Consider the following 112,019-nt stretch of genomic DNA (forward strand, 5'->3'; position numbering starts at 1 on the left):
CCCTAATCTGGTGAGCATCTTCACTTCAGCCTCAGCCTCATCAACATCTTCCTGCATCTTTCTTTCCGACAGTGCTCTCCTCAAACCCTCACCCTCCCACTGCCCTTCCATTTCATCTACCCATACAAAGAAGTTGCAGTCCGAGTTCTATCCATGGCAAAAAAAGTAAAATCAGATGCACATTCAACTCCCACAAAACAGGATGTACAACGGGTTACCTTCCAATTGGGACAACGGACGAACCACCTCCCAGGATTCATTGCCGTCCCGGACTGTAACAGTGTCACCCCCAACCCACAGAAACATCTGCCATTGAACTTCCTATCATGCACCCGTTTTGAAATTGAGCTTCCAGACACACTACCGCTGCCATTCGAAGGTGGAGTAAAGAGTCTTCGCCTCGACATTGGTATAATTTCGAAGATTATTGTGAATCTAGGGTTCGTGCTTTGGATGAAAGAATGTTTGAATTTTGGAAATTTTGGGGTTGAGGGTACATTATAATGGTCAGACATGTTAGCAATCCACGTGTGCAGCCCCCAAGCCATGTCACGCCGTGAAGTGCCACGTAAGGAGTGTTACTGACGGAATCAACGCCGGAATATGGATTGGTTAGTTTCGTCCCACGGAACTCATGATTGATGGACACATTTGGTAGTTTCCGTCTCTTGTGGGTAGATTTGTCAGCGTTTTCAACTTCCATGGGTAGAAATAATAGTTTACTCTTAAAAAAATTATAAATATATACATGTCATTCCAAAATTAAATCATTTTAAATATATATAAAAGATTTTTCATGTATTGTTAATCACACTTTTATGATAGTATTTCCAAGGTTTTTTATTGACAAAATCCATAATAATTTAATGGGTCTTGTTAACATATAACTTAATAGCACATTTTAAAACTACCATAAAAAGAAATCTATTTGTTCGGACTAAGATCAGATTTAATGGTTCCAAGTTCAAGAGATGGTAGGGGTCCAAGTTCCTATCTCATTAATGATCTCTGGTCGGAAGGACAATTTACAAAAATACTCCAATGTTTAATTTAGTAAGTGTCTTTTGTTAGTAGCTATAACGTACCTGTCTCAAAGTGATTTAATTGCCTCTTCCCTTTTATAATATCAAAGACGTCATTTTTGCTTTTTGGCCATTTTCCTGACTTAATAGTTAATACAATAATCTAGTAATGCTTTTATATTTATTGATATTTTCTAGCTTTTAACCTTTTTTCGTTGAGTTTTTAATTGAGATATTTGAGTTCGTAACGTCTCGATATAAGACCGTAATAATATTATTAAAAATAAAAAAATATATTATTATCTTTTTAAAATATGTATTTAGTACATAAGATAAATAAATCCTAATTTAATATATAGACATGATGAAACTTATTAGTAGTAGTTACTAAGAAGCCATATAAAAGCATTAATTAGGAAGTAGACACCGAAAATTCTTACAAGTTTCGTTGCAACAACAAGTCTCATTCTGTTTATTCGGTTTACGAAATTGTTTTCAGTCTCACCCATGGGATAACTTCCATTACTTATTCTTGTCCTATTCTATCAACTATATATGATTTAAATTTCACAAGAAAAGTACTATGTAATATGTATCAGTAATTACACATATATGTGCCAATTTCGTTGGTTCTTTTGTCAACTGACTGCAACCAATTAACTGCATATTCGGTCTAGAAAAAGTATAAGGTATCAATATATTATCTGTTAACTTTTGCTAATTCTTATTTATAATTGTGTTTTATGAAAGTGTATTTGTGGATGTGTCTAATAATTAATATATTTTAAATACATATATAAAGAGACACATTCAGAAAATATATCTATAAAGACACTTCTATTAAACACAACTATAAAAAAGACATTTTTATTAGACACATCCACGAACACACTTCTATGAAACATAATTATAAATAAGAGTTAGTAGAAATTGGCAGATATGATGTTGATAACATAGCGGAATCGTTCAGTTTATCAATGAACCACAATTTCCACAACACATGCTCCTTCTTTCGGCCGTTTCTTTCTTTATGAGTCAAATTTTTCCAAATTTCTTTTGAGCGGTCAGTTTAAGATTTATAAAAATATTAAGTACAAAATAATTATTAAATAATTATTAAATCATAGATAATATTATTTAACGAAAGAAAAAAAATTTAAAATTTAAATTTAATAAAAAATTATTTTTAATAAACTTTATATTAGATTTATTTGTTTAACAAACTGCTATAATATTAATTGAAATTATATTAGTTATTATAATATTAATTCCCTAACATTACTCAAAAATGATATCTCTTGCTCTGAATGAACCAACCTTTTTTAATTTCTTCTATTTCTTTTTGTAGTGAATGAATAGTAAACCAACCTTAATCAACCATTTGTGCAATGGTGAATTGAAATCTAACGCTGATTTTTCTAAATAAACACGGTCCCTGCAAAAAATAAATAAATGAATAGTGTTGCATTTCGACGAAATTTGTATCACATGAGTCATAACAAAGAAACTAAACATATATACATCACCAATAAAATAAAATAAAATAAAAATCTGAAAAGTCAATGTATGACCTCTTAAAAATCAACATGATTATTTTTCAATTCATGATTTTCAGAGATGACAAACGTCACGTCTAAGAACTCTCACTTTTTTAGACTTTCATTCTCTTCTTGTGAAGTTTTATTTTATTTTTCAAAAAAATAAATATTAAGAAACTGCCATGTAATGCTATAATATATCTCTATCTATAAATATTGAAACATTATAAGTTTTTCAAAGCTTAGAAGGGCCACACCCAATTTTCCTAAGCAAACAAGAACACACCATATATATTATCTGAATTGCTCTCTCTCTCTCTCTCCACCAGCAGCTATGGAAATTGAAGCATCAAATGGTCACAATAACAAAACTGTGAGTAGTTTCTATATACATAAGCTTTTATTATTGTTCTTCAACGTATTTAATTTATATTAGGTTAATAATTTAATATATAATTCTATGAGCTATATATATAGCTAGTAATATTATGAATTTCCAATAATAATGTTCATCTCGTCCATTATTTTGCCTTTTATTTTTGTTGATATTTCTCTATTTATTACTCACCATTTTAGTTTCTTAGAACACATGTCACTGGGGGTAAAATAGTAATAATAATAATAATATTTAATTAAATACAGAAGTATTTACTAATAGTAACACTCTTCATACGTCACCTAGTAATAAACCATACACGTACATGTGTCTTAAGATGACAAGATTCCTTTAACTTAAAAAAATTGGATTAAATACACACATGACTACATAAGATGATTTAAAAACGTTATACAAGTCAAACTAGAAATACATATGCATAACACGTATGAGTTTATATAAAAGTCAACAAGCTTTAAATATAAATATCTCTTATATGCTTAATAAGGGTGAGAAATTTTCCCATAATATATTATAAACAACTAAACATTTATATTATACAATATTAACATCACAAATTGGATGTCAAATTTATAATTAACTACGTCCAATATGACTTATCTTCATAAGTTTTTCTAAATAATTATTGTGTAGTTGTTGTCTTAGTCTCTTAGAGTTGTTGTTTTTGTATAGCATAAAAAATAAAAAAGTGCTGCCCAAAATGTCTCTCTTTGATAACTCATGCAAGTGGAGCCCAACATAAAATTGTCTCCACAATGAACAAAATTGTCAATAATCTCCAATTTGTGGCACTTCCTTTATTTATTTATTTATTGGTGAAAATTCAGGTGCAATCAACTTCACGTGAAGTTAATACTTGAGAGCCATTAGATGATTTGACTAAATTTTTATTTAATGACTCTCAGATATCCACTTCACTAAAGTCGACTTCACCTAAGTTTTCATCTTATTTATTTTGGAAGGATAATATTCTTTAGTATTTCAGAAAAATCCTGCTTATATATTCTCATTTTCTCTCATATAGGAAATATATGAAATAAAAAAAAAAGTTGTTTATCTATTAAAATAAGTACGTGCTACGATTTTTTATTATTTTTCTGCATTTCCATTGACTAATAGTTGATAGGAATTAATCTCTATATGGTATTTCTCACTATAATTGTTATTTATTTTATTAATATCATTCTTTTAAAATTATTTTACGGAAAATAATTAACAACATGAGCATTTCTTTTGTTAATGTTTCTCAGTTCTCACTATAGCTGGCCTTTTAGAAGGAAAGAAAAAAAAAAAAAAAAACAGTTGCACCAATGCTTCTAATAAAACTCTAGATAAAAAGAATTACTTTTTCATTAGTCAAAGTCATATACTCATATTGAAATGTTTGCTGAGCCTCGTCAAAGTCAAAATTGTCGACCAATCAAATAGGCAAATAGTGAGATAAGTATTTAGGCATCTTTTGAGAATGAGAGCTAAGAACATTTAAAAAAATGCATATCCTTAGAAGATAACAAAAAAAGAATAATCACTTTACATGGCAACAAATTTAGCCTTTTCCTCTGTCTTATTTCTATATAGTGTTGTATCCACAATTAATTCTGTTGCATTTGACCATTCCATAATAATATAATTTATTAGGTGACAACTTCAACTGTCTGAAGGTGTTATTTAGAGATAAAGGATTTGTTACACTACTATTGTCCATTCTGAAGAGATTAATCTTTTTCTTATTTCTTTAAAATATTCATCTTAAAAATAATTTGTTAGTACTAAAAATATTATAGAAATATATAGACTACATATAGTGTCAAAAGAATTATCAGAATCAGACAGATTAACTATTTTTTTTTAACGAATCGAACTAATTGGATTATTGTTTGGTTCAATTTAAAACCATAGTATCTAACTATCTATGTTAGTAAATATGTAAACACAATTAAGCATATGTATTATATATTTAGCTTAAATCAGAGGCTAATTTTACAATTGGTTGTTGACAAAATTAAAACAGAATGTAGAAAAATCAGAGAGGGAGAGGCAAATTGATGAGTGGCTTCCAATTGCATCTGAAAGGAATGCAAAATGGTGGTATTCAGCTTTTCACAATATCACTGCCATGGTTGGAGCTGGTGTTCTTAGTCTCCCCTATGCAATGTCACAGCTTGGATGGTAAAAAAAAAAAAAACTCAACTTGCATTCTTGTATCTACACCAATTATTTTTTTAAAATAAAAATCAGTCACCGTATATTTGTATATATTTATGCAGGGGTCCTGGGGTTGTAATAATGGTCCTATCATGGATCATCACTCTATACACACTATGGCAAATGGTTGAGATGCACGAAATGGTTCCGGGAAAACGATTCGACAGATATCATGAACTGGGTCAGCATGCATTTGGTGAAAAGCTAGGGTTATATATTGTGGTGCCTCAACAACTTGTGGTTGAAGTTGCAACGAACATTATATACATGGTAACAGGAGGAACCTCATTGAAGAAGTTCCATGATACTGTGTGTCCAAGCTGCAAGAAAATCAAATTGACCTTTTTCATTATGATATTTGCCTCTGTTCACTTTGTACTCTCTCATCTCCCAAACTTCAATTCCCTTTCTGGTGTTTCCTTGGCAGCCGCTGTCATGTCCCTAAGGTATAACTATACAGGAGAGGATGGTGAGACATCATGTGCAGTCAATTTTACGTAAAGTTGATTGCTGAGAGTCGTTAAATAAAAATTTAGTCAAATCAGTCAAATTATTTAACAACCCTCAGTTATCAACTTCACGTGAAGTCGACTGCACCTGAATTTCCACCGGAGAGGATTGTTATGGTGTCTAAAATGTAATGTCTAATTTATTAAAAAAAATTTTAAAATTAATATTTAATTTAAAAGGTATAAAAATAAATAATTTTTTAAAATTTAAAACTAACTAAAAAAATAATTTAGGTATCAATTCATAGACACTATAAAATTAGTTTATATAAAATTCTCTGAGTATGATTCAGATTATATTTTTTGTATGCTGACAGTACATGCTTTCAAAAAAATATTTTTGGGCTTTAGGCCCAATATAAAAACTGAATTATAATAAAATACAAAATATATATTAAAAATAAGTTAAATAATATATATATTTATATATAAATACGTAGCGACTAACTTGAAACTTTGAAAGCAAATTGTGTATTAAGGATGGTTGAATTTTTTGTTACAGTTACTCTACAATTGCTTGGGCGGCTTCTGTGGACAAGGGAGTTCAAGAAAACGTGCAATACGGTTACAAATCCGGTAGCGCAGCAGGAACAGTATTTAATTTCTTTAATGCCCTTGGAAGTGTGGCATTTGCCTATGCGGGGCACAACGTGGTGCTTGAAATCCAAGCAACAATTCCGTCGACGGCGGAGAAGCCGTCGAAGATTGCAATGTGGAGAGGAGTGGTTGTGGCCTACATAGTGGTGGCTCTCTGCTACTTCCCTGTTGCTTTCATTGGTTATTGGATGTTTGGGAATTCAGTTGACTCTGATATCCTCGTCTCGTTGGAGAAACCAGCTTGGCTTATTGCAATGGCGAACATGTTTGTTGTTATTCATGTGATTGGAAGCTATCAGGTTTATGCGATGCCAGTGTTTGACATGATTGAAACTTTGCTCGTCAAAATACTCAAGTTCAAACCAACCACAACGCTTCGTTTTGTTGCACGTAATATATATGTTGGTAAGTAATAACTTCATTCTTCTTCACACTAATAAATCTAAGTAATCTAAATTTTCTTATTACTAGAGTCCTGTTAGGGAGCCAATACCTTATTTGTACACATGTACAATGTGTACAATAGATTATATAAGTTACAAAATCAACATCACCCATAATATTTAGAATAATCATCCGGATCGAACTCTTGACCTTTCGGATCTAAAACTTTAATACCATGTCATGATATCACTCATCTCAAAAGCTTACGCTGATGGAAAAAAGTAATACTAATGGTTATATCTCTAATACTCTCTAAACCTCCATTGTACGCATTGTACAAATATTTTATTGGCTCCTCATACTTTCCCATATAATTATGATAGAAGGTTTTAATTTGAACTAATTTATTCACATTTGTTATTCTAAAAGATTTTATTAATTTTTTTTTAAAACTAATCTCTCTAAAATATAAGTTATTAAAAATTTATTTATAACTTTAGTCCTTTTTTTATTTGCTAGCTATGATCTCACTTCAATTATTGCATTTTACTTTTATATGTGTGATACAATGAATTGTGATATTGTTTATCTTAAAAATTTAAACAACTATGTAGATATATGCATGAACAATGTATATTTCTATTTTTCTATTTTTATTATGTTATTTTTTTTGGAAGGTCAACAAGGATATAACTTAATTTTTTAATCATAAAAACTTTAATATTATATCTTTAAATCATTTTTTAAATTATTCAATAAAAGTACATATGAATATTTATATATATGTTAGACAATGACATTTCTTTTTCTTTTTCCAGCATTCACAATGTTCATTGCAGTTACCTTTCCATTTTTTGATGGACTCCTTGGATTTTTTGGAGGGTTTGCTTTCGCTCCAACAACATACTATGTAAGTTATGACTACTTAACAATTTTATTATTATTGTTGTTGTTGTTGTAATAATTTTGATTAATGGATTGTTCTTTAAACTTTTCAGCTACCTTGCATCATGTGGCTTATAATCTACAAACCAAAGAAATATAGTTTGTCTTGGTGGACTAACTGGGTATGTTTAATTTTGGTTTTGTCTAAGTTACTATTTGTTCACAATTTATATTAATTAAGCCCTTTGTTTAACAATGATGCTCTATTTATCATTGCAGATCTGCATTGTGCTTGGCGTATTGTTAATGATTATATCACCAATTGGAGGATTGAGAACAATCATAATCAAAGCTAAGACCTACAAATTTTACTCTTGAACTCCTTTATTACAATCGTCAATTAGTGTATAGTTTGAAGTTGATAGTCATGAAGTCAACTCAAGACACGATTCAATGACACAAAGATATCGCTTTTGATCATAAATATTGGAATGTATTAATTGTTCTTATAAAATTCTTAGATGGGAAAGGAAATTGTTCCTATGAATTGTTCACTTTAGAGAGGAATGTAAGATATTAAAATATTTAGTCTAAGGTTATATGTAAACAATATATATATTTACTTTTGGAAATGATTTTTTACATGGATGCTCACTTATGAGATTTATATATATAATTGGGCTGATTTATCACGACTTAATAAGTTGAATTTATCCAAATTCAAGTACCAATGTGTTAATATATAAATTTAAATGTCAAAGTAAAAAACTTTCATTCAATTTAATGTTAATGAGTTGAAATTAAACAGGCTTATTTTGGCTTGAATCATTTTTAAGGGTTGAGATAGAAGATGACGATAGGTGTAATATTAGGAAATAAAATTTAACTAATTGTAACTATTAAAAAAAAAACAGTAAAACTAAAATTGAATGTTAATTATTTCCATAAGAATATTTTGTAATAATAGTAATAATATTTTGTAGCTGAAATTGTATATACTTTAGTTGTGTATTTTAATAGGTTAGAATATACATTTTGAATGAACGGTATTTTGAAAATAAAAAATAAGAATATTTTGTAATAATATTATGGAATCAAAAGATTAAATTATTGATTCACTCATAATTAATAAAGTCTAATAACATTGATGGTAATGAAATCTTAGTAGTTAACTGTTTTAACATAGTGTTTGGATTTTTAACGGGTCTAATACAATTAATTTAAAAATATTTTCGTCATTTTAATGATTTGGGACTATTTTTATCTTTTAATCATTTTTTAAAATTATATGAAGTGAAATTTCCTTCCACAAAGATAAGATAATCCAGCAAAATCTATAAAAGGGGAATCTCGTCACTATCCCAGGCCACGAGAGGGGTGGCCAACGTGGTCTACACCAATGCACGTGTTAGGATTTGGTTGAATTAGTCCCACATTGCTCAGGATAGCAAATGGAGTGGGTGGCCTAAGCTATAAATATGAGACTAAGTTCTCCATTTGTTTTTGTACCAGTCAGAAACACTTTAAGCTTGTATCTGATTTTTCTTTTCCTCTATACTCTTTGATTAGAGAGTGTTGTGAGGTGTAATTAGATATTTGCTTTGAGAGAGTGTGGGTGTACTGGGGTGCCGGTGAGAGAAAGAAGTCTATGTGTTGTAACAATTTTCACATAGTGATATTCTCTGGTTGTCATTTGACAACGGCCGTGGTTTTTTCTCCGGTAATTGGAGTTTCCACGTTAAATTCTTGTGTTGTGTTTGTGTCTATTTTATTTCTCTGTCAAAGGTGTTTTCTCAAGGGGAAATGGTGTCTTATTCCCAACAAGTGGTATCAGAGCTTCGGTTCGATGGGATTTATTCTTAGTATGCTCTGTGGTTGCAGCCTAGTCTGACCTTCCACATCAGAAAAGAATTTTGTCCTGTGACTTGAGGTTGATCTTTGGTTGCTGTTGTTGTTGCTGGAAGGCAGTGTGACACTGTGAGAGTGCAGTTTGGAAAGGTTCTGGCTAAGGAAAGACCTGGTATTTAAGTGTGTCCATTGTGACCCACCTCTCTTTCCTGGGGACCCTTCCTAGTGCACGGTTGAGTTATACTATTCCAGTATACAGTTGCAACAATGTTAGGATATTCAAGTGCTGTGAAGCTTGAAATAGAGAAATTTGATGGAAAAATCAATTTTGGCTTGTGGCAAATACAAGTCAAAGATGTGTTGATACAATCAGGTTTGCACAAGGTGTTGAAGGAGAAGATCTCTGGTTGCTCTCTCTATGAGAGAAGATGATGTTCTCTAGAAGACAAGAAGTATCCTCATGGTATTACCGCACTGCCATGGATAAGGATGAGTTGTGGCAATCGGGTGCACAATTGCACACGGGCATTGGTTGGCGTTGAGATGCAAGGTGTGTGGCGGAGTTAGGTCGATGGCTGAAGAACTTCCAGGAAAAACCAATTTGGAAGTTGCACCATGAATTTTCAGCAAGGTTTCGATCTGTACCAAGGTGAAATGCTTGGAGTGGTCTAATTCCAAGTGAGTATACTTTCATGGTGGAGTATGATAGTTCTCTGAACTATGATTGTCGGTATAGACAATGGCAACAAAGAATTGTCGGTGTTGACAATGGAAGCTGAAGATGTGTGACTATTTCAATCAAGGTGGAGATTGTTAGGATTTGGTTGAATTAGTCCCACATTGCTCAGGATAGCAAATGGAGTGGGTGGCCTAGGCTATAAATATGAGGCTAAGTTCTCCATTTGTTTTTGCACCAGTCAGAAACACTTTAAGCTTGTATCTGATTTTTCTTTTCCTCTGTACTCTTTGATTAGAGAGTGTTGTGAGGTGTAATTAGATATTTGCTTTGAGAGAGTGTGGGTGTACTGGGGTGCCAGTGAGAGAAAGAAGTCTATGTGTTGTAACAATTTTCACATAGTGATATTTTCTGGTTGTCATTTGACAACGGCCGTGGTTTTTTCTCCGGTAATTGGAGTTTCCACGTTAAATTCTTGTGTTGTGATTGTGTCTATTTTATTTCTCTGTCAAAGGTGTTTTCTCAAGGGGGAATGGTGTCTTATTCCCAACAGCACGCGCACTCAACCAAAACAGCAGTCTCGGGAAGAAGATCACCAATCTAACAAAAGCAGGTTGCTCGACGGCCTAAAAGAAGATACAAGCTGCATAATCCAGGAGTTTTGCCACTGAGTTCAAACCCTAGAAGGTTAGATCACCACAAACAAACGCTACCAACAAAAGCACACCGGCAAATCAATCTCTCGAACAGCCTCCAGAAAGGGAGCACAGAACGAGAATCCCGGATCAACATCATGAGAGGCATAGGTATCGCAGTCCATTCCGAGATTCCGACTGAGAGGACCATGGAGAAAGACACCAGAGATATTCCAAGCGAAGGCGACACGAATGTGTGCTAATGGAAGCAACTCTATTCACCGAGAAAGTCTTGAAAGTAAGTTACCAAAAGGGTTCGATAAGCCAACCGACATGAAGTACGACAACATCAAAGACCCTCAAGAACACATAACGGTCTTTGAGGCCAGGATGAACCTGGAAGGAGCGGTCGATGCAGTCCAGTGTCGGGTCTTTCCAGAAACCCTAGCCAGCTCAGTTATCAAGTGGTTCAACATGCTCCTGAATGACTCGATCTCATGCTTCGGCAACATCTCTCAGAAATTTCTGGCACAATTCGCCACACGTATAACTAAAGCAAAGCACCCGATCAACCTCCTAGGCATCACTCAACACCCGGATGAGTCTACAAGAAAATATCTCGATAGATTCAATGATAAATGTCTAATCATAGACAGACTAACCGACTCCGTGGCTAGCTTGTGCCTAACTAATGGCCTGATGAATGAGGATTTCCGGAAGCACCTCACAACAAAGCCCGTTGGTCGATGCATGAGATCCAGAGCGTGGCGAGAGAATACATAAACGATGAAGAAGTAAGCCAAGTCGTGGCCGCCAATAAACGACACCATGACACCTCGAAACAACCCTCACCCGAAGACACAAACGAGAAACAGTTTAAGCCAAACACTCAAAACCGACCGTCATGGAAATCTTTTTCGCCGATCTAAATGCACGGCAAGATGACCTGCCGAGACCAGAATCAGAGGGAGACTTAGAAAATCAACAAATAGGGCAATCCAGAGAGGAAGTTACTTACATCAACAACAATTGATAATTTATCTTTTAGCATTTTTCTTATTTGATATTTCATTTTCCTTTTTAACTTTTAAAGGACACTCCATCCTATCCAAAGCAGCAGAAAATTTTAACAAGACTCTCAACTTGTAAACATTTTCCATTTAAGTAAAGTTTTCCTTCTTTTTATGAGTAAATCCAAAATGTTAAATAGAACTCGACAAAACGGTTATCTCGGAGACTGATCACCCCCGAAGCCAATGAAACCACTACAAGAAATATGCCGATTACCATCAGATTCAGCGGCTCAAATTAGAGTAGGATTTATCCATGCATTCAGCAACGGTTTTGTTGTGGTATTTCTCTTACCAAATCGTTACCGGCGGATAACCGTTTCAGGCGGTAAAGTCGCCGATAAATATTTGGCGGAAACACTAGACAAATAGATGCCAAATGTAGCATTGTAATTATCGTCGGAAACATCCGACGGTAGACACGATTAAAGGAACGCTACGTTTTGGTGACCCACAACGCGTTATCGTCGGATATATCCGCCAATAAATTTTACGGTAATCATGTCCTAAATTCGAATCTCAAACCCTTTTTTTCTTCATTTTGAATTCAATTTTATCTCTCTAATCTCTCACCTTCCTCTCTCTCTCTCTCTCTCTAAACTCTCACCTCCCAGTCTTTCTCTAATGCCCCTACCGCCACTGCTGCACTGCTACTGTAAACCCCCTGTCACCGTTTCTGCTCTTCTTCTTTTTGGCGATGTCAGTAACACCTACTAATTTTACTTGTTATTAGATATTTTAAATTAGGATTTGTGTTGATGATTATTGTAGAATGGTGTTGATTATTCGGATTGCTTAGTGAAATCTCCATTAGATTTTTTATTATTGTTAATTGTTTTTAATATTTTACTTGAAAATTATTTTTCGGTGTCTTAATTTCCTTTTCAAGTTGTTTGCTGCTTTATATTAGAAAATGATTGAAGGTTGATTCAATTTCGGTAGTCCTGGAATACAATTATTCAAGCCTTTTGATTTGAAATTTTGGTAGTCTTGAAATAATTTTCTTTAGTTCATTATCTTTCACCTGGCCTCTATTTGGATTTGAAATTTTGATTGGAAAAACCGTTAACAAAGTTAGAATGCTTTGAAAGTTAGAATACTTTAAAAATTATTAACAAAGTTATAATGCAAAGTTAGATTGCTTTGAAAAATTAGAATTATTTGAAAAATTGTTAGAATGCTTTGAAAGTTAAAATATTTTGAAAAATTGTTAATAAAGTTAGAATGTTTTGAAAAGAAAATAAGATAGTATAAAGTTAGAATACTTTGAAATTTTAGTAGATGTTTAAAACCTCTTTGTGGGTGGATTAGGATTTTAAAGTTGATAGATATTTGGTTTGGATGAACCCTTGAAGGGTGGAAAAATTCGAATTTTAGGGAAGATTTTGTCGAAATTTTTATAAGATTCTGTTAAATTTATCATATGTACCTTCTCTTTAGTTGTTTGATTACAACCATGTCATCTTATTTATTTTTGTATTTAACTAATTTATATAATTTATGCATGATATTTTTATTTTTGAGAAACTCTTATGTAATATATTTCAACATTAGAAAAAGATTGTTTCTTTGCTGTGACTCAAGCTTTATTAATTTAATTATTGTATTGAGTGCCTTAATATGCTTTAGAGTTAGTGAATGTAATTGTGTTTTGATTAGTGTTAGTAATATATTTGTTGTGCAGACATGACGACAGGTAGGAGAGGTAGGTCGAATGGGTCACATTGTCGTGGTAGAGAGCGGGTTTCCACCAAGTTTTTCAGGACTGTCCAGTCATCGCCCTCTACCCCGACTACCCATCGACCCCTATGACGTCACAGATGGGTCCACCAGAGCAACAATTCATCATGGTCTCAAATCCGAACTACGTGCCTCCTTCTGCTACTCTCCCCTACAGATGCAATGATGACGTCGACAGATCTCGCGGTGGCCAATTCCTCTAGTGCCACCCAGCAGGATGCCCCTCCACCACCGCCCGTCATTCGACTGAGGATTTGGACAGATGACATACCGTCGTGAGTACATACTTTATTTTAATCTTACGCTTGTTAATCTTAAGTTTATGTGTTTGTTAATGTTAGGTTTTTTCTCTGCTAGGTTTGCACCAAACCCCAATTCTTGCACACAAGAGATCTTTGATGTCATTAAGTTGATGTACGACCACCCATGACCTACTTACACGCAGATCCAGACTGAGACCAGAGATCGATAGTTTCAAAAGTGGACGGTAAGAACCCAATAACATTTAATTAACTAACTATATTTGAACTGTTGATTATTCTAATGAACTAATGTTAGTGAATCAGTTTGTGCAGTTGAAATTCATATGGAATGTAGAGCATAATCTCATGATCCGAAAGATTTCGACCACTGGACAGCCAAACGTCTTTAGCAGATGATGAGCGACGTTCGTAAGGGACACGATTACCTGATGTCGTGGATCTGGCCAGCCATCAAGAAGAAATTGGAGGCCCATTTTACTCACGATGAGAGGTTCAAGCGTCAACGTCTGACGAACATCGCTAACAGGCTTCACCCAAGTCGTCGAAGTATACGGGTGGGTCGGCGACCTTCATGAAGACGAAGAGCAAACTGGTAAGAATTTTGTCGTTGTTTAATTTAGTGTTATAGTATTTATTTGAATTAGTTGTTTAATTTGTTCATTTATTTTATTGGTTGATATATTAATTTGTAGATTAAGTCGTTGGACCGTGAAGCGATGTTGACGGAGACCTTTAAGTATACTCATACTTTGAAGGCCAACAATGAGAAATTTGCTGACGAGCGGTCAGCGGCCCATTATGTGAGTTTAAATTAGTCCTAAGTTTTATATTTATTTGGTTAAAAGTCAATTATTTAACTGTTATCCTAATCACGACGTGTGTGACATAGGAGGATTACACGCAGAAGTTGGTGGCCGCGACGTAGCAATCTCAGCCACCTAGTGGGAACGATGAAGCCGGCTTCGAGATCTCAGTGGTAGATTCTGATCGGATTAGGCGCAAGACCACCTCTGAGCCCCACAAGCATCGTCATTTTGAGTTGGGATCATTCTTCATCAGTAGCCTCTGCTCCTCCATGTTGGTGGCTTCCTCTGCCTCTGTCACTAGTCCTACCGATCCCGAGGAGGCTGTTGACTTGAGAGAGGAAGTGCAGAAGATAACACAGGAGCTTCACCAGTAAGTAGCGGAGCAGTCTGAGCAGAGGTACAACGACCTTCTTGCATGCGTGGGAGGAGTCGTTGCCATCAGCTCAGACCTAATGGAGAAGTTGGAGCAGCTCGATCAATTGCGACAACAGATGGAGGAGTATAACCAGCAGATGCGTGCTGGAGAGAGCGGCGCTGTTGGTTCCAGCAGCAACGCTACTAGTGGGACACCCATGTCAGCACCTTCTCTGCCGCCTCAGTAGGGGGATCACGACGACGATGACAATTACCGGACTTTGTAGGGGTTAGGTTTTTATTTTTTTTTTCTTTGTCTACTTCATTGTACTCTACTTTTTTTTATAAAATAATTTATTGATTTCTGCTAATAATTTTGTTAACTTAATTTGACTACTAATTGTGACTTATTAGTGCCAAAAAAAATTAAACAATTAAAAAGACTACTGTCGGATTAATCCAACGTTAATCGTCAACTCAGTCTCGATAATTAGCGTCGGACAGAAAAAATCCGCCGGTAACGAATTTTCGGCGTCGTTTTACCGTCAATCTTGGGACAACGATAAACTGATTGCCCGCGGATTTATTTGATGAATCCATCGATACTCAACATTTTTCTTGTAGTGAACGAATATCTAAAGGTAACAAAACTAAAATATTAAAACGGCAGACCAGAAGGCCCAAAAGTCTTTGAAACACAAAGTAACATTTCGCTTTCCCACACGAGATTCACGATCTCCCGAACCATGGAGAATTGAACTCAATCAGTGTGAAGACTAAGCAAGCTTACCCTCACGCTTTGGGGGGCAACTGTTCTAGATAGCTAGCGTTCGGATTCTTAATGGGCTTAATACAATCAGCCCAAAAACATCCCCGCCATCCTAACCACCTTCCAAAATTACATGAAATGGGATTCCCTCCCACAAAAATAAGATAACCCAGCAAAGCCTATAAAAGGGAAGTCCTATCGCTCTCCCAGCAAGGTAGAGAAAATCAAGATTTTACGTGATATCGAAAAAATAAATTAAGTACATAAAACGTAAAATCTTAACAAGATTTAAATTATAAAATCGTCAGATCTAGTACAAATTTTGAAAAATCGATTAACTCATTTAAAATCGTAATATTAAAAGATTTTAAGAGTTAAATCGAGATTCTAGCTACTATGCTCCCAGGGATTATCATTCTACCATAGCACTTATTCTCTAGCTCTCTGACTTGGGCGTCGGAGTGCCTTTGCAGGTACCACCTCCACGCTCTTCGAATTCAGCCTTGCCATCCTGTCAGACCGACGGATGCCCAATCCCTCTTCACCTAAACAAACACTTTTTGAACCTTCAGGTACCGCTTGAACATTAACTAACTTAAGCTGGCTGAATAATTAGTTCATTCGTCCGTTTAGGTAAATGTGAGGGGGTGTTTTGAATTCTGCCTTGTTTATATAGCAACTCATTGATCAGTATCAGACTTTTAAATAAAATTCAAATTCAAAACGAATTAATTCTTAACCTATCAAATCGAAAAATATTGTGAAAAAAAAAATCTTAGTAGTTAATATATATATAGTGATTAGAAGGAATATGAGATCATCAAGCTTTGACAGGAATGAATTCTTAGTGTTTATAGTGATTCATGGTCTATTTTAATAAGAGGAAAATTGAATCACTATAGCAGTAACATAAAACATATCAATCATGCATTTTCGTACTTAATTGGCAGAAAAACCCACTTTTAGAATAATAAAATATAGTTGCATTATGTGATTTGAATAATAAAAAGGTGAATTCTACCCAACCCCCTCTAAAATAACATGTAAGTTATCCTTCATGATGTGTCACATTTTAATTGGTCATTACTTAACTATAGTTGGGTTATTTTGTAATTTATTATTTGAGATGGGTAATTGTATAATTTCTTAAAATATTAAAATTCTACCCCATTAATTGAAGCACATTCTCACGCAATCTCTTTCTACAGTGCATCATTTCTTAACGGGTCGTTGAATTCCCATGGCTTCCCTGTTCTTCCCAGTATAGCCAACGCGGACTTCATTGCTATCTCTTGTCCTCTCACTCAATCCCCCCCCCCTTTTTTTTTTTGCCATGAATCACTCTTTACCAACATCAACATCATTAATGGTTAGTTCGGTTATTAAATTTTTTCATTAAAAAAATATATATTTATTTAATTACAAGATGGAATATATATTCATATTTAAAATATAATATAATAAAATAAATCTATTTAAAATACTTAAAAGTATAATTAAAATCATAAATATATAAATATAATAATAAAATTTGTACTCTAAACAACTAAACATATTTTTTATCATACATAAATTATTTAAAAAATAAATATATTATTAAAATTAATAATACAAATTTAAAATAATAAAATCCAATTTTTTACTGTATTTGTTATAATATTTTTATTCTTTTAATTTACAATTTATTAGTACTTTATTATTTAATTAATGATTAAACAAATTATTTTTATAAAAAATTATGTTTTGTATTATCTTATAGAAGAGACCAATATAGTAGTTTAAAAAATAAAGTAAAAATGAAATTTTAAATAAAAAATATTTAATATTAAAATTTTTAAATATAAAAATAATTTGTATAAATATTTAAAAGATAAATATAAAATATATGAATAAAATAAATAAAACAGATAAAATGGAAGTACTCATGAGAAATAAATAATTATTTTTGTCTCCTTTATTTATTTTAAACATGTATTTTATATTTATATCCTGAATATCTATATAATTTGTTTTTGTATTTAAAAATTTTAATGTTAACTATTTTTTATTTAAAATATCATTTTAACATTATTTTTTAAATTGGTATATTGGTCTCTTCTTTAAGATTATACAAAAAATATTTCTCATGAAAATAATTTGTTTAATCATTAATTAAATAATAAAATATTAATAAATTAAAAATTAAAAGAATAAAAATACTATAAAAATTACTTGTAAGAAAGTTGAATTTTATCATTTTAAATTTATGTTATTAATTTTAACAATTTATATTTTTCTTAAATAATTTATGTATGATAAAAGATATGTTTACTTGTTTAGAGTACAAATTTTATTATTATATTTGTATATTCCTAATTTTAATTATACTTTTAAGTATTCTTAATAGATTTATTTTATTATATTATATTATATTTTACATATGAATATATATTCCATATATTATTTTTAATGAAAAAAATTTAATAACCAAACTAACCATTAATTATATTGGCAAGGAATGATCCATGGTAAAAAAAAAAAAAAAGATTGAGTGAGAGGACATGAGATAGCAATGAAGTTGGTGCTGACTATACTGGGAAGAACGAAGAAGTTACAAGCCATGGAAATTCAACGAACTCGTTAAAGAATGATGCACTGTAGAAAGAGATTGCGTGAGAACGTGCTTCAATTAATGGGGTAGAATTTTAATATTTTAAGAAATTATACAATTACCCATCTCAAATAATAAATTACAAAATAACCCAACTATAGTTAAGTAATGACCAATTAAAATGTGACACATCATGAAGGGTAACTTACATGTTATTTTAGAGGGGGTTGGGTAGAATTCACCTAATAAAAATGCCAATAACAAAAAGATAAATATTTTTTAAAAAAATGTCTTTAAGGTTTCACATTTTTATTTAATTTTTAGAAATTTTTTGTTTATAAGTTTGTGAAAAAAAATTATATAAAAAAATATTTTTTTTAATAAAATTCAAAAAACAAAAAAACATTAAAAAAATCGCAAACCAAACATGCACACTCTAATTGTTTTGTTTTTATGATTGGAACATATTAATTTTCTTTGCTTTATGTATTATTTGTTCTCAACATGGATCTTATTTAGGCTTTCTATATATTCAAGAAAAATATTAGAACTTACAAATTAAAGTGCAAAGATATTATATTATTGTGAGAGAGAGTATTATGCACGATAAATATTAGGGGTTAATTTTTTTATTAATATTAGTCAATATTTGGTTATTGTCTTATTTTTATATTATTAAAATTTAAAATTTAAAATTTAATACTTAGACTTGATTTAATAATTTTTTTTTAAAAAGTGCTTGTGATTTTGAAAAGTATAAATTCTTTATTTTATATTTGGTAAATTAAAAGAACCATCAACCATGTGCTTGTGTTAGTCTAATTTTGTCATTATAATTAATTAAATGTTTTCTTTGTATATTAATAGACACTTATGATTATATATTCTCACAACATTTAAATATCATATTTAGTCTTGATTTATTTTCATAAATTCTAAACTGATATATTTAAAATGTAAGGAGAAAAAAATCCTACATAGAATAAAATGAAGTTAATCAAGCGTGTATATATATTGGCTTTTTAAAATCCTGTGGGATGCATTTCTCTGAAATAAAATGAAAAATAATTACGAAACGAGAAAAACTAACATCACCAATAATTAAGAGAGAAAGTATTGTTATCATTTAGGAAAGTTTTGACAAAAATTAATTGGATAATACTATGGTAGTATGGTGTACAATGAAAAATGAGAATTATTCTTTGTAAGATTAAAAAAAAAAAAAGTAATACAGATATTTTCACAAATTTAATGAAGAAATTCACTCAATTCTACTATTCTAAAAAAATCCCAAATAAACAAATTCTTAGTAATAAAGAAGATTTAAACTATGCCTATCCCACTTCATCATATATATTGCATAACTTGAAAATAAATTTATTTTCAATTTCTATGTCAACACAGTTGAAACAGTAGTTACTAATTTTAGGTAGTAATACGTGTACACTTTTTAAATATTAAAGTCAAGTCATATAATACAGCCAAGTCAGTTTAAGAAATCATATAATACAGTAATCAACCGTTTCCGTTTGAATACTAAACTCTGATTTTCTTTTCCCTCTTAGAGTTATATATAGAGACCCTACTAATGCATTCACTTTCAAGCATATATGATAGTAGTAGTAACGTGTAACGCTAGAAGACAGAGTTCAAAATCAAATAAAACCAGAGAAGCAAGTTCAGATTCTTTTGGAGCCTTGCCTAACAACACATTGCCCCACATAATTAAATAGAAGATTAATCTAATTTAACACAACATCATTTGCCTCTACTCATCTCCTTCTCTATACTCTATACTAGAGTCATTAACACATAAAGTAAGTTCATTATTCATGCATATATATATATAGACATAGATAACGACAAATATAAATATCTACCTACTATACATTTTTCATGAGATGCAATGTCTTGGATAGACAATAGTTAATACACACACTAAACTTAATTGCTTTTTAGTAGAGTAATAGAGAGAGCACTTTGCATGTTGTGCTCTCATACGTTTTACTTTTTTCTCCTCCTCTCCCAATTCCCAAGATACCTCAAATCCCAATTTACCCCTCATAATCTTCCTTCCTTCCACTCTTAATTCCTCCACTCATCACTCTTCTAATTAAAGACTAACACACTTCCTTTTTTTTTTATTTTTTTATCTTTTACTTCTTATTTGTCTTCACTCAGGATCTGAAGAAAACTCTTAAACTAGAATAATGCACAAACCATAATGGGGGAGAGGTGCTTATGCTTATCCTCAATCCACACACACACAACTAGAAGAGCTATATCTAATTCTACCATAAGTATAGAGAAAAAGGATACATTATTTCATGTTGCATTCTTTTTTATTTATTTATTTATTTATTCAGAGACCCAAGCTGAGTGCAGCTTTCACGTCCAGCCTCCATGCAAAGCCGCCACTTTCCAATCTCCAAACATCACACGGAACCATCTTCGTGCACTTCTCGTTCCGCCACGTGTACTGCAGTCTCACCCCGCAGGTGAACGCCGGGTAAGAATAGCAAAAGCACCACGCAGCGTTATCCTTCACCTTCACCCACACCAACGGCAAACCGTTTCCCTCACTCGCCACCATCTTCTTGAACGCCTCGTTCACCCACCCAACCCTGAAGTAACCGTCCGAAACGAACGCTGGACACGTGTCATCCTCTAAGCTCTTCACCATCTCAGCGTCCGTACAACAACCTATTCCTATTCCTCTTGCTCCCTCGCCTTCCCCCATGCACGTGCCTGTCACGCTCTCAACCGTCACCCAGGACTCGACCGCCGCCAGCGACGGCGGAGGAAGTGGATCTAGAACCTTAACCGAGTCAAGATTCGCCGCCACGCGCGGTGGCTCCAGGTTATTATCGAGGATCTGGATATTCTCCACGGTTAGGTCGAGATCAACGTTCTTACACCACGAATCTCCGGCGAGGGAGTGTTGTTTTGGATCCTCCTTCTCCGGCATCAGCTGGAGGGTAACAACCGCGACGTTTTCGCTTGTTTCACCTAATTTCTCGTGAGATTTATCGTTGTTCTTTCTCTCGCTAACACTGTTTCTGCGAACCCTAACGTACTTCCTCTTCGCTCTTTTTCCGGTGAGTGGAGCCTTGCCGTTGCTCCCTTGAGCTTCACCGGAGGAAGGGAGGGAGCCTCCGGCGACAGGTTTGGGTGCGATCGGCCGAAATCGGAGCATTATTCTGTTAAGTATTCTGTTATCGTGAGGAGCAGCGTTGGCGCTGCTGGCTCCCCAAGCTGGCACGCTCCACGCGTCAGCACCACCGTCCATGACGCCGTGGATCTTTATGTGTTTCTCTCTCTAAGTTTGTTCTTTTTTCTTTGTTTCTCTCTCTATGGCGTGGTTCGGTTGGGGTTACCTCTTCAGTTTCTCTGATGGAGCGGAAGCGATAATGATAACGGCAGCACGGTGGCTGGGTGTGTACTTGCCACGTGTCTAGGGCAACACAGGTGGAGCAGTACAAAAATTTTAAAATAATCATAACACTATTTGTTGTGCTGTCTTTATTTTTTCATATTTAAAAAAAAAAAAAAAACTTAATTTGAACGTACTGGTAATCAGATAGATTTATGTATTTAAATTACTTATTTTGTTAAGATAACTTTAGTGTAGATGTGTGTGAAAATTCAATTGATTTGTACTTTATTTAGTCATTGGTTCATCTAGTATTTCTTTTATATTTATCTTTGAGATATATATATTTTTGTAGCTACATTCACATTAAACAAAATGTCATAGCTTAAACACTATAATTAAATAAAAACTTCTAAACTGTTGATGAATTAATCTTTTCAATTTTGAAGCAAGCATTTTTCATACTTAGTTAGTAGGTAAATGATATAGAAATGGAAGAATTTAGTTGAATAATAATGAGGATGTGATGATAAAATAGGAAAAGTCTAGGGGTCAACAACTTTGTTAAATTTTGGTCAGTATGTAATCAGCAAAAAAAAGTGAGTCACGAGATAAAATCTCACACTAATTTCACACCATTAAAATTATCATTAATGACTATTTAATGATTACAAATCACAAAAATTACAAACTTCCTAGTATTCCTCGATAAAATATAGTTAGGAGAAGTAGTTGAACAGTGGAAGAAGGGGATTGGGGGAAAAATGAGAGAGAGAAGGGGGTGGGACCAAGGGAGAAAGTGGCGTATCTGGGAGGCGGAGATAGAGGCATTGTGATTGGTCCCACGGGGAGAAGGGAGTGACCAATGAGGAAAGAGAGGGTGTCCAGCACTCCTGGAAAGAGATGGGGGTACGTGGCTTCTTTACAGGGAACACCACGCCACAATATTCTCACCTTCGATGTGGACATTACTTTTGCCCACCAGGTTCTTTCCAGAACCTCCCCACGTGCATACCTTTTATTTGTTAACAACAACCCACTCTATATTCTTAGTTATACTTGGGTTATCTTAACAACAACATCAACAAAAAAAAAAAAAAAAATTACACCACATAACAACAATAATATTTGTTTAGAAAAAAATTAACTTGGAATATAATAAATATTTTAATAAAATTTAGATCTATGATAAATTTTCTTTTAGTTTTTTTTTAATTAAAGAATATCGTAAGAAATTAAAAAAAATATTTGTTTAAACAATAATATGTGATTAATATTTTTATATTTATCTTATATTTTAGTTAATATTAACTATTTTTTATTAAAAGTATTTTTCTTTACATTTCTCATTGGTTTATATAATTAATATTTTGATATTAGAATAAAAATATTATTAAGAAAAGTAACTTATATGTTAAATAAAAATATAATGACTACTCAAATTTTCTCAAAGAAGAGTTTTTATCCTAAAACTAATTATTGTATTGTCAATTTAATTTTTTCCAATATAAAATATTTATTTGACAATCAAGTATAAAATTAACCTTTTTTTTTTAATTAACAATGAGCTGACAAAAATTTCAATCACAAACAATAAGAGAAAGGAGAGAGAATGAAAGAAAGATTACGAGAAAAAAGACAAAGTTAGTTAACGTTGATTAACAATAATTGGTTCTCAATATTTTTTTAAGATAAAGAATAAAACCTTAATAATAACACTCGTGAACAAAATTTATTGTATAAATTTAAAATATTATGTATAGAAAAGAGTCATTTTATTGTCCTATTACTGTATTCTTTTTAGGTGCACATTTGTTTATCTATTTTGTTCCTTTATGGGGAATTGTAGGGGTATTTTTTTTTCCCCTCCGGTAAAGCATAGTTATAATCGAACGAAAAATCGATGAATGGTTTGATTTATTTTTAGAGCATTTAAAGATGAAAATCGATGTAAATAAGAAGGTTTAAGTTAGGGTGAGTTACAATCTTTTTTCACTGTCACTCAACTATTATTATTATTATTATTATTATTATTATTATTATTATTATTATTATTATTATTATAATATAAAATAAAAATTAATTATATGGTATATATTTAATTAAATAATTTTATAAAAATTTAATTTAATTTAATTTTGTATTCTCTATTTTTTTATTAATTATATTTTAATTATGTACTATTATCAATATAAATATAAATTTTATTAAAAATTTATTAATTTATTTGATCTATTTCAATGCAAGTATTGTAATTAAAATTATTTGTTTTGATACTAGTGTTGAAATCTACTGATATTATAATTAGATGATATGTTTTATGAATTAATTGTTATTCTTATTGTGTCAAATTAAAATATTATTGAAGTAGTATTGATGTAACATCCCAACTTTTTTAATCAAGTCATTTTTTAGAACTAATTAATGAATTAAAATGGTAATGATTTAAAATTTGAATTTAAAATTAAACATATGAAAACACTAGTAGTAGTAAATCTCTAACCGATAATAAACAACCTTTTAAAATATAGTCATAATTAATTCTACATTTATTAGATTTGAATGATATTTAGTTATATGAAAAGATAAGAATACTAGCTCTATTCTTTAAGTTCAGTATAAAATCAAATTCAAATTAAATTAGGTAGACAAATGTAGACAAATCTGTTACAAGTTCATAGTAGAAAATCGCGCTCTTATCAGCCAACCTGATATACTAACCGTATTTCGGGAATATCTCAAGTTGTGTTATCCGATTGACTTCGTTTAAGATTCGTTTTAAAGATAATTCAATTCTCTATAAATTTGTCTCTAATAGCTATTTCCAAATTTCAAACGTAGAAAATGTTATAGGGTTCACAAAGTGATGTTTTAGATTGAAGATTTCACCTAAATGCCTCCAGACATAATCTGCACATACTTAAGAGTTATTTGATCCTTCCTTTCTCAATCTACTCCCTTTTTCTATACAAAACATTCTAGTATACACAAAGTCTAGCCAGGGAACAAGTCTCTCTTCACTAACAAACCGCATCTATTTGCATCGGAATACCTATTGGAATTTCATTCGAGGTAGGGGGTTTTATGCTAAATTTTATATGTCATATCTTAAATATTTTTATTTGAGCCTTATTGCCATAACTATTTGATCAAAATGTGCATGTGTTAAAGGTCAAAATATAGATTGTCTAAGAACACCCTACTCATACTTAAAGACATAGAAAAATGCACATGAGACATTTTCAAAAAATATATATATATTTAAAAAATATTAGAAAATTATGTTTTATTACTTTTTTATATATATTTGGCATGCGTCATGTTTTATTCTATTATTTATCATCTATATTCTTGTCATATGATGCTCTGTTATCTTTATAGCATTATTCCTTTCTTTTCTTCTTTTCCATGCATACAATATATTTATCATCAACATTTTCATATGCAATTTTATTTTTTTAAGGTCTTTTTACTGAGAGTACATGCATGTCTTTGTGTTTTTTTTATTGATACTATTCCTATAATGGTTACCACTATCTTACAAGCCATTTAAGTCAAGAGTACGTGCACTCTTATAAACTCCATTCAATTATTTAATATACCCCCGCTATCATTATATTTCTTAAAAATGTGATGTTACACAATCTTTTTATTTATACCGTTTACATTACTATTACTATTTCTTTAATTAGAGAAAAGGAGAAAATGTGGAGCAATTGACTTGCATGTTAAAATAAACTAATTATCTTTAATTTTTTTTGAACTCTACTTATCATGCATTTGCTTAGCTTCATTTGACATTAACTTCGGGCTTGGTTTGATTCTATTTCTATTTAGCAACTTTAGATCCTTTTGTCTCGTATAATTAGGCGGCAATAAAATAATTTGGGTCTGCACACTAAATCATTCACTTGGATTATTATCAATCCCAATCAACATGTTTGTCATGGTCAATTTATTATATATTTACTAAACTCAACTACTTGTCTAATTGTTCTTAAGTGAATGCATATGAATAGCGATAAGTAACTAATTATGTTTTTGCATGTGATTTATATGATTTGAATATTTGAGTTTTTTTTTTTGGTGACTGAAATAAATTAAACAAAGAAAAACAAAAGAAACAAAACAAGGAACTGCTTAAATAGAGGGACAGTCCCGTTTAAGACTACTCTTAAACTCCTCCCAAGGTGAAAGAAGCTCCACATGCGAAAGTTGTAACTTCATCGCCATCTTTGCCATAGTATCTGCCACCGTGTTTGCATCTCTCATAATCAAACGAAAGTCAACACGCCAATTCCAATGCATGATATCTCTTATTTTGAGCACCAGTGGATCAATAAACCCAAAACCATCTTGAGTAACAAGATTAAATGCTTCCACACAATCCGTCTCACAAATAACATCTCGTTGACCCACATCCCAAGCTAAGAGATATCCTCTCCAAATAGCAAACAATTCTCCTTGAAGAATACTATTACTCTCAATCATTCCCAAACACCCCTTTTGCCAGCTCCCATTACAATCTCTAATAACACAAGCAAAACCAACACTATCACCCGAACCAAAATAACTAGCATCACAATTAATCTTAAAAGTACCAATGGATGGGGGATTCCAAAAACCATTTAGAGTAGAGGGAAGGGACATACGTTGTAATTCAAAAATATTTCTAAGCTCCTTTTCTGAAGTTAATGCCAAACAAATGACTTTTTCCGGAGGCCAAGTTTCATGGGGATTAAAGATGTCGTTATTCCTTGCTCGCCATATCCACCAAAGTCCCGAAAAGAACTTGAACGGGTGCTCTTTGCTATGATACAAGAACCAGTTCTTCAAATCCAAAGGATGACAAGGAATATCCAACCTTTGCCAGACAAGCTGAGCTTTTGGACAATCCCGAATACAATGTATAACCGATTCCTGGCTAGAAAGACATCTTGGACACCTATCCGATGACGACATCCCTCTTCTAAAGCGAAAACTTGCAGTAGGAAGAGCCTCCTTAAGACACAACCAAGCCAAAAACTTATGCTTTTCCGGAACAAGCTGACGCCAAAGCCAAAGCCAATTCTCCCTCTCCTCCCAACCAAACAGCTGCTTACACAACCACAAGTAACCATTGCGTGAGTCATAGACTTTGGCAGCAGACCCACTCCAATACCAACCCACTTCCGGACCTGCTTGTTCATCTGGATTGTAAGAGAGAATATTATCTTTCAGATTTTGAGATAAAGGAGAATAAAGAGTATCCAAATGCCACCTACCAACCGACCAAATATCCTGTATCCGGAGATTCGAATCAGAAATGTGGACATAATCCATCTCATTAGATAACCGTCCTTCTCTCCTCCAGCTAGAAAACCAAAAATTCTGGTTCAAATCTCCAATACACCAAGCAAACCCATCCTTCAACACTTTCCAAGCCTTGCAAAGACACCTCCAAATGGGAGAGTCCTTGTTCTTAGGATAACTAAAACAGTCATATAGAGATGATCGGTATTTGGCATCCAATAATTGGACCCATAGCTTGTTTGGCTGCTGGAAAAAAGTCCAAACTAGCTTCCCAAGAAGAGCAATATTTACACAATAAGGATCTCTAATCCCCAAACCTCCATATTTTTTTGGAGTAACCAGTACCTTCCAACTAACAAGATTTAATCCTCTTCCATCAACTTGTCCTTTCCAAAGAAAATTTCTCATCATAGACTCCAATTTACTAATGATTCCTTTGGGAAAAATAGAGACCTGCATCTGGTACGTGGGAATAGCAGCGGCAACAGAATTAACCAAGCAGAATCTACCAGCCCGATTGAGTAAACTCCCTTTCCAGCTTGCTAGCCTACTCCGAATCTTATCCAGGACACCATTGAAAGCTGAACGAGTCACTCTAGAATGGCTAAGGGTAACTCCAAGATACTTGCCCAAATCCTGGACAAATCTGATAGAGGATACCCCAGTGAAAACCTCTTTCCTTGTTGCAGAGACATTCTTGGAGCAAAGCGCTTTAGACTTCTCCACATTAATCTTCATCCCAGATGCTTTGCAAAAAGTCTCTAAAACCAACATCACATTTTGCACTTGTCTCTTTGTAGCTTTACAGAATAGAAGCAAGTCATCTGCAAACATTAAATGGGATATTCTTGGTCCCCCTCTAGAAATAGCAACCGGCTCCCACAAGCCCAAATCAACCCGATGACTAATAAAGCATGCCAGTCGCTCCATACACAACACAAAAAGATAGGGTGACATAGGGTCTCCTTGTCTAAGACCTCGGCTAGGAGTAAAGCCATTCAGACGACTCCCATTCCAAAGAATAGATAAGGAAGAAGCAGTGACACAATTCATAATCAAATTAAGTGTAGGAATAGGAAAACCAAAGCTCTTAAGGGTATGAGCTAAAAACCTCCAGTCAACTCTGTCATAAGCTTTCTCCAGATCAATCTTAAAGGCCAGTGTGCCTTTCTTTGATTTAGTCTTCTTCATAAAGTGGAGGACTTCTTGAGCAATAATGATGTTGTCAGGAGTTCTTCGTCTCGGAATAAATCCTCCTTGAAGCGGGCCAACAATCTCCGCAAGATGAGGACGAAGCCTATTAACAAGGACCTTCGTGATGATCTTGTAAACTACATTGCAGAGACTAATCGGCCTGAAATCTTTCATAGATACCGGTGATTCAACCTTTGGAATGAGAACCAGTAAAGTCTCCAACATTCTCGGATCAAGAGTAACACCGGAGAATGCCTGCTTAACCATCTTCCAAACATCAAGACCAATGATCTCCCAATATTCTTTGAAGAAGAAAGCTTGAAACCCATCCGGACCTGGAGCTTTAAAAGAGTTCATGTGAAAAACAGCTGTTTTGACTTCCTCCATAGTAACTGGTGCCGTAAGATTATTGCAAGCTTCCTCATTCAGAGAAGGAAGAGGCACATCACCAAGGCAACCCAAATCAACATCATCCAAATGACAGAATAAGCTTTTATAGAAAGACTCTGCTTCTTGACTCAGAACTTCTGGATCAGTTTTCCACACTCCATCCTTGAGAAAAAGGCCATGAATCTTATTATGCTTCCTTCGCGCAAGAGTTTGAATATGAAAGAATCTTGTATTCCTATCCCCGAACCTTACCCACTGCTCTCTGGACTTTTGGAACCATAGGAGCTCTTCTTGCACTAGAGTATTATTATAATCATCAAGCAACTGTTGCTCTTTCTGACGCAAATAAATACTATCCACCACTTCCAAACGCTTTTGTAAATAATTAATCTGCTGCTCTAATTCACATTTCTTAACAAAAATGTTACCAAATACCTTCGAGTTAAACTCTAGTGAATTCTTCTGTACTTCTGAAAGCTTGCCATGAATTCCTCTATTACCAGACCACCATGACTGGTTCACAATATCTTTATACCCAGGATGAGTAGCCCAAGCAGCAACAAATCGGAAAGGTCGATTCCCCTTAGGCTGAGGACGACCTTTACAACGCACCAGAATAGGGCAATGATCAGACTGAAGCCTATTTAAAACTTCTGCATAAGCCTCTGGAAAGATAGATAACCAACTACTATTTATACAGACTCGATCAAGCTTTTTTGCCACGTCAACATAATTTTTCACCCTCCTGTACCAAGAAAACTGCCTCCCGATAGTCTTCAGATCAAACAAACCACTATCCCCTAATGAAGTAGCAAACATGTCTGCTCTTTGATGAGAAAATTGACAGCCCTTAGATTCATGAGAAAATTTGACTTCATTAAAATCACCAAGAACAATCCAAGGTCCTTGAAAAACCATGGATTGTGCAACAAGATAATCCCAAAGGAGAACCCTTTTATTAAATTGAGGACTGCCATAAATACCACTACACCTCCAAATTAAATTATCAAAGTGAACCTCAACAGTAACACCCTGATCAAAAGCATCAATGAACTTACAACAAACACCCTTCATAGAGGATAGAAACCAAATACCTCCCTTATGCCCCTGTGCCTCTACTATACCAACAGAGTGATACCCCAACCTTTCCCAAAATAATTTTAAATGCTGAAAAGGGGAGTGAGTTTCAACCACAATAAAGAAAACAGGTCTAAATTTCCTAACAAGTTCCTTACAATGCACCCGGGCTAACTTATTAGAAGCACCCCTAATATTCCAAACAATCATATTTAAACTATCCATAAATAATAGGGACAGAATAAATAAGAACATAAACTCTAAACAAAATCACCAACCTCAATAGGTGGTTTGTCCTGCGGTACTGGCACACTCTGATCCTCAATAATTGCCACCTTTGGACCCCCTGACACTGCACTTGCCATGCTTCCATCTACTAAGGTTTCCTCCGTTGTGCCACCATTTTTATCAACTGGCGAGTTCTGCAAGGAGGAAGGCCGAGGACGCTTCCGTAGAGAAATTCCACGACGTGCAGGAGTTCTGCGCGATGGAGATGGCGCAATTTCATGTTTTTCTTGCTTTCCCATCCTAATGCCAGTTGATTTGCCTCCATCACCATGCAAATTGGGCCTTGGAACCCTTCTCGAACCAAACTTGTGCTGCTTTCCATCTTGGTCCTTCAAACCTGATGACTGGCCCATTGTAAATTTTTTCTTACGCAGCACTTGTTGCCAGCCCTCTCCATCATCCATGCATGCCTCATTAACAAGACCATCAGGCACGTGAGGAGCCAATGATTCCGTAACCACATCCTTCCCTTTAACAACTCCTAATTTCTCACCCAAATCACGAGCTTCTGATTCAGCCTCTTTTTGAATCTCATGATTGTTGTGTGGCACTAGTGTTGGGGCTTCATTATTTTTTCCATCACCAAAGGAATTTATGTTTCCTTCCAAGGACTCCTTCTCCATGCACAACGATTTATCATGCCCATACCGTGCACAAGTAGCACAAATCAACTGTAAACTCTCGTACTCCACTTCATAAGTCACACCCTCCACTATAATATGTTTGATTACAGGCAACTCAAGATTAATTTGAACACAAGCTCGGGCATATTTTCCTCTTTCTGCGAGCTTAGTAGCCAAATCTACTTTCACCGGAATCCCAATTGCAGAAGCAATTCGCAGCATTGCTTGTTCCTGGTAGCACCAAATTGGAAGTCCCGAGACTCGAATCCATACCAGCGTTGATCCAAAGGTTTTTTCGCATGGCCTAAAATCCACATCCCATGGCTTTACTGCAACATAGTGACCGTCTATCAACCACGGGCCACCAAGAATGACTTTCTCACGATCCCCAGCAATATCAAATTTAACCAAAAAATATCCAAATCCCACATCCAACAAATCAAACCCTCCTTTGATGCGCCATACTATCCAGAGCTTATGCATGAGAGCCGTGTAGCCATAATACTTATCCAACACCTTGATCACGATGGCTTCCTTATAAGGTTCAGCTAGACAGCTCTTTGCCTCCTTGGTAAAACTGACACTTGGTGGACGAGAATCACCCTGCTTACCTGTCACCATCGCGATACCATCCCCAGATAAAGACCCTACTAATGCAAAGGCCTTAGACTTTTCTGCACCAATGACTTTATCTCTAAAAGAGACCTTGGATGGCTTTCCTAACCCCTCTCGAGAAGAACCCTCCTTAACACCGGATACACACCCACCCACGCTCTCCCCCTTATCTCTTCCGATGGCATGGCCATCTTCCTCACCGTGTTTCACCCTCAACTGCTCGCCCCCGCTTTCTCCTTCTCTCATTCTCTTTGAGTACGGAGTACGTACTCTTTCTCTGCTAGGGTTTTATAGAGCTTGAAATTTAAATTTGCTATTCATCCAACGATCAAATGAATATTTGAGTTTGATGTGCTAGAATGTTATTTAATAATTGATGATTTTTATTGTTTGTTAGAGATTAGGCTGCCCAGATTCTCACTTAGGGTAATATAGAAACAGTAAGTTGCTTAGTTGGTTTCTCATTCTATATATTACCTCTTCAAGTAGGATAAGATTTTGGTGAAAACTTGATTAGTTTGTTATCTCCAAAATTTAGGATTATCCCAAATCTTTAGAGAGATTTAAAAATTTTGGTAGTAGGACTGTCTAAAAACTTTTAAGATAAGAGAATTCGAAATCTAAAACCAAATAACTTATCCTATCTAATAACTTTTTATAATATCATCTCCTAATTAATAATAAATGTAATATTGTTATTAAATTCTTAAGAGAAAAATTTTTATTATTTAACTGTTATTAACTATATTTTTATTAATTCTATTTTTAATTTTTATCTATTTTATATTATAGATCAAACAACTTATATATCATATTTTGATATATTTTTGAATTTTGGAGAAAAAATTAAAATTTGTGAAGTCAATTAGTATTCAACAATATTAACATAAATTATGTGCAAATATTTAAATTTATGTTAATTTTCTATAAATTTATTTTCTTTAACTTGTTTAAATGATTATAGAATTTTATTTGACAATAATAAATATTTTTAGCGATGTAAAAAAAATTATGAATCAGAATTTGTTTGAGTGTCAATAAATATATTACTTTTTTTTTCACTTATCAATTATTAGTTTAAATGTAACCCATTTATCAAAATTAGATTTTTTATTATTATTATTACTTCTCTGAAAGATTATTTACGAAGTATTTTCACGTTTTGCACAAGTCTTGAAAAAAAAAATTATGATTTACAAATCAAGTAAAACTGCATGGGGTATGAGGCATTGAAAGTAAAGGCTTTAATATGACTAGCTACAAATATTTTTTTTTAAGCGTCTTGTTATGTTTTATTGCTTGTTTGAATTTTTGTATTATGTTGTGTGGTTTAAATCTGATACACGAAGACTAATAACTTAAGACACAACGAAATGAATAATATTATCTGTTATGTGAATCTATCTTTTATAATTATATTAGCTCATGATGATATTATAACTGTGTTGTATCTTTACTTAATTTGCTTGAATGTATGGATTGATTGAACTTACTTATGTTGGAACTATCATATATCCCTATAGAAAGAAAATGTAGATAAAATCTACTAGGATAAGTGAGGTTGAATTAGTATCTTTTTAGGAGACACGAATTTTGAGGACAAAATTCTTTTTTAAGGGGGTAAGAATGTAACATCCCAACTTTTTGAATCAAGTCATTTTTTTATAACTAATTAATTAATTAAAATGGTAATGATTTAATATTTGAATTTAAAATTAAATATATGAAAATACTAGTGGTAGTAAATCTCTAACCAACAATAAACAATCTTTTAAAATATAATCATAATTAATTCTACATTTATTAGATTTGAATGATATTTAGTTATATGAAAAGATAAGAATACTAGCTCTATTCCTTAAGTTCAGTATAAAATGAAATTCAAATTAAATTAGGTAGACAAATCTGTTACAAGTTCATAGTAGAAAATCGCACTCTTGCTGATATACTAACCGTATTTCGGGAATATCTCAAGTTGTAGTTATCCTATTGACTTCGTTTGAGATTCGTTTTAAAGCTAATTCAATTATCTATAAATTTGTCTCTAATAGCTATTTCCAAATTCCAAACGTAAAAAATGTTATAAGGCTCACAAAGTGACATTTCAGATTGAAGATTTCACCTAAATGCCTCCTAACATAATCTGCACATACCTAAGAGCTATTTGATCCTTCCTTTCTCAATCTACTCCCTTTTTCTTTACAAAACATTCTAGTATACATAAAGTCTAGCCAGGGAACAAGTCTCTCTTCACTAACAAACCACATCTATTTGGATCGGAATACCTATTGGAACTTCACTCGAAGTAGGGGGTTTTATGCTAAATTTTATATGTCATATCTTAAATGTTTTTTTTATATAGATGTTAGTATTGCATATCATGATATAATGTCTCTTTCCTTCATACGCATTATGCATTATAATAACTATCTTATGTGCATTAAAGAACCGAGGGAATGATCCTTTGGTAAGGGAAGGTAACCTTCAAAGACAAGATAATCGAGATGATCCTTCGGTAAGAGAAGGTGATCGGCAAACTTTTGGGAACCTTCGGTAAGGGAAGGAGACTCCCATCAATTTTATAATAATATATCTTGGTTGTCATGATTTTCTTCTTGTGTATGTCTAAATAACATTGATTGTAAATTGAACTGAGGGAATGATCTTTCGGTAAGGGAAGGTGACCCCCAAAGACAAGATATCGATATGATCCTTCAGTAAGGGAAGGTGATCGCCAAAACGTTTGGGATAAGAACCTTCGGTAAGGGAAGGGGACTCCCACCTTTTATACCGGTTTGAGCTCAATACATTCCATAAAAATTACGAGAAAAAGTAATGAAAAGTACAATGAAAAATGTGATCATGATTGCTCTTCTTTTATCCTTTTTTTGATTTTATTTATTATTGCATTCAAAGATCCTTCTTTTATTCAAAGTTTTTTTTGTTTGATTCATGATATTGGTTAAGATCTTTATTTTATTTAAATATATTCTGTTTACTATTCTTCTCTTATTTATTATTTATTTTGCCTTACTTTATGGCCTATGAGAACATCATACCAAGGTTTATGAGTTTACATTTATATGTTTTAACGCTATAGGCATTTTGTATGCATCACACATGTCATAACATAAGTAAATGAGAAGCATCTAAAAGTCACACCACTCCGACTAACAAGGACTTTTGAAAATAATAATTAAACAACATTGCATTATCACTGTTTTTATTTTAAAACTCGGAGTGGCTGGAGATGGATACGATGACACCATATAGATAAACTATTGAGAAACTTTTGTTTCTCACCCCTCTCTCTGTACCATTTTCAGGAAGGATGCGGCACAAAGCAATACACTGCTCAGTTGAGGTGAAAAAACAAGTGCACTATTAAGAGCGAGCTATCAAGAACGTAGATACGAAACATTAAGCGTTTATCTTAAGAAGGAAGAATAGGCGATTGTTTCAGTCATATTTAAACAAATTAAGAGAATTAGGATTTTCTATGTGTCTTGTTTTATCCTTATTGACTGATTGCAATTGTAACTATGATGTTTCCTTTTTTATTTGGTATGAGTAAAGCTTGTCATTGTTGTGCCTTCATAGTTTAGCACACCGATTTTTTATGTTAGTATTTTCAAATCCACTTATATTTTTCAACTAGTAACTATTCTAATAAAAACTAATTATTCAATAATTTATAGATAAAAATCATTAGTTGAAAAATTATTTTTAACTAATTATTTTTAATATTTTTATCTATAAATTATTGAATAATTAGTTTTTATTAGAATAGATACTAGTTGAAAAATATAAGTGAATTTGAAAATACTAACATGAAAAACTGGTGTGCTAAACTATGAAGGCACAACAATGACAAGCTTTACTCATACCAAATAAAAAAGGAAACATCATAGTTACAATTGCAATCAGTCAATAAGGATAAAACAAGACACATAGGAAATCCTAATTCTCTTAATTTGTTTAAATATGACTGAAACAATCGCCTATTCTTCCTTCTTAAGATAAACGCTTAATGTTTCGTATCTACGTTCTTGATAGCTCGCTGCTAATAGCGCACTTGTCTTTTCACCTCAACTGAGCAGTGTATTGCTTTGTGCCGCATCCTTCCTGAAGATGGTACGGAGAGAGGGGTGAGAAACAAAAGTTTATCGGTAGTTTATCTATATGGTGTCATCGTATCCATCTCCAGCCACTCCGAGTTTTAAAATAAAAACAGTGATAATGCAATGTTGTTTAATTATTATTTTCAAAAGTCCTTGTTAGTCGGAGTGGTGTGACTTTTAGATGCTTCTCATTTACTTATGTTATGACATGTGTGATGCATACAAAATGCCTATAGCGTTAAAACATATAAATGTAAACTCATAAACCTTGGTATGATGTTCTCATAGGCCATAAAGTAAGGCAAAATAAATAATAAATAAGAGAAGAATAGTAAACAGAATATATTTAAATAAAATAAAGATCTTAACCAATATCATGAATCAAACAAAAAAAACTTTGAATAAAAGAAGGATCTTTGAATGCAATAATAAATAAAATAAAAAAAAGGATAAAAGAAGAGCAATCATGATCACATTTTTCATTGTACTTTTCATTACTTTTTCTCGTAATTTTTATGGAATGTATTGAGCTCAAACCGGTATAAAAGGTGGGAGTCCCCTTCCCTTACCGAAGGTTCTTATCCCAAACGTTTTGGCAATCACCTTCCCTTACCGAAGGATCATCTCGATCGATCAACTTTCCTTACCAAAAGATCATATCGATATCTTGTCTTTGGGGGTCACCTTCCCTTACCGAAAGATCATTCCCTCAGTTCAATTTACAATCAATGTTATTTAGACATACACAAGAAGGAAGTCATGGCAACCAAGATATATTATTATAAAATTGATGGGAGTCTCCTTCCCTTACCGAAGGTTCCCAAAAGTTTGCCGATCACCTTATCTTACCGAAAGATCATCTCGATTATCTTGTCTTTGGGGGTCACCTTCCCTTACCAAATGATCATTCCCTCAGTTCTTTAATACACATAAGATAGTTATTATAATGCATAATGCGTATGAAGGAAAGAGACATTATATCATGACATGTAATGCTAACATCTATATAAAAAAACATTTAAGATATGACATATAAAATTTAGCATAAAACCCCCTACCTCGAGTGAAGTTCCAATAGGTATTCCGATGCAAATAGATGCGGTTTGTTGGTGAAGAGAGACTTGTTCCTTGGCTAGACTTTGTGTATACTAGAATGTTTTGTATAAAAAAAGGGATTAGATTGAGAAAGGAAGGATCAAATAGCTCTTAGGTATGTGCAGATTATGTTAGGAGGCATTTAGGTGAAATCTTTAATCTGAAACGTCACTTTGTGAGCCCTATAACATTTTCTACGTTTGGAATTTGGAAATAGCTATTAGATAAAAATTTATAGAGAATTGAATTAGATTTAAAACGAATCTTAAACGAAGTCAATCGGATAACCACAGCTTGAGATATTCCCGAAATACGGTTAGTATATCAGGCTGGCTGATAAGAGCGCGATTTTCTACTATAAACTTGTAACAGATTTGTCTACCTAATTTAATTTGAATTTGATTTTATACTGAAGTTAAAGAATAGAGTTAGTATTCTTATCTTTTCATATAACTAAATATCATTCAAATCTAATAAATGTAGAATTAATTATGACTATATTTTAAAAGGTTGTTTATTGTCGGTTAGGTAGCGTTTGGTGGAGAGACAGAGACGGAAAGACTGAGACTGAGAGACAGAGACTAAGAGACAGGGATTGAAATAAATCTCAGTATTCTATTTGGTGCAAAATGGGAGACAGAAATTGAAACAAGAATGAAACTCTAATTTAATTTGCACAAAGGGTAAAATTGGAATTAATTAATTGAAATGAAAGTATTTTAGGTATAAAATGTTATTAAAGTTTCAGCCTCCATCTCTAAAAATTTCAGTCCCCTGTGTCCCTACTTTTTGGAGGTACTGAAATACTGAAATTTTAGAGACAGAGACAGAAATTTTAGTACCAGTCTCTGAACTAACAAACACGATACTGAGTCTCAGTCTCTCAGTCTCTGTCTCAGTACCTCAAAACAAACGCTACCTTAGAGATTTACTACTACTAGTGTTTTTATATGTTTAATTTTAAATTCAAATCTTAAATCATTACCATTTTAATTAATTAATTAGTTATAAAAAAATGACTTGATTCAAAAAGTTGGGATGTTACAATTGACAAATTTTATGTTTATTTTTATATTTGTTATTTTTAAAATTTGAGACTTGATTTTTCATAAAATATTAGTAAAAATATATATTATAAATTTTAATTTTAACTTTTTAATTATTTTTTATTTTTTATTTACATAAAATCTATTTTATTGATTTAACCAATAATTTATCAATTAAACTAATAAATCAGTAAACCAGTAATATGACCGATTTTTTGACAACCATGCCATAAAGCCCTAAATCTGAATTGAATTAGGTCATTTATTTAAGATATTATGCTAGAAAAATTAAATAATAACTTTACCAATAAGGTGTTTGATTCGAATGGATAGAGTTTGAGTCTCTCCAATCGAAGAGTGTTAAGAGGCTAGAATTTTTGTTAAATTTTGGACAACATTTAACTATTAAAAGAAAATTAAATAATTTTATACCATTAGATGTAATTTTATACCATTAAAAACATCATTAATAATTAATTGATGACTAAAAAATAAAAACCACAAATTATGCTGGTCCTAGACTTTCTCCTCTCCAATATATATAAGGTTGAGTTTAATACCCAAATCTATGTATGGAGAGGGCTAAAAGTATCATGGTGTGGGGTTTAGTTAAACGAGACCAAGATACACTACGATATTCTAAAAAGTTTTGTTAAACAACACAATAGTTATGCAAATTTTTCACTTTGCTCTCCTCTTTAAAGCCCTCACAAGCAAAAATTCTAATATTTTAATAATTGGTTACTTTAATAAATAATTATAACTTATATCCATAGTTGTAGGAGACCTAAAAAAGATATAAATTAATAATTTTTTTTTTATCATTTTATGTTAACAAAATTTTGTTTGATAAGATATAATAAATAAGATCAGAAGAATAAATAGGATTAAAAAATATTAAAAATTTAAGATTATATAGAAAAAATAAAAAAATTGTATAAAGATTAATTTGACTCACTTTTTACAACTTTAATCCATATAGACACTTATCGACTAAATAAATAAGTTAACGTGCCAAATAAATAAATTCTATTATTTGTAAAATGATTTTATTAACAGAAGAATAAATTTGCCTAACAACAATAAATAATAAAGATCAGAATGAGTTTTTTTTTTTTTTTTTTAAGGGTCTCATGGTAAAATAATATATTTATTAGAAGCCAAATTAGATATTTATTATACATTACATAAAGTAGATCGATAAAAAGATAAATATAAATGTATTTTTTAAGCCTGACAATGGATAGAATAAAGTAATTTTAGGCTCAATTTAATTTTATTTAGGGGTTTAAATTTTTTCTAAAATTCAAACCTTCTCTATTTGGGGGTGACAAACGAAAAAATCCCGCATAATGGCAGTTTGGCAGGCTGGTGGGCCAAACCCGCCAAATTTTTTTTTTAAAATATTAAATATTTAACAATATATATAATTTCACAACTATTAATTTCTAAAGATATAAAAAAAATTATACTTTTTAAATTCACAAACATTAAAGTATTTAAAATTATAAATATAGAATAACCATAATTATAAACCAAATTTTTTGAAACAAAATAATAAAATTAATATTATCCAAAGCAAAATAAACACTGTCCAAAACATATAATTAAATATCTACTAGTTTAGAACATAATCAATCAAACGTAAAATATAATCCAAAATAGTAAATTAGAACATTTTCAAAAAATGTCCCTAGCAAAAAAAGCGCTGGCCCGCTGGGAAAGCCTGCTCTGCCCCACCAAAATCCGCGGTTTAAGTAATACGGGTTAGGAGAGCTTTCAAAGTGTAGCAGTTTCAAATTTCTAGAACAACCCGCCTTTTTTAGCTGGTTACATGGGACGGGCCCGGTGAATTTAGACTCATTTACTACCCCTAAATTTTTCACTTGACTTTTCCTGATCCTTACCTGCAACAAATTATTATATTTTTAATCAAACACAATATTTGTCTCCAAATTATACTTTTATAACATAGAATTTAATAAATTTAAATAAAAAATGTCTCCAAATTATACATATTTTTTCAGTTTTTATATAAAAACAATTAATTTTGATTCATGAAATTCATATGTTATTTATTTTGGTATGCATAGTAACAAATGTCTATTAACTTGTTAAAAATTAAGACAGGGAATTAAAATAAAATATCTGTATATTTATTATGTAAATTTATTATTTGTTATATATGATAAACAATATTTTTTATTTATAAATATTAAATAAATAAAAAATCATAAAAATAACTGTCTAATTTAAATTTAAATATAAATTATAATCTAATTCATATTCAAATATTATTCCAATTTTTTGTTTAAATTCAAGAGAGGGTTAATCATCTTAAATTTATATAAAAATTAAATTTGGGTTGAAACAGCCTGTTTCTAATTACTAGGAAGAAAATCTTGCATGCATAAATTGAACATAACTGATTCGATTTATTGGGTGGCTGATATGCATGCATAAATCGATCCTGACTGATTCGATTTGTATTCTTTCTGGTAATTCAAATTGATCGATTTTGATTTACTATGGGGATTTACAAATCGAATGAGATACATTCGATTTATATAGAAATATACACTTGAGTGACTTGTATAACGTTTTTTTAGGTGAATTGTATAATATTATTTTAGGTTTGGTTTAATTATGTATTTTACCCCAATATTTAGTTATTTCATATTTTATAAACATATTAACAAAACCAAAAAAATATAAATTTAAATCTATATTAAAATTAAAAGTGACAAAATCGTAATAATATTCATCTTAAAATTACAAAATAAAGAATTGTAAGTTTGATTTCTGTCCATTTTATTATACATATATAATAATTTTTAAGTACAAATTGATCGAATAAGATTAGATTTAAACCCACATACAATTTTATATGTAGCTCAACTTGGTCTTCTTTCATCCTGTCTTAGAATCGGATCAGATTTTCAATCCTATCTTAACGGATTAGATCAAATTAAGTACCTGCATATACGGTTAGTATTGTCAGACTAAGTATTTTTTAATCCAAATGTCTGCGCGTGTGTGCACGCACCATATAGTGAAAGTGAATACATGTGTCGTACTTGCGGTAACATGGTTTTTTAATGCTTTGTGCCTTCTGTAGAAGATGGTTTCTATTCACGTTCCATGTTCTCAATTCTCATACACCACACACACAACGTATGGTACGATTTTATCTACTAATAGCTAACATCCTACTCATACATTCATTCATTGATTCATTGCCCCTTCTCTTCTGTCTTTATGCTCCTATCTTGGTTCTTCTACAATGGCAATTTTCCATTGGCCAAGCACCAAAGAGTGGAAAAAGGTTAAGAAGGACATCTGTCTTGTGAAAGCTACAGGCAATGCAAGCGATTCGAGTTTTGAATTTTTATTGGTTGGTTTTGATTTTATGAGTTTTTAAGGGACCCACTACTACCACTAAAGTGAAGTGATGTACCCGACTCTATTTTAATTAAGGACCAATGAAGTTGTAGAACGTGTCAAACACTCATAAAGCTGAAGATGCGTCACTGTTCATTGAGGTGACGTAAAGGGATCTTTGTTTGTTTATAATCAACATCTAGTGATACTTTTCTATTCTTAATTTATAATTTAAAATTTACAATATCTTTAAGATAGTGTTTATTTTGAGATACTGAAATAGAAATGAAGAAACTGAAATTTAGTATCATATACTAAAATTTTTATTTTTGTTTTTAAAATTTCAGTATTTCAATACTTTTAAAAAATAAAGACATAAGGGATTAAAATTTTTAGAGATGGAGACTGAAATTTTAATAACATTTTATGCTTAAAATATCTTCATTTCAATTAATTAATTTTAATTTTACTCTTTGTATAAATTATTTGCACTAAACTTTATTTTAATCTGTCTCTTAATTTTTGTCTCTTAGTTTTTATCTTTTCCGTCTATCTCTCCACCAAACACTACCTTCTTATTACTTTTTTCTAAGTAATTAATTGTCAGTTTAGAAATTTTAGAACGACAAAGAAATTAATTATAACTTTAGAAAGCATGCGATTCTCTATTTATTTACGTTTGCATGTAACTATATAATTCTTTTTATGGATAAGGTAATTACGTTACCTACATTTACAAAATAATTTATTCTAATAAAATAAAATAATAAAACTGTGTCATCAATAATTTTTGAAAACTGTTTTTCTTCTTTTGATGTTGATAACCAATGAAAACATTGGGAGTGGTCACAGGCCAATTGCAGAAGTAGGTAAAGAAATAAAGCGAAACAACAAAATTGAATTATAATGAGATTATAGTACTCAGAAAAATGTAACAACACATGGGTTGAGATGGACATACAAAGTTAACATAACATATCTCATATATCTTATGGAACAGCATTATTTCTATCTCAAACAAAAATACAGCACTCTTCCAGTAATTCCATACATGTATTTGACTTGATAAGAAGACTTAATCACATGACAAAATTATTGCCAACAACTATATTTCCCAAAGTTCTAAAGGAAACTTTGAAGGCAACTAATTGACGACATCAAGAACCAGCTTGCGAGACTTTAGAACGGACCACCTAAGGCGGCGGTAGTAGCCAGCTTGAAGCAATGCCAATGTTAGAACAAATATCCATTTAAATCCCATCTGCAAGTAGTAGCAATGTAGTTAGAACTTCTAAATAAAGATTCCGGTAGGCAAAGGTATTAAAGGAAACATACCAATTTTCTTTCTTCCATCTCGGGTTCGGCGGCCCAAGACAAGAATGACACAACATCTTTCCCCATCTGCAGCAAAACAGGATAGTGAAAAAATGATCTACATATCCCAAAGAGTATCCAGAATAAATACTGTGATGAGATTTACTGAAAAATTTATACTTAAAAAAGACAAGTACCTGTGCTTCAGTGGCAGGAGTACCATCTTCATATTCAACAGCACCATCATTAAGCATTTTAGGCATGGCAATAGCTCCGCCAGGGAAATAAGGATTATAGTGCAGGCCCTCTCTAATCTACAACAATATTTAAGAAGATATCTGTAAATAAAAGTTTACCATTAAGGACACTAATCAAGAGCTTTATTTTTGTCGGGTGAATAAACACTTATTTAATATTTAGGTTTGAGGAGAGTTGTATGACAAATGGAATCACAAATGACACAAGTTCCACAAAAACATTAATCATGAGCACTCAATGTAAATCAATCGAACCAACCATAATATGCTTAAATGCTGAGGAATTCCAATGCATGTAAGGAAAAGCATACATCAAGTATAGTTGGAAAATGGAATGAAAGAAAGACATCCATTATGTCAATGACCCTGTAATGATGCCCAACCTACCATGCACAGATATCATAACCATTGGTGTGCATAAAAAAGGGACACAAGAAAAATTATTCGACTGTTGTGGCCCATGCTAGTACAGATTTCAAAGCCACACAACAGTTTATCTTTGTTTTAAAGAATCCATCAGGAAGTTAACGATTCCACATAACACCTTATACACAATGCAGAGTTGGTGTATTCTCGAAAATTATGAGATGGATTTACCGAGACACCAGCAGGAGGGTCACGATAACCAGTTAGAAGGGCAAACACATAGTTCTGACCATTGTGACGAGCCTGAAAGTACAGAGTTTAAAGATACGTCAATATGACATAGATTAGAAAATCTAGTCGTTACTCCTAGACAATTGACATTACTTTGGTAATTAGACTTAGATCTGGAGGATAGGCTCCTCCATTAGCAAACCTAGCAGCTGCTTCATTTGCATATGGCTGAGGAAAGCGATCACTGAGTTTACCAGGGCGTGTGAACATCTCACCCTCATCATTAGGGCCGTCAACTACCTCAATCTCAGCTGCCATAGCTTTTACTTCGTCTTCTGTATAAGCAACACCAACCAAATCACGGTATGATATCAAAGACATAGAATGGCAGGAAGCACAGACTTGTGTATAAACTTGATGACCACGACGAATCCTGCTCATGCAAAATTAGTTGTCAATCCTGCCACTGGAAAAAAAGAAAAGAAAAAATACCCCAAAAAATGATGGAGAGGGAATACTCCAATTGCAGAGTATAACTATTTCTTTCAGTATATTACAATTTACCAATTAATATGAATTTTCTTTTATAAAAAAAGGCTTAAAAAGGCTACTAATCAGCATATGATAGAGAAGATTTAAACTGTGTTAGATCATATCAAAGACATTTTATATCAAAGCAAGAGGGAAGTTAAAATAATTAACAACTATTTGTTATTCACCTTTAATATATAGTGACTAGTGAGTATTAAGTTGAGTGTATATAGTTGCAGATTTAGCAAATTATACAGCAGATATATATATATATATATATGGAAAATTATGGGGAAATATAGATGGAACTCACGATGCATGATCATATGAACTGAGGATGCCGTTGTGAGGCCATGGATAGCTTGGGCATGCTAGGCCATGCTCAGCTTCATCAGCTGATGCTGTCGTTGCAAAACCGAAAAACCCAGTGACACTAGCTCCAAGCAGTGCAAGTGCTCTAAAGGAGCTTCCATCAGTAGAACCAACACCATCTTTCTTTGTGATCATGGATGACATAAGAGTAGGATTCTGCAAGTATAATTCAGGTATCAGCAGAAGAGACAATCAGCTTTTCATGAAGCAAAATTTTAAAGAATATTAAAAAACTTATAATATGCATGAGCACATACTATACCAGTCTCCAAAAGAGTTTAACTTAAATGTCAAAACAACAATAGAATTAGAAAGTTAAAATGGAATAGCTCCCCATTGGAGTATTGAACTTGGACACAGGTCCATAGCTCCATTTACAGGGAACAATTAGAAGTTTATTCTTTTTTAGCTTTGTACCAACATTCAGTCTGATAAATAACATCACAGATCGAAGAGTAGATGCATTTAAATCGGTTACTGTATGTTTGGCAGATTTGAAGGCTATGAAAAGAAATGGTTAATAATGGGATGGAAATATGGAATAGAAAAGTGAAGCATGGAATGGTTATCATCCTAATGATTCGAAATTCAATGAAGAGGGAAAGCAGAGTTCCCCTATTATTGTTTGGTAATTACAAGGGAATGGACATGAAATAGATATATCGGAAGAACAACAATGTATCTTTATAAGGATAAAATAGTAGTTCAACCATGTCTGAGTGTCTCCATACCCAACCCCCCCCCCCCCCCCCCAAAACAAAAAAAAAAATAAAAGAAAAAAAAACTACACCGTTACTAGCAATCCATCGAAACATGACCTTCAGACTCCTGAAGTACCTAGCCATTTCAACCACTCAGCTCATGATGGAAAACAAGACAATTAATCTGAACCAAATTTCCTTCAACTAGAAAACTGCCACAAGAAATTCTATGGAAAGATCAACTGTATACAGGAACTGTAGAGCCACAACATCTCTTCAATCTAAAAAGGATATATGATCTTCTTGTAATAATTAGTTTGTAAGAAAGCCCATGTGCAGTTGCTTTTCACAAATGAGGTAGTCCTATTTGAATATATTGTAAATTTGTTTTACAGAAATAAGATTCAGAATCCAAGCGTTTCAATCAAATAGGATTAAGTAGTGAAAGAATTTGAGGAAACAAAAAGATACTGCTATTAATTCTAAACTCTGAGGTAAGAGATAAAACCATTTTCCCATTCTCAAGCGCATCTTTCACCTAAAGGTCTTCATTTGAAGTCACAAGCGCAGCACAGAAAGTAAATACTCCTTATGATACAAAAAACCAGAAAGGCGGGGATAATGCTTACATGAAAGTGAGATTGGAGTTTCCTCCTCAAAAATTGCTGAAAAGCCATTGTCTATCCTCACTGAAAATTATTGGTAACCATGTTAAGATATTAAGCAAATTAATAAATCCCAAAACATATAAGAGATAAATTTTATTAATAAGCATATGGGAAAAAAAAAACATACACACAGGAAACATCACTAAATAACTGAGAATGCAGTGAAGAAAGATGAAAAACAACCCCTACATAAAAACTAATCAGAAAAAAATTAGGGTACGATTTCATTTTCTGTTTTAATTTTCAGTATTTTCTGTTTTCTGAATTTTGTGAAGAAAAAAAAATAGTGAAAATAATAAAATCCTGTTTTCTCTTTTTTCTTCACAAAATTCTGAAAATTGAAAATGCAAACCAAATGCACCCTTAGATTTTCTGTTCATTATGGATTGTGGTAGAATTATCGGTAAAAAAGAATCATTGCAAACATTTGATGAATTGCTATGTAGTCAATTCTTGGTACAACACATCTGACAACAAAAATGAGCAAGTAAATAAAATGGATAAAAAGATAGAAGTGTGCAATTTTCAGATTCATAATTAACATAAAATATGAAGGATCTAACATGCCAATGCCCAATGGATTTGTACAGTCCGCTAAGATTTTATCAGACAATAGAACAAAAGATATCACTAGAAAACTTGATAGGGATATCTAGCTGGTAAGGATTATGCTCCAGAGGATTGCAAGGAATGTGCATAACTTATTAAATTACATTACACATCAGGGGATATTGACCAAACAATATTAACGAGCAATCCATAGTCCAAATCATGAAATCTTCGTTAAAGTAGTTTTCACATTTATCTAGATTCTCAGGAGCTACCAAATCTCATGTAAATTTTAAAAGAATACACACACTTTGTTGTTTGCTCCAAATTTTGAACAACATTTCCTTCCCAATAAAAAAAATAAGAAAAAAACAACGGATTATATAAACAATGTCCACTTCTAAACAACAATGTGCACATATGAAATAGCTTGAAAACAATGCGAACAAAAGCAGCATAGAGAATTTGAATGCAGCAAGTAGCATTACCACTAATGGAACAGTTATAGATCAAACTCGCCGCTTAAATTCACTAACTTGCAAAGGATTATGAAATTTCAGTGAGTAAAGCTTCTATTTTGTCCTCCATACTGTATTTTATAAGTATAATTCAATTTGGTCCCTGACTTTTAAAATGTTTAATTTAGTCCCAACCATTAAACTTTCTGATTCACTATCCATCCCCATTGAACCACAAAGTATAATCCCAAATACTAAACTGAATCATGCTTACAATCTTAAAGACGAAATTGAACATTTTCACTCAATATCTCATGAGCATATGCTGCTACAACTACTAATACACTGACACAACACACAAAACATAACCTAAAAAACAAAAAAACGCAAACACAACATAATGAGCGAAGAACCACGGTTTTTAGCCACAAACTGAAGCATTATGGACCTAAATGAGTCAACAATGATGAACTAATGAACAAATTCAATGGTTACCGATGCAAATAGATAAATTAAGAAGCAAAAATGGGAAGCTCGGAATTCGAGAGGGGTTCGGAGATCCGAGTCACGGTGATAGCTGAACATTAATTGAAGAAAGTAAAAGAATGTAGAGAAGAAAGAGGGGAATGGAAGAAAAGGAGAGAGAAATGGGACTCACGAAATGGAAGCTGGATTGGTAACTGAGGATGCACTTTGCAATTTGGATCCAATGAAGAGGGAAGAACACCACACACACAAAGAACACTACTGAGTAAGAAACGAGAAGAGGAAAAATGAGACACGTGTTTTTTTTGTAACGTTTTTTGTCCAATATTTGGGCCACATTGTAGACATCGGAAATCTGCAAACAGAATTGCTTACTATGGGCTTTCGGGCTCTATTGACGGGCTTTTGTCCCAATCTATCATTTTGAGTCAATTCAAAATCTTTTAATCATTTTCCAACCATCTAAATAATTGATACAAGCGTCTCATGTTAATAGTCTAAATAGTCATTGACACATCAGCAGATTATTATTTACAAAGACAGCTTACACTAATTACATAAATGATTGGGGACTATTAAAAATTTTCAAATTGTTAAAAATTATTTTATACTTTGAACAAATGGTTAGAAACTAAATAGAACATATACTCTAAATAAGAAATTCAAAGTGGGGCATCATCTCCATTCTCCAATAACAAGGAATTAATTTTGGTTCCAACTATGAGACGTTTTTAAAATATAAAAAAGGGAAATTCATATATTTCTTAAAATAATTTGTAGAAATGTAAAATTTGTTGAATTAATTAAACCGTATACTGTTTTCATTTAAAACAGGACTTAAACATATTTTAAAAATAATACATCACTAACAGCAACTAATAAATAAAAATAATATAGTCCTATATATTACTTTTATATATCAATCTGACATATATATTTTAAAGAGCAATTTAAAGTATATGATCTATTGAAAACCAATCTGATGCACATGTAATCTTTAAAAAATCATTTTAACTATTAACCCAATTTATGTTTCTACTTTTAGTATGGGTGGAGTGTACAGAAGTCCAGAGGGGATTGTTGAATGGTCAGATAAAGAATGGTGAATTGGGAAATGATTGATGATGATGGAGAAAATGATGATAAGTGTACAAATTATTTTATATTTACTATAAATGTTCATGTAATGAACTAGGAGAGGGTAAGTGTTATAATTAAAGGGCTTGAGTGAAGGTCGCTTTAATTTTCCCTAAACAATAAATGAAATTATAATGCAGAGATTATAACAAATTAACAATATATACACAATTGATATTGGAATTTGTAATTCATGTTTTCATTTACAAATATGGCTTAACTATCATTCAAATTGTCAAAGAGAAAACCTACAAAGATTGTAACAGAAAACAAAAAGCATGGATGCTCTATCCCTCATGTAATTCAGCAACACATAACTCAAGGGCCAAAGAGAAATACTTTTGATCTTCAGGACGAAATGCAAAGAGCTCAAGAGCACCCCTTCTAATTTGGTAATCTTATGATCAATTCTAGGCTCACCAATCACGAAAGCGTATCAGCACCTCACGAGCCATGATTTGAATAGATAACGCTGTAATGCACATATTAGACCTGTCATGATATTTTAAATCACTGTCTTTTCTTTCGGTTACAAGTATCTGAATTATCACCGCTATTATTAATAGAACCCATACACATCATATGCACAAGCATTTACTGAAGCAGTAAAGCAAAAATAAAAAATTAAACGAAAGAAAGAGGAACAATACTTATGAGAGGCAACTACATATAACTTTGCTCTCAAAATGGTGATTGGCAAATCGTGACTTACTGCAGATGTAAAAAATTATGTTTTATACAATAAAGACATTATGTAGAGAGAGAGAGAGAGAGAGAGAGAGAGACCTCATTTCAATAAAGGTGCATAGGGAGCAGGGCAAGGAGATACACTGTGGTCTGGTAGATGGTCTATGAAATCATTGGTTGCCTGCAAACACGCATGAAGCATTCTCTTTTCTAATCTAACAAGCTGAGTAGCAACTCGCTTCTTTGGATTCAAATTATCATCCGTCAACTGGTGTAAACATAGAATATCAATAAAAAGATCATAAATACTTGATTTTGATGAAGTCATCTTCTATTTTGGGGTAAAATAAAAATACCATAGACTCATCTTCAGCCAAAGTAGTAGGATAGCCTGCCAGCCGAGTCATGAAATAATCAGCAAGCTGCTCCAACACTGCCCGTTCCATACATGGGCTCACCTACAATTCACAATCGAAGCCAACTTTTTACGGTGGATGATTTATTCTGCAATTATTATACAATAATGCCAGGTAAAAAATTGAAGGATATGAAATTTATTTTAGCACAGTACATAACGAGCAAGAAAAATAAGTAATAGACAAGTGGAAAGGACATCACAAGAACTTGATTTACAATCCAGGACAAAGTTAAAGTGCTGGCAAAAGCTGGTTTAGCGGAGACGAACAGGGGCTGTGTTCCCTTTAAAAATTTTATGAAGTCTACACATATATGTATATGTTTACTAAATTAAAAAGCTCATTGGCAGTGCTATGACCTTCACATTTGCTCCACTAGGTGCTGGGTTCAAAATTTCCATGTTTTTTTACCAAATTCATCCTTGACTCTTTAAAAAAATTATTTTAACTTTGTTTAATCCCTGTTCTAAGCATTCACTAGAAAGGAATAACTTCAACCATTTTCCTCTTAACTTACTCATTCAAGTGTTTGTGTTGTAGTAATTAACTTCATGGGGTTGTTTTGCTAACATCTTATTGCAAAAACAAGAGTTAATGCATTTAATGTCAACAAAAATAGAAACACTTTTTTTTAATGAGTGCTCTAGACAAAACCCAAATTTATTTTAGTTATTTTTATCTTAGATTTACTTATATGATTTTATATTTTATTTTTTTGAATAAAATAGCATAATCAATAAGGGCTAGTATATTTAATCAAACTATTCAATTGAATGTGTTATATGTATACCACTCTGTCCGGATTATGTGTTTTCTTAACATTCCACAGACTCATCTATGAAAAACATAACACGAGAAACTTACAGGACAAACTGGACCTTGAGAGGAAATGACAGATTGCATCTCAGAAGGATCTGAAACATATCCGAGCCGCAGATAAGGAAGCATATCTAAGACAGCTTCTCGTTCCTTCCCTGTGTACACCTGCATCAAGCTTAGAACTAAGGAATTGATATGAAGAACATTGAATAACCTTTGTTAGTATTACTATAACGGTTCAGTATTAATACATGAAAAACTTGAATCGATAGTTTTCCGTTTCTTTGTGCAACCATTCTTTTATCTTGGTACTGTGGATCTTCGGTATTCAAAGCTGCCTGGGACATATATATCAGCAAGATCAACAAACAACAGAATTGTGAAATACTGAATGCGATAAAGAGTAAACGTACACCTCATACCTCAACTATTAGGCGATCATATGAATTATCTTCATCAATGAAACCATAATTTAGAAGTAACTTTGAGTTAGGCTGTGGCCCACACCTGAAAATGGCCACTTTCAAATCTTATAACAAAGCAACTGATGACAAAATCAATACAAAGTAGCCGGAAGGTTTTGGAAGAGAAAATATTCCCAGTTACTGTCAAATAATTATACCAGACAACAATTGGATCCCCGGCCTTATATGGACGATCAACGACTAGCTCCACAGCACCATCAACAGCAGTTAACATTGCCTTGCAATTACTTCTGTATGCCAGTAAAGGAGGTCCCAGGGGAACTAAAGCAAATCTACGAGCTAAACTCACTTTCTGATCCAGTAAGAAAAACAATCAATTTTCATTCTTTTTAAAAGGGGAAAAAATGCAAATAAAACAAATAAAAAACATATTGCTAGGCTAACTGCATCTGTAGTCCAAATAGGAAAAGGGCACTGTTATCCCAGCAAACACTTCAATTTTCAAATGCCAGAAACAGAACAATTTACTATTCAATGAGAAGTCTAGCATGAGATCTTAAAGCTCAATCAAGGAATAATGTAAACAACTATCCATACATTACATAGAAACTAGTGCATCATGGAAAAAATAAGAAATAACTGGATTACTAATATTCAATAAAGCATGTAGAGAGTAATGGGGTACCATGTCCAACCATCTAGTGTCTTGAAAATAGGCTGTGCAATTTTTGTTAGCCTCTACATACAGTAGTATCTTCATAAAGAAGAGACTCATCACCACTGTTGTATATGGTTTTTACCACATCAACATAAATTGTTTCCTGTGCTACCATTTGAAGGTTAAATGGTGCTTCTTCAATTACTTGCCTAAATCTTTTGGCATACAGAAGTACAATGTTAAGTAGCTAAGAAAGTGGGAAACCACACCTTAAAAACTAGCTATTAAGGAGGAAGAATCACTCTCCTTAAATACAACATCAAGCATCCCATACTACTTAGTATGGGACATTGGGTACCCCATAATACCCAAGTCCCTATAACACAATCCACCAACCCTAGAGAGCCAACGTCCGCAGCAACTTCACTCTATTGACACTGACCCAGCAGTGGCCACTCAGCTATCAGCTATTAGTATTCGATATTCACCTTAATCCAACCTATAAGTGGCCCTTTCTGTGCCGCCGATGACCTGACTCTAAGATCATTGCTAAGTATCCAAGGAACTAACTATTAAAAGGGAAAAACCACCCCCTTAACTACAACATCAAGCATCCCATCCTACTCGATATGAGACTTTGGCACCCCACAATACCCAAGTCCCTAACATATGATCATATGTAATAAGAATCTTATTAAACAGATTTGGCAGCACACACACACACACACATATATATATACACATACACATACACACATCATCGTAACAGGTTACCAAGTGAAACCACTTGGAATATAATTTCTTCAATTTAAGTGGCGAAATATATACACACAAGCTTAATAGATTAGTCAACACTCAACACTCTATCAGTCCAGATTGTTTGTGCATCTAATGTGTAATATCAGATAAGAAGGGAACTTCTTTACCTGCAAATGAACTACACATGACTGAACTGCAACAAAGGCTTGTTTGAAAATCTCATAGGAAAAGGCCTCAGTAGGAATGTCATATGGATATTGCTGCAAAATACACACAATGTAAGCACCAAGTCTCATAATATAATCGAGTATTTGACTATTATACTTTTTATTGTAGTGCATGTTTAGTTACCTGAAAAAGAGAACCAGCCATAAACCAGACTGTGTCAAGTTCATTATACTCTCTTTTTATTCCTTCAGCCCTTTGTAGAACTTCAACCTAAAGCACACTTACCAGAATTTTAGTTTGGGTATATTTGAAAATTTTAGAAATTTCAACCATTAAACCTTTGTAGTTGAATGTGGTGTTAATCTTTAATGAGGATTGGGAAGAGGGAAAACCTTTGTGGGACTTCCAGTAAGGTAAGCTAGCTCAGAATCTGACCACAGTAGAGGTGATTCTACTGCCATCTGGCCCCTGCCTCGCTGACGATCGAGCTCCCTAATGTATGGATACCAGAAAGACTTCTTTCCTTGTTTTTTCTCATACATCAGATACAATGCCAAGCATGCCAATTCGGACAATTTGTTTGTGGTCAATAGCTCAGCTGGAATAACAATAAAGAATGAGATACAAATATAAATATTGAAATGTTTTGATACACCTCCAATCTGTTAATATTTTACCATAGATGAACAACACAATGCCACATACATTTATTCATTTTAAGAACGAACAAAAGCCTCTCTTCTTCCCATTATCCAAGGAAGTAATTTCTGTCAGGTATTTTGCCTAATAATGTTGACTCCAAAAGGAGAAAAATCTCTTCCATGTAGTAATGTCTGGCACTAGCTAAGAGCAAACAAAAAAAATGACCTATCAACATATGCATCACCTAAGCTACTATAGCAAATCAACGTCGTGAAATCCCCTTAAAATATAAAATATTTTTAAAACCACTATGCCACCTGAATCTCAAGAACTGAAACCATATAAGTCAAACGTCATAAAACGCAAAAAACCACCCATGAGTACCATCGCTTATTTGTTTAGTTAAAAAAGCTAATAACCATTAAGTCCTCCAAAATTCTTAAAACAGAAAATATTATAAATGCTTCTTTATGTTTTCCAAATAACTTCAATTTTAATTTCTTAAACAGCAAAAAAATCGCAATCTATAATCTTGGAAAGAGGTACTGGACATAACAGATCAAAAGAATTTAACAACTACCAATAGTCTCGTTTCCTAAGACCCTTTCCAGCGTGACCACCAACGAATTTGGAACAGAGAATGCAACATCACCAGCCTGCAATTAAATAATAATAAATTTAAATAAAGGAAAAGAAAAAGAGTAAACACTACTTTGGTGAATAGAAAATATGAATGATTTTGAATTATGAATGAACCTGAAGATCTTCACTAGCAGCTACATAATGTATCGGTTTGTGTGCATCATGGTGCGAAGGTCTTTCATTCAGAACAACTTTGCAAGGAGGGAGGCCATGCTTGTGCATCCAGGATTTCAAGTCGCCTTGCTCCTCCTCCTTCTTTCCGGCGGAGACGACGGCGGTCTCGCCGCCACCGGCGAGCAAGGTGTCGCGGCTGGAGGCAGAGCAGTAACATTTCCGGCGGAGGGAACGGAGGCGGCTCTTGCTGACTGATACGGCGAAGAATGTGGGCAATGCAGGGAGAGGATTAGCAGAGGAATGGCGAATTGAAGGGGAAAAGAAGCTTTTGTCTGAAATTGGAAGTGTGAGGCGCGAAACTTCCATGAAGTTAGGGTTTAGGAATTGGGAATTTTGAGTTCGATGAAGAAGATGCTTTTTTTCTCCGAGTTTCTGAGTAAGTAGAAGGAGAAGTGTGTTGGTGTGAGATATTTTGGTGCGAGATTTTGGATTTTAGCATGCACTATATATACATGATGGTTTTGGGTGAACAGAAAGATAAGAGAAATAAAGCCAGAAAAGACAGGAATGGATTGGAGGGAAACAAAAAACTCTGCTGCGAAAATCTTCTAGTTCTACACTTAGTTTGGGTGCACAAACCACGAATTTCCATGACTCATTAGTGAATTCAAGCAAATGTTATTCCTATTGATCATTTTATTTTTACACGATCTTGTTACGGATTTTAATTTTGATGTACGTTCATTAATCATAAAATAATTTTATATATGCATTTAACAGCATAATATTATATTAACAAAAATAATTATTTTTTATATTTATCGTATGAATGATTATTAAAAATAATAAATATAATTATACTATCGATATATTGAAACTAAATTTATTATGTTATATACATAAAAAATTATTATAAAATATGTTAAAATATAAAATTTATAATAAAATTAGTACTCTATATATTTGTAGTTGATAAAATAATTTTCAAAATAATAAAATTAGTTTGTAACTTTAAAAAGATGATTTTTTTTATAAAATTGTCTGATTATTAATTTTTTATTATTTTAAAAAAGAGACTAAATTAGTAAAATCACCAATTTTTAAAAAATATAATTTTAATTAATTTAATTAGTAAATTAAAAATAATTATATTTTATTTAAAACGTTAGAAAAAATTAAACTCAATTTAGTATGAGCTGAGCCTAATTATTTATTTTTAATTTTTCAGTTAATTCTAGCTTTTTTGTTACAAATATATAGTATGAAAATTAAAAAATAATTAACTATTAAATATAAATAAATAATAAATAATATTAAATATTAGTGACGAAAGAAATAGTATAAATAGGGACTATATTATTATACATTATTATATTAGGAGAGAAAAAATAAAAAAATAAAAAATATTATTCATACATTAAATACTTTTTATATTTATATAAAAATATAGTTGTTACTAATTAATTGTATGTTTAAATTTTTTTCATTAACAAAATAAAAAGAACGTATTTTGATTATTAAGAGAATATTGATTTAATCGGTAATTATCATAAAGAATATACATGTAGTGCAATTGTTAAAAAAAATAGGTAAATCTTAATTTATTAAGAGTTTTTTTTGTTTAATTATTATGTTGGTCCCTATAGTTTTGTAAAATTTTTAATTAGGTTCTTATATTTTTTTTTAATTGAGTCCTTGTACCAAATTTTATTTTTAATTGGATTTTTAAACTTTTTTTTTCTTTTATTTGAGTCTTTGTATTAATTTTTTTTAATTGAGTTCCTATATAATTAAACCAATTACTGTTAAGAAAGATCTAATTGAAAGAAAAAATTTAGTGCAAAGACCTAATTAAAAAAAATATAGAAACCTAATTAAATTTTTTTTAAAATTATAGGACCAACAAAATAATTAAACTTTTTTTTCATTCATTTAAAGTAAAAAAATTATAGTTTTAATAAGAGAAAAGTTTAAAGGTCAGTAATTTTAATTGATATTAGTTAGTATTTTTAACAAACAATCTAACACATCTTTAATTCAATAGTCTAACACTATACTTTTAGCTAATATTTTTTAATATAAAAAGTATTAAAGGGTCAATAAAATTTATTATTTTTATTAATAATATATAAAAATATAAATTAAAAATATATTATTAAATTATTAGATTAAAAAAATTAAATTAATAATTAAAATATTAATTAAAAGTAATAAATTTTACTTGGTTTTGAGCTTTGATCCTTTAATATAATAATAAGGGTTTTTTATTTAAATAAAATATTTGGGTTTCTATATTACCTGATTCTCCTAAATGGTTTTTTTTTAACGTGAATCTTTTAAACCATATAATATATAAATCGTCCTAGGGTTGTGTGTTTTAATAAATATATAAATCATTGTATCTTGGGACGATTTATGCATAAATTGCATAGATGAATAAGGCATAAATCGTCCCAGCCCACTGTGTGTTACGAATAACACGTAAATCGTCTTAGCCTAGGATGATTTATACATTTTAACCTAAAACACTCTACCCTGGCACAATTTACGTGCTTCTTCCTAACTCTCTACCCCTAGCACGATTTACGTGCAAATCCCAAACCCATAAATCCTTAGTACGATTTTTATTTGTATTTAACGATAATTTTTTTAATTTAAAAATTAATTTCTAATCAATATTTAACACTTGATTATTAGTAAAAATTATATATTAATTTTATAAAAAATATAAAATAATATATACCATTTTTAAAAATTAATCATTTCATCTTTGATTTTTCATAAAAAATAATTAATTAATACAAATAATATTTTAAAAACTTAAATTTTGGAAACAAAATAAAATTATTTTAAATATTTTAACATTTTAAAATAATTTTTTTTAATTACAAAAATTCTTATATTTTGTGACAAACAAATAACTTGTTACAAACAATATTAAATTTTCTGACAAATTAATTTTTTATTACAAAATAATTGGAGTTTTTAAAACAAATGAATATTTTGTTACAAAATATTTTGAATGTTTGCAACAACTTTATTTTTTGTTACAAAATATTATAAAATTTTGTAACACACTGATTCGTTATAAAAGCCAAAATAATTTGTAACAAAAAAATCAAATTATTACAAAATATCAAAATATTTTGTAACAAATTGTATTGTTGTTACAAAATATTATTATTATGCAACAATCACTAATTTTTGTTATAAAAATTAATATTTTGTAACAATTTTAAATTTGTTACAAAATTTTTGTTACATAAATATTTGTGTAGTAGAATATTCTAGAACAAATAAATAAGTCAACAAAATATAAATTTGATGAATAAATATATGAAAATTAACTTTAATTAATATTAGTTTATTTTTATTGTAAATTAATTTTTTTTATTTTTTAAATTGAAAATTTAAAATTTAAAATTTAAAATTTAAAATTTAAAATTTAAAATAAAAATAAATTCAAAAAAATTGTAACTTAAAAAATTACCTTCTTAATTGAACTCAAATTTGATATAGTAGTAAATATGGTGTGATTGCATCAAAAAATAGTTGTCATATATTAAAGAAACACATGTCTTTTTAAGTCTAGATGAGTTAGAATTCGAATTACACATAAAAGTTTTTACAAAAATCGTCCTAGGAATTTGTGGGTTTGGAATTTGCACGTAAATCGTGTTAGGGGATAGAGGGTTAGGAAGAAGCACGTAAATCATGCCAGGGTAGAGTGTTTTAGATTAAAATGCATAAATCATCCTAGGCTATGACGATTTACGTGTTATTCGTAATACACAGTGGGTTGGGACGATTTATGCCTTATTCACCTATGCAATTCATGCATAAATCGTCCCAATGTATAATGATTTATATATTCATTAAAACACACAATCCTAGGATGATTTATATATTATATGGTTTAGGAGATTCACGTTCAAGAAAACCATTTAGGGAATCAGGTAATATAGAAGTCTAAATATTTTATTTAAATAAAAAACCCTAATCATCCGAATTTTATATAATATAGAGCACTCTACTATATAGAATGAGATTGTATAAAAAAAATTAAATTCTTTTTATAGTTATTTTTTATTATTTTATTAATATTTAAAATATAGATCCCAATATTTTTAATCTCTATTTCATCACATAAAAAAAATCTATAAACTTACATTTTTAGAGTATAATTCACCATATAAACATTGTTGGTTTGATCATTCATCTTCAACATAATTAAACATCTTGTATATCCTTTCAACTTCAATAGTACCATACCATCACAATTCACATGCATACAATAGATCTTCTTCTCTAATTCTTATTATCTCCTCTATAATTCATTAGCATTTTTCGCCGCTACAACCGACACATTCTAAATGGACGATCATCGCATGGTGACAATCATCTCACTAGTCACTATTTGATTGGATGCACGTAACCATCTGCCACTTATTCAAGAGATTCTAGACCTAACCAAAAATGATGTATTAACTCGGCTCCAAATCCAAGCACTCACGCACACACATGGAACAAAAAACAGCTACCTCCAACAGCGTCTTAATTGACCCAAGCAACGGTTTCAACCGCGCTACCAGAACATTCCACAGCCTAAAACCCCCTCTCCGCCTCCCTCCTCCACATGCCACCGTCTCCGCACCATCATACGTTCTCTCTCTCCGTCGCAACTCACCTTGGTCCGACTCCGTCACCGCTCTCATCGACTCTGCCACCGGCCGCCACCTCTCCTACGCCGATTTCATCCGCCGTTCAGAAACCCTAGCTGCCAACCTTACATCCCTCTTCAAACTCTCCAAAAACGACACCGCTTTGGTCCTCTCTCCAAACCTCCTCCACGTTCCTATCCTCCACTTCGCGCTCCTCTCCCTCGGCGTCGTTGTTTCGCCGGCAAATCCGCTTGCCACGCGCTCCGATCTCACGCGCATCATCCGCCTTAGCAAACCTACCATCGCATTCGCCACGTCATCAGCGGCTAAGAACCTTCCCAATGAGTTCCGTCACGGGACCGTCCTCATCGACTCGCCCGAGTTCGATTCGCTCATGACAGCGAGTCGACCCGGCGCCAAACTCGAACAAGTGGAGGTGAGTCAGTCTGACGTGGCAGCTATTCTTTACTCTTCAGGAACCACAGGGAAGGTGAAGGGAGTGATGCTGACTCATCGGAACCTGATTGCAATGGCAGGGGTATACAATGTCGTTCGGGCGCAGAGGGAGAAGCCCGCCGTGTTCCTATATACGGTGCCGTTTTTCCACGTGTTCGGGTTTACGCTCTCGCTGAGGGCGGTGGTGCTATTGGAAACGGTGGTGTTAATGGAGAGATTCGGGTTGAGGAGGATGATGGAGGCGATAGAGAGGTTTCGAGTTACGCACATGGCGGCGGTGCCGTCAGTAATGGTAGCGATGATGAAAGACGACTTGACGGCGGCTTATGATTTAAGGTCGTTGGAATGCGTCGCTTGCGGCGGGGCTCCTCTCGGAAAGGATACCGCCGCGGCGTTCAAAACAAAGTTTCCCAAAGTGTTAATCTTGCAGGTTAGGGAGTTATTAAAGTGTTTCTTACTCTTTTTTTTTTTTTTTTTATATTTAACCTGTTACAAATTTTGTTTTTTCTTCCCTTTTTTTTGTGTGTACATACTACATATATAGTCATGACTCATGAAACTATAAACCATAAACAGTGATATTGCACTAAAAATTTTAGAAATACCAAAATATTTCATGTTTGTCTTATTAGCTACTATAAAAGTTTTTATAAAAAATTAAAATCAATTAAAAGGTAGCCTGATTTGTACTTTTCCCTCAAGATCCTCATTGGTATCTCTGTCTCTCTCTCCTCCCACTAGCCAGAATCTTTAAATCCATTTTAAATTTGAAGTTATATTGTAAATCTTCTTTGTCGTGGCAACTGGCAAGATTAACTTAAAAATGAAAAATGAATAGGAAAACAGTAACACATACTCCTTACTTAGAATAGTTCATCTTATATCGAAGAAGGAAATATTGCAGGGATACGGTCTAACGGAGTCAACAGCAGGGGTTGCCCGAACAACGAATCCGGAGGAGGCAAGCCGATCAAGGACAACAGGTAAGCTGGTGTCAGGTGTTGAGGCTAAAATTGTAAATCCAGACACAGGGGAGCCCATGTTTCCTGGTGATCAAGGGGAACTTTGGCTCAGAGGACCTTCAATTATGAAAGGTATTCAATTAATAATACTTCTTCCTAACAACTATTATAGGATAAAAATTTTAAAGTGATACTTATTAGCTAAATATTTTATTAATATTTAGTGTAGCTATTCTGTACCAAAAAAAAAAGTGTTCCCCTACGGGAAACATGTGCGAATCTAGTATAGGAGAATAATGGAAAGAAGACTGAAAGCATGCTTGAATTGTGTGTGTTTAAAACGTATGCCACAAGTATAGTATGCATTTTGTCTCGTACTAAAATATTATATTTATTTAACTAATTATTTATCTATTATTTATTACATATATAATAGTTTAGTTAAAATGTGAACAAAGAAGTTTATAAATGGTGAAATTACTACAATATGGACAAAATGGTGTGTTATATTATTTCTTGATATTTAACAATTGAGCTCAATTTGGTTAAATTATTACAATTAGATTCTCTTATAAGTTACTTTTTCTTTTCTTTTCTGTTGAGAAGTATTTTAGTTGTTCTAAATTGAGAATTTATTTAAATAAAATTATAAAAATAAGTTGGAGACACAAAGTTGTAATGATCCTTTTATTTCAAATTTTTAATATCTTAAGTTAGTCAGCACATTAAGTTATAGATCACACCTGAGTATACATATTTAAAATAATATATATAGAATAATATTATATATCTAAATTTTTTTGTTAATTAAGTCCAACTAAATTAGTTTAATATAATAAAATTAGTTATGACTAGTATTATTTTAAGTCTTAGTGCTTGTTTGAACTTCATTAAGTTGATAAAAAAAAAATTTTCAATGAAAAAATATTTTTTTTAGCGTGTTTGGTAAATTTCTAATAGTAAAAGTAAAAGTACTAGAAAAAAAAAATCTTTTTTGAGAAGTTACAATTTACATCTTTTTTTAAAAGATCTTTTTTCTTTAAAAAAAGATGTTTTTTCACGTAATAAATAAACAAAAAAATACTTTTATATGGTTATATCCAAACATAATTGATAAATAAAAAAATCTTTTTGCATGCGTTATTCAAACATTAAATTACTTTTATTTTTCTATAAGATCTTTTGAAAAAAGATAATATTAAAAAAGATTTTTTTTTAAAAACTCATCCAAACAAACTCTTATTGTTTAACTTGATTGAACTTAATTTACAAAAAGATTTCAATATGTAATATTACTCATACATATATTAAGAAAGTATGAGCCCATCTCTTTATGCGATTTTGGAATTATCTGTTGTTTTTAAAAATTTAGTTGATTTAGTTATGAGAATGAATTTTTCTTTTCTTGACTTCATCATTTTTTTTAATAACACCATGAGTCTTATTTCTTTTTTTTTATAATACCATGAGTCTTATTTCTTTAGATACATATTTAATCAATATTGTAACATTTTTTTAAAAAAATGATAATTATATATAACAATCAAACTCATTAAATTGAGTTATTATTATTCTCCCTGCAATGCTTTCAAGATGTAAGGTCGTCGTTGAAATCTAAAATATCTTATAATCATCAAACTGATTCATGAAATTATATATTTTTGAATTTGAGTTTTAGTATTAGATTTAGAGAAATGACAGTCCAAAACATTTTTCTTATTTTATTGGGAGCAGGTTATGTTGGTGACCCAGAAGCAACTTTAGCAAGCTTGGTGAATGGGTGGTTAAGGACTGGGGACCTCTGCTATTTCGATGAAGAGGGTTTCCTCTATGTCGTTGACAGGTTGAAAGAGTTGATCAAATATAAAGGCTACCAGGTAAACTATTTCCCTTTCTTGCTTCCAAAAGTTTTTCCCTTAAATAATATGACTTTGCCACTACTGTTAAATTAATATGACTAGTGCATAGTAGTGAAACATTACCGATCATAATGTTCGTCCTGTATATAAATTATAGTGTTTATTTTCTAACTACTATTGTAAGATGAATAAATTATGATATATATGTGTGTTTTTAATTATTCTAATTTATCTCTTGTCTTAAGAATTGAGTGGTTATTACTTATTTCTAAATGTGATAGGGTGTATTACAAGTATTGCATCTTTTTAGAAATATAATTTTTAAATAATTTATATGTGTGAGATATTTTTCACATCTTAAACTAATTTTTGGGGTTAATTGAGCACATTTACTTTCAAAATGGTATAATAGCCTATTTAATTCAATGTTATTCGGTTATTGCACTATTCACACACAAAAGTATTTGAAAATTGCAAAGAAATACAAAATTGAGGTCTTATCAAAATCATCATCCACTTTTATTATCAAGATGATATTAACTAATTTTTAAATAATACCAATACACCGTTAATCTAATTTTGATAATAATGGAACAAAATTTTATTACATATGTTCATTTATTTAAAAATAATTTATCTATTCATTCAATTCTAAGCATTACCAATATTTATTTATTACTTTTGTTAGTATGTGTTTTTTAGTTTCGATCAGATCATTATTTTAAAACGAAGTGAATATTTTAATAATAAATCTTAGTTACAAATCTGAAGGACCTTTACACTGTCATGATTAATTTGTGATACTTGATTGTACATTGCAGGTGGCCCCTGCAGAATTAGAACAAGTGCTCCATTCGCACCCTGAGATAAGCGATGCGGCAGTTATTCCGTAAGATTACTACGATGAAATCTAAACTCTTAAAACAACACTTATTTTTAAAGTTCATTTAATGGAATAATGGTTTATTCCAATAAAAAATTTTCCATTAAATAATTCAAAAGTATAACAATAATTTTTAATCGATTATTACTTACTGTAATTCAAGATAAATCTGTTTTCATTTTTTCGTATATGAACACAAAGCATTTAGAAAAAAGGACTGGAATTGTAAGGGGCATTAGGATTAGTAGTTCAGATTTACCATAATAATAATAATAATAATAATAATAATAATAATAATAATAATAATAATAATATTTATACATCGTTCTTCATTCACAGATATCCTGATGAAGAAGCTGGTCAAGTCCCCATGGCCTTTGTGGTAAGAAAGCCCCAAAGTTCCCTTGGTGAAGCAGAAATAATTGAATTTGTTGCTAAACAGGTACTTTATCCATTTTTCCATATTCAATTAACCGATCATAAAAGATAGATATTAATGATATTATAATATAGAATGACTAATATAATCAAATTTAATTCGTATTTATAATCAAATTTCTAATTATTACTATCAAATTAGATTTATATTTATAATTAAAATAAAAATTAAAATATAAAATACCATGGTGGTTAATTTATAATGTTTATTTCTTAGGAATTTTTTTATTATATTAAAATGAATTTATGTGATATATTTTATAGTATTAAACTATTGATCATATACTCGGCCCCACTTAATAGAATAAGATTTAGCTAGTCTTAATATTGAAATGGAAATTGTAAATCTTATTCCTGGGTGCTTTGCCTTGTTGCAGGTTGCACCATACAAGAAAATAAGACGTGTAACATTTGTTGACTCCATACCAAAGAATGCAGTGGGGAAAATTCTAAGGAAAGATTTAAATAAAATTGCCCTTGAAAGACATATCTCTAGGCTATAAATATACTTCAGTTCGTTTTATTTTATTTCTTTGGGTGGGGTTGTAATTCTAGGATTTTTAGTTTTTTACTACTTAAATGTCATATTTTGCAAGAATAATAGTATAATTATTAAGCTCAATAAATGGTTAATCATTTAGCCATTAACAATGAAAAGCAAAAGAATAATCAACTTCTCATACTTGCCCGGAAATGGCTCTTCATATCAGACTCGGATAAGAAGTAAGAACATAGCTAATTCCCTAAACTGAGCAGAGTGTTCTGATATATGCTTGAGAAAATTACACTCATCTCTATATGTAACAGACTAAATTGGTGGGGACTGAGCATATGAGAAAAGTAATACAATTTCCCACAAAGCAATACCCATGTAGGAGAAATGATGATGTTTATTATTCATACTCACGATTTGGAAGCAACTCTAATTTCATAAGTCAAAAAATTCACACTAAAAAGTTGCAAGAAATCATAACTAGTGAATCAAAGAAGGCATAGAGTTGAGATTCAGAATACCATAGAACAGAATACCATAGAACAGAATCATCTCCATAGAGTTGACTAACGTCCTCATGCACTCTCCTCTGGAGCTTCTCTCTTTTTGCCTTTCTTGGTTCCATCAGTATTCTGTTGTTGCTGTTCAGCCTTCTGTGCTCGAACCATTGCACGCCTTTCTCGTGGCCGCATTTCTCGTACGCTTCTAGGAGGCATTACATAAGGTTCAAGTGGTCGATCACCAAACGGATGCTCACTGCTGGGGAAGATCCTCAGCTTTCGATCCCTATCCTACACCAATTAATCATAATGTAAAAAAACGAGGTCTAATTGTGTATATACACATACATCAGAACCAAAGTGTAACAAAATGTAAAGAAAAATTAATTAACAATCAGAGCTATCTAAGAAAATGATTTTTTACAAGCCATTCATCTCTGAACATGTATGAGAATTACCTGATGATTTTTCTATAATTCATTTCAATTCAAATCAATTCTATTCCAAAATCTTTTTGTTCAAAACACACCAAAAACAGATGGAATAGAAGGCTGTGCTAGAACTGGAAACTAAAACAGATGGATTTTTGAGTTCAGGAATAGACCAGAGAGTAGAGTAATCAATGAATTCCAGGGGAAGAGTGAAATACAAGAGATTTTAGGCGAACTTATTAATATTAAGCAAAAGACAAAGTAAACATGTACAAACTCTGGCTCCGTACAAGTGTAATTAAATTCCATATTCACGATTTAAATTTTCAAAATTAAGGGTCAATGTTGCACTTACATCACGCAATTTGTTTCTAGGCAACATGCGCAAAACAGCTTTGCGAATGACTTCTGTAGGATCTTTGGCCATCTGATCCTTGAAAGTCCTTTCCTTGAGGTGGCCCACATACCTATACACCATTATGTCTGTATTAAGTTACATCACAAGATTGTGAATAATGCAAGAATATTATGGGGCATAAGAAACTCCATAGCTAAAAAGCAAACATAATTGGGGACAACGGTTGTTGGACCATAGAAGATAAGCATATAGATAAAAATAAAATCATTTGATATTTCACCAATATTTAAACTAAAGTGCTTAAGGCACAACACTTGCCCTGTATGCCAGTAATAGACCTTGTCTGTAAGTTTTCTCCCAGTGACACAAACATCCTTTGCATTAAGCACAATGCACATATCTCCATCATCACGATTAGGTGTATAAGTTGGCTTATCCTTTCCCTGAACTACAGTAGCAATTTGAGATGCTAACCTCCCAAGAATCTACTCAAGGAACAAATTCATTAGTTAAATTATCTCATGAATTAAGATAAGTAAATTATTCAATAGCTGATCACTGATCAGTGGACAGAATCCAAATGTAGAAAGCTTGGACATGCCAACTTACTGGTATGTCTACATCTCCAAAAAATATTGGATACCAATATTTAGTGGGCATGCAGTCAACACAAATATTATATACTTGAACAAGACTCCAAGAGTTGAAAGACTCAGCTTGACAGTTGACACAATATTTTAAAATGATTATTTTACCACCTCAAATATTGAAATGTTCAACACCATTTACAATTTCAGATAAAAAACAATTTGGAGAGTGAACTCTGCCAATGAAATAGATTATGAAAACAGACAAAAAGTAAGTTTAGTTAATCTTTATATGTACAAGGCTAGTTCTACAAAATATGTACCAGTATATATGTTTTTTCAAACTATGTCAGAATAACAAGTATTTGCACATGCCTAGTTCAGTGGTTCTACTAGTTATAGTATACGTTTTTACAAGAGGGGTTAAAGAACAAGTACCAGCACATGACAAACATCAAGAATATTTCATATTTTTCTTTTATCTCTTTTTGTACAGGGGAGTGGTGAATATTGATTGTTTAACACCTATGAATTATGATGAGTATCACTATCAGCCTCTCATAATTTGAAATGGTAGTTAAAGGTACAAAGATGTGAGACCTCGAGAAAACCTTCACTGCAACTTTAGCCATTTCTTTTTAACTAATTCACCTAATAAACTACTTTGAAATTCTCAACTTTTAATATGTCATGATCTTATGAGGAAATCAATTACAATAATTTAGAAAAATTATATTTATCTTTCTAAATTCCCTAAGCTAGCTTAACTATATATATAGGGTTTACGATTAATATATACAAGATATGGAAATGCAACCCAAAAACTGAATGTTTGCAAAACATTTCATTGATCAAATGCTGAAATGCGGTTAGATCAAATAACAACCAGCAAGCATCGCAAAGCAAAACAATCATATTCATCTTGGAACGACACAACACAACCCTACCCTTTAAGCAAAAAACAAAGCGAAAAAATGTTCTGGCTAATGATTAGAATCCAAAATCAACAACACATTGTATAATGCGATCATAGTCGCAGTTTGTATGAGGATTTCAACAGAATCAGCAAATATGAGAAACTGAGCACTCACCTGTCCCTTGGCATCGAAAACCCGCCACCGGAGACCATCAAGATTAATGCGCCTTAATCCAGCCGCTGCTCTCTGATAATATTTAAACAAATAAATTCAATACTGAATTCAAAATAGGGTGGAATTTTCACAAACACTTGGCATGCATTTCGTGCCAACAATTATTTAAACAACCAAAGGAGATTTCAGAATTACCTTCATGTTGAAAGCGTTAACCATCTTCATTTTGACCTCTGTTTCTTGTTTCGACTTTCCTCACAAAAATTTCACGGGTTCAGTTAACTTGAGAACAGAATAACACTACCTGATAGGAAAATGGTGAGTTGAGTGAGTAGCCGCAGTTTGGGAGAATGAGTGAGGATTTCAAAGTGGAACGAAAGCAAAGAAGTGGAGAGAGGCGAGACGGCGTCACGGTGACGGTGAGAAGGGACGCCGAGGGAGGGCGGGCAGAGACTGAGAGAGTGAGAGGGTGAGAGGCTTAGGGTTTCAAACAAGGGGTTCTGAAAATGGAACCGCATATCCAACCCCTCTAAACTGCTTCGAACCGGTTTAAACCGGGTTCAGTATAAAAAAATTACAAAAAATAATATATAAAAGAAAACTAATATTGTTGTTTTCATATCAATCATAATCATGTTGGGATTTTTAATTTAAGGTGAAAATTCGAGTGCGATCGATCTCACGTGAAGTTGATAGCGGAAATTCGTTAGTTAAAAATTTAGTCAAATTATCTAACAACTCTTAATTATTAATTTCACATGAAGTCGACTACACCTAAGTTTCCACCTTTATTTAAATTAAATAATTATATAATTTACTGATATACACAAACTGCGAAATAATTACTTAAATAAATAATGTATTATATGTCGGATACTGGAGTTCAACGTGAATATGGGCGTATCTCAAATAGTAAGATTTAGGACATTACACGTAGAGAATCTGACGTATCCAAAGTGTACCGAGATATATTGTAGGCTGAGAAATGAGTACTGAACATCCGAGATGCGTTCAAAAGCTGATTTGGATCATAACATCCGAGATACAGTCAAAACAGGAAGTAAAGTCACAGCACCCGAATACGTGCAGATATAATTTTAGGTAAATTTTAAATTAGACCAAAATTTAAAAATAATTTTAAATTGATATTTTTTGAATAAAATTAATTAAATTGATAAATAAAGATTAAATAAATACTATTCAAACAGTAATAAATTATATTAATTTTAAAAATATTAAAAATTAGTAGACAGTTAAAATTTGAATATGTTCAGTGTTAATCCAATTCTGCTCCAAATTCATTGACACCTATAATTAAAAAAAAATTAATAACTACTTCTAATTATAATCATCCATTGTTCCTAGCGTGTACACTTTTAATTTACAATTATTAAAAAAAAAATTGATATATGTTATTGCTATTATTAATAAAAATTAATTTTACCTTAATTTTAGGTGTCAAAAGTTTGGAATAGAATTGGATTTAACACTAATCGATTCAAATTTTAACTATTTACTAATTTTAATATTTTTAAAATTAGTATAATTTATTACGATTTAAACAGTATTTATTTAATTTTTATTTATCAATTTAATTAATTTTTATTCAAAAATATCAATTTAAAATTATTTTTGAATTTGGTCTAATTTAAAATTTATCTAAAATTGTATTTACACATATCTCAGATGATCTGTCTCTAATTCCTGTTTTATCCATATTTCGGAATCAGCTTTTAAATACATCTTGAATATTCAGTATCTCGTTTTTTGGCTTACAACGTATTTTGAGTGCATTCTAGATATATCATATTCTCCACGCATAATAGCCAAGTACTTGGAATATGCCTATATTCACGTTGGGTTCTCAATACTTGAGATGTGATATGTTGTTTATTTAAGTAATTATACTGTAATTTATTTATATCGGTAAATTATATGATTATTTAATTTAAATAAAAAAATTTAATCATATTACATGTATACAAAAAAATAATACATGTTAAAATATAAAATATAAATTAAAAATAATTAAATAATACATTTTTAATCATACACAAATATATAGCAATTAATTTTTTTGTGCATATAATATTTTTATTTTACTAATATCATTTCACACATAATTATTTTGCATTGTATATTTGAATAAATTTGTAAAAAAAAAAGTGACATTATCAAATAGAAGTAACAGCGTTCATTCTCATAAATATAAATTATATTTTTTTCAATTTTTAAATGAATTGCTCGACCATAAGCGGAGAGTAAAGTACAAGAGCTCAACGAAACAAAACAAATTGAGCCAAGTAACAAAAATAACGAGTCCCAACCTTACAAAAAACACTTCAAACTCACACGCTAACACACACAAAAACCAAACAAAAAAACTTCCTACTCAATAAAAACAAAAGCCCAAAGTCTACAATACAAAAAAATAAAAAATACAACTAACACACCATATCAAAGACATCAAAACGACTATTACTCCAAATATGATCTACATGCACTCTTCCTTATATTAAGAATTTAGTTCCTAATTTTGTGCTACTCTTTGCTTTTTTCTAATTTTTTTTTATTGCATTGTCAATTGTATTGATATTTCTTTTTCATTTTCATAAATTTTTTATCACAATTTTTTATCACTATATTATAAATGGAGTTGAGAATGTAGTTTAATTTTGATGCACAAGTAGGGTGGAAACAGGCCAGGTCAGGCCAGGCTTTGCTCTTAACAGGCCTGGCCTGTCATACAGTTGATTGGTCTAAGCCTGGCCTGCAGCCTGTTATAGGCTCTTTATAAAGTACTAGGTCTGGCCTGTTATTCAGCCTGGTCTGGCCTGAAGCCTGTTAAAAGGCCTGCTAATTTTTTTTTACAAAAATAAAAATATTATTTAAAAAAATTATTTTGTAATAAAAATAGTTATATGTAATATGTCATATATTTAATATTTGTAAAAAATTTTAAACTTTTAAGATATTTAAAATATACAAAAATATTTATAATAAAATATAATAAATTTAAAATATCTCATAATTTTATTAATAATAAATAATTATTTATATATTTAATTATATTTTAACAGGCCCAGGCAGGCCTAACAGGCCTATAAGGCTAATTAGTGAGCCTGGGCCTGGCCTATTAATGTATTAAGGCTTTTAAAAGAGCCTGAACCTGTACCTATTTTATAACAGGCCAGACCAGGCCAGGCCAAACACAGGCCAGACTGCAGGCCCCTGACAGGCCGCCTGGCCTTTTTCCACCCCTATGCACAAGTAATAAAAATTTATATTATCAACACATAAAAATCAAATATTACTTTAATAAACTTAGATTTTTAGTGTAAAGAATTTTACACGTTTATCATTTTAAATTCATTTGTTTAGATGATTCTTTGAAATAATAGAATTGAAAATTAGTTAATTTTATAAATGTAGCAATCGTATTGATTGTGTATGAAAATTATTCTATTTTTAATTTATCTAATTATTAGTGTTCTTGTAGAGGTTGGCCGGTGTATAGCTCGTCTGTCGATGAATGTCTTTAAACTTCTCGTCGGGATGAGTTATACGTTGGCAAAGAGAGAACAAATAAGGAGGTGGGTACCTGCAACAGACACTCCGACGGTCAAGTCAGTAAGTGTTTAAGAGGTATAAGAATAATTCTATGAATATAGAATGTAAGACATGAAATAGAAGTCATCATGTGTTGTATATTATAATAATTCTATGAATATAGAATGTATCTAGAATATATCTAGAATGTCCAGTGTATATAGAAATCGGTGCCTTTTATAGGCATAGAGTTGATGAATGGAGTTGATGGTATGACCGTTAATTATTAAATCAGAATAATGGTCATTAAGTCAGTAACGAAGGTGTCGATTACAGAATGAATGATAATTAAGATCGAGTTATAATTTATAATGCACAATAAAGATCGAGTTATAAACTGACGGATCAATTAGTTTTTTAAAATATTTATGTTAGTATAATTACCTCGCGGTCACTGTACTTATATAGGAGAACTGTTTCTTTGGGCATGCTTGGAATTTTGAATAGCTCAAGTCATTTTCATTCAAAGAAAACTTCAGCAAGGTTCGAGGAAACATGTTTTTGGATCTAGATTCTCAATCCTTGGCTCGCTCGTTCACAGATCCATCTAAAATAACATGAAACATATATTATAGGAGTTGAATGAGTATGGTTCATGAGCAAAACCAAAGTTACTTTAATGTTAGTATCATACACCACGTGCTAAAATGGTTGAACTATACAAATGGATTTGGTACTCCACGTGTTCCAGTCTCCGCATTAACAATGCTCAACCAATCAAGTGGTGCAATCATTGTGTTATGTTTTTTTGTTGTGGTAACAATTCTCTTTGATGAAGAATGGTGATACCGTGATATATATATATATATAGTTGAGAGGGGTCTTAGGCATTTTTGGTAGGATGTAACCAAACCCAAGTAATTTGTAGTAATTTTTTCAGAAATTAATTTGTAAATGGATTAGAAAATGGTAAATTGGTAAAAAATGGATGCACAGTGTGTTATGCATGAATGTGGAGCTGACATTTATTAGAGAGCACAAAACGCAAGTAACGTTTTGGCAGGGACGAAAAACAAGAAAGAGAAGCACGCTGCAAAACTCAACCTGCATTTGGCAGGCCCAGGCAATCAAAGAACGAAACGTGGCTTTGTGTCCTCTGCATGAAAACAGCTTTATTTTTGACCAGTTTTGGAGAAGGCAAAACGCAGATTGCGTTTGTCAGCCTACCAAAGCAAATCGGAGGTTACGTTTGGCTGCCACCTTAACTGCATGTGTGACACGCGTCATGGAGGATGGTAAATTTGTTTATAAAGACGAAAACCAAACGCAGATAGGAGTAACGAGAGTGAAACGAGAGTAAAAGAAAAAAGTTGAAGAAGTGAAAGTGAAGAAGTGTGGGAAAAGTGGGGGAGAAGAAGAAGAAGTTTACGGTAAAGGATTAAATAATGGTTCGTAATTTTACCAAACTGGAGGAACACATTATTGAATATCTTGATCATCCTCAATGGGTAAATATTTTTTTTATTTTGATAGTGTTATTGTTAATTTTAATATTATTATTATTGTTATTATTATTATTATTATTGTGATTACTGTAACTGTTGTTGCTATTATTATTAATGTTGTTATTGTTATTGTTATTATTATTATTAATATAATTATTTTTTAATAATAAAAAATACTGTGTAATAAATTTTTTATTATCTTTAATAAATTTGTTATTATTTTTTAATTATTTATTTATATTTTTTATCATACGACTAGTCATACTGTCTAATAAATTAAAAAAATAAATTAAAAATTTGTTATTATTTTTAAATAATTTATTATTAATTATTATGATACAGTTGTGTAAATATATTATTAATATTTTCTAATAATAAGTTATTAATTTTTATAATAAAATATTAATATTTTTTAATAATAAATAAATAATACTGTGTAATAATAGTAATAAATTGCGCGACGATGGTATTCCACTTGCGCGATGGTATTGGCTTTTATCGTTATTGTTATTGTCATTATTATTATTATTATTAATTTGTTACTCCTACTAATATTGTTATTCTATTTTTTGTTAGGTGGAGTCATTGGCGCCGACATACTAGATATACACGGCAGCCTACTGCGCATTTCAGGCGAGGACTGGACGACATGGGAGTTGACGGTGTAAGTTGTAACCATTAATGTTCAATGTTTTTATTCAAAAGAATAGTTTTTCTAATCGGCCTCTTGGTAACTAATGTGCAGTTTACATAGTCGCCTTTAGTGTCATTCGAGTGCATAGAATGGCACCCAACAGACTAAGTTAGACGACAGTTCGGGATGCAACAGCTTCCACCAGGCCCGGCGTTCGACCTTGGTCGTGATCACTACAAGCGCTTGACAGGGGCACAGAGCCATGACTAGGGAGAGATTTACAGTCAATGGGTTAACAGATGGAGATTTGACCGCTATAACACATTACAGTTAGGCGAGGAGATTATTGACTTTCATCCTCTCCCAGTGCACTACGAGTGGTACACACAGCAATATGGGATTCACCTACGTCTATCGGATAGAGTTGCAGGTGAAGAGGTCGGCGCTGATGAACCACAGCAGCAACAGGAAGAACCAGCTAGCCCTCAGCAGCAAGTCCCGCCTCATGAGCAGCAGGAACAAGTATTATTATTAATTACTAGTATTATGATGATTATTATCAACGTTTAGGGTTATAAATTGTTATCAGTAATTACTATTAATTGTATTTAATTAATAATTAGGTCCCGGCATATGAGCACCAGGTTCAGATGCCGGCATATGCCCAGCAATTTCAGGATTCAGCGTATGCCCATTAGTTTCAGGATCCGGCATATGCCCAGCAATTTCAGGATCCAGCGTATGCCCATCAGTTTCAGCATCCGGCATATGCCCATCAGTTTCAGGATCCGGCATATGCCCAGAAGTGGCCGGCATATCAGCAGCAGGCAGCATATATACCGGAACCACAGCCGCCTCAGGCACCTGAGCCTTACATACCACAGCTGGTGATTCCAGCCGAGGGTCACTTTAGTCCGTTTGGTGGATCTGACACCATCAGCTTCTCTCAGGTCCTGATAGATACAGATTTTCTATCCCCGCCGCCACCGCAGGAAGGGCCTGCTACATCTCAGCATTCTGGTGGTCGCCGCGCCACTTCAGGTCATGCTAGTGACTTCGACTTTGATGATCCGACCGGTGATATAGATCCGCCCGATCCTTCCGCACCACCACGCGGTCAGTTGTTTGATTTGAATGAGTACCCGGAGCGGGAAGAGGGAGACTTAGGATACGACTTGCAGCACTGGTATGATCTTGGTGGAGCGAGTGCTCCGAGGATGAGCGGCTCCGGTTTGTATGACACTGGTGGTGCGAGTATGACAGATTTCAGTGGTCCTGAAATTGGCAGTGGGGTTGACACCGGTGTGTCGCAGGGTCATCCGTATAACTTACGGACACAGACTGCGCCTCCGGACAAATACACCCCATCCTTGTATGCGAAGAAGGCACCGAGGAAGTAGTCTGTTCTAGTTGATATTGTATTCAGCATTGTATTCAGATTTGTATTCAGTGTCATATCTTATATTTAGATGATTGTGTTCAGTTTTATTATTATGACAGATTTAGCTTTGTTCCAGTGTAACTCTGTTTGGATCAAAAATGTTTGTTCTCTAAAAAGTTAAACACCGAGGTTAAAAACTTTATTTATTATAAATTGTTAACTAGGTTAAAGTACATGACGAGCTTACAAAAAAAGTAACATATAATTGTAAAGTAGGTCATAACAAAGTTACATTGAAAAGCTTAACCACTAATGACCTCCAGCGGAGCTTGGACCTGCGCGCTGAGGACATCGACTGCGGCTATGTTCCTCGCGTCCACATGTAGTGCACCGACGAGGACCACGCATATCACGCGAATCCATCTCATTCAAGTAGCGAGTTGACTTCGGTCTTCCTTTCGTCGCGCGCCTCAATGTCCAGTTGGTGATCACCTTCGCTCCTTTGTATCTATCCCACGTGGAGGGGTCACCTATCGGAACGAACTCGCCTCTATACACCTTGCAAATTTCAGACATCTTGTACGCATCGTGCACGTACACTTGCCAATCAAGATGTTGGTTGGCGCAACATGCAAGCACGTGGCGACATGGAAGTCGCTCGACCTGGAAATGGCCACAGTCGCAGTGTCGTTGCGCAAGGTTAACAGTGTAAATGGTACCATCTTACATTTCGCGAACCTCAATCTCGTTGCGCCTATCGAACCGGTTGACCACAATGTTTCCTGCACGTCAAAAGCTTTCCTAAACTCTCTTCGTTGCAAATTCTGAATACATGAATCTGTTGCGGCGACGCTCATGAGCCTCGGTACTCTTCCGAGTGAACAACTCATTCAGCCGATAAAAAGTTGACCGGACAAGGGCAGTTACAGGAAGGTTCCGTGCACCCTTTAGGACAGAATTTATGCACTCTACCAAGTTTGTCGTCATATGTCCCCAACGATGACCACCATCGAATGCCAACACCCATCTCTCAACACCGATCTCATCACACCATTGAGTATATGCATCACCCCGCTCTTTAAGCCTTTGGTAGTTTTTGTTGTACTCCTGCTCCGTCCTAGAATAGCCTGTTGAACAAACCATTTAATCATAAGCAAATGCCACAAATTTACTATGAATAGAACCATAACAGCAATTTGAAATACTTGTATTCACCACGAGTTTATGTAAATATGGAGCCTTGAACCTCCTTAAGAAGTTGGACCCGATGTGCCTGATGCAATACATGTGCCACTCCCTTGGTGGTGACCATACACCGCTACTGCGAGCTATTGCAGCATCGATGGAGGTATGGCGGTCAGAAATAATACCCACACCATCAATGGTAACAACATATCTCCGCAAATTGGTTAGGAAAAACTCCCACGCGTCTGCTGTCTCGCCTTGGACAATCGCAAATGCAATAGGCACAATGTTTTGATTCCCATCTTGTGCAACCGCTACCAGAAGTGCTCCTTTATATTTTCCGTACAGGTACGTGCCATCAACCTGCACCAGTGGCTTGTAGTGTTTGAATGCTACAATACACGGATAGAAGCTCCAAAAAATGCGGTGTAGAACTCTTACACCTTGAACCTCCTCACTCTCACGGTAAACGGGGAGCGTTTTAATTTGAACACGAGACCTTGGCATCTTCACTGTCATTGCTTTCAACCATACTGGCAGAGTCTGGTAAGAAACTTCCCAATCACCAAAAATTTTTGCGACAGCTTTCTGCTTTGCCAACCAAGCCTTGCGGTAACTCACAGTATAGTTGAACTTGCCTTGAACTTCTGCAATAACAGACTTCACCTTTATCGAGGGGTCTGCTTCGACCAACGGCCTAATGGCATCTGCAATTGTGTCTGAGCCCAACTTGACATGATCTTGTGAAATCGTGCCCATGGTGCACGTGTGCTTGTATCTCCTGATCTCCCAACAAGCTTTTTTTCGAATCAAGCTAGCTCGGATAAGCCAGTCGCACCCTGCACCATATCCCTTGCATTTCGCATAGAATGTCTGTGGCTCAGACTCATACACAGTGTAATCAACTCCTCTAGAGATGGTGTAGCTTTTGATTGCAGATATCACCGACTCTCTTGAATCAAATTCTATTCCGACACTAAACTCGCCATCTTCCGCCGCAACGTTGGCTTCACCTACGACATGCGCACCGCCATCAGTCAGACAAGGCAAATAAAATAAGCACTATAGAAAACTTCAGTTAATAATTATGACATACCTATATTCGCATACTCAGGAAATTCCGGAGCATGCATGACTTCGAGATCTAGAGTCCGCATAAAGGACGGAACACCAAACGGGTGCTGACTTACAATCGCATTTGCTTCATCTTGCACCGCCGGATTACCTGCCAAGTCTCCGTCATTGTTTTCGTCATCGACTTCATAGTTAGCTTCGAATTCGTCTTCACTGTCATTATTATCTTCTTCCCAATCTATATCCCCGAGCTCATCAACATTGATCTCGTCGCCGACCATACTCATCCCCGACTGCTGTTCAAACTCAACGTACAGCTCTATCATCGGCACGTGAGATCGGGTTTGTTGATAAATATACAACATCTGCTGCATACTAGCATCGTCAGTGATGGGCATTATTTGAAACTGTATTAACCCACCAAATACTTGCACAGGACTTCTGTATAAAAGATTGCTCACCCTTTTCAAAATGTGGCTTTGAATGTTATTACAAAGACCATTTTGCAACTCGACAAAACCCATGGTACATGGAATGGCAAATGACAACGGACATTCACGAACAAAAGTCACTCCTTCATGTGTGTTTGTTATAACCTCACCGTTATAATATACTCGCAAGTTTGCAACACCTTCCATAACTTCAGCCTTAACTAACTCTATTTTTTTGACACAGTTATCTGCCAAAAAAATACCCCACTAAGGACTTTATGCAAGAAATAACAAGAGGAGAAGTGAAGATGAAGATGAACATCACCGGACTTCATATTTATAGGCAAACTTGTGGATTTAAATATTATTTTGTGTACAAAACGCAACCTGCGTTTTGGGGCTTCCAAGAAAAAATTTCTAACACTAACAAAATGCAACCTGCGTTTTGTGGGCTTCAAAATTTTTTTTTCTTTTTCTAACTTAGTAAAACGCAACTTGCGTTTAGTATTAAACTGGAAAAAAAAAAAAGAAAAACCCAAAACGTAAGCTACGTTTGGTGTATTTTAAAATTAAAAAAATAAACAAATACAAAACGTAAGTTATGTTTTGTCTCTGACCCATAACAGTGCAATATTTTGCTATGCCTCCATTTCATGGTGTTACACCATGAGCTTCTCCATTTGCAAAAAAATGAGCCTACTTTTTTCTTTTGGAAGAAAAACTATTATTTAAAAAAATGGTAGCTAGTAATGAGTCACGCTTTTTATTTTTTGTGTGAGAGAAATAGAGATGTATCACAAAATCTTGTGAGGAGAGAAGTGTTTTACATTGCTGTGGGTTACACAAATCGAAGGTATCAATTTGTTTGTATTATTTTGTTTTTTCAACAAACAATCACAAATTAGACGGTCCGATTTGTGTCTTTGAAAATTAAAAAAAAAAAATAATATTAAAATCGGACCATCCAATTTTTATTTTAAAAAATAAAAAAATTTAAAAGTATAAATTGGACCTTTCGATTTATAATTTTTTTTTAAATAAAACGGATTGTCCGATTTAAATATTATCAATTAAAAAAAACGCCATATCAAAAAAAAAAATCTAATCTTCTAATAATCAGAAATTATTTTCTTTATGGACTGCGTGTTGGTGTATTGGCGGGTTATTGGCCAAGGAGGAAAATTGCGGATGGGTAGAGCTCACCCTCAACACGCCGGGAGCGTGGTGGCTAAGCGGGAGAGCGAGGTGGTAGCACGCCTGCAACACGCCGGGGGCGTGCTGACTCACCACGCGGAAGTCGTGTTGCCAGACTTGCCTGCATGCAGGGGACAGCCCCCACCCCAGAAACCAGTGCCAGTTTGAGACCTTATATATATATATATATATATATATATATATATATATATATATATATATATAACTCACAGCCTTATGCACTTCGCCGCTAGCAGGGATAATTATTTGCGAAAAAGGTGGCTCATTCGCAAATGCTAACATCACCAATTCAGAAGTGTCATATGTTTCAACAAAATGGATCAAATAAGGAATGTTTCAATCTTTACCTCTTTTTGTAAGCCGGCAAGATCATAGAAAAAGTAAAATATTTGATAGGATCCGTTTTGGAAACGTGGAATTTTGATTTAATAATTGGGATACAGGTTTCACCGTACTTATAATCCATCTTTCATTATATGCTAATTATATATGCATCGGTGAGCTTCTCCTCCATTCATGATGTATTCTCATCCTATTGAGCTGAAGTCAAAATAAGAGAGAAGGAAAAAAGGAAGTGTGTATTTGTGTTAGTCTGTAGGTACTGGTGAAGAGAGTGTAGTGAGTAGTAGTGAATAGTGGTGAGTTTAAAAAAAAAATATTAGTTCTAAGGATTAAAAAAAAATGGTACGTAATTATCTGGCGCCTGAGGAACATATTATCAACTATTTGGATCATCCTATTTATGTAAGTGGATAAATTTATTTTTTTTGTTGTATTTAAAGTTTATTTTATTTTTTATATGTTTCTATTTTTTTATGCATATATATTTTGTAATGAGAATATTATTGTGTAATTTATAAATATTGTAAGAATATAACAATAGTTTTTATAAAATAAACGTTAATAATAATAATAATATGTATAATTTGTCATAATTTTTGTTATTATGAATATGTTGATGAATAAAAAAAATAGTTCGACTTTGTAAAAAAAATATGAATATATGTTGCGTATGAGTAAGTAAAAAAAGAAGTATATTATATTATATTGTTATTAAAAATAATAATATATTATATTATAAAATAGTATATTATATTATATTGTTATTAAAATAGTATATTATATTATAATTAAAAAACTGAAAAAATAAATAATTTGATAAATAAAGATTATTAAATATAATAATACGTGATAGATAAATATTATATTGTATTATATTGTTGTTAAAAAATTAAAAAAATAAATAATTTGATAAAATAAAAATTATTAAATAATATGTGATAGGTAAATAAATATTATTAAATATTGTTATTGCATAAATATGTTAATGTTAATTAAAATATTTATAAGGATTATTATTTAATTAATGTAACATATATCTTTGTTGATGCAGCCTAACAGGAATTTGTTGGTGCGTAAACTGGATCCGCCACAGACGTGGAATCCGATGGTGGAGAACTACTTACGCGCCACGGGATTCTACCACGTCTCTAGAATTGGAATCATAAGAGGATTTCACCCCATGCTAGCTGCTCTGGTTGAAAGGTGGAGGCCTGAAACCCACAGCTTTGTATTGCTGATCGGTGAGGTTATAGTGACATTAGAGGATGTCGCTCATATATTCGGCCTACCCATTGATGGAGAGCCTGTCAGTGGATGGACAGATAGTAGTAGCGACTTCGTTCAAAGTCAGAGCATAGCGATATTCGGTCGTGAGCCATCAGTCAGTCATAATGCGAAGTCCTATATAAAGCTGGGTTGGGTTCGCCGTATCAGAGACGCAGAACCGTTGGACACTGAGGAGTCCATCAGGAGATACGTCAGGTGTCATATTTTCTGTTTGTTAGGGTCAACCCTGTTCACGGACAAGTCGACCGCATATGCCCATGCGAAATATCTACCATTGCTTCGCGATTTCGAGCAGATCCATAATTATAGTTGGGGGTCAGCATGTCTCGCGCATCTTTACACAGCACTATGCCGTGCATCACGATATGATACAAAGGAGATGGATGGCCCTCTGAATCTGTTGTTTGTTTGGGCATGGGAGCGAATACCGTGTCTTGCTCCCGTACCGAGACAAACCCTTTCACCGGCCGAGATACCAGTTGCCAGGAGGTAATAAGTCTTATTTTAGTCGTGTGTTATATTCATGATGCATGTTTTAGTTATGGTGAGTTATTTAAATTTTTTCAATTAATAATGTGTCAGATGGAGTCATTCGGAACGGACCACAGCATGGTTATCCAAGACCGTAGAGACATTCAGGCATGATATAGACTTCATGCAGGAGGTAAATAGTTATGGCTTTTCTGTTCCTTTTTTCCAACCATTATTGTTACGGTTCTAATATGCCAATAATACTGTGGCAGTTTGAGTGGCGGCCGTACCACGGATTGATCGTCCCAGACGAGTTGCATCCCCATCTTGAGGTGTGTGATATCGTTGCTCCATTGTTGTCATTCGAGTGTGTCGAGTGGCACCCTGCGAACCAAGTGATGCGTCAGTTTGGATATGCACAACCTCCTCCGCGGGCAGCAAGGGATATTCCACTTGATCAGCATTGCGTCGTTCTACGCGGAGTGCAGCTTCATGACTGGACAGTTTTGCATGGGCCATGGATAGAGGAGTGGGCCAACAGGCGGCACAGTCGATTGCGGGATCAGCACCCCCTTCCGACCTGGGATTTTTTACCGACGGTGGAGTACCGGGATTGGTACGTACGCTCCTATGGACATCTATTGAGATTGACGGAGTACGTTCCTCATGATCCACAGCCACCTACCCCACAGCCACCTGCCCCACAGCATGCAGTGTTTCAGCCGATTCCTTACTATATACCACAGCCACCGGCCTACAGTCATGGTAGCCATCACACTCAGGGCAACCACCATTCTCAGCACTCTCAGCACAGCCACCACTCTCAGCACTCTCAGCACAGCCACCACTCTTAGCACTCTCAGCACAGCCACCATGCTCAGGGCAGCCACCATCGCTCCTACAGAGGCAGGTGGGTCGACCGTCCCTATAGAGGCAGGTAGTTCGGGAGCTCCGGGGGTGGATGACTCAGTTCGAGGTCACCCATATGACTTACGGACGGAGCGAAATCCACCTGATAGGTATACTCCATCGCGGTTCGGTCTGGGCATTATGGGTAAGGGACTGAACTACTTAGCTGGAAAGAAGTGAGCTTCAGTTTAGGTTATCTAGATTTTATTTTCAGAATTAAGTTAAGGTAATTCGTGTTTAATATTTGGTTTGTTAACATACGTAACCCGTAGTTCTTTTTTTGTACATTAACTTAAGGAAATCAGTTAATGAGAGTATTAAGCAGACATTAAAATATCAATAGATAGACTTCATCTGAAAAATACAAACACGTCTGATTTCAAAAGCATCAACTGACAAAATGATGGTAAATTAAAAAGTACAAACATGAGAATATTAAACTATGAACCAGTACCACTCGGTCCAGCACGCTGTGGACACCTACTCCGACTATGACCCTGAGCACCACAGAGACGGCATATCCGAGGACTACGCATGTCATGTGAGTCCATTTCATTCAAGTATCGGGTCAGTTTGGGCCTGCCTTTAGACGTTCGCCTCAGGGTGGGATTAGCGACCAATGTGGGTCCCTCATAAGCAGGCCATGTCTCAGGATCTCCTAATGGTGTGAACTCAAATCTATATACCTTACGAACTTTCGTCATCTTGTACACATCATGCACATACAACTGCCAATCGAGACGCTGGTTAGCACAACAAGCAATAACATGGCGACATGGTATTCGTTCAACCTGAAAGTGTCCACAGTCACACGTCCGTCGCGCAAGATCAATAACTAACACCTTTCCAGTAGTCATTTCGCGCACCTCAAACACCTCATTTCGTCTATCAAAGCGGTGCACAACTATATTCCCAACTTGTTGCATACTTGCTTCTATCCGCTGTTGCGCAAATGCGGAGTACGTATATCCAGCACGCTTGCGTTCATGAGTCTCGGCACTTTTTCGCGTAAAGAGTTTATTTAACCTATAATATGTTGCTCGGACCAGCGCCAACACAGGTAGATTACGGGCACCCTTCAACACTGAGTTAATGCACTCGACAAGGTTCGTTGTCATATGGCCCCATCGATGTCCCTCGTCGAATGCCAATACCCAATGTCTGAGTCCGATGGCATCGCACCACCTGGCATATGCCTCGCCTCGCTCTTCCAACCTCTTATAGTTGATATTGTACTCCTCCACCGTTTTTGAATACCCTATGTTGACAACAAGCTTCTGCAAGTGAGGAACTTTGAATGCCCTTAGGAAGTTACTGCCGATGTGTCTTATACAAAACATCCACCATGCTCTTGGAGGTTGCCAGTCACCACCGGAACGATTAACTGCTGCCCGTATTGACTCATGCCGGTCTGAGATCATACCCACCCCGTCTTTTCTAACAACATACGTTCGCAGATTCCTGAGAAAGAAGTGCCACGCATCAGCTGTCTCCCCTTCCACCAAGGCAAAGGCGATAGGCACAATGTTCTGGTTCCCATCTTGTGCAACAGCGACTAGAAGTGTACCTTTGTATTTTCCGTGTACCGTCAACCTGAACCAGGGGCTTGCAATGCCTGAATGCCCTAATGCATGGATTGAAACTCCAAAATACACGATGCAGTATTTTTACACCCTGTGCCTCCTGATTCTCGTCGTACAGTGGTCGTGTTTCTATTTGGACAATTGAACCAGGCATCTTCTGCACCATGATCGAGAGCCACCATGGCAAGGCTTGGTAAGAATCCTCCCAACCACCAAAAATTTTGGCTATTGACTTCTGCTTTGCCAACCAAGCCTTTCGGTAACTGATGGTATAGTTGAACCTCGACTGGACTTCTGCAATTATAGATTTCACCTTGATGGTCGGGTTCGTCTCGACCAATGGCCTTATAGCCTCAGCAACTGTATCTGAGTCCAACTTGGAATGATCTTGTGAAATCGTTCCGATCGTGCACGTGTGCCTACCGTTGTATCTGCGTATCTCCCAACAGCCTTTTTTCCGTATCAAGCTGGCTCGGATAAGCCAGTCACATCCACGCCCATACATCTTGCATTTTGCATAGAACGTCTGTGGCTCAGACTCATACACCTCATAGTCAACTCCTTTAGATATAGTGAAATTTCTAATTGCTGCGACGACCGACTTTCTACTACTATATTCCATTCCAATCCGGAACTCTCCGTCCTCAGGATCAGCAACCCCTACAGAAAGTCAAAATCATCATTTATTGCTAAAGCCAACGTATAAACTAACAAAAACTTATTATTTAGTCAACACGTACCTATGTTTGCATATTCCGGAAACTCGGGGGCATGCATGGCCTCGAGATCCAACTCACGCATAAAAGGTGGAACGTCCATCGGTTGACTGCTCGACGGATGAACCACTACATTCTCTGCTGCTGCCTCAACTCCCACATCACTATCCTCATCTTCGTCGCCGGCCTCATAAGTGGCTTCGAAGTCCTTTTCGCTGTCACTATTCATTCTCTCGTACACTGCAGCTCTATCATCATGTATATCTATATCGTTTTGAACCGCCACTGCCTCTACAGTTTCAAACTCAATGTACAACTCAATCTGTGGGTGTTGCATCTGAGTCTGCCGGTGAATTTGAAACATATTCTGCATACTCGCTTCATTAGTGATCGGCATGACATCAAACTGTATTAGACCACCAAAAACTACAATCGAATTTCGATACAGAATTCTGCTCACTCTCATTAATGTACCGTTTTCCATGCTTTGACAGAGGCCGTTCTGCAGCTCCATTAACGTCATCGTGCATGAAACCACAAACGAAAACGGATTCTGGGACACAAACCTCACTCCCTCATGAGTATTATGTATTATCTCACCGTTGCGATACACCACCAAGTTTGTGGTGCCCTCCATTACACTAACAATAGCCTCAAAGAACACTCAAAACACACTCAAATCTTCTTCAGTATGCAAAATACTACCGGGCTCTGCCTTATATAGAGAGGTGCACCTAGAACGCCCCTCGCGTGCTGACTCAGCATGCCCCCCACGTATTGCATAGTTGGACCAATGTACGTTCGTCACGTCAGCACGCCCCCCACGTGTTTTCTATTCTCCGCCAACCTGTGAATGCCACGTCAGAATGCCCCCTGCGTGCTGACTAAGCATGCCCCCTGCGTGCTGCTTTGTTGGCTCAACCAGATCAAGCCACGTAGCCTCCACGCCTCCCACGTGGTTCATGCAACACGCCCCCTGCGTGTTGTGCCTCCATCTGACATGTCCATCTTTATGTAATACATATAGTTGCTCTATTTTCAGAGAATATACCATAATATTTTTCATATTTAAATTAATGAGCCTCTAATAATAACGTATTATACATATCTTTAATCAATATAAAAAAAATAGCCGTAATGAGTAGTATATACATGTACTATAGATATCCTAAAGCATAGTAGCTAGTAGTGGCTTTTAGGACATTATCTTCAGAGTTGAGTTGCCTTTAGTGCTTGTTTTTGCGGCTATTTATTATTGTGTTGTACCATTATATGAGATTTTATTAGTGAGAGTGGGAAATAAAATCTTTTTCTTGAAAGTAAGAGCCTAGTTTTATGAATGTCGACTAATAGTTGTGTTTGTCTTTTCCAACCATTATCGAATCAGGCTACTTTTCAGTTTTGACTACTTTATTTCTATATTTGTTTAGTTGCATGGGAACTTGGAATTGTATTCTGAATTTGTAATTTATGATGTTTATGGTACTTCCTATTATGAAGGATGGAGTTATCAAGTGTACAGGATTAGCCGATTAGGTAGCAGTATGTCATTTTTCTTTTTTTTTTTTTTCCTTTTACACAATATAATGGAATTAGGGACACTGGTTAATCTTCTAATGATATTTGTTTAGTGCGAAATATTAAATCCTCAATTTCTCATTTTTTTAATTAAATCTAATAACCAAATTAAATTTATATACATACATTTATATTTTTGTTTTTATTTTTTCTTTCTTTCTCCATCTTCATTATTATGATCATCATCACCATCTCTTCTTCTTATATCACTCTTCTTTCTTTTTCTCTTCTTTTTTTTTTCATTTTTTTATTTGATTTTTTCTTTTTTTTATTCCTCTTCCTCTTTCACCATCATTATCTTCTTCTTCTTCTTCGTCGTCTTTTCTTCTTGTTTAAAATTTTTATAATTTTTCTTATTTCACCTACTTAACAAAATTATGTGTCATGGTTAAAAAGTTTCGATCCTATTTCTAATAAATTCAAAACTTTTCCTCCTCCTCCTCATTATCATCATCATCTTCATCTTGTTTCACACTCTCATAATTTTTCTTATTTCACCCGCTTAACAAGAACTTGTGTTACGATTAAGAAATTTTAGTGTCAAAATTAAGAAACGTCTCGTGTCATAGTTAAAAAATTTTAGTGCTATTTTTTTTATAAATTCTGCACAATTTAAAACTCTGCATCCTACTATTTTTCTTCATCATCATTTTTTTTCTTTTTTTCTTCACCTTCTTCTTTTTGTTTCACCCTTTTACTAAGAATAAAAACAAGATATAGAGAAAAAATATCAAAAAGTAAAAAATAAAAAATACTACAATAACTAGGAAGAAGAGGAGAAGAAAAAAAAATGCAACACCAATAGCAGCAACAAAAAGAACGACAATGAAAAAAAGCGTGTAATTCACGTACACGTTCTGTGAGTAATTTTTGTTAAATTTAAGTTAACTTGATTAGACTTAATTGACAAAAATGTTTAAATATATAGCAGAACTGTACTTTAGTTATATAAAGATGCTGTTATCTAATTTCAAAGACGATCACCACATTAATATTTATTTATTAAAAAAATACTAAAAAAATTTGAAACAAATAAAAATACATACAAAATTTATAAATATCAAACTAAATTCTAAACTCTATTTTTTATGAATAAACCTACACAATTTTTGACAACCCACCAAAGTATCAGTAAAATCACAAAACAATATTGTAATATAAACATTGATTTGAAGAGAATAAACTATTATTTTTATTCATAAATATATTGAATATTGATAAATCAATTCAAAAAATTATGAAATCTAACCTTGTATTTAAAAAAAATTAATTTTAATTGACAAAGTTATTTAGATATATATTTTTATTTAAAAATTTAAAATATAAGAGAGTAAATTGTTCTATTTTCTAAAAGATCATATGAATTGGGAGTATCAATGCTTTTTTATTTTTAAAGTTTCTCTTATCATTTTGTTTAACCTTTTCTCCATTAACTAATTTCTTTTTAAAGCGGAACAAAGTACAAGAAAGTAAAGTAAAGCAAAACACTCAGAACTTTGGTGGGATTCTAAGAAGAACGTGGTGTTGTCAAGTGTCATATATACGACAGCCTGTCTATTGCATAATGGTGGGCCCTTTCTTCTCGCCGTTTATACGGGAAATTAATATTTCGAGAAAGTCTAGAGATCAGTAGATTTTGTGATTTTTAGTCATCAATTAATTATTAATTATATTTTTAATGGTGTGAGATTTGTATATAATAATATAGAATTATTTAAATTTTTTTATGATTAAATACTAGCCAAAATTTAACAAAAATACGGGCTCCTAACACTCCTCTTAATATTTCTACTTATTTACCATTGTACCCCTAATTTCCTTTTTAAGGTCCTGGATCTTCCATATGATTGGCAACCTGCTATAGTCAAATTCCTTTTTTCTAGCTATCATGATTATTATTGGCCCAAAATTATGAGAGGAGGACGTAACTAACGACAACATAGATGATTATGTAATTATTGACTTCATCTTAAGCCCTTTCCTTCTTCATGCTACGGATTTTGGTAAACTTTTTATTTTTTAAAAATAATTTATAAAAATTAATTTTTAAAAGTTGTAATATATATATTTAATAAATTAAATTAAAAATAATTTTTAATAAACATAAATAAAAATAAATAGTTAATAAAATAATTTTTAAAATTTAAAAATATTATAATACACATAAGGTGTTTTTAAATTTAAAATTAAAAAATATTATAATAAATTTTAAAATTTAGATATTAATTAATGTATAAAATTATATTAGATTTTTAATTTTAATAAACACAAGTCAATTTAAATTTTTTTTTTAGATATTTTTAAAATTACTCTTAACTTATAAAAACTGTAAACATAAGCACATGATAATAAAAATGCAAAATACCTCTTCAAAAAAATTTACAAAATCCAACCTAAAGATATTAATTTTAGTAGTCATTTATCTTATTTTTAATGATAATAAAAATAATTGTAAATATATTTATCTACAGTTACATACTAATCATCTTATATTTTATTACTAAAAGATTTTAATAATAATTATATAATTACCGATAAAAATATTTTTGGGCATAAAAAAATATATAACTATTATAATATAATAATAATAACAAATATATAATTATCATAAAAAGACAAATAAAATCTATAATGGTTATTATATTACTGCTACTAAAATTTGTTGTTAAATGTGATTTTTGTTATAGTGATAAAATACACGTCATAAGAATAAATTACCATATGTACCCATGAAAGATATAAATACTAACAAATATAACTATATAAAAAAGAAACGACACTTGTACCTACGGAAGATACTCTTTATGTGACAGAAGTATCCAAACTCTAAAAAACTATTCAAAATCTCCAAATTGCCCTTTTCTTCACCACTACTACCATCATCCCCAAATTATTCATGGGGTGCTGCTGCACCTCACCGTCCCCCACCGCCATTGCCACTGCTACCGCCACCACCACCGCCAACACCACCGCCAAATATGAAGAAAGTTATCATGTTCCCTAAGGTCTTGCTTGAAACAGGAGGATCCATCCTCTTGCAGAGATTTACCGCAACAATGTTTAACATCGAGGAATTAGGACCTAACCCTAGTGCAAAAGCCGCACACTTGCAAATTAGTGCTGCCATCGCTTCAAATCTTGTCGGATGAATTGGTGCAACCGTGGCTTTGAGGGCTTTGATTTCGGAAGCTTCGAACACGAACCTCTTGTAGATCGATTTCGGGAGACTAAAGTAGGGTTTTTCTTGGTAAGGGCGGAGAGGGTGGTTCCGATCTTGGTGGTGGTTGGTGATGGCGGCCCAGTCATTGATGAAGTTGATGAGAGTGAAAATGTCGCCGAGCTTGTGAGAGGCACAGAGTGTGATTGCAATTCCTTCGCAATGGAAGCAGTTGATTTGAATGGCCATGATGGAATCATGCTCTGGATTGTTCATATTGGTTCTGGCCGAATTGTGTAAAAATAAAGAAAACAGATTAACTTAGATTGGGTTGTTAAGAAAGTGCTTGTTGCTGCCCACCATTGCTACTGTTGTTTTGTCTCTCTTGTTCTTCATCTTCTTCTTCTCCTTCTTTCGCTTCACCGCACTCCTCTACTTTTGTCAGGGATTCAAGGTTTCTATTGTTGTCTTTTCAAAGGAGTACCCCACCTCCACTTGGTGTTTGGAGGAAATGGCGGCTAGTGTTGATGCAAAATTGAGAATTGTGAAAGTTGTGAATAGAGAAGTAGCGTCCGATGGTGATGGTGGCGGTAGCGGTGGGGAGGGAGAGGTGCAGCAACACACCATGAGTAATTGGGGATGATAGTAGCAGTGGTGGAGAAAAGGGCAATTTGGAGATTTTGTACAATTTTTTAGGATTTGAGTACTTTTGTCACACGGAGGACATCTTCCGTGGTTACAAATGCCATTTCTTTCTTATATGATTACATTTGTCAGCGTTTGTATCTTTCATGAGTACATATAGTAATTTATTCATAATAATTAGGATATGGGTAAATGACATAAACAAATGAAATGGAATTTAATATTACATGATAGTCCTAAAAGAAGAAACGTTACATGTATGTCCAGATTTGACAATGAAACAATATAAATCGAAACTAATGAATTCGATTTATCCTTCCTCTATATAAATAGAATAAAATGGATTCGATTTAGCCATGCTTGTAATAAATTAAAATAGTTAGATTTGATTTACTAGGAAAGGACGTTGCAGTATATAAATCGAAATAAATAGGTTTGATTTACAATGTGTGACACAACATTATATAAATTAAAGCTAATGAATTCGATTTATATATATATGGAGCTAATGTTATAAGTCGAATTAAATATTGAATTAGCAATAAGACTTACCTATATAAATATGATCAGAACGTTAAATCCTCATCAAAGTGGAACTCACAATTGCTAGTGAGGATAAGTTTTTAGTTTTTGTGCACTATAGAAGAATAATTAAGGAAAAAAAATGCAAGAGGAAATAAAATTTACTGATAAGAATTCGTTGAGTATTTTTTATCAAATCTTCTACGAGTTTTGTTGAGTTTCAAAATACTATAATCTAAAAACTAGGACTGCATGGCATGAAATAGGTGGAGAAGTTATTTTTATAGAATTTCGATTTCTGTTGTACGAGATGGTGGGAAGTACAACTCCTTTGTGATAGATAGTGACGAAGATTTACAAGTTTTGTTTCACTGTCGTTGTCAATTTTCTGAGGTGAGGACCCATAAGCTATTGGCCAAGCTTGGATATGTGGTCTGTAGTTTAGGATGATCAAACTGGAATCCTCAAAATCTTTATTAGCAATGCGATGAACCTTTAGTTAAATGCCTGTTGGTGCCTTTTCATTTGTGCATGTCATTGCACCTGAGACAGTTTTGGTGGCATCTCTGTCCTTTGCAATTCATCTAAACCGCGATGGTGATGGACAAATAGGTGATAATCGATCTTTTAGTCAGCTTACTATTGCGATGATTGGTACTCTTGTTATGATTCTGATTTTCGGAGAAGGTGGAGAATCAGATGGTGTCAATGATGTACTGTGGGATGATGATAATGTGGAGCCCACCACGATTAATGAGGATAGTAATGATGATTTAGGGAGGAGTATTCCAGTTGGAGGTGGAGAAACATCTAGTTTGGAAACTCAGCAATACCCCCTACACTTTTCGACTTTAGACTTGGAGATCATGACACAACAGGAGTTACCCAATGTAGCATCTAGATTTGGGGCCAGAGATATATAGGATACAAGAGGTATAGTTGAGTTCCAAGTTGGTCAGTAATTTCAGGATAAAGAGGAAGTCGTCTTAAACATGAAGACTTGTAGCATCTGCCGTAGGGTTGAGTACAGGGTGTTGGAATTTAATCATGTCAAGTACTATGGAAAGTGTAAGGAGTTTATCAATGGTTGCACATGGTTGATTTGGATCACTTTTCGCCAGCAGAAGGGTAGTTGCAAGGTAAGATGGTATAATAAACCTCATACATGTATGCCCACGTCGATATCTAGTGATCACAGGATGCTTGATTATCATGTTATATCTGCTTTCATGCTACCTATGATAAGAGCTGGTGCTGCCGTGTCGATCAAGGTACTACAGAATGCGACATAGGCACATTTCAAATTTAGACCGACTTACAGGAGGGTTTGGTTAGCTAAGCAGAAGGCTGTTTTACAGATTTAAGGGGATTAGGAAGAGTCATATAATGAGTTTCCAAGAAAGATATTCGGTGTGCAGATAATGATGCCAGGTAGTGTTGCAGTGTTGAAAACGAGTCCTGTATGATTTGGTGGGCAATTCGATGAGTCATCAGCTTATTTTTGTCGGCTGTTTTGGACATTCTCACAATGTATTGAGGCCTTTAGATATTGTAAGTCATTGGTTAGTATTGATGGCACCCACTTGTACAATAAATATGGGGTACATTGATGGTTACGATTACTTAGGATAAAAATTCTAACATCATTCTCATTGCATTCGCACTTGTAGATGGACCAGGATGTGCCAGGGGAGTTGCAACAACTATCGAGGGGGGAGTCCCACCCAATGCAAATGTGTCATCCAAAGGTCCAGATGGAGACTCATTCAAATTCACATCTAAGTATTTTGGGGTCCGGCGAGCTGAGACCTACAACGCTCCAAATCATCCTCTTGTTTGATCATTCTAATCTCATCAAGGAAGCATAACCCTCCGAACTCCGCATCAAGGCCCTCACTGCCAAGCAAGTCTGAAAGTAGCTCATCTAGACTAATGTATGTCTGGCTCTCATGCACTGCCATGTCACTACTAGAAACCCCAACAAAATGATCACTAAGACATTTACCACAATCACCACCTAAACCACCACTGCCATAACCATCTCCACCTTCACCTCCAACACCAACCATACATCCACCTCCATCACCACCATAAACCATCTCTACCACCACCACCACCACCACCCCCCCCCCAAAATACCACCACATTACCACTCTCATCTCCACCTCTCCCTTCTTGTCGACCGCGGCCCCTGTCTCTTCTACGGTATCGACCCCTCCCCTCTAATGCATCAATCACATCATCAAGCCATCTCTATTCACACTCATTCACTCGTGTCCCAACATGGTGTCTCTGCTCAACCTAACGCCTGATTGGAATATCAAGCACCTGATCAATATCAGGAACTTGTCCTGGACCTCTCTGCGTCGTCTCAGCCAGAATTGCAACTACTTTGGGGTCACTGAGGAATATCTCAGGCGATAAGAATCTCTTATTATGCTCATGCCACCACTCTAAGTACGCCTGTGACGGTCTTGAGTCTGGAACGACATCAAATCGTAGCACATGTTGGGCTCTATTGATCCGATGAATGTGCCAACTCTGCAACGTACTGAAAAATCACCGATCCCTGCCTCTGCCATCCTTTGACATCAAAAAATTAATGTCGAGCATGGCATGAGGTCGATGTTGTACTCCACCAAGCTGTGGTAACACTCTATCCACTTGATGCCACTCTATCACAGCAACATAGATCAATGCCGTCACAACCCTCTATAACGCCATATGCCAGGACTCTAGTATCTCGGGATGCACTACCTGAACGACCTCCGGTGAGCTATAAGGCATCTACGTAAACTGTTAAAGAGAAATGGTTGATGCAGGTTGTAAATAAATAGTAAAAAATTAAAATAACTTAAAAACAATAACTTGAAAGCTAAAACACTCACATCCCTGACTTGAAGTAAATCTATCCTAAGCCTCTAATGTGCGACTTTAAGCCCCTTCTCGCTCAATATTGGTTGATATCCTGACCACCTGCGATTCAAAATATTAGCTAAACAACGGCCATATACCGAAAACATATCAACAAACATAACATGTTTAAACATCAAGTACCTCGATACCAAAGGCTAATGAAAGATGTCAAACCCATAGACCTGAAACCTGGAAACCGTCTGAAGATCCGTGATTGAAGGAGCTGCAATGGACCAGCCAACTTAATAACGTTTCTGTTGGCCACATGGCACATGCATCGATATAACCACGAAAGAGCAGCGGATCTTCAGCTGTATCTGTCCATATCCTCTAGCTACATACGGTAGCCACCAAATGTGAAGACATGTACCAGACCCTTCACCGAAGACCTGAGTCGATAACAGTATCATGATGTATGCCCTTGCATACCTCCTAACTGTATCCTCGTCTACGTCCTGAGGAAGCTCACTGAATGTATCCTGCATCCAAGTACACTTCACAGTGAATTTGTCGATGCAGTCCGCAGGAGGTAAGACTTAATAATCAAATACTCTAACCACCATTTTTAGTTTAAATTTTCTAACTAACGCTTATAATCAAATACTCTAAGCGACTTAATATTACTGACATTTTTTATCTATCTTAAAAAAAAATTCATTTACTAACCTCTTCATTGATGCTTCCAGCAATATGGGCAACTCTGTCCAACAGATAGATACGATCCAGATCGTCCTCCATATCCGCAGTTTTGAATCTTGTGGTGTTGTTGCCTAACTTTTCTCTCTAAAGTACGTTCTGGAGGTGGAGAAAATTGTGAATTGTAATTCGAAACAAACGAATTCGAATTGTATATATAGGTACACAACTAGTAAATCGAATTTAGTTCATTTGATTTACCTAGGACTTCATTTCTTATAAATCGAAACTATTCAGTCGATTTATTATGGACTATAAATCGATGCATTTTGATTCAATTTACTATGAGTCTTAAATCGAAACTCATTGATTCAATTTACTATAAACTAATTCACTATCACAATTTTTCATAATAAATCGAAGCTACTTAATTTGATTTACTAGTATATTTACTAATTTGAATCCAATTAATTTAATTTACACTGAGAAAGTGTAAATCGAATATAATTGATTCGATTTATATAAATAAATAAATAAGACATGCATATAATCTATTTGCATTTATGATATTCATATAATATTGACTTTTATTTCATTTGTTCAGGTGAATTATCTTAATAATTATGCAAATTTGTTACTTTTTATTGACATTTATTAAGAATATAAAATACAAGTTTTTATATCTTCATATATTCAATATTGTAAACACAAAATGATTTATTTTTATATTGTGAACAAGTGTTATTAAAATACTTTTTAGTAAGATTTTTCTTTAATATTTTTAGTAGATTTAGATATAGTAAAAAATGTAGAATATTTCTATATACCACCCAAAAAAGGTAGCGGGATATATTTTTTATCAATATAAAAATGTATTGAATTTTATTAAAAAACGAACAATAATATTTGGTTCACACGTCATCACAACAAAAAACACTTCATGCAACTTGAGAAAAAATTACATTTGCCTCAGTTCTGATCTTAGATTTCTAAAAGGACATTCAAACATGCTACTGTATATGTCTTCGAATAATAGAATTTCATGACGCTGGTCTATTTTTCATTAACAATTTATTTTAATTTTTCTGAAACCACACACACCTACCCCATATTATTAAAAGAACACTAGTGCTTCTTGGTATAAAAAATATTAAAATACTTCAAAAAATTTCACACGAACCATTACTGCAAAGCTTACAACAGATGCATTGCATCTTAATTACTTTCACAAATTCTGAGGCCCGCATTCGTGACCTAATTTAATTTAGTATTGACAACAATGGGGGACAAAGAGACTGTGATGCTTTTAATTTCATCTTCTAGTGTGAAATCATGCACGATTAGTGTTGAGTAATTTTATATATATAATTAATTACGTAATATTATATGAATAAAAATAATTATATTTTAAATTAATTATATAAATAATTATCTAAAAAAATATAATTATACGATGATATAAAATATTTTATACTGTCAGTATATTAAAATTAAATTAAATGAAATAATTTAGAGTGAATATTCAACTTGATCTTTAACAATTATCTCGAAAGAACTACGAAGTCTTTAACAAAAAAATATCCAACCCGACTTTTGAACTTTATTTTTATGGGACTGATTAATTCCTGTACCAAAAAAAATAAAGAAAATATTAAGACTAATCAATCTCATTAAAATAAAACTCAGAAGTCGAGTTGAATTTTTTTTTTTTATTAAAGATCTTGTTATCTTTTTAAAATAATTGTTAGAGATTGCAGTTACAACAAGGCTTCATTTCATGTATTGGACTATTCGCCGCTCTAGGTTGTGAAAATTGTGAGCTGGTGATGCATAATATAAATGCAACTGATTATTCTAACAATCATCAATAATTGACTTGAATTGAAACTATCAACCACCTTTTAAAATATACTACATCCATATACAACTATATAAATGCAACTAATTATTCCCATTAAAACAAGGTAAATATTCCACAAGCACTTATTATCATTCCATTATTATATTCTTGTAGTTTCCTTAAATTATTCTTTGAATACTAATGCAACCTTAATAATTAGAAAGACATACATCATGTTATTATTAATGTTTTGCTAAATAGTATTTTGGATTTTACTATACCGTGAAAAAATATTTTACTAAAAGTGATTAGAAATATAATTTATTTTTTTATATTTTTAATATACTAAATACATCAAAAAATTTTAAAAAATTTATTATTATTATATTCTTAAAATATGTCAAACGACACAAATAATTATCTATAGCCTAGTATTTTTAGTACTTGTTAAAAAATTATAAAATATAAGTTTTTAATGTATTATTATTGAAACTAAATGCACAAATTAAAATTATTGTTAGTAAAAAAAATTTAATATTTTATTTTAAATAAATACACAATAATTATATTAGAATCTAAATTTTGTATATTTTTTAATAATAATTTTTTTAGTAATTTTAATATATGCTTTTTTAGAACACATGTAAACTAAATTATTATTATTATTTGTCTTTTATATTATCAGTAGGAGAAAACAAAACTAGTGATGCATCTGGATAATTCAAATATTTTTTTATTTATGGTACACATTGTTATAGAGCATGTGAATGCGATGACAATCTTGCAATTACTTCAAGAGAGACCAGAAAAACCACAGGATATGAAACGGCAGTGAATTTTTTTTCTAAGCTAAGCTTAAGACAAAAATAAATAAATTCTGGTGTTTGAATTTTCAAAATATATACGGATATTATAGATTTATAGTACCAAACAAATTAAATTAAACATTGAATAGTATTATATATGTTACAAGTCACAATTAAAGAACCCGGAGAATTGGAGAAAGGTCAGCACCTTTGGGAGAAATAAATTGGACAAAATACTAATAATTAATACTCCTTCACTCCTTTGTCTGCTATTATATGTCTTTTATTGAGATGCTATTTTATACCTAAAAACTTAAAATAAAAAAAAGGAATGTTATTTAGATTTTTAATATAGTATTTATTAGTTAATATTTAGTCAATATTTTATTTTATATTATTAAGATTTTGAATTTATAATTTAGGATTTACAATTTAATACTCAATGTTTAGAGTATTAACTAAGTATTATCAAAATAATAAATTTTTTTGATTATATAATATTGTTTTAGAAAATTAACTATCAACCGGTCTTTGTATAAAATACATATTAGGTATTTATAAAAAAGAATATCATTCAACTATAATATATCGTATTATTTTACTATAATATTTCAAATACCGGTTAATTTTTAATATTTATAAAAAAATTTTGTTAACCAATTTATGATAAAAGACATTGGTTCACAAAAGAGAGAATATTAAACGATTTCTTTTTGTTACATTAAATAAATTTTTTTGCTGTCCAATTTCTTAGTTCAGTAAATTAATGATTAATTTATCGCATATCAGAATTTAATGTAAGAATTTATAAATTAATGATTAATTTATCGCATATGAGAATTTAATGTAAGAATTTATAGTTGGCCAATGAATTAAAATAAGTACAAAATAAAATTCAAATTTTAACATTTAATTAAATAAATTAGTGAGCTAATCATTAGACTAACCAATACGTTAAAAGAGTCACTTAGATAAAGACGTTTAAACCGTCTTTTTTTTAAATATGTTTTTAAGTAATTAAAATTCAATACATATAATTGATTAAACTATGTTATTTTTATTAAAATTAGATCAGATAAATTGATTTGGCAAAAAAATCAATAAATTATACCTTGATTCGATCTAAATTAATATTTTTTTATAAAAAATAATTACAATATTTCTATTATAAAAAATAATTAAAATATTCTTTTATATATATAAATATTTTAAGAACTCTAAATTCTAATCTTTTTCTTTTCTTTGTGTTGTTATAGGGTTAGAATTTAAGATTTTTAAAATTAAAAAAATATATAATAAAAATATTTTATTCATTTTTCATAATAAGGTTATTATAGTCGTTTTCTATAAAAAATATTAATTTAAATCGGTTTAAGGTTTGGTTTACCGATTTTTTTACTAAATCAATTTGTCTGATCTAATTTTGACAAAAATAATATAGTTTAATCAATTATATGTATTAAATTTTAGTTAATAACAAATATCTTTAAAAAAAAGGCATTTTAAATATTTTTATTGGAGTATCTCCCATACGTTAAATTGATTTAGATGCTTTAAAGTTTGAATTTTACTCTAGAGAGTAAAATGTGATCTTCTATCCTTTCATATTTATTCTTAGTCCCACTTATAAAATCAATGATGAGAGATTATATTTTACTTTTTAAAGTGAAATTCAAATTTTAGAGGATCCAAATTCACGTTAAATACTTTATTCTTAGCAGGAATTCCATCTGCACTTTAATTTAAAGAGAGGGTATTGAATCATGAAACTATGAAAGGACATGAAGGAAGAAAGACCAATTCATAAAGAGTGAGAAACAGAAACTACCATTTTCTATTATCTTGTGAATGTAAATGTGAGTGACTCTACACTTCTCTGCTTCCTCCTGCCTCTCCATTAATGTCACCAATAACTAACCTCTTTCTCACATTTTCCAAGGTGCTGTTCCCTTCTGCTACTCCCTCTTTCTTTCTTTCTTTTCTCCTTCCATCTTTCAAACATTTATTTACTTATTTTTAATTAACTAAGTTTTCAAACTGTACTCCAATCCTTCATCAAATTCTGTGCATCATGCTCCTCCAACTTGCTTCAATCACATATTATGTTTTCCTTCTTTCGTCTTTCTTTTTCATCTTCATCCCAACCACCCATGAGCTCCAATCAGATCAGACTCAAGCTTTGTTTCAACTCACGAAATTACTTGAATACCCTTCCTCTTTGCAAGCCTGGCAAAATTACAATGCTGACCTCTGCACCCTTTCTTCATCCCCAAATTTGACCGTTAAATGCGACCATGATTCAGTAACGGAGCTCAAAATCATGGGTGATAAATCTCTCAAGCCATCAACTTTTGATGGATATTCAATTCCCAATCATACACTAAGCCTGAATTTCTCCATTGATTCATTTTTCACCACACTAACAAGGTTAACGAGTTTAAGGGTTCTTAGCTTAGTGTCCTTAGGGTTATGGGGGCCACTACCTGAAATAATTCACCGTTTGTCTTTGCTTGAGGTTTTGGATTTGAGTTCAAATTTCTTGTTTGGTGCTTTACCACCAAAAATATCCACCATGGTAAAGCTTCACACTGTAACACTTGATGGAAATTACTTTAATGCCACTATGCCTGATTGGTTTGGCTCTTTCTCTAATCTAACAATGTTGAGTTTGAAGAGTAATCAATTCAAGGGTCAATTCCCTGTTTCACTTTGCAAAATTGAGACACTTGAAGTTATTTCCATGCCCCACAATGAGTTGTATGGTGAATTGCCTGATTTAACTGCTCTGACTGCTCTACATGTTTTGGATTTAAGGGAAAACAATTTAGATTCTCAACTACCAATCTTCCCCAAATCAGTAGTCACAGTTCTGTTGAGCAATAATTCCTTACATGGAGAGATTCCTAAGCAATTTGGTGAGTTGGTTCATCTTCAGCATTTAGATCTTTCATCAAATTACCTAAGCAGGGTGCCACCACCTTCCTTGTTCTCCTTGCCAAACATTAGTTATTTGAATTTGGCAAACAATGTGTTAAGTGGTTGCATTCTGAGGAAGCTTACTTGTGGCGGCAAGCTCGGCTTTGTGGATATTTCTGGTAACAAGTTAAATGGTGGACTACCTTCTTGCTTGGCCAATACATCTGATAGTAGAGTTGTTAGATATGGTGGAAACTGTTTGTCTATCGACAATGCTGGTTCGCACGCTCAGCGGAGAGGGTCTTATTGCGACGAATCTGGCTTGGGGTGGAAGAAAGTCAAGGCGTGGAAAGTAGCCGTGGTGGTGGCCATGGTCGTTGGACTTGTGATTGTGATTCTTGTGTCTGGAGTTTTCATGTGTAAAAGATGTCATCAGATTCAGAGGAAGATAATTAGGCATGATTTGTTGCCTAAGATTCTCCAAGGAAACTCCACCACAGGGGTTTCCTCTGAAATCCTTGCAAATGCGAGTAAGTGCATTGCTTAGGCAGCAAATTTTGGTGTGTATATTATACAATGATTTAAGTTTTTTAGATCTTAATTAAGTGGAGGTACAATTCTAGTAAAAAGTATTATGTTAATTCTTGTTTCTTTTCAGGATTCATTTCTCAAACAGTGAAACTTGGATCGCAAACTACTACGACCTGTCGGCAGTTTTCAATAGAAGAGTTGAAGGAAGCTGCAAGAAACTTTGACATGTCAACTTATGTTGGTGAAGGCTCCATAGGGAAGGTACCTTTCTTCAACAACTCAATCTTTTTTTATTTTGTTTTGAAATATTATTTCAGTTTGCTACAAAGTTGCAAGGTGGGAAGTCCTTTTCAAGATTATATCATTCATAAAACCAAAACAGATCAACTATTTTGTCAAACTCGTTCTGTATCTTAATTGGAAATTCCATTCTTAATTTGCTATTAATTTTCAGCTGTACAAAGGTAAACTAGAGAACGGATCCCACGTGATGATAAGATCGTTGGCTCTGTCGAAAAAATGCTCAATTCAAAATCTTAAAGCCCGGTTGGATTTGCTCTCAAAGCTTCAACACCCAAATTTGGTTAGCCTTTTGGGTCATTGTATTGAATTCCAGGGACATGATGATTCTAGTTCCAACAAACTTCATCTTGTGTATGAGTATGTGCCAAATGGAAATTATCGGAGCTATTTATCAGGTCAGAATGCCATTATTATAGTATACATATCTGGATGAATGCATCAGTGTAAATTGTTAGTCTAAATTATAGTGTTGTTATTATTTATTTTGTATATGATAGTGTTCTGCCTTGAAGATCGACTTTGCTAATCTTGCTTCATTCAAACATGTAGAGTTTTCAGCAGGGAAGGCACTTAAGTGGTCTGATAGACTTGCAATTCTAATTGGAGTTGCTAAAGCTGTGCATTTCTTACATACCGGTGTCATCCCTGGTTGTTTCGAAAACCAGCTAAAGACAAAGAATGTTTTGCTTGATGAGCATCACATTCCAAAATTAAGTGACTATGGAATCGCCATCATTCGAGAAGAAATAGACAAGCATGAGGTATGTTTGCTGTGAAGTCATTATAGTTGTTTAGCAATCATATAACATGATTGATTGTTGAGTGATTCTGCTGCTTTCTTTGTGTTGCAGGCAAAGGGAGAGAAACTAAAATCATGGTATGATACTACAACCATTATTTCTTTACTGTTTACTTGGTATCACTGATATTAGGTGTGGTTCGCGAAATGTTTTTGTATATGACAAATGTGAAAACATTTTGCAAACCACACACTCCAATATAGAGTGATGACATCAAAGAACCATTCCCTCATGCTTATTTCTTAGTTTTCACTCTTCCAGCATTTGCTTACATATTCAGATCTTGCATTTGTTTCCTTCAAACCACATTGGTCCTCATTGGCCCCCTACCTCTGCCATTTCCATTTTTATGATTAAATTATTTTCAGTAGATGGAAAATAAACTTATCAATTTTCCCTTTTTATCTTGTAGCCAGAGGACAAAGATGGAGAGTGATGTTTATAATTTTGGGTTCATATTGCTCGAATCACTTGTTGGACCGATAGCAAGCGACAAAGGAGAAACATTCTTTGTAAATGAAAAGGTAAAAAAGAAATTCAAGAGTACATGTTTTTTCTGTTTTCTTTTTATTTTTCTTATTCGAAAATTAGTTAATAAACTCTGCTACTTGTGAACAACAATAGGCATCCTTTGGCAGCCAAGATGGTAGAAGAAAGATTGTGGATCCCTTAGTACTGACCACTTGCTCTCAAGAGTCATTGTCAATCGCAATATCTATAACAACGAAATGCATATCGCCGGAATCTTCCTCCCGTCCCTCTTTCGAGGATGTTCTATGGAACTTGCAGTATGCTGCTCAAGTTCAAGCTACTTCAGAGGCGGATCAAAAATCAGATTCAAACATGATAGGTCCAAGTTTGTAGGACTTACATTACTATAACTTAAGGTAAAATAGTGATGCATGATGTCAATCTCAGTGCAAATGTAAAGGATATAGTTGTAAAAATGTTTCCTCCTGTTTCTTCAGGTTTTTCTAGATTATGATAGAGCTTTGTTATATAGGATTCATACAAGTTTTTAGGGACTAGAAAAGTAGGATAATTCAAGAATTTGAACAAGGACTGGTAGGTTGAAGGTCCTAACGACAGTGTATTTCTAATGTTGGTGTGCTTATGTTGAAAAATAAATTGTATATTTATCATATTTATGTGTTAAACTTCTATTATATACTTTTATGTTGTACATTTAGCATTACTCAATGTGGCTGATCATTCTCTCGGACCAGCTACTGATCATCGCCTTGGTAAGCTATTGCCTCACCAACTAGCTAATCAGATGCGAGTCCCTCCTCGGGCGGATTCTTTCTTTTGCTCCTCAGCCTACCGGGTATTAGCAGCCGTTTCCAGCTGTTGTTCCCCTCCCAAGGGCAGGTTCTTACGCGTTACTCACCCGTCTGTCACTGGAAACACCACTTCCCGTCCGACAAAGGAGAAAAAAAAACACCATTTTCTTTATTAATTTATGTACAAATTCAGGGGAGGAGCTAGGCTATCGTTGAAGGGAACAAAAAACTTTTGTTGTTAAAGTTGAAGCAAAATGGAAAAAAGTGTAGTTCAAGCACAAAGAAAATTCCTATTTCATAAGATGAACCTCATTCTTGTGCTATTGTTTCCTGAGCATAAAACTCAATTAACCAAAGGAAATACTGAAATAGTTCAATGTATTGTCAACTTAATTAGGAAAGGAGACATGTCAAATCCTATTTTAATTTCAGACAGATGTATTCCATCTTTAATTAAATTACTTAAAAGAAATATTTCTTATAACTTCAATCTTGAAGTGGACATCCCAACCCCTCACATTATTTCTTAAGCATAATTTCAGATCTAAATTTTTTAAGAACCATTGCCTAGCTAGGCCAAGCTTGTAGCTAGGTTGTTATCTCAATATATATATATTATTTTTATTTATGTTGAATATAATATATGATTCATGGCATCTGTGTCTCAAAATATAGTTAGTTGCGATCATTAGTTTTGGAAGAGAGAATAATATATATTCTCTAACAAAACAATTAAACATGTACTTCAACTTAGGATCAAACTATCATTTAATGATTGTCTACTATTTGTTTTCTATAGTTTGGATAATGCAGCTTTTGCAAGTTAATAGTTTCAAAATAGTTTATTTTTGGTTTTGGAAAATAGTTTGTTATTTGCTTCAAAATATATCAAAATGAAAACCGCAAAATGTTTAATTAACAAGTATTCTGTAAGAGCGCTTAGCTTGTTATTGTGAATATGTTAAATATAGAAAATTTCAATTTAAAGACTAGAGATTTATGTAAATTCTTTCATCTATTGTGTATAAAAGAAGATTGAGTATGAAATAGGTTTTTTATTCCATCAATTTCCAAAGTAATTATGTAATTTTTTTTCCCACAGCAGAAAATAGTCTCTTTTAATATCATTGTACCTTTTTTTAAAACTGTTATGTGATGAATTAAAAAATAAAAAATAACTTAGCACATATTAAGCCACTAGACAATAATAAATAAAGTATATTGAAGCTAAAGTTTCTATATGGCTAATCCACCATGGCTACTCTATCATCGTCATAAGTTAAAGTGGCCATTTTTATTGATGGGTTCTGTAGGTAACTATGGTTATCGTGATTAGTGGTTACTGTCTATTGTCTAATGATTTGAAATTGTTTAATTTTGTTAATTATAATTTGTTAAATGAGTTATAATATTACATTTTAAACAATTTATTATAAGAACAAAATATGTAAGTTTACATATATACGATTAAATTATAATAAATAAAAATATCATGTTGAAAAAAGGCTAGACATAACAAAATGTTATAATAATTAATTCATAACTATTTTTAACTCACCGAAACAAAACACTCCATTTAAAATGATAAAAATAAGATTTAGCTAATATATGTCTTAATGTTAATGCTATTAATTAAAAAAAAATTGTATGAATAAGATATACAATTTAAAATTTCAATGTATTTATTGTTTATTAATTAAAATAAAAAATTCAAAAACTTTTACTAACAATAACATTAACATATACCATTAAAATACATATTAACTATAACAAAACATTTAAACTATCATCATATTTCTCAACAATATTAGTTAGGTTGACAAGATTATTATGGACACAAAAAAACATAATCATGGCAAAATAATGCACATCTTTTTATTGCTTACGTTATTTTTCAATCCGACAAATCAATAATTAATTCGTCTGTTAGTAGTCAATAAATTATTATATATATAAAATAAAATTTTAACTTCTAACATTTATTTAAGCAAATAAGTGAATTGATTACTCGGTCAAACCTAAATTGGTTGGCAAGACGAGTAAACTATGGGTGTATTGCTGTTGTCAAAGACAACCATTGTGTGTAAACGACGCATATTGGGTGCGTGTGAGTGGTGGCGTGTTATTCACGCGCGGTTATCCTTGTTTAGTAGAGTAACCAATACCACCAATCTTCTGTAACTTCAACAAATCCAAGTCTAACTGAGTCACCAAATTAAAGCAACTCTCATAGCATGATCCATTGCAATTAGCATAGAGTAAAACTGTGGAAAAAAATATGCTCTAAAATTAGCATATAGTACAACTCTCATGTTTTTTTTATAAGTATGTTGAAGTAGATGATAAGCTTCATAAAAAAATGAGGAGGGACGACATTGTAAAGATAAATAATGAGAAAATACCCTTATGTTTAATGTCTACATTCAAGAAAAATTCTACTTCCAATACATAAATAGCATTACTTTATATTGTAGGTCCACATAATTTCTGGCGAGGTATCAACATCTTGGAACGTGGTGATTTCATAGTTTACACCAAACGAAGTGGTTTTGTCATCTACCAAATAATATATCATGTTCTTGGCCAACAAAATTTGCCAAACCATTCCTTTTTTTCAAACTAAAATAATGTTCGCAGAGTAACATATTATATTAACAAAAAAATATTGAACATAAATATCAAATATGTACTATGTATTTCAATTTCAGAAATTTTAGTGTCCTTCTCTTAAGATGTTTTGTATTTTAATTTTAAACATTTTAGATAATTAATAATTTTTAGAGATCAATAACTTTTAGTATTTTTGACTATTATTTAGTCAGCACAAATACTAAATTATTTTTATTAAATAAATTTTATTAATTTATGTATGTAAAATCTGAAAAAATACTAGTACAAACTGTATTGATTTATGTGTATAAAATTATGGTAAAAATATATAAAGGTAGAAACTCAGGTGTAGTTGACTTTACATAAAGTTGATAGTTGAGAACCATTATATCAAAATTTAGTCAGATCAATCAAATCATCTCATGTCTCTCAGCTATCAACTTTACGTGAAATTGACAGCAGCTGAGTTTCCACCTTATTCGCTAGGTAATATTTTTAATTTTAAATTTTATCTTTTTCTTTGTTAGCACTACCAAATGCACAAATGTCTCTTTGCTTTGCATCATGGTATGCATGTTATACACCAAACAAACATTAGTGTGTGTATATATAGAAGCTAAGTGGTGCGCCTTAGAAGTTGCAGGTAAAATTGAAAAAGGGAAAGTGAAATAGAGTCAAGAATGTATGAACAAAACAGAAAAAGATAAAATACCATAGAATGCACCTGCACTCACGTGTCAGTTATGGCAAGCTTTCTGATTCTACCACCACCAACTCTTTTTTCCTGGTAAAATATATAAAAACTCTACTCGCTCTTCTGTTTAAAAAAAATGTTAAGAACATTATATTTCTTGTAAATTGTTTCATGTATTGATAGTTCTCATGGCGATTTTTTCATCAGATCAGAGTGCTAGTGATTACTTGACATAATAAGCCATGGTTCTAGGCATGAAAGCTAAGAACAGAAGAAGTGGAAACATTCAAATTGATTACCTCATTCATCTTAAGGAGATTAAGCCATGGCCTCCAACACAATCTCTAAGATCCCTTCGTTCCGTACTCATTCAGTGGAAGAATGGAGAATCTTCATCCGGTTGTACCAAACTCGTTTCTCCTTCACTCGGTTCCGTTATCGGCGAAGGCAAAATCGAATTCAACGAGTCGGTTAAGCTTTCTGTTACGTTGTTAAGGGACGTGGCTCTTAGAGGCGGTGATGCTGACGTGTTCCAGAAGAATCTCTTGGACCTGAACTTGTACGAACCGCGACGCGAAAAGTCACAGTTGTTGGCATCTGGAACCATAGACTTGGCAAATTTTGTGATGCATAAGGAGAGATTCGAAGTTACTGTGCCTATGAACTGCAAGAGGAGCTACAGAAACACAGATCCGCCATTGCTGTTTGTTAAGATTCAGCGAGTAGAAAAGAGTCGCGGTAGCTCTTCCTTGAAGGACAGGTTTTCTACAGAGGATTGCAAGGAAAGAAACAATAGTAATGGTGGAGGCTCTGTTTCGGATTTGATTAGTGAAGAATATGCCGAGGAAGCTGAGATTGCTTCTTTCACTGATGATGATGACGATGAACACTCCTCACATTCATCGGAAAAGGTACGTGCGACTTTTCCCGCAGTTACCATAGATTTGTGTATAAATATACGTGTAATTTAATTTATTTTTAATATATATTTTAAATTTTAATGTGTATTATATATTAACTGATTTTAGTGTACATTTAATATAATTCAAAAATGTTTTTCAATTTTGTAACATAATAATTGAAATTTGATTTGGCAGAATGGGGCAGATAGACAAATTTACAATACAAGTATGTATGAGAAGAAGAATTCCTTGGCTTCTGATGCTTCCATATCTCACTCTCTTAACCTTAATTCACTATCAACTCAAGAACGTGTTCTGGCACGTGCTGATTCAGATTCTTCATCCTCATCTTTAGTTTTTAGTTTTGATCTGAATTCTAAAAGCAGGACAAGAAACAGTGAAAATGAAAATTTGGATCAGAATGTTCATGAAAAGGTAGCTGCAGGTGTTCAAAGGAAGAGCAAAGAAAATGCTTCTATCATTATTAATTCAGGGAACACATTATCTCAAAGTAGTAGTGTTTACAAAGGCGAGAATCCTAGCTATGAAAACTGTGATAATTGTGAAAGCAATGAGAAATTAAATGGGAGATATGAGAAAGGAGATGAACAATTGGTAGCACAAGGTCCCAAAGATCAAGTCTCATTTGATAGTACTAAGGATTCTACTGACAGACTAAAGATCTTGCAGCTTGCGCAATCGCCAGCAGACTCAGCTTGGAAAACTGGATTGTTTGGTACAAATCACTATGTTGAAGTAAAGGAAAATGGTGGTCTTGGAGATTCAAGAAATAATGGAGGGAATGTCCGAAAGGTTTATTCAAAAGCAACAAGAAATGGTGGTTTAGATGGAAAAATGGAGCACTTGGAAATGAAGATAAAGAAGCTTGAAGGAGAGTTAAGAGAAGCAGCTGCTATTGAGGCTGCTTTGTATTCAGTGGTTGCTGAGCATGGAAACTCCATGAGTAAGGTCCATGCGCCGGCTCGGCGCCTTTCCAGGCTGTATCTTCATGCTTGCAAAGAAAATATTCAAGGAACAAGATCTGGTGCTGCTAAAAGTTCTGTTTCTGGATTAGTACTTGTTGTGAAGGCTTGTGGAAATGATGTCCCAAGGTATTTTTTAGGATTATTTATTATTTCATTTTTCATTAATCTATCAGTTGACCTAACTATCCTGAACCAAAATAAGAAAGTTTAAATACTTTGGTGGTCCTTATAATTTTATTGAATTTTCAATTAGGTCTCTATACTTTTTTTTTTTCAATTAGGTCTCTATACTGCTTTCAATTTTATAATTAGATCCTTCCTAGTGAAAAAAATATTAGAGTTAACTGAAATTTTTTCACATATGAAATGTATCTATAATTAAGAATTTAATTAGATCTTTGATTAGATAATTTTTGGGAGAAATATTCTATTAATTTTAACATTTTTAATATGAAAAGGACCTATTTTGTAAAAGTATAAAGACCTAATTACAAATTTGATAAAACTATAGGAACCAACAAAGTAGTTAATCCAAATAAGAATGAATATTTTGCTGCTATAGTTTTTTTTTTTTGAAAGTAAGGGAGCTCAACACACTAGGTGGAGCATTGAGCGACAAAGAAAACAAATAAAAGGAACCACTCTAGAAAAACCAACAACCAAAGAGTAAACTCGCATGTCGTCTCTGGCTTAGCCATCAGCAACAGTTGGAAAGTTCACCTCGCCACTCGTTATAGCTGAGCCTGGTCATATGGATAATTTCTTCTACGCCTTTAGTTTGATTCTTAAAAATCCTCCTATTTCTCTCCATCCAAATGTGCCAGATGATCGCACAGAAGCACCTCATACGCTGATGGCGAGCCTCTTTCCCACGCAGGCCCTCTGTCCAACTTAGAAAGTGGTCCTTCATCATCCTCGGAAAAGTCCATAGTCGGCCAAAGACAGATACCCAAGCATTCCACACCTGCCAAGCAAAATCACATCCAAGAAACAAGTGATTGACCTGCTCTACATCCTTCGTGCATAAAATACACCTCGTATCGTCCTGGCTAATAATCCCGAATCTACTCAGCCGGTCCTTGGTATTCACCCTGCCCACCAAGACGAACCAAACAAAAAGCTCTACTCTTGGTGGAACTAACCCTTTCCAGACCGTCTTTGTGAAGCTGTAGCTGGAGACCTCCTCAGATAGCACTCCTTCTTGTAGCACCTGTACAAATGAGTTAGTCGAAAAAATACCAAGCCTATCAAATTTCCACACGACCCTATCCTCTCTAGTATTCACTAGCCTAACAGGTCTCAGAGTATCATGCAGCTGACTCATAAATTGTGGCAACTAATTGAACTCTTGTTTCATCTGGGTACAGGTTAACATTTTGGTTGTCTAATACTATAGTGTTGAGAACAATTATAAACCAATCCATCAAAGATTCAGTTCAATCAAATAATTCTGGAGTTATCCGCGGAAGGAAATACAACGGTGACTTGTACGGCAAGATAACCTCCACGGCTGCAAGATTGAAGGGATACCACCCTGCAAAAAATGAACATAGAGCAATAGGCTATGCAAGTTTTGGTAACTGGGAGGATCCACAGGTGTTCATATCAGCACTGGAAAAAGTGGAAGTTTGGATCTTCTCTCGCATTGTTGAATCTATTTGGTGGCAGGTAAATGCTGATCTTATCTTTTCTTTCGCCTCCAATAACCTTAATGCTGCAATGCATGGTGAAATTTTGTACCAATTATATATATTTGTTCATTTACCGAATTTTTAATTGGACATTATAGTTTTTAACTACTTTTTATTACTCTAAAGTCTCTTACTGATTGGTGGATAAGTTATTTTCTAGATCACTTTTAATAAAATTTTTAATATACATGTTGGATGAATAAATTTTATTATAAGAGAATTAGGTATTTAAAAAATATCATAAGTTTTTTTGGAACTTCTAAAATAATAAAAATTTATTAAGAATTAAAGTGTTTGATCTGAAATATATTAAAGATTAATTTGAGTGTTTCATCTAAAAGTCATTAAAAGGTCACATTGACCAATTTTGAAAAAGTTATTTTTTGTGGTGATTTTGGTCATCCATATATAAGACCGGTTCGGATTTCATCTTCTAACTTTTCTTATAATGTAATACTCTTTACATAAAAGGTGGTGAAGTTACACTTTCAATTAATATAATTACATCAATAACTATGTATAAAATGTCAGTTTCTAATTTTCTATTAGCTACATATCATGTACATCGTTTTGCCCAAAATTATGTAAAAAAGAAAAATAGACAACATTATAAAATGAGTTAAAATAGTTCACTTTTACAAAGTCTATCAAACGATGTTGAATTAATGAGAAATTTTATGGCGGAAAAGTATAGGGGCAGCAACTTTATTAAATTCTAGCTAGCATGTAACCAGCAAAGAAAAGTGAGCTATTGAATGAAATCTCACACCATTAAAATCACTTTTGATGGCTATAAATCACAAAAGTTGCTGTCCCCTAGCACCCCTCTTTTATGGCTATGATCTATATAACATATTTTACCTTTCAATCTAACATATTTAACCTTATTTTTCTTATCCAGACTCTGACTCCACATATGCAACCTATTGCTGCAAAATTGGCACAAAAGGAAGTGAATTCTGCCTCAAGAAAAAACAAGAGAGGAAAATCTAACTCATATGAGAAAGAGAAAGGGGAGGGGAACTTGCCACTTGATATTTGGAAGAAAGCATTCAAGGAAACCTGTGAAAGGCTCTGTCCTATTCGATCTGCAGGGCATGAGTGTGGTTGTTTGCCTATAATCCATAGATTGGTTAGTCTCTGTCTCCACAAAACCTTCTTTCTTTTTGTTCCACATTTTTGTTATCATCTTTTCCTTAATGAGAAGAATGCATAACTATGTTGATGTAGATAATGGAGCAATGCGTGGCAAGATTAGATGTGGCTATGTTCAATGCAATTCTTCGCAAGTCTTATGATGAAATCCCAACTGATCCTCTATCGGATCCCATTACTGATCCAAAGGTTCTTCCCATTCCACCTGGGAAATCAAGCTTTGGAGCTGGTGCACACTTAAAAACTGTGGTAAGTTCTTTGGTTCCTGTAAATGATAAATAGCCATTTTTTTTGCCATTTTTTCTATAATTTTTAAGAAATGAAATTGATTCCTACAGATTGGGACATGGTCTAGATGGTTGACTGACCTATTCGGCATGGATGATGACGACGACGATTCAGTAAAGGAAAAAGATGACAATGAAAAGAATAATGAGAGACAAATTACATCTTTCAAGTCCTTCAATCTTCTTAATGCACTTAGTGACCTTCTAATGCTTCCTAAGGACATGTTGTTAAGTGCATCAGTTAGGAAAGAGGTTTGCAAATCACATTGAACCTCCCTTCATTCATTCAGTTACTTACCAACTTACCATGAAATTGTTTAATTATTCTTCACACTAAAAGGTTTCTTTCTTGCTAAGGTATGCCCAATGTTTAGTGCAACACTTATTAAGAAGATTCTAGACAGTTTTGTGCCAGATGAGTTTTGCACTGATCCAGTTCCCCCTACTGTTTTTGATGCTCTAAATTCAGAGGTTAGTTAATTTAACATGCACTTAATTTTAGTCTCATTATATATATAAACCATATTACGTATATACAAATATATAATGTCTGATTTAACAGCTGATCTTTTTATATACATAACATTTTTGAATATCCATATATGAAAAATGATTAAGAGTTATAATTCATATTCTTAATTACCTTATATTAAGTACACATACATAACATTATACTAATTAGGTTGTTCCAACTTTCAACATACTATACTCATAATATGTATGGCTGTTTTATATACAATGTTGAATGATTTATGATCTACAATTTTTCATTTTAAATTTGATGCAGAGTGATACACAGGAAGGAAACGAATCTGTCCTAAACTACCCATGCATTGCAGCTCCAATTATATATTTGCCTCCACCGGCAACTTCCATTGCAAGCATTGTTGGGGACTTTGGAAACAAATCTCAGTTGAGAAGAAGTAGATCTTGTGTTGTAAGTAAATCAAACACCAGTGACGATGAGCTCGAAGAATTGAAATGCCCACTATCCTCCATATTCTTCTTCAGTGGTTCCTTGTCCTCATCACAAGTTTCAGCTAAACCGAACTTGAAGTCAAAAGATGAATCTCCAGTTAGATATGAACTCCTCAGGGATATTTGGTTGAATAGTGAATAAATATTAAATAGTCTTCGCTTGCATGCTCGCCATAAACTAGCTTTTTATGTTGGCAAATTTTAATATGCTTAAATTTCGGTGATTATGTAAATATTGTTAAAGTTAAAATTATATTTTTTTATAGTTAGGTAAAAACTTTTTTGTAGTAATATTTTTAAAAAAAATATAACTATCATAACTATCCAAGTATATGACTATATTAGAATGACCTGTATATTTATAAATAAACAAAAAGAGATTTATAAAATAATAAAATAAATGATTAGCCATTATTAAATTTATAATTTTATTATGGGTAGATTTTACTATTTTAATTTAAAAATAATTAGACTCTCAATTTTTTATTTTACTAATCTTTTTTAGTTAAGAGGAACTTAATCCCAAATTGTGACACGACCTAGATGAGAGGGTAGCTAGACATTCATTTGGTGATAGCAAATATGGCAAATATTGGAGGTTATATATGTTGCATATTTTGCTGTTTTTGAATCCAGATGAGATGAGAAATATATGTTAACAACATTAGAGATGCGTATGAAAAAAGAGCAAAAATACTATATCAACAACTATATATATCAATTGATACGTGCTTCAAATGTTCGTGATATGAAGAGTTCAAGAGTTATTTAGAAGATATTTTAGTTTACATTTTTAGAATATTTTATTTAATGTATTTTGATTTTGTTTATTTAATTACTAGATTGGGCCTTATGTTTATGGGCTTTAGGGTTTTCTTTGTTTTAACCTAATAAGAGGTTATAAATACCTCCTTAGCTATTGTAGTCGTAGAATAGAATTTTTAGAGGTTTCTAAACCCCTTTTTGGTTTCGTGATGAAACCATGGTGTGGACAATTGAGGTTGAGGAGTCCCTCTCTTGTTGTATCGGGGAATTGGTTAGAAGGTTGAGGAGTCCCTTCGAATCAATTTCCAAACCATGGCGTTGACAAGTTAGGTTGAGGAGTCCCTTTCTTGTTGCGTCAAGAAATTGGGTAGAAGTAGAGTGATTCTCTTTGTACTCAATTTCAATCTATCATTTTTGTTTCTATTTCAATTTTAATGTATCTTTTTATTCAGTTTGAATCCTTATAATGATACGGAAATAATAGATAACATAAAGACAAGAATTCAAACTGAATAAAAAGATACATTAAAATTGAAATAGAAACAAAAATGATAGATTGAAATTGAGTACAAAGAGAATCACTCTACTTCTACCCAATTTCTTGACGCAACAAGAAAGGGACTCCTCAACCTAACTTGTCAACGCCATGGTTTGGAAATTGATTCGAAGGGACTTCTCAACCTTCTAACCAATTCCCCGATGCAACAAGAGAGGGACTCCTCAACCTCAATTGTCCACACCATGGTTTCATCACGAAACCAAAAAGGGGTTTAGAAACCTCTAAAAATTCTATTCTACGACTACAATAGCTAAGGAGGTATTTATAACCTCTTATTAGGTTAAAACAAAGAAAACCCTAAAGCTCATAAACATAAGGCCCAATCTAGTAATTAAATAAAATATTCTAAAAATGTAAACTAAAATATCTTCTAAATAACTCTTGAACTCTTCATATCACGAACATTTGAAGCACGTATCATTCTCCTCCTCTTCAAAAAAGATTCGTCCTCGAATCTTGTAGGTGAAAAAAAAAATAATATATGAAAAGGACAATAATTATAAGGAAGATAATTTCTTTTTTTTTTTTTGATTTTTTTCTTCTTTTTTTTGTTTTTTTTCACTTTATTCTTCTTCTTCTTTTTTTTTTTTTAAATAATGAAACGAAAACAAGAACACAAGAACAAAATGAAAGATGCGACAAACACTGGACTCTTTTTTTTATGATATATAATAGAGATGTATAAATAGAAGACTCTAGTATTAAAATAATTAGCCCAATAATAATTTATATATATATAATAATATTATATGTTGTAATGTGTATATATATACAAAGATAAGAAAAAATATTAAAAATAAAGAGAGAGAGATTTGCATTTGATACTATCTCAATATAATAAAGATGGTTAATATTGCTATTAATATTATATGTAAAGAGTAATAGAAAATAGAATTTAAAATACTTATAAAATAAAAGAAGAGGAAGAATTGTAATAGTAATATAAGGAGAAGGGTATTTGATTGTAACATAAAAGAGGATTTATTTGTATGAGAAGGAAGGAAGGATAATATATTTATTCTGTTGTTGTTGTAATATATGAATAGAAAAGAACTTTTGTACGTAGAAAGAAAGAGAAGATTTTGTATTTGTATTATTGCTTGTGTGTAATTGTTAGAGGCTTAAGCCTCTATTTATACACGTACATTAGGTAACTTTTTCAACTTCATATTAAATGAAGTCATTCTTGAGAAACTATATATCATGGAAAATGGTCATCCACGTAAGGTATGATAAAGTATCCTTATCACAACACTCCCCCTTGGATGACCATTT

At 32.9% G+C, this 112,019-nt stretch overlaps 11 protein-coding genes across 15 annotated transcripts; 4 read left to right on the top strand and 7 right to left on the bottom strand.

Annotated features, from left to right (window-relative positions):
- Positions 1-2,774: 2,774 nt before the first annotated feature.
- Positions 2,775-8,208, top strand: LOC112784962 (lysine histidine transporter 1). The gene is made up of 7 exons (XM_025828350.3): positions 2,775-2,933; positions 4,969-5,126; positions 5,225-5,608; positions 6,174-6,673; positions 7,471-7,562; positions 7,651-7,719; positions 7,817-8,208. Exons 1-7 carry the CDS (start codon positions 2,895-2,897, stop codon positions 7,913-7,915), a joined length of 1,341 nt encoding a protein of 446 aa, XP_025684135.1. The 5' UTR covers positions 2,775-2,894; the 3' UTR covers positions 7,916-8,208.
- A 12,442-nt stretch (positions 8,209-20,650) lies between these two features.
- LOC112786535 (uncharacterized) lies at positions 20,651-21,577 on the bottom strand. The gene has a single exon (XM_025829905.1). The coding sequence runs from the start codon at positions 21,575-21,577 to the stop codon at positions 20,651-20,653; it is 927 nt and encodes a 308-aa protein (XP_025685690.1).
- A 20,102-nt stretch (positions 21,578-41,679) lies between these two features.
- On the bottom strand, positions 41,680-47,062 carry LOC112782490 (cytochrome c1-2, heme protein, mitochondrial). 2 transcript variants are annotated; one of them, XM_025824896.3, is made up of 8 exons: positions 46,889-47,062; positions 45,185-45,244; positions 43,796-44,010; positions 43,105-43,384; positions 42,952-43,023; positions 42,295-42,411; positions 42,119-42,184; positions 41,680-42,044 (listed from the first exon to the last, which is right to left on the bottom strand). In XM_025824896.3, the coding sequence occupies exons 2-8, from the start codon at positions 45,230-45,232 to the stop codon at positions 41,928-41,930; spliced, it is 915 nt and encodes a 304-aa protein (XP_025680681.1). In that variant the 5' UTR covers positions 45,233-45,244; positions 46,889-47,062; the 3' UTR covers positions 41,680-41,927. The 2 variants fall into 2 exon arrangements, with proteins under 2 accessions (XP_025680681.1, XP_025680682.1); XM_025824897.3 differs by having other exon boundaries at positions 46,726-46,905.
- A 934-nt stretch (positions 47,063-47,996) lies between these two features.
- LOC112782488 (uncharacterized) lies at positions 47,997-53,856 on the bottom strand. Of its 4 annotated transcripts, none has more exons than XR_011878913.1 (12): positions 53,184-53,856; positions 53,008-53,083; positions 52,178-52,383; positions 51,969-52,055; positions 51,785-51,877; positions 50,398-50,552; positions 50,198-50,282; positions 50,027-50,113; positions 49,821-49,940; positions 48,897-49,044; positions 48,640-48,808; positions 47,997-48,325 (listed from the first exon to the last, which is right to left on the bottom strand). XR_011878913.1 is itself a non-coding variant. In XM_025824894.3 (12 exons), the coding sequence occupies exons 1-11, from the start codon at positions 53,547-53,549 to the stop codon at positions 48,641-48,643; spliced, it is 1,545 nt and encodes a 514-aa protein (XP_025680679.1). In that variant the 5' UTR covers positions 53,550-53,856; the 3' UTR covers positions 47,997-48,325; position 48,640. The 4 variants fall into 4 exon arrangements, 2 of the variants coding, with proteins under 2 accessions (XP_025680679.1, XP_025680678.1); XR_011878912.1 differs by having other exon boundaries at positions 47,997-48,345; XM_025824894.3 differs by having other exon boundaries at positions 48,897-48,998.
- A 3,503-nt stretch (positions 53,857-57,359) lies between these two features.
- Positions 57,360-63,136, top strand: LOC112783076 (4-coumarate--CoA ligase-like 9). The gene is made up of 6 exons (XM_025825835.3): positions 57,360-58,730; positions 59,205-59,394; positions 60,997-61,139; positions 61,943-62,010; positions 62,344-62,446; positions 62,820-63,136. The coding sequence occupies exons 1-6, from the start codon at positions 57,705-57,707 to the stop codon at positions 62,943-62,945; spliced, it is 1,656 nt and encodes a 551-aa protein (XP_025681620.1). The 5' UTR covers positions 57,360-57,704; the 3' UTR covers positions 62,946-63,136.
- A 178-nt stretch (positions 63,137-63,314) lies between these two features.
- Positions 63,315-66,464, bottom strand: LOC112783077 (uncharacterized). The gene is made up of 5 exons (XM_025825836.3): positions 66,098-66,464; positions 65,903-65,974; positions 64,543-64,709; positions 64,222-64,333; positions 63,315-63,726 (listed from the first exon to the last, which is right to left on the bottom strand). The coding sequence occupies exons 1-5, from the start codon at positions 66,125-66,127 to the stop codon at positions 63,511-63,513; spliced, it is 597 nt and encodes a 198-aa protein (XP_025681621.1). The 5' UTR covers positions 66,128-66,464; the 3' UTR covers positions 63,315-63,510.
- Positions 66,465-73,280: 6,816 nt separating this feature from the next.
- LOC112786536 (uncharacterized) lies at positions 73,281-74,915 on the bottom strand. Its single transcript, XM_025829906.1, has 3 exons — positions 74,177-74,915; positions 73,779-74,098; positions 73,281-73,634 (listed from the first exon to the last, which is right to left on the bottom strand). Exons 1-3 carry the CDS (start codon positions 74,913-74,915, stop codon positions 73,281-73,283), a joined length of 1,413 nt encoding a protein of 470 aa, XP_025685691.1.
- A 5,410-nt stretch (positions 74,916-80,325) lies between these two features.
- LOC112786537 (uncharacterized) lies at positions 80,326-82,821 on the bottom strand. The gene is made up of 3 exons (XM_025829907.1): positions 82,209-82,821; positions 81,559-82,128; positions 80,326-81,509 (listed from the first exon to the last, which is right to left on the bottom strand). The coding sequence occupies exons 1-3, from the start codon at positions 82,819-82,821 to the stop codon at positions 80,326-80,328; spliced, it is 2,367 nt and encodes a 788-aa protein (XP_025685692.1).
- A 3,855-nt stretch (positions 82,822-86,676) lies between these two features.
- LOC114926151 (acyltransferase Pun1-like) lies at positions 86,677-87,195 on the bottom strand. Its single transcript, XM_029296660.1, has one exon. It carries the CDS (start codon positions 87,193-87,195, stop codon positions 86,677-86,679), a length of 519 nt encoding a protein of 172 aa, XP_029152493.1.
- An 8,821-nt stretch (positions 87,196-96,016) lies between these two features.
- LOC112784285 (probable inactive leucine-rich repeat receptor-like protein kinase At3g03770) lies at positions 96,017-99,976 on the top strand. Its single transcript, XM_025827435.3, has 7 exons — positions 96,017-97,730; positions 97,859-97,992; positions 98,186-98,429; positions 98,584-98,795; positions 98,886-98,911; positions 99,247-99,358; positions 99,459-99,976. The coding sequence occupies exons 1-7, from the start codon at positions 96,356-96,358 to the stop codon at positions 99,696-99,698; spliced, it is 2,343 nt and encodes a 780-aa protein (XP_025683220.1). The 5' UTR covers positions 96,017-96,355; the 3' UTR covers positions 99,699-99,976.
- Positions 99,977-103,252: 3,276 nt separating this feature from the next.
- On the top strand, positions 103,253-109,748 carry LOC112783691 (uncharacterized). The gene is made up of 9 exons (XM_025826735.3): positions 103,253-103,514; positions 103,629-104,332; positions 104,519-105,435; positions 106,677-106,977; positions 107,902-108,132; positions 108,231-108,404; positions 108,494-108,694; positions 108,800-108,913; positions 109,230-109,748. Exons 2-9 carry the CDS (start codon positions 103,664-103,666, stop codon positions 109,560-109,562), a joined length of 2,940 nt encoding a protein of 979 aa, XP_025682520.1. The 5' UTR covers positions 103,253-103,514; positions 103,629-103,663; the 3' UTR covers positions 109,563-109,748.
- Positions 109,749-112,019: the final 2,271 nt, after the last annotated feature.

Source organism: Arachis hypogaea, chromosome 20, assembly GCF_003086295.3.
Source record: "Arachis hypogaea cultivar Tifrunner chromosome 20, arahy.Tifrunner.gnm2.J5K5, whole genome shotgun sequence".
Taxonomy (NCBI): Eukaryota; Viridiplantae; Streptophyta; class Magnoliopsida; order Fabales; family Fabaceae; genus Arachis; species Arachis hypogaea.

What these genes read in the sequence shown, in the direction of transcription:
- LOC112783077 (XM_025825836.3), bottom strand. Translation starts at nt 66,127, where the DNA reads ATGAAGATGGTTAACGCTTTCAACATGAAG. An exon ending in TTAACGCTTTCAACATGAAG is followed by an intron (nt 65,975 to 66,097) that starts GTAATTCTGAAA and finishes AAATATTATCAG; the next exon opens with AGAGCAGCGGCTGGATTAAG. An exon ending in CTAGAAACAAATTGCGTGAT is followed by an intron (nt 63,727 to 64,221) that starts GTAAGTGCAACA and finishes TAATTGGTGTAG; the next exon opens with GATAGGGATCGAAAGCTGAG.
- LOC112786537 (XM_025829907.1), bottom strand. Translation starts at nt 82,821, where the DNA reads ATGGAGGGCACCACAAACTTGGTGGTGTATCGCAACGGTGAGATAATA. An exon ending in TCCGGAATATGCAAACATAG is followed by an intron (nt 82,129 to 82,208) that starts GTACGTGTTGAC and finishes GACTTTCTGTAG; the next exon opens with GGGTTGCTGATCCTGAGGAC. An exon ending in CGAGAATCAGGAGGCACAGG is followed by an intron (nt 81,510 to 81,558) that starts GTGTAAAAATAC and finishes TCCATGCATTAG; the next exon opens with GGCATTCAGGCATTGCAAGC.
- LOC114926151 (XM_029296660.1), bottom strand. Translation starts at nt 87,195, where the DNA reads ATGAACAATCCAGAGCATGATTCCATCATGGCCATTCAAATCAACTGC.
- LOC112783076 (XM_025825835.3), top strand. Translation starts at nt 57,705, where the DNA reads ATGGAACAAAAAACAGCTACCTCCAACAGCGTCTTAATTGACCCAAGC. An exon ending in AGCGATGCGGCAGTTATTCC is followed by an intron (nt 62,011 to 62,343) that starts GTAAGATTACTA and finishes CTTCATTCACAG; the next exon opens with ATATCCTGATGAAGAAGCTG. An exon ending in TTGAATTTGTTGCTAAACAG is followed by an intron (nt 62,447 to 62,819) that starts GTACTTTATCCA and finishes GCCTTGTTGCAG; the next exon opens with GTTGCACCATACAAGAAAAT.
- LOC112784285 (XM_025827435.3), top strand. Translation starts at nt 96,356, where the DNA reads ATGCTCCTCCAACTTGCTTCAATCACATATTATGTTTTCCTTCTTTCG. An exon ending in GTGAAGGCTCCATAGGGAAG is followed by an intron (nt 97,993 to 98,185) that starts GTACCTTTCTTC and finishes ATTAATTTTCAG; the next exon opens with CTGTACAAAGGTAAACTAGA. An exon ending in TTATCGGAGCTATTTATCAG is followed by an intron (nt 98,430 to 98,583) that starts GTCAGAATGCCA and finishes TCAAACATGTAG; the next exon opens with AGTTTTCAGCAGGGAAGGCA.
- LOC112783691 (XM_025826735.3), top strand. Translation starts at nt 103,664, where the DNA reads ATGGTTCTAGGCATGAAAGCTAAGAACAGAAGAAGTGGAAACATTCAA. An exon ending in TTGAATCTATTTGGTGGCAG is followed by an intron (nt 106,978 to 107,901) that starts GTAAATGCTGAT and finishes TTTCTTATCCAG; the next exon opens with ACTCTGACTCCACATATGCA. An exon ending in TGCCTATAATCCATAGATTG is followed by an intron (nt 108,133 to 108,230) that starts GTTAGTCTCTGT and finishes ATGTTGATGTAG; the next exon opens with ATAATGGAGCAATGCGTGGC.
- LOC112782490 (XM_025824896.3), bottom strand. Translation starts at nt 45,232, where the DNA reads ATGGCTTTTCAGCAATTTTTGAGGAGGAAACTCCAATCTCACTTTCAT. An exon ending in ACCCTCCTGCTGGTGTCTCG is followed by an intron (nt 42,412 to 42,951) that starts GTAAATCCATCT and finishes ATATTGTTGTAG; the next exon opens with ATTAGAGAGGGCCTGCACTA. An exon ending in AGATGGAAGAAAGAAAATTG is followed by an intron (nt 42,045 to 42,118) that starts GTATGTTTCCTT and finishes TACTACTTGCAG; the next exon opens with ATGGGATTTAAATGGATATT.
- LOC112784962 (XM_025828350.3), top strand. Translation starts at nt 2,895, where the DNA reads ATGGAAATTGAAGCATCAAATGGTCACAATAACAAAACT. An exon ending in GCCGCTGTCATGTCCCTAAG is followed by an intron (nt 5,609 to 6,173) that starts GTATAACTATAC and finishes TTTTTGTTACAG; the next exon opens with TTACTCTACAATTGCTTGGG. An exon ending in TGCACGTAATATATATGTTG is followed by an intron (nt 6,674 to 7,470) that starts GTAAGTAATAAC and finishes TTCTTTTTCCAG; the next exon opens with CATTCACAATGTTCATTGCA.
- LOC112786535 (XM_025829905.1), bottom strand. Translation starts at nt 21,577, where the DNA reads ATGGACGGTGGTGCTGACGCGTGGAGCGTGCCAGCTTGGGGAGCCAGC.
- LOC112782488 (XM_025824894.3), bottom strand. Translation starts at nt 53,549, where the DNA reads ATGGAAGTTTCGCGCCTCACACTTCCAATTTCAGACAAAAGCTTCTTT. An exon ending in TGGCTGGTTCTCTTTTTCAG is followed by an intron (nt 51,878 to 51,968) that starts GTAACTAAACAT and finishes TGTATTTTGCAG; the next exon opens with CAATATCCATATGACATTCC. An exon ending in CTCAAGGTCCAGTTTGTCCT is followed by an intron (nt 48,999 to 49,820) that starts GTAAGTTTCTCG and finishes TGTGAATTGTAG; the next exon opens with GTGAGCCCATGTATGGAACG.
- LOC112786536 (XM_025829906.1), bottom strand. Translation starts at nt 74,915, where the DNA reads ATGGGCACGATTTCACAAGATCATGTCAAGTTGGGCTCAGACACAATT. An exon ending in TAAACTCGTGGTGAATACAA is followed by an intron (nt 74,099 to 74,176) that starts GTATTTCAAATT and finishes TTTGTTCAACAG; the next exon opens with GCTATTCTAGGACGGAGCAG. An exon ending in CAGAATTTGCAACGAAGAGA is followed by an intron (nt 73,635 to 73,778) that starts GTTTAGGAAAGC and finishes GGCCATTTCCAG; the next exon opens with GTCGAGCGACTTCCATGTCG.